Below are 137757 nucleotides of genomic sequence, written 5' to 3'. Positions count from 1 at the left end.
CGCCATCCTGAAGGATAAGCTCAACATCCCGGGCTACCTGACGCCCGATTCGCGCGACCTAATCCGCCGTCTGATGAAGCGACAGGTTGGCCAGCGACTAGGCAGTGGTCCGACCGACGGCCAGGCGGTTCGTGCACATCCGTTCTTCCGGAACGTCAACTGGGAGGACGTGGTGGCGAGACGGTTGGATCCTCCCATCAAACCAGTGCTGGTGAGCCTGCGGCCGCGGCGTGAAGCGAGCTGACCGCTGTTCGGGTCCTAATTCTCGCTGTTCTCTTTTTGTTCGCTGCAGGCAAGCGAAGATGATGTTTCACAGTTTGACACCAAGTTTACGAAAGAAATACCGGTGGATTCGCCCGAAGAATCGACGCTGAGCGAGAGTGCCAACCTGATCTTCCAGGTAAGTGCGCTGAACTGGCTCGGCAAATGGGAACGATGGAATAAATATGAACCCCCGGTTGTAGGGTTTCACGTACGTCGCTCCGTCAGTGCTGGAGGATATGCAAACCCGTGTGACGACGCCAAGATCGCCCCGCCGGATGCCGCGCCATCATGGCCATCATATGCACCACCATCATCATCACAACCATCACCATCATCATAACCATCATCTCGGTGGTCCGATGGCGGGCGGTAGCGGTGGTGCCAGTGGCAGCTCAACAACAACGACGACGGCTGGTGGTGGTGCTGGAACTCACGCGACCAGTGCTAGCCGAATGATGGCCGGTGCTGGTGGTGCTTCTGGCGTCAGTGGTCTCGAGAATGGCAACATTCTGCCCCATCATATGCTCCACAACAACCTCAACCACATGCAGCAGCATCCGCACGGAGCCGGTGGCGGCGGTAGCATACAACAGCGAGCTGCTGCGGGACAGCAACCACCGTCGGCGGCCAATGCACCACAACCTCACGCATCGGGAGCCGGCAGCAGTCGACCGTTTAATGCGGCGTCGATCGCCCGAAGAACGCCACCCCACTTGCAGCCGTTCGCTCCGAGACCATCGCCCCAGGACGAAATGATGGACGTCTATCCGGAAATGTCCATTTCTTAGTAAGTAAGGCGATCGGAATGCCCGGGGACTATCGACGATCTCATGCGCCGTTTCGTTTCTCTTCTTCAGGCCGACACTGATGGAGTACAGCAGTTATAGGAAATTTATCGCCTAACACCTTTCGGTCCGGGGTCCGCCGGGATGTGACAATACGCCTCGGTCCCAAAACTAATTGAAAAAACAAAAAAAAATGCATCATAGTTTAGTGAATAATGAATAAGACGGAACAAAGAGTTGCCACTGTGTGTGTTTGTGGAGGTGTGGTGTGTGGCGAGTGGCGTGGCGCACTGCTCCGGGGAGCCCAACATGTGCGGATCCAATCAGCCTTTCCTCAACGGGGCGGAACACACCCTGTTTTTGAACGCCACACAGAGTCGAAGGAATCCAAATTCCTGTCACCAAACTTGGGTAACATCCTTGGGTTTGGTTGGTTACGTTTCTTTTTGTGCATATATAGTTTCATTTTTCGGCCACTTTCCGTACCCAGGAGAGTAGTGAACGCTTAGATTAGAACAAAACACACACACACACACGACCCCGTAGGATATTGAAATTATATATGGGGAGGCTGGACGGAAGTCCAAAAAGTATAAAGAGATATAGAAAGAAGAGTCGAATTGATTTGATAAAAAAAGATGAGAGAAAAGATAATCAACATATTAAGTCAACATATTCAGAGAAGGTCTAAGTGCGAAGAAGTGCAGACCCGAGAATCGTTCTTACCTACTTTATGTCGTATTGATGTTTATATATAGTTTTTATGTACTAGATTTTGTTTATAACTATTCGCGGGATGATGGATATACACACCAATATACTTGATGTTTGATATATTTTTTTTACTTTAGTTTTACATCAACATCTGCGTGATGTGTAGAGAGCGACAGCGTGTTCTTGCAAAACATGAGTTAATCCTTGGGCAACGAAGTTCTCTCGGTTCGGTATCAATCGCCGCCCGTACCTTTTTTCAATTGTAACTACGTTGGTTGGAATTATGGTGATGAAAACGAAGATGTCAAGTTGAATTTCATACTCGCAAAGTCAGGCAACACAATAAATATCGGAACATTAAATCGGGTTTCAAAACGGTGTACCGCACTGTGGGGGGTTGCAAAAGGGAAACTGCATTTTCGACACCAGACAGCCCTCCGGTGGATTCTCGATGTCCGCGGGGGCCGAAGCGACAATTACATACGTTAACAACTGGAAATAACACCCTCAAAGTTTGGCTCATTCGGTTGGTGGTTCGGTATGCAAATAAATCCGATCGATCCGAACAGCGGAGGGAAACCAGAAAGAAGAGTAGGCTGTAGCGATGGTGCGAAAGAGGGCGATTTAAAATAATAAAACAACTGTGAACTCGCGTTATAATACCTATTCGTGTAATATGGGATTAGATTGTAAAATTTGTTGCTTACCAACGTACACTAGCACCAGCACTCGGTCTCTCTCTCTGCGTTCACGTCCGGAAAAGGGAAAGGTAATGTGCAAACACCACAGACCGCGTCTCGCAAACGCAATCAAACACCACCAGAGACCCATTCTGCCAACCACCGCTCCCGACCTACTTGCCGTGCCCGTGGCCCGTAAAAACAAACGCCAACAATGGACATGGTACCGATATTAGATAGAAGCAGCTCTTGTTCATAATGAGTAGAGAAATAATGCACCCAGAATAGCAGAGAGGTCTGCTCTTAGGAGATCAGATACTTGCCCCGTCACAAGTGGTGGTGTGCGATCGGAAGGGCAGTGTACATAGGGCTGGGTGACGATGTTTATGAATACGCTTCAATTTATTTCTTTATAAGCAAAACAGCAACAAACAACCAGAAAAAAACACACCGTAAACAAACAAACACAAACCAAAAAACCAAAACGTAAACGAAAACTACCATTTACAATAGTCTGAGATTAGCAAAACAAAGTGTGAAAAAAGGATGAAGATATAATAGAACACAATGTGTATAAATTGTAGAAACAAAGTTTAAAATAGATCAATGCAGATGCAGAATGGATAATGGGAATGTAGAAGAAAACTGTGTAAGTTCAATTGTAACGCAAAGCATACACAAATAATAGCGAATTAAGGGTGTAATTAGGCCAAGCGCCACAAGCCTGGTGACACGAACATGTTACACAACACACACATACACACAGAGCAAACAGGCGCAAACAGGCGCGCGATCATACGTAGTGTTTAGCAAATGATAAACCAAAATGACTGATTTTTATCGGAAGCATAATAGAACAATTCCGTGAAGGTGGCACCAGCGGCAGCAGCAGCAACCAGCAAAAACCTACCAAAAAATCCAATCACCACATAAACGCGGCAGCCGGGAAGGAAATGGAACGAGTGGCCGCCACTCCTTTGCTAGCTAATTGAAACGAACGTTCCGCGTGGAGCGGCCCCAGAGCGGTGCGAGACGCAGAGAGGTTAGACACTATAAAATGGTTAGAGTAAATTTTCGTACGTTCTTTTCCGTGAACCCCACTACCTAATGTGTAAGTAACAGTTCCCCATACACTTCGTTCGTTCGTTCGTTCGTTCGGTTTTTCTGCCTCTTTGTAATGATAAAATGATGATAGTGTTGTTGCTTGTAATGATTGTACCGTCATATAAATTAACTCTTAAGAAGGACGCAATGAACCATGCGAGGAGAGGGATGCCGAAAAGTGGAGTGATGGTTGATGATTGTAACCGACACAAGTTTAATTTTCTTTTAAAATCCTGTATTAGCCCAATTTTGTGTGTGTAGTTTGGTAGCTTTATTACATTTTTTTTATTTTAGTAGGAACGATAATAGAATGATAGCTAAAATTATAATACCAAGCGCCGAGATGATGAGATAATAAAATGTTCACTCACAACCAACCAAGTAACAAAACAAAGTGGATAAGAATACAACAGCAAAATGGGTTTAACGTTTTACTATATTTATATCACACTTTAGTGTCCCAAAACGAATGCTGTGTGGGGCTTCAGAAAGCCGGACAATGGACAACTTCAGAAACGAAAACGGTTAGAGCGTGTGATCCTTCGAGGTACGGGCGGTGAATCACCAGGAGCTGTGTGTTTCTGTGGTAACGGAAGTAAACACGGAAGTCGTAGCAACCGTTGGGTCGTTTGTCGGTCGGTTGCAAGTGCGCTCCAACCAGAGTGTCCTATTTTTGTGGTTCCTCTTGCTGAAAACCAATAATTTACTGTCCAGTTCGGTAACAAATTGTTCGAAATGTCCGAAAAGTATTTGCGAGAGCAAAATCTCGTTATCGTTCCACCGGAACAACCAAAATACACGGTGCGCGACTGGGACAACAACAATCGTAGACAGAATTTGTTCTCCGTCGCCCAGCAGGACCTGGCTGATCGAGTGATAAGGTAGGCTCTGGCCTCTGCCCTAGTCTTGCGTTGCTCGAAACGACTCGGTTCTTGCCCATTCCAGCGAAAGTGACCGTATAATCGATGAGACGAAGCACACGACGGAATCGAGCAAGGATGAGGTCGACTTCCGGTTGCGGGAACGCATCGAGGACATTCGCTTTCGCCGGGACGAGTTGCAGAGCCAGAAACGGGAAGCGCACATCGAGGAAGAAGCGCTGAAGGTGTACAAACGGAGGACGATCGATGCGATCAACACGCTGCGGGAGATTGCGGTGCCGCTCTGTCAGAAGTGTATCGTCCTGCGGGAAACGCGCGACGGGACGGACCTGGTCAACGATGCCGTCGATCGCGAGCTGCGCAAGGAGCTGACCGTAATGGAGGGCGGTGTGGCGCTGCTGGAGAAGGTGCTGGCCGAGTGTGTCGAGCAGATCCGCCGTCTGCGCGCTACGATCTATCTGCTCGATCGCGATCTGACCGACAAGGACCGTTCGATTCGGATCGACGAGAAGAATCTCGAGCTGCGCCCGAACCAGATGGAGATGAAGGTGTACGCCGGACGGGTTCCGTTGGATCCTTAGTACGTATCATCTCTATGTGACGCGAAAGAAGTTTTTATTGATTTTTTGAACCTCCAGCAATGCCACCGACGAGGAGTGGATTATGGTGACCAATCGGAACATTGAGGCGACCGCCCGGGAGATTAATAGTGCCCAACCGTTGCGCTCCTACGTCGACCAGTTGCTGCGCCAGATTGCCGAAGATATTCGGTCGCAGGTCGAGCGGACCAGTGCCGCCTTCCGGCAGCGCATCGCCGAGCTGCGGTACACGAAAGTTAAGCTCGAGAACGTGCACAAGGAAACGGTGCGGCAGGTGAACGAGCTGACGCGCGCCGTGACACGGCTCGAGCGGGAAATTGCCGAAAAGGAGGGTTACGTGGCCCTGGCCCAGACGCGACTGGCGAACCGTGCCCAGCGTCCGGGGATCGAGCTGTGCCGGGACAGTGTTTACGAGGGCCTCAAACGGGAACTGGCCGAGCTGCGCAGTTCGACGGCCAAGCTCGATGGCAGTCGGGTAAAGTCGAAGGCCACGCTACGCTATTTGCTCAGCACGCAAGTGCTACAGGAGGAAGAAATCAACCGCAAAACGAGATCGTTGCGTACCGACGAGGTGGACTGCATGACCATGAGGGAGAGCTTGAAGTTTCAGGACTTTTGAGTTTGAGTTCTTCGGTTAAATTGAATAAAGTGGCATAAATTGAAGGTGAAATGAAATACCGGCCAGTGAACGTATATTGTAACGCTAGATAATAATCATTTGCAGTTTTATTGTTGTTGTTTTGAGTGTCTCCCTTTGATTTTACAAATAGTTTCCGCTTTTTTTGTCGCCCTCCAGCCTGTGTTTCGTTATCGTGGCAGGGATGTTTGCTTCCTTTTTGGTTCTATGAATAATCCCGCTTGCTTGGTTGGTTGATATTGGCATGTTAGGTGTGTGCTTCGGTAGCAGTTTAGCTTCTTCTTCTGGAAATTCGAGTATCGGTCTTCTGTTCGTCCGCTAAGCAGGCTACGTCTCTCGAGGGATTCCTTCCAAACAGTTCGCGCCGTTGCCGGGCAACCAGCCACCGAGAAACGAATAACTTAATTGCTGTGCGAGTCCCACGCTCCGTTCCTGTTCCGAGGTGGTGGCCAGCTACGCCACGGATTGGGGGTTGCGCTGCAGTGGAATTATGCACCAAACTATTCGCTTCTCCCTCCCTTCCCCATCGGAGCTAATCGCTAGTTAAGAGCATAGTATTACTTTCTATCCGTCAGTCGGCTGCAGAGTGGTGCTGGAATATGTTTTGGAATTTTGTGTCTGCTCTTCTAAAACAATGGTTTCCCCGGGTATGTCTGTCTGTTTTGGTAGGTTGGCTCACTAACTCCTCGCGTCGCGGCTTAGCGGCTTGCGGTTTATTCATCTGCAAATCTAACATTCTACGATACCACCGCCCGGCTGCTGGCCGGGCCATTCGGGCGCAGTTCCGCTCCACACTGCTTCGCGCCACGGGGCGCCGCTTCCGCGTTCGCTTTCATCAAACGGTGCGGAGGCTGATTTAAGATTGACATTATGGTTGGCGAGCACAATACTCTGTCTGTAAGGCTGTAAAGGGAGTAGAGCAAAGAGCACGAAACTCGCGACTAGCGGACGGCAATACGGTCGTGTGCAGACGGAATGGTATTTGAAACGATACGAGAGGAGGCTACAGCGAGGAAAGCGATCGGAGCAAATGGTTGGCCGCAAATAGAGCCAAGCAAGACTTCATGATCTCGATCTCGATCTCGGACAGCGAGATCGGATGATACGGACTAGCTTACGTCGAAGTTCACCTCGATTGGGGTGAATGCCTGAGAAGGGCACTAAAAGGCTTTACAATTTACACTATTCCATTGTCCTAAAAAACATGAGAATTCTTAGAATTCTGAAGCATTTAGCCGTGTATGGGAGAGGGTTTCCAATAAAACCGTCAGGTATATTGTGGATCAGAAACGGACGAAACCATCCTGGGTCATGTACACTTTTTTGGCCACAGTTAAGTGGGCACGGTGGAGGAAGTGCGAAAGAAGGGATCCAAAAGCCGGGAAGAAGGGAATTGGGATGCCGCTGGGTCCTCGACTTACGATCGCACGCGCACACAGACACTGACAAACACCGGTCGCCCCGCACGAGCACTCCACTCTACAGCCTTACGTCGAGAGGTATAACCGGTGGTAGTCGTTGGCACCGAACGCGCAGTTACACTTCGGACACTTGCGCTGGCGCGTTTCGTAGCGCGTCCGTAAGCAGTCGTAGCAGAAGACGTGGAAACACTTGGACAGGACCGCGTCCTTGCGCTTCACCTTGCACGAGGGGCAGGTCAGCGTTTCCTTGTACTCACGGATCTCCTCCAGCATCACCTCGTCGATCGTGGTGCCGGACATTTCGATCTTCTTCATCCGCTCCGCCTTGCGCTTGTGCTGGGCCAGCTCCTCCTGCAGGCGCTTCGTCTTGTATGCTTCCGCCTCGAGCGAGCTCGTCTTTTCGGCCACCACCTGCTGGGCTTCCTTCATCTGGGCGTGGTACTTCTCGAGGTGCAGCTTCAGGTCGGCCGCCGATTGGGCCGATTCGATCGCTTTCCGTTTGTGCATCTCCATCGCTTGCTGGCGCGCCACGAGCTCCTTCTCGATCGTCGTCACCGTGTTCTGGAGTATACGTTCCTTCTCCTCGAGCTTCCGCAGCACCACGTGCATCGCCTCGATCTGACTGTCACGGGTCGTTACCTACGGCCGAGAAGAGACATGTCAGTTGTGAGCATAAGGCCCGCCGGGCCCGAAACCTACCTGATCTTCCAGCATTTGCTTCTCTTCCCGCAACAGCTTGTGCATTTGGTTCGCCTTGATCCGGTCGGACATGAGCTTAAAGTTGGCATCGTCCTTCTCGCGCAGCTGCTGTATCAGTCTTGAGTTTTGCTCCTGCATGTCCTCGAACGCCTGCCCCGTGACCTCCATCTCGTTCAGGAGTGCTTCTTCCTCCTAAAAAAAAAAAAAAACGATGGGAAAGAGTCGATCAGCGATCACGCGTCCTCGTGCGTAGGGGCGCCGCGCCATACAAATGGTCGATAGCCACTGCTCCAGCTGCTGTCCGGTGGTTGCTTCTGGTTTTGGACCTGTTTCTGCAGCTCGTACTTCTGCTCCTCGAGCTGCTTGATCTTCCGCAGCGCTTCCTCGTCGGCCAGCTTTTTCCGATCCTCGCGTTTGCTCTCCTGCAGCTTCTTCATCTGCACCTTGAGGTCCTCGATTTCGGCACACTTCTTCTTCTCGGACGCCATCAGCTGAACCTTGTCCCGCTGCTCCTTCGGTACGCCCTTGTACATGTCCAGCAGCAGCTTCATCTCTTTCTGATCGTTTAAAGCTTTCTTCAGCTGATTCCGCAGATCGCGCACCAGATCCGACTCGATGCACTTGGGCCCGTTTGCTTTATCGCCACCGGAACCCATCTTGTGGCCCCCGGGCGTTCCTGGACATTCCTTCTTCACCACCATCACCGTTCCGTCCGGGCCGATGATCTCTTCCCGCTTGATGCTTCCATTAGCCCCATCGAGCCCACCTTCGGAGCCACCTTCTTCGCCCGAATCCGACCGCAACAGACCACCGCCGCCGCCGAGATGGCCGCCCATCGTACCGCACGAGTTTAGCATTCCGTTCGGGTCTTCCTCCTTGATGGAACACGGATTTCCGTCGCGATCGTGTAGCATACCGGTGCCGCCGCCGCCGCCACCTCCGCCACTGTCCTTGAGCCCCGCTCCGCCACCGCCTTCTTCCTTTATGTGGCCACCGGTACACCCTCGGCCACCGCTGTCGTTGGTGGCACCACCTCCCATCGACGCGAGGCAGTTGTTCGCTTCCTGCTTGATCGTTTCCGCCTGCTGTAGGGCCACTTCCTGCGCGACGGTCAGCTTCGTCGACACGTCCTCCAGGTCTTTGCGCAGCTTCGTGTTGTCGGCCGACACGTCCTTGTACTTCTTCTTGTACCGCTGCACCTCACCCTTCAGCTGGCCGTTGTGGTTCTGCAGGGACAGTATCAGGTGGCGCATCTCGTGATTGATCGGCGCCGTCTGCTCGTTCGCGGCCATGTTTTGCTCGAACTCGATGCGCAGCATCTCGTACTCCTTGCGTATCTGCGACAGCACGTCCTCCATCTGTATCATGTCGCTCCGCACGCGTTTCTGCGCGATCAGCTCTTCGCTCTCCATCATCTCGATCTGGCGCAGGTGCTGGTTCTTGCTCGACTGCAGCTGGTTGCGGCTCTCGTCCAGCAGCGTCTTGATCTGCATCGATTCGTTGTACAGCACGGAGAACTGCGATTGGAGGCACTTGTACTCGGTCGTCTCGACGATCACCGACTCCGGCAGCTGCCGGATGTCCATCTTTAGCTTCTCGACCTCCTTCAGCGCTTCCCGGTGCTGCAGGTGCAGCTTGTCGAGCTCCTGCAACCGATTGTTCGACAGCTCTTTGTACTCCTCCAGTTCCTTCTGCAGATCCTCCAGGTGCTGCGCGGCCACGCTCGTCATCGAGCCCGTTCCCCGGCCGCCGCCGCCGCCGCCACCGCCGCTGCCACTGTTGCTCGACAAGTGCCGCTCGGACGAACCGCCACCACCGGGGCCACCTGTTCCGGAGCTGAGCGGATCACCGCCGTGCAACTGGTGGTACGCCTTCAGCTTCTCGATCGCCTCCGCCAGGTGGTTCTCCAGCTTGTCATTCCGACACCGCACCTTCTCCAGCTCGTACTGCAGATCGTCGATTTGGTTGCGCAGCTCGGCCCCCTCCGTCTCCTTGCCGTTCAGCATGTCCTGGTACTCGCTCAGCTTGAGCGAGATCGTGTGAAACTTTTCGTGCAGCAGCGTGTTCTGTGTCTGCAGATTGCGGTTCTCCGCCATCACGTCGATGTACGTTTGGCGCAGGGTTTCGTCCAGATCGGGCGGTAACCCTCCGCCGCCACCTGCCTTCCCGAGCGCCTCGTCCGATTCGCCCTTCATCGCGAGCATCAGCTTCTCGTTGCGCTGCATGAGGCGGTCGAAAACCTGCACGATCTTCGCGACGGCCCGCTTCGACACCTGCACCCGGTTCGCCAGCTTGTCGTCCAGCTCCTCCTTGTCCCAGGTGGCGAGCTGCATCAGAAACGACGTCGTGACCTCGTTCTCATCTGCGAACGGAACCACGTAAACAATGCATTAATTAACGTCACCGATGGCCTCCAGGGGGTGAGTCCTACTTTTGTTCTCCGATTCATCCGCCGTCTCGGCATCGAAGCGCTGCAGCAGCACCCGGATGTCCTCGTTCAGCTGGTTCCAGTAGCGGTTGACCACGTTCAGGACGGCGTCGTCCTGCGTTTGGCGCTTCTCGAGCTGCTCGATGCGGGACCGCAGCTCCGACTCGCACCGTATCCGCTGCTCGATGCGCTGGGCGAGCTTCTTGTTCTGGAACTGCAACACCTTGATGTCCATCTCCTCGAGCGTCGAAATCGGCCCGATCAGGTGCGGCTCGAAGTGCACTTTCTTGATCGGGGGCTGCAGCCCGCCAGCGCTGTTCGCCGCCCCGACAACGCTCCCCGCACCAGTGGCCCCATCGTCCGCCGAGCGCTTCGACATCCCGTGGCCGATCCCGGGCTGGCTGGTGGTCGAACGGTGGAGCGGTCGGTGTTGGGGTGTGGGTAGCGCGCGCTCGCCCGCTCGCGGGGTGTTCCGGAAAGGGCGTTTAGTGGTGGTGCCTGCGGGGTGAAACGGGGCCAACGGAACAACGGAGCTTAGTGGAGAAACAAAACAAATACGCACAAACGCCCGATCGGCTGATTATCGATTTCGGGCGATATTTTTCCGAGGAGCTGTCAAATGCGCTCTGCTTGGCTGCGCCTTGCCCGGAGAACCCGCTTGGCGTTGGCTTCCCCGCGGGCCCGACCAGCCCTCCGCCCGTGCGGCCATCGGACCCTACTTCCGCATACTTACCTTGGGTGGTGCATAAAGACGATGCGGCGTTCCGTTTCTTTCAACAAAACCTGGAAGTTTCAAACCTTTCAACAATCCTGCTGCTAAATGCTGCTGCTCTTGCTGTGACTCGGACTCGCTCTCTCGCAACACACAAGAGATTCTCTCCCGGAGCGAGCATTTCGATTTCGAATTGGTGCATTACGTCAGCTCAGCTGACAGGTTCGATTTTAGAATTTCGAAAATGGATTTTTAGTTTAACTTTTAATGAATAGATGGCACTGTCAGCTGTCAGAGCAGAAAAACGAGAGAGGAAAATAATTAGAGAGTACCGTATTTTTCCGTGTATAACGCGCACCTTTTTCCCAATTTTTTTAGCTCTAAAATCTGGGTAAATATTATTAGAGTATTTAGAATAATACATTATTATCATTGGGTATTTGTTGAATATCACATATCTGAAAAATGTATAATAAAACATTTTTTTTAAATTTTTCTCCTAAAATTTGGGTGCGCGTTATGCGTTATGCACGGAAAAATACGGTAATTTCGTTCGGGTTTTTCGGATATTCAATCGGGTTTGATCGTCAGGTTCGTAAGTCAAGTTCGAATGGCCAAAGTTAGGCTCAACAATCGGTAGGAAAACAAAACAGAAAACGCCAGAAAAAAATTAATAATTTTCCATTTTTGCCGCGATCGGATGTTCGCTCCGAATCTGTAGAGATGAAAGAAGCTTCTTCTCTGTCATAAAGATAATAACAACGTTTGGCTGGCTTCCGCAGAAATCAGGAGCATCGTGTTCGCAGGAATTGTCCGTCCTAGTTAAAGTTATTGTTATTGACGAATTTATCTGAGACAGAATAAAGTGAAACAGTTTAGCATCTCTCGGTTATAAACGCAAACTTCGTGTGTGTGTGTAGTTTTATTATCTTTTTGTGTTTGTCTCTCTCAAGCGAGGCTCCGAATTTGTGCCCGTGAACCGCGTTCCGGGCCAACACAAAGCGAAAGGGTGTCGCCTCGAAACCGTGAGGCTGCTTGCCGATGCCGATAGTTTGCGATAGTTATTGTGTGTGAAACCCAATCCCAAAAAGTGGGTCCAAAAAGTGTTTGAGGTGAAACTTGTGTACATGTGTTTTGCTTCACATCGGCGGCGAGAATGTATTTCTCGGTGATTATTAAAAAGTTTCAGTGAATAATCTACGCTCCCTGACCGAATAAAACTCGGTCCCGAATCGACGGAAGGATAATAAAGGATAATTGTTAGGCATCCGAGCCCGCAGCTGCAGCTGCCGTCAGATAGCCAGGACTTCAAGGTCTTTGCCGGGACTGCATCGTCGGCTCGCCGTCGGTTGGTCGAACCGAGCTTTCTTCAGAAAGGTAAGACGAACGGCCTAAGAAACATCCTTTTCCCTTGGCATCATTCAACCGAACGCACCGTTGCGCTGCCATGGTTACCGGGGCTGCAACTGATGAAGGGCATTTTGTGTCAGCGAGGGGAAGTCCTCTCTTTTCTTTCGCTGCGAAAATCGCACAAAATGTTTGCTGCCAACCCAATTCGAACCGGAGCGCGCCCAGCCAGCCTGCCAGCTGTTTGGCAAGGACGCAACGGCTCGTTGAAGGACGTTTGGGTGCTTTCGGGTCGGGTCGCGATAGGCGTTGCTCTGTCTCCCGGATTTGGTGCTGTTCTTTCTTCCATGGTAAGGAAGGAAACCCATTTTATAATATTGGATTGTTAGTCTTTTTCAAACGGTTCACATCGCAATCGTATTTTGTTTCATTGCCAAGAACTATGAACTTTCAATAAGTGATCAATCATTGGAAGTAACGAAACACCTGAGGTCCTGTTCCCTGCCCTGAACGAAGCAAGACGAGGCTCATGTTTCCACCCTAATGACGCCGATATCCTTTGGCCTGATGACAAAAGCGTTGTTAGCAACCCATGAAAACAGGACGAACAAACTTTCCCCTACATTTTCCGGCACCCAGCGCCTACTAGGGCTCGGAAAGAAAATATCTCACTCTTGACGTGGTTTTCCTCGTCGCCAAGGCGGGACGGCAGGTCGACACATTTTTGGGCAGAAAATGACGATTGTGTGGTTCCTGCGACGGAAACGACCGTTGTTTGGTTCGATACGAGTTGACGAAACGGCGACGACGACGACGATTATGTTGTTCGGCTTCCTACGCAATAAAGTTTTCCGTCCGAAGCACTTTGGAGAATCATTGACAAAACTTGGGCTTGGGAAATTAACTTCCATTTCTAAACCGGACTAATGCGGGTGATGCGGCGGATTCGCAAGCGACACAAATCCGCGGAGTAAAATGGAAGTCACCCCCTCCGTTTTCGTGCTCACACTTCCGGTATGGAAATGCTTCCGGTGCTACGGATGCTCCGCATCGAGAACTGACTGACCAGCCAATCGATCAGCATCGGCGATGCATATCACACCGCGAAACGGCGAACGAAATCATCAACGGTTCATTGGCTTCACCATCGACCACCGACTGCTTTTGCGTTGCTTGCCTGCTTCCGGCAGAGAACCGATTAGAGAACCCGGGGGGAGGTCCCGTCCCGGCTCTGACAGTTGGGTGCTGGACGTCGGGAAAAAGTAATTTCTGAACCCGATCTCTATTGGCTCGCAGTCTGTCTGTGTGTGTGTGTGTTTAATGATTCCGCAAAGCTCTGGCTGCCGGTAACGGATCGAACACCGCTATTTCGAACCGAACGAGGCACTTCGCTTCGTTATTCTTTCGCTCTCGAACGCGTCAGTAAGCCACCTGTGAAGGTCTTGAGATGATTTTCTGATTGTTTGGCCTGGTGGCTGGGCGCGGAGAGCGGATCTTGTTGGCTCATTGTGCGGAAGGTCCGAGGCCGGCGGGGTGCTGAGATTGGGTTCAAGAACGTGAGTAAGTCCGGCCCACGGTTTCATGTTTCACGGTGGAAAAAGGCTGCTTTTGTTTGGACGGTGGCGCACGGGGCTTGGTCGTGAGGTGGTCAGTTTTCGTCAAGGGCACAGGGCGCGGGGGTACGCGATGGTCCAACGGAGCGTGCATCTGGGATATCGGATCCGACAGCCGGTGGTTTACGTTACCCGCAAACTCTCTTTCACAAAATGCAGTTTACTGCTGGCTGCACTCGAATCTGGGCTGGTTCTGTGTGACGCACTCAAAGCGACGTTCCCGTTAGTGGATCGGAATTGGCTCGGCGGATCCTTTGAATGAAGCAAAATTAATTGGCTGTATGTCTGTGAAAAGAATCAACTTTCAATGGAGGAAAAACTCACCACCAAAGAGAAGGAGACTCTGCCGCATAATGAAGACGCCCTTCTTTTGAGCGTCCAATTTGACACGGGAAAAGAACAATAATTCGATTTTCCTCCATAGTTTACACCGTTTCCCACACGCCGTCATTATGCCCACCGGCTCTGCGTGGGTTGCATCCTTTCTGCTGCATTCGTTTGCCATGCAAATGAGACGAACCGTCGTCCTTGTGTCCCGGCGACCCCGGGAAATGGTGCAGTGTAAACACTCGCCGCACACACAGACCGGCGAGGACTTGTGATGTGTCGCCGAGCAAGTCTCCCGGTGCTATAAATAACGGGGTGACGACATTCGAGGAGCTTCCTTCGGTCTCCGGGTGGACACTTATGATGGGGGCTGATGGCCGCGTAGCAAGGTAGGTGTGTCCTGTAGACTCAGGACCTCAGGACTGCTGATTATGATGCTGACGATGATGGCAATGGCGGAGGGCGTATGTCGTCAATCTTACATAATGTGACATGTTTTGCGATCCCGTGTCCCGTTTCTCTTTAGCTCAGAACTTCAACCCGTCGACTGTAGCGCCTGCCATTGCACAACGGAAATCAATTACATCGAAAAGTCCCGTTTTCCTATGGTCAGGCCACCGAAGGAGTGTCCATCGCGGGATTGTGTTTTCTCCATCGGGCTGCGGTGTGTGGCGTGGCGGCCAGGGTCAATGACGGCGAAGGTTAGGACGGATTGTGGCCAGCAGGCTCACGTGCCTTGCTGCAGGATATTATTCTATTTTTTTCACATACCAACCCTGTCGCATGATGTGGTGTGGCGGGCCAACCGAGAGTTTGCAAACTTCGCCAACCGAGCAGTCGTAGAAGTTCCGTGCGGGTTCACGGAATCGATTTTTCTGCCCACACGCCGGCCACGGGTTACCGGATTCCGTTTCGCTCGACGCGGGGGCGATCTAAAGGTAGAGCATTTTCCGCTTTAGTTTCCCACTGTTCCGTTCTGGGTTGGGCACTAGAAAATCCGCAGCTGAAAATGGGCAACAAAGGGGTCGACCGCAGTGTTTTCTGAAAGTTGTTGTAGAATTTCTTGTCGGCTTTATGATAACGGATATCGTAAGCAGCGTTCAGGTTGAGAGGTACCATGGTCCATTATTAACAAACCTCCTTCCGGAGCCGAACCGACTGCTCGACTGCTTGTGGCGCTGCACGTGCCAGATGTCTTCTCGATAGCCATCAGGAGCGTCTGGTCGTCTGGACCGCGGAATTATTCATGGCGATTGAGTTCCATTACGGGCGTTCTGTTTGGGAGATGCAATCTCGGTAACACAATTGTTGCTCTGCTTCTCTGTACCGAAACCGAACCGAATGATTCCTCTGGCTTCTTCGGCATGACCCCACAGCATGTACATAAAACTGAACGTTTTACTGCCATCGTTCTCCGTGTCCCGGTCGATGTCGATTCCAAGAGATGGTCCCTCGGAACTCTCAAGAAACACGAATTCCGTACCCGGGTGTTTTCGGCGTATTTGTCTATTTCGGTCGCTGTACCACGTTTGTCCGAATTTGGACGACAAGTTTCGCCGTCGATGCGTTGCCTTTTTTATCGGGGGGGTCTACCGAAGCCCCTCGGCTCCAAGGTCGTGGCTAAAATTAATTCCCCATTAGCCCGCCGGTTGCCGACGGTTGCCCCACCGCGTGGGGTGGTTTTGGCAACCTTGTTGGTTCGTTGGCTTCGATCTGTTCGGCCGAGGCGGGGGGTGGCTTTTGGGGCTGTGCGATGCCGGGAGACTTTAGAAGTGCGAAGTAATAGCACTTCTAATGGCCCAACCGCCTAGGGGTGCCTCCCGCAACTTCCTCAAGATGTGTCGAATTTACTTAATGTGTCCCCTGTCGGAGAGCTATAATTAAGATCGCGCTTAGCGCCTCGAGTTTGAAAGTAACGTCGTTAAAGTGAAGTCACAATTGCAACGAATTTCCTGCATCCGACCCAGTTGTGCCGCCGTCGTTCCGACAGTCGTGCGACAAGTTTCTCGTTTGCGCTCCGGAGGACAGCTTGTTGTGCCATCTGCCATAAATGGAAAAACGTTTCTGGGCCGTCTGGCATCGTCGTCCTTATGGCTCGAGTTTCTGGCTTTGGGGCGGGTTAGTTGAACGTTCGCTGTTGCTCCACAACGAGTCCATGTTCCGGCGAAGGTGTCACGGAAAGAGCGCGGCTCTGGTCGGTTTGTTTAGTCACCACGTCGGTTAGCCATGTATGTGGGCATGATATTCTTATGAAGGTTTTAAATTGTATGTTAACTGATAACTTGGCTGAAATGATATTGAATTAGTTGAAAGAACCATGATGTCAGAAACATGATGTAGGCCACCATTCAACGACGGCCCTTATCGGCCGTCTTATGCTGTTTCATAGTTGCTCACACATGCGTAGATTGAGTATTTTCTTTTCCTTCCTTCTTGTACTATCAACGACAAAAAAACCGGCCTGATAATCTGACTGCTATCAGCGCACTCGTGCCTCTGGCTGACGCTAACGCTCGAAGCTGTTGGCGGCGAACCGATGTGCATCTGAACAGAAAATAACATCAAATGAGTCACCAGCAGAGCACCAGAGAGCGAAGTACGCGGTCTTGAACGCGGAAAGAGCACATTCGGTTCGCGCAGCTTAAGCGGAGGAAGTCGACCGGTAAATGGGATCGTGGATGCGATGGTTTTGCATCTGACCGTTAGATTTGCCGTTTTTTTTCTTCCATTTCTTCGCACCGAAGTTTGAACCTTTCCGTGGATGAATGTTTATAAAAAGAGCCAACACGCTGTCGTCATCGCGCAAGTCTTGATCCGTCAGCCATGTTGGCGGCAGGGCGACAAGTTTTACAGCACTCTGCTCCCCAGGAGGTCGTCCGAGGGACACAACTCTTCGTCTTGTTTGTAGTATGATGTGCGATTGCCGTGGCGAGTTGGTGGATTAAAGTTGAATTATTTTATGACTCCACCATACGATTGGTTCAGGTGTAGTGTTCGCGGGGATGCAGAAAACCTTGAAGTGCACCGGCCAGAAGTGCACCAAGGCGAGCGTTTCTTGAAGAAGAATTTTACGAAGGAAAGCCAGTTCCACAGTTCCGAACATGTGGTTCCACGGAAATGCGCATTTTATTGTGGGCTTATCTTGACAACTTAATGACTTCTCAAAACTAAACAATCGCCGAAATCTGAAGAACTTCCTTACTTCAAACCGTAGATCGTTCTTTCTACCAGCTCGAACTAGTTTCGTAGTCCGATGGCATTAGGAAGCAACAAACATAAATCAACCCAGCCGACACGGTGCCGGCTGTTGGTTCTCCCAGTTTTTCCGGATCTGGTCCGTTGTGGGAAGTTCTTCAAAAGGCCGTCGCACCACGTTTGCTTCGGCGTAGACTGTTCCGTAGACTGTTTGTCTGTTTTATGCTTCGGTCGCCATTAATTTACTTCCTTTGGGCTCTAACGGAAACGGACTGAAAAAGGGGTTTGATGATTTTTCCATCGTCGAAGTAGGAAAATTGGAGGCTGCCTCTACTCCAGTGCCAGTGTGACTTTTACCATGAATTCCAATTCAACTTTATCTTATCTGAAGTAACCATGTTAGTGTTAATGGAACTCGTTTCTGCAACGAACGCAAAGCGCTCCCTTTTAGTTAATCAACGTCGATAACGCCTGAGGATTACAGAGTATCTGCAAATTAGTGTTGGGATTACCTGTATCACCCTCGGGACGGTCCCAAATTGGCATTTTAATTGACCAACACTTCTGAGAACGTGGCCTACCAATCTTGGCTATTTGGTGAGGAGCTTTCTACGATACGGACCTGTAACTGCGGAAAGTAAATTCAACCGTACGTTCTCTGTCTTTAATTATCAATTATTTGTCCGTATCTCTCGTAATCCGCTTACTCGGGGTCGGAACCTCCAGCAGCGGATGCTGATTGACATCGATCGAACGCGATCGTAAATCAATTATGAGGGCAGCCAGCAACCGTGGAAGTAACGGTCGCGCCACTGTTCGCCCGACTTGACAGATGGGTCACTGAAAATAGTTTTCCGACCAAAAAGGGGTAAATTGCAGCTGCATCCATAACAGGGATAGGAGGAGGTAAACATTGTCCATGATGTATTACGGTAGCGGTGTAGGAATTGGGAACAGGCAAATAGTTGCCAGTCCAATTAGTGTCTCATCGATATCAATTTGATTGAGTGCTTTCTTTCGATCGTTTGTGGACTTAATGGGCTTCTTGAAGAATGCCGGTGCTCGTTAAATTGTTATCCGCACAGAAACGAGTTGTTCCGAACGTAAAAAATGAAGCATTATATTGTGAAGAACGATAAACTCTGACCGGGCTTGTGATATAAGAAGCAACCTGCGCTTCAAAGCCAATTTCTTCTCCAGTCAGTGGCGATTCCGCAACGCACTCCGGTGTGTTTAAACTTAAAGTTGTAAAACAACAACCACCGCACGAATGAAGCTGCTAATCGATGAGCTTCGATCGATGTTTTAATGTTTCTTTCTCTCGCATGTTCTCGTTTTAGCTACGCAAACAACGCTCCACGACGGTAAGTGATTTGAGACACGCTCCCCATCCAACAGTCAATCGGAACGGATCGAGCCGGTTGCGTGTTATGTTTATGCTGCGACCAGACTGCGAAGTCTGCGCCGTCGTTCTACTTCTCGGCTCATCGATCGATTGCTTCACACCGAGAAGAGGACCCCAACCGGGCCGAGTACTTTCGGTTTCGTGTGCCGGCCAGCCATTTCAGCCACTGCGATTGCATAATAATTATCCATCTTCGTTCACGGTTTGAAACAAACACGCACAAATAGCACAATTTTCGTTCCGACACTACTTCCTACGCATCGTTTCCGGCCACGTTGTTTGTTTGGGGCCACATTATCGGCCGGGGGCGGCCGATAATGATGATGGGGTGCCCGTGCTCGGTTCGCCGATTGTCATTACGCGCTCACCGGTGTTGATCGATAGGCGTTTCTCCGAGTGCCTTCAAGAAGAACCCGCGTAGTATCACCCGCCCGGTGGCATTATGCAATTGCCCTGGGGGAGGTTTCCACGACGCAACACGTGGCCGTTTCTAAAGTAATACGGATGGTGCTTTGGACAATCTTTCCGTTTCAGCATTTTCCGTGCCGCAACAGACGCCGATTGCAACGGACGATCGCGCTGGAAGTTGGCGTTTTACTCCGTTTCGGAGGCCGCACATTTCGTTTCATCTGCCACCGGCCGACGACAATTTACAGCGACCGCTAATGAGTGCCCGAGAGACAGTTTGTGGTCGGCAGGCCGGCCACTTTACGGTCGGATCGGAAAAAGGGAAAAAGGGTGGCCACGGAACCAACATCGGTGCCCCTTGCTGGCCCAATCATTCACACACGCCCCCGAGCGTAACGGCCGATAACTGCCCCGGAAAAAGCGGGGTTCCGCAACCAACGAACGCGGGGTGCCGATGAAAGGATGAGACGAATTTGTAGCACACACACACACTCGCCAACGGATGCGGTTGGCTCGCGTTTCTTTATGCTTGACCAACTGCCAAAAAATAGTGTATCGTGCCGCGCGTTATGCGCTACTTTCACACCGCTTTATGATGCAATTTTTTTTTCGGGCCGTTGGTTGGCCACCAACGGCTTTGCCGTTTGTGTTGCCAAAGGTGGCGGTTTGGAGCCTTAGTTCGTCGGATGAGAGTGTCGAATGATAAGCGTGGAGCCGCCGCATTGTGTTCGAAGTTTCTCGTGAAGACAACGTGGAACTGCGTTTAATTCAAGAATTTTAATATAAAACGTGTGACAATTCGCTCGCGCTTTTCTATTTTACAGCGTTGTGCAGATGTTGGCAAACGTGAGAGATAGAGATACCACCGATGAGAGCGATTCTCATAATTGTTTGCCCCAGCGATGGCCTATCCAGCATCACATAAACATAAACATGCTCCGAAATAGAACTCTGGCGCAAAAAGCAAAAGCAAAAGTTGACGATGAACTCCCGCGGCTCGGTGTGTGGTACACACCGTCCATCAATCCGAGACTCGATCCGAAGTGCGCCCCGGGCCCAATCCGGACAGAATTCGGTCGGAGAATTTCTCTCTCCGTGTCCGCGTCGCGGGGTTTGCGCTGCTTAAGTGAGGGTCTCATTATCCACTTAACTTACTGCGGCGAGGGTTAACTCGCTGCGAGAGCGGCGTGGCCATGCTGAGCCGGGCGATGCTTTATGCTTCGAAACGATTTTCGCCGGATTGGTTCCCCGCGCTGGGCCTCCGTGCGTTGGAACGGCTTGGGTTCTGGCTGACTGATTGGCTGCCTCGTGGCCGGACCCAAAGAGAGGCCGAGAACGCCTCTTGTTCGGTTCAGCGTTGCGTGGCCGCGCTTCTGGATGCACATATATTTTAGCCACTGCAATCCGGCAGCCTCTGCCTGCCATTCTGTGCATATGTTTATGCGCTCGAGTGATGCTGGTGCGGTGGCAATATTGCATTCCGCTTTGGCAGCGTGTGGGCTGGCGAGACCATCAGTCGTGTTGTTGAGCATGTTCGTGTGCGTAAACATGCACAACACTGGCCTGGGAATCTGTCTGCCTGTCTTTTCGGTGGAGAATACGAGAGAGAGCTCTTCATAGAATATGATTGTGGATATGATTTGTGTGGAAATATAAACCGAAGACATTCGGCCAAACAAACTTTCGACTTAAACTGTTTTTTGGAACCAAAAAACGTCACGCGGAAGCGTCAATTCCAATGTCCTAGCGCATCGCAAGGGGTATGATATGTTTTATGCACCGTCTTGAACCGATCTTCTTAGCGCTGCCGCAGCAGAATCGAGCGAAGGGGAATATTTATAAATATTCATGCTCGTGTTTACGTTGTGCAGCGATTGCATCGACCCAGAAGCATGGCCACATCGGTGCAATAGCACGCTTTTCAGCCGCTCGGTGGGTTGCCGATGTGTGCGCCTTGTCTGGAGTCACGGCTTAAGGAGCGCCGTCTATTCCGGCTTACGGGCGTGCATTCGTTGCACAGAACCGTGGCTACTGCGCCCGGGAGATTGGCGATGACGGCCCCAACAGTCACACCACAGTTCGGTTCCAGTTCCCTGGTAACGATGGAGGCAATGGTGTTAGCGAAGGTGCTGCAGATGATGATCCGTGTATATGCTTCGGAGGTCCGTTGGGGTGGAACGCCACGGCAACAAGTGAACGAGCAGAGGAGGTAACTCCGTGCGCGTTGATTACATTTACTTCGCCAAGAATGCCGAGCCCCTGATCCATTCTAAGGCATTCTTCTGGGCCCCCCCCCAAAAAAAGCGCAGCAAACTTTTCCTCGTTAGAGCTATAAATGAATGTTTAATTTAATTAGCTTCTGCGACGGAGTGGCGGTGGCCCGCCCTAGACTCACATCCATCAAATCCTTTCCTTCGGCCTAGGCACATGGCCGTGGTTCGTCGTCAGTCTCACCTCCGACTGGTGACGTCCGTGGGCCGTTTGGTGCTCTATTATTAGGCCACGGGAGCCGCATTTTTATGAGGTTATGGTCGACTCTCAAGTAGCGACCGAAGCAGCCTCTCAAGCGGGGTGGCCAATCCGCCGAAGACTGGTAGCGACAGCAGCTTCGTTCCCGATGGCCGAAATGGGAACCCTTTCCGGGGGTTTTGTCCGGGGCCGCACGAGAATGCGGGCGCCGATTCAGGTCCCCATAATTGATATGAGTTATGATAGCCCGTCGTCCGTTCGGTGGGTGGCCGTGGCGTAATTGGTTTGAACTTTGCTCAACCGACCGCGATTACTTTTGATCGGCGATGGGTTTTAGTATCCTTTTAAAGGTGCTCCGTTGTGACGCGAGGCGTTTATCATGGTGCAGCCAGCGATTTTCGGATGCTCAAGAAGCCCGTTTTTTATCCCACGTCCCGGCAGCAGTCACTTCACTTCAGAAGCGTCCGATGATTTATCACTGCGGTCGGTTTGAAATTCTAGCAAACTATGCCCCCGGTAAACAGTTTGGTGCGGCCCGAAAATATCGGCCACCCTAAGTTTGCCACTTAAAATGATTTCGAAGTGAGCTGGGCGTGGGAAAAGCGCTTTTCCGAAATCGCGGCACCGGGAAAGGGGATCGTCAAGATTTACGTGCCCCGAGTGAAGTGGCCAAAAATCGAAAGATCGTGCCAGCGAACTAATTGGGAAACGTAAAGCCGCTCGTGCCGCTAAGTGGGTTATCGGTTTCAGTGGGTGGATGGTAAACGTCTCCTAGTGCTCCTAAATCCCTAGTGCACCATGTCAACGATAAGCTGCTCGTGGGCTTCTGGAGTGTTTATTCACATGGCAGCGCTGTTTGCACTAATCAGGGGACACGTGGCCATTTCGCGGATGCACCGCAGCCAGTGAAAGTCTCATTCGCATTTTTAATGCTCTTTTCTGTGTGTGGGTCTAATAAAAATAAAACGAAAAAACACATAAAATGAAATATACCGTTCGTCCGCGCTTTCGATCGGCGGCGGCCCCATGTATCGGGCCGCTCGTATCATCAGCAATTCATCCTTTTTGCCCGGGCTCTCTTTTACGACTTCAACAACGACCGGTCTTGCCGGACCGGCGGCAATATGGCCGACTCCTTGGCACCCCAAAAAGCTTAACCGTACCTTTTCACGCTCTGGTTTGCGATTTGCCATATCGGTTTCACTTTTTTCCGCGCCGCGCGGCGGTTTTTGTGCGCTTTGCGCGATTTTTTGGAACCGAATTCGGACCTCGTGTGAGCCACACACGCACACGTTGGTTAACTTCCGGCAACAAGCTGGCCGACGGTGGGGGAGCCGTGGCGTTTTGCGAAAGTCGCCAGCGCATGGCCCGGTCAGTTGACTCGATCACGATCTCGAACTGATTCAATCAACAGACCATAAAACATAGCGGGTCAGCCAGAGCGCGGTCAGTGTGCGCTTCCTTCTATGTAGCAGCCAATGGACGTAGCGGTACCGCTTGGCGTTAGTAGCGGCCTTGGGAAGCCATCATATCGAACCGGCGAGTGGGGCACGGAACCCAGCAGTTTAAGGTCTGATTGGAGCGCCGTTTTGGGTGTAATTCTTGGGCTTCAGTTTTTGGGTTGTTGTTTCGAAGGGCCCAAGGACAAACGCATCTTTGTTACTGTGTGTTTGTTGTCCAATTAGTGGTACCCCATTTTTTTTCGACCCACAGTGTCTTCTTGCGCCAAAGATCCGCTTCGCGAGTTGCAGATCGCCACAAAGAAGTGCGCAAATGGGTGGAAAAGAATCGGATCAACTTGATGAAAAGAAGAAGAAAAAAGCGGGAAAAAACGAACCAAAACGTATCGATTTACAAGCGAACGGGGTGGGGGCAAGCCGTCCGTCCGACGTGCTGGACGTGACAGGGCTGGCCAAGTAGGTCAGACGGGGTAGACGTCTCTTGCCGGGTTGAACCTACCTCAACCTTAACCGCTCTCTTTTCTGTCCGAATCCCGACGTGTGCGCCAAACGGATGCGATGCAAGCCGCCGGCTCCGGGGCCCGCTGACATCAACCCTGGGTCGTTGTTGTTGTTGTTGATTGTGGCTGTGTCGTGGAAAGCTCTCCCGGCCCGGCTCTACGGTGTGAAATCAATTACCACAAACGCGCCCGACTCTCGTGATTGGAATACTTTCGGAAGCCAGCTGCGCTGTGGCTGCTGTTGCGCCGTGGCCCTCCATAGGTGGTGGCATTTATTTATCTTCACCCCGAGAAGGGCCCACACCCCATGCTGGCCTTGTTTCCCTGCTTCTTCCGCTTGCCACTGACCACTGCCGCCACTCCCCGGTCCTATCGTCATCGCCGACCGGGGGAAAGATTAATCACGCGGGACGGAAGAAAGTTGGATGACGAAAATAGTTCACGCGCGGAGCGGTCTCTGGGCTTCTCGGCGCAATCTCGGCCTGCGTAAACGAGCGCAAGAATGTTGTCACCGCAGGCGATGCGTTTTCTGCTCACGGAAGTGACCCCACGGATGAAAGAAGTTTTGCTCCGATCTGGGATGTTCGCTGCAATAATGTTGCAGAATGGTTTCGATCCGGTTTCCTTGGTCCCAGCTTCACACCTTAGGATTAGTGTCAGTTCCGATTGAATTGAGATTGTTCCTGAGGCTCAGATGTTTGTGGTGCTTCATTGACTTTCACCCTTTGCTGACGCTGCTGCTGGCTAGAGAACGGAATGTGGGTCACAAAAGTAATCCCAAACCCGACACGATCGCTCAAGTCAAATAGGTCTACAATAAGTTTCGAAATGTGGTGTGGAGTGTTTGAATTCAACCAAACTCCAATGATTAATCGATGAAGTAAAACGGATGATCAACGGACGCGTCACACTTCTGAAGTAAACAAATACAAATAGTTAAACAAAATATAATTTTATATCGATGTATGTTGACTGGCACTAAATTGCCGAAGCAGTCGCTTCTGCTTCCTGTTTATGAAGAGTGGTCTGTCCCTCGAAAAACCTGCGCCCCGCCAAGTCCTACGAAATGTTGCCGCACAAATTATTTCGGTCCAATCCTTCGCCGGTTGCGCGCGACGGCACAGGATGACATTTTTGGCATCACGCAACGGGCGTTATTGCACCGCCGCTGTGTTCCGCCCCATTTCGGCATTCCGTTCGCATTCCAGAGCCGCCCGGGTAGGTGGCGGTGGTGGACGCGTCTTAAAACAGCATCTCGAGGCGACGATGCTTCGCTCATAATGCTCCCGTTGCTTCTCGGAACATGTATTTTTAATGCGCATTAAAACACGCGCGCCGGCAACCCCCTGAATTGGTGGCCAACCACCGCCGCGTGTAGTGTGCGCTGAGGACACAGATTTATGCTGTGTGATGGCCGGTGTGTGAAGGTGTTTCTTATGTTCTGAGTGCGTTTTGGCATCGTTCCACCTCGTCGGTTAGCAGCAAACGAAAAACGGTCCCGGACGGTTCCCGCCGTCGCTTGACTGCGAAAAGAATCTCGGTCAGTGTTTTCGGCAGAGCGTAGGGACCGTTGGCGTTCTCGTTGGTGGATAAATTATGAAAATGTCTGTTTTCCACGAGCCACGCGTGGAACGAGAATTTTCCATTTACCAGGCAAAGCACTTGAGGGTGCGCCAGCGCTAGAGTGGGCCGCGAAGTGCCACTTTCGCGTTATGTTAATCTTTTAAATCTCGGTGGCCACCGTGAAACCCGCGGAAGAATATCTCCCGCGCCCGTTGATGCCGAGGCGTCTGCGGCCGAGTGTTTCGTAAAATACGGCAATGACCCGCCGAATGTAAACATTGCCGTTGTTTGAGTGGAAATTAGCTACCTTGTTGGAGAATCATTTGAATCACATAATTCCCGCAACAGACTGAAGCGTGACTGAAACAGTGGCGCGAAGCAAACGAGAAGGCGTCTGGTGAATGCTAACAGCAAAATTGGGAGCATTCGAATCGGTTGCATAATTCGTGTTTGCCCGACGCGTTGCGCTTTTTGCATGATCGTGGTTTGGCACACTTTCACTCGCCAGTTTTTACATGATCTCAAAGAATTGCTGCGAGTCCCCGTTGGCTACGGGTTGAAAGTAAAACACGCGGCAAGAGTGAGTAGGTTTTCCTCTTGGAAACCTGCTCTTGATTTTCTATCGAAAACGCCAGTCAATGGGGGAGCGCCCGGGCGTTCCGATCCAATTAAAAGGAGTGACCTTCTATTGCGTCTTTCGGGGAACCCAATTGATACCCACCACACGGCCCGCGGTCTGTGATGGGGCCGAACATTGTCTGGTGATTCTTTGCACAAATTTGGTGCTCGCCTTGCTGATGAAGCTTTATGCGCGTTTTATTGTCATAAAATGTGGTGTCTAACGAGCAAAGATTGCCGTGTTCTGAATCTGGTGACAAATTTTGCTGTTCCGTGCGCCGGTCATTATGGTAGGTGGTAAAAGGCGGTCGAAAGAGAGTGTACCAATACCAAGCAAACAGACCGAGAAAGGCTCTGGGCTGGGCCATAAACGGTGGCACACTGGGCTGCATAACATGTAAACTGGCCCATGGTAAACTATAAAATTGGCTCCCTGATCTGTTACCTGATGCGAAAGCGATGTGTGTTTGCTTTCCTTTTAAGTTTTAATTATTTCGTAATGGCCAATAAGGCACGCTGGCCCGGCACGTAGCGTACAAGACTTAGCATAACTAGGAAATGATTCGGAATTAATTCAATTATGTTGCGCCTTCTTATCGACAACCGTTGAAAATTGCCAACAAAGTCGAGCTGACAACCTCGAAACACCGGTGAATGGGTTAATTAAAAGAAGGGTCTATTTAAATGTTGATTAAATAATGATGTTTTTGGCGCCCTTAACATCAACAATATCTGAAGCCGCCGCCATTTGAGGCAATTTGTATTTGAAGTTTCGCTACAAACCACGAATGTTTCATATTATCAGAGGCCGCAACCAGTTTCGGCCAGTTTCAACTGCTCGGCGGTACTTCCGGTCCATCGAACTGGGCCTTAAGGTTCCGTGCCGGTGACTTCCTCTCTCGGCTCCGGCTGCTTCTTCCTGCGTCTAGCGTTCCGGCTGGCCAGGGAAAGTGGGCTGATGCACGCGTCACTGACGGCTGAACTCGCTCGTGTCGCTAACATGATCGACCAACGGTTGAGTTTTTCCTTCAATCGGGTGGGCGGACCGGACGCTTTTCCTCCGGCTTAAGACGGTCAGTTCGCGTAACTGTTCGTGACTTTAATTGCCCAGCATTTCTCTCTTACTCTCTCTCTCTCTCTCGTGCTGTCTCTCTGTTTCTCGGTGGTTTCATTGCGGGCGCTTAACGCCTCCGAACGGTGAGTGGATTGGAAAATGTGGCCATTTTCTTCGGAAAACTCCACGTTTCGGGCGGATCAGCACGTGGCCTTCTCGAACGCTCGCGTTCGTTCCTTTTGTGTACTTTTGAATGAATGAAAAAATGTAGCAAATTAAGTCGGTTTAATTTGGTTGTTGCTGCCACACGGCGCCCGTTAGCGCGCTCGGGGCCCTGCCCGTCCGTTGATTCATATTCCGTGCTAAACGGTTGACTGATTTGGCCGGTTGAAACGTAACATCGTCACCGGGCGAGGGTTGGGCTTGCCCAGCGAGCTAGTTAACCGCCGGACCGCATTCCAACCACTCGCAACCGGGCGAAAGGAAGACCACGCGAGACCACGATTTCCACAACGTGCCGAGATACTACTTACTAATTTGGTGAAAAATGGCGCAACAAAGTAGACAGGTTTCCTCAGAACAAATTCGACGGTTGCACCAAAGAAATGTTTCAAAGTGACCGTGTTGTGTTCGTTTACAATCAAAAACAAATCGATCACTCCGAGCCATCATGTTGAGGCCATTCCTCGTCTGCAATGTCGGGTCTGCAATGTCGGGTTCGATGGTGTGTAAAAACATGCAACACGATCGTTTTGTGCCACAACAACACCCAGCCTGAGGCGCATTCTGCGGGGTTGGTTCATCGCTCGATTGCTGGACAATTTGTTTATGCAACTGCGCCCAGGGCATGCAGCTCCCTTTTCATGGCTGCTTCCGTCCGCGGGGCGCTCAGATCGCGGACTGGAAATTAATCAACCAAAGTGCGAAAAGCGTCGTTTCCTGTTTATGCGTGCTGCGGCAGCAGGATGATTTACACACTTGGGGCCCACTCAACAACGGCAGGATGTTGCCAGAAGGTTTTCGCGGTTTTTTTCTTTCGCTCGTTGACTTCAAACGCCGACCGACCGACCGACCGCCGGTTGCCGTCATCGTCGTCGGTAGTTGACTGTAAAAACCATTGACACACACATTAAGTGTGTTTTGGGTCGGTGGTGCCGTTTGTGCCATTGACAATGCACACCGCGACAGAGCCTGGGTTTGGTTTTAATAACCGCTGGAAGGAAGTTCTCCGGATTTTCTGGCGGACGAGCATAATAAGCCGTCTTCCGAGCGCGAAGTAGCGTATTTATGTTCCTCGCCATTCGCCATTCGCCGCGGGCCCACTATTGTTTACGGTTTCACATTTTTCGCCGAAGCGATCGCCCGGGGCGATGCAAATGTCCGTGGATGTCATTGACACGGCGAAAGAGTTGCACTGGGGAGGGAAAACCTTGACGAACGGGCGTGTGCTGTGCCGCGGTCTGTGTTGGAGCCCATGGTCTGCTTTCAGAAAGAAGCGTTTAAAAGCACCTTTTGTTCGTTAACATTTACTCCGTCTTTCCGAGCGCGTTCTTGGCATCGCTTTGGGTTGCATTCTCGCAGAGTTATCATTCAATTTTCTGCCAAAGAAAGGCTCCACCGGAGTAGTTGTCAGAGTAAAAGGGCATTGAAAGCGCTGCTGCTGCAAAGAAGCAAGAAGGCCAATGGCTGTGCCTGGCACAATGCACTGCGCCACGCAGCTGCGCCCAGATTTGACTGCAGTTTCTCCGCGCCGTAGCTGGGCGTCCTGCATGCAGCCAGACCGCGCGCTCTCGTCCTGATGCGGTGCAAAACGGCGGATGGCGGAGAATCGTTTACGATGCACGGCGAAGACTTCCAGGCGTCCATTCGGCGTCCGGCGTGCAATATGCATTTTAGCACAGGATTTTGTGCTCCAAGAAGAAAGGCAATCTCGCTCCGACTAGACCTTACGCCGTGAAAGGCAGCTCTCGGTCTCGGTCGTGGCTCGTTGTGGACGTCGACTTGTTCGTGATGGTTGGTAGAAAAATAAACAGCAAACGGGAAAAACGTGACTACAATTAGCACGGCGTGCGACTACAAACGCGGTCGGTCGGGCGAATCGGGCGGGCTTTCATACGACTCCCCGGTTCCGTGGCGGCAAGTGTTTTCGTTTTGGGGAAGAGCTGGTTTTATTGTTTGTTGTTTCACAATGCGATCCACATGCGGTGGTGTAGTCCATTTTTCGCTTGTACCGGAGACAGTTTTCCCCTTTCTTTATGAATATTTGCTCGATAGTCGGTGGCGGTGGCGGTGTCCACTGTTATTTTGCTTTCGATGATCCAACCAGAACACTGACTGGATAAACGACCCGGAACACATGTTTCGAGCGCAGGTAGTGTCGAGTGTCGATGCAAGAGTGGGCAAGCATCATAACACTTTCCAGCGGATGCTTTTTCTCCATGATTTCCCCACGTCCGTAGAAGGACTGGCACGAACTGCGCACGTCCGTCCATTTTTCCGTCCGTGCGGCCATATCTTCACTCGTTTCTTTTTTGGTTACAATTTTTGACACAGACAAGACGTCGTGACTTTTCCCATTACTTCGCTTGCTTGCTTTACATCGGAATCGAAAACGGGGAAACCACCGTCAAGTGTAACGGATTGGAACTGGAAAAGTGTCCGACAGAGAGAGTGAGAGAGACAGCAAGCTAGCACCAGATGGTAGCCACCTGAAATTGCTTGGGAGGTTCTGTTGGAGGGGTTCCAGAATTGATCGGTGGCCTGCCGGAAGTTCGTGACAAACCTGTGCCCCCGACGCCGTGTGTCGATCATGCCCTCTCATGATCGCTAACAAACGCCGTGGCAAACCATTAGCAGCATAATCGTTGCCGCCTGCCATCCAATTCGGCCTCCCTTCGGGTGCCATTGATCTTCCGTTGGCGCAACATTGTACGTACCGATCGGTGAACAAAACGCACTCAACATTCACTTTTCTGCCACGCTGTTTGGTGTTCGGTGGCGTAAATCATATGCAGGTGGTGAATCGCGCGCGCCGTAACGGAAGTGACCGTTTTCGGTTGATGATCACGCGGTGGATTATGGTTTAAAAGGAACCGGTCTATGTGTGCTAGTCATGCCGCTAGACAAACAGTAAGTTTGTGCCATCGGAGCATGAAATTATAAACCAGACACACACGCCAAATGATCGATCGTGCGTGTCTCTCGTATGCTAATCGTATGTGATTTTTTCTCCTCCATCTATTCGCCTTTCGTTGGCCTTTACATCGCGGAAGTTGCGTGGTACAGTCTCTAGCAACCTCCGTGGCGGAAGTGTCGGGGCCGAGCGAGCGAAACCATGCGCTATGCTTATCAGAAATCATCGAAAAAGCCGGGATGCCCAGCAGAGAGCCTTGCAAGAACAGCGATAGAGAGAGCGAGAAGAAACCCGGACATCCTATCGCGCAAGGCGCTGAGATATATCGGAGCCATCGGATCGGTTTGATGGTCGTAAAAGTTGTCGGCGAGCCGGAGGTCTTTCGAGGTATCGATGCATAAATATGCTATATTCCTGTTTTATTGATTGCGTCGATTCGGAGGGCTATTAACGCGTACCTGAACCGGTGGTGGGTCCTACCTACGGCTGGTCATGAACTCTCACTTTTCATGGGCACAGGCGATGGTTGAACCCCGAGACGGTCTCAGCCCACAGGAAAAAAACCCTTACCGCGGCGGGCAAAGTGGCAAGGTTCTTTATTTGGTGGCCGAGGTTTTACTGCCCGCGTGACCATTGACAGCTTCCTCAAAGTGTGGGCTTTTATCATTGTTTTTATGATTATTTAAAAAGAACTACAACCATTTATCAGCCCACAAATCAGAGGTGGTCAGTTTTATGATTAATTCACGTTCACATCAATAATGGGCACGTTTTGTTGGTGCATTTAAATCACCAATTAAGGAGAACTCATCGCTGAGAGTAAAAGTAAATTAGTTCAGTGGCTCAGCGTCTGGTGGCCTTTCGAATCGCTAGTCCACGACACCGGCTGCCCTTTGGCATTACAGGAACAGGTCAGAGCAACTGGCAACCTCTCGTGAGTTGGGACCTAAATTAACACCTTTCCACCCAGTGCGCTCCGATTGCTGTATCCTTCCGCCGACTTGACCGACTTTCACCTTCTCGCCGTAGAACGAGCGGCGGCGGCCATTGACTCCTGTTCGATTATCCTTCGCGACCCCGGGCGACCTGATTTGGCTCCGAAAGCGACGTCCGTCGGACGGACGACGGACACACTGGTCTTCCATTAACAAACAGCACCTCGTCTACCCGGTGCAATTTCCGGTTCCCGGACGTTATGTTGTTCATTTCACAAAACGACTTAGACGGCTGGGGCGGGTGACCTTTATGCGTGATTTGCGAGACGTTTCACTTTCCGAACGCGCCAAAAGCACCAGAAGACGCGGCGTGGCGCTGGCCGATAGTAGTAGCAGCCCGTAAATCAATACGCCGCGGAACCATCGTCCGTCCGAGGCTCGTCCGAGGTAGTGAAAGTTCTGGTCCGTGCGTGTGAGTTTGCGGGGGTTACGTTTTAAAGTGCACTCGTTTCACGGGGTGTGCAGTTTTGCATTCGAAAGTACCTCCCCAAACCCGTTGGAACCCGAAAATTGGAGCAACGGATCCTGCTCGCGATCGATAGCATAAATCAGCCCGGAGTGCCCGGAGAGACCGGGAAATGTGTACATGTTTAGATGCAAATGTGGGCGCGAGGGCGCATGTTTCAGTTCGTGCCTTTGGTGGCATCGGAATCAATACACCGAAGGCAGGCAAGATAAATTGTGTCCCCGGAACGAACGGGGCCCGGGGTCCAAGATAAATGGGACCAGCGTAATCCATCTTGCTCCGCGGAGTGCCGTGCCATGCGGGTTGTCTCAATTTCTCACATCGAACCAGCATCAACCGTCGTCGGCGTCGTCGTCGTCGTGATGGATCCGATGGGTGTGTGGCGACCCATGTTTGTTTTTATGTTTTGCCGGCCTCACGGATGCCAGCCAGACACACACACACACACCAGACACACAGTAAACAATAGGTGCGAGACACGCGCTCTCGCCCCGCGCACGTCGTGACCGGCGTGAGCAATGCGTGCCATTTATTTATGTACGCGCGAGCCATGGGAGGGATTTGTGCTGAGAAGCGTCCCGGAATTGATGGGCCTTTTGGGAGAAATGGGGAGCAAGTTTTAAATCTTTATCGTTACCCAATGTTGCCGGCCGAATAATTTATCAACTAAGGGGCGTAACGATTTTCAACACTTAAAACTCATTTTCTGCCAAAGTCCTTGACCGTCGCCACTCTGGTGGCGTGACGGATCCGGTTTCTTTCGTGAAATCAAGGCAATAGGTCAACGCAACTCTGCGCACGCCTTTTGCATACTGCTGAGGCTGGCTGCGCCGTGGGCGTAACATTATGCGCCGTTTGAGAGACGGGAAAAGTTGCCTCTTCTGTTGCAACGTCCGCTACGAATGGTGGCGTGTACCTTGAGTTGAGGCTGCTGACCAGTGCGATTTCTCCTGCCTACGCTACCTGAAAGTGGTGGCGCTGGCCACTGCTGGCTGGCGTAGGTAGTGGCCGCGAAAGGTCTAGGTCCGTCGATTCCGGTCGTGCTGACTGACAGGTTAATGATAAATGGGTAAGGAAGTTCGCAGGAAGTCACACCGAGCCTCCAGACACTGAGGGTGTCTGCCGAACCGCCTTATTGGTGTTGATCTTCACTTCAATTTAAAAGCCTTCTTCACACACAAGATCACCACAAAATCGGCAAGTCGGTGAAGTCGGTAAATTGTGAGGCTCCAGTGCGAGGTGTACCACTTTCGTGGGGTCTCTCTTACGGCGGAGGTTATATTCAGAGTTGAGAAATGGTGCGCCTGTGGTTGGGTTCGACGAAATTGGCGACCATCGAAGGTGAGCCACCCATTTAAGGATGGATTCAATTAAACTCCTGCCTGCGCGTTCTCCTGCGCCCGCTTTCGACCAGCCGTTGCCGTCGCCGCCGCCGAGCGTTGAAGGACACCCGGTGGCCGCAGGGTGATCTTTTGCAGGGTGTGATCATCGATTATCGCGATCGCAGTTTTTGGTCTCGTTTTTAACTCCTGCAATGAAGTTATCACCGAGAGCGTGTGCTCTGGGCCGTTGGGGGCTTCTACTTTATCCCCGCCCGGCTTCAGTTTCCACTTTTACGGCACAATTATTTACGTGCCAGTCGGACTACGGAGTGCCTGCCACCTGTCGCCTCATGAGTATGATTTGGGGCCACAAGCAAGCAGCAGTTTCCGCCGCGTGTGCCGCAGGCTAAGGTCGTTAGTAGTTCGCCTGTCCGCCCAGCCTCAACCGACAGCGGTCGTCGGGTTGTGTTGATGGCTGATCGCCTCCTTCTCGGCTCCTTCTAGCCAATCGCGCGCAACTAAGTATTACTTTGTAGCAAGGCTTTTTATGTCTTTTCTCATGAGGTAACCTTCAATGTCGCCTGCGCTCAGAACGTCCGGAACTTGTTTCGGTCCAGATACCACTACCAACGCACCGCAATTCGGTCGCGCCGGCTGCTCACAGTTCCTGCAAGATGAACAGTTGACGCTCACGAACGTCCTTTACACCGGAAAAGAGGTCACCATCGTGACGCACCCGTCTCTTATCAGAACCGCGAGAACCGGTGGGAGAAACCGGTGAGCAGTCAAGTACGCGAAATCCTTATCGCGACCCAACGCCGAAAGAGATGAATGGTGTGCGCCACTTTGGCGCTAATTGTAGCGTGTTAAGGGGGGCACAGTGTTTCGTTTCGTTCTTGTTGTTGTTGTGCTTCGTGTAAACTTGTTCTCCAAGGACGCGGCCGAGTGTTGTTTGTGTTGCTGCCTCGGCTGAGAGCTGTTGACACTTTCCTCCATCTCGTTCCGGTTCGTTCCGACAGTGCTTATGAAGGGTCACTCCAGAGGGCCTCATCTGCAAGTGGTTCTTATACGTAGAAGTGTGTTTACACTTCTTTCACTTAAAACTCGTCATTAATTAAATTAAATTGGCACTTTTCTTCATGTTTTGGTTTGGTTTCTTTAAAATGCAGTATAATCCACTTGCAGTCTCTCTCTGGTCGGTGTGACAGGTTTATCGTACAAATTAATTCTTTTCCCATCCGAAAAACGCGATGCGTTAAGGATAACAATCCACCTGCGCCGCTTGTTACAGAAGACTGCACCTGCACCTGTCACGCCGTGCCATCGTCGTCTTCCGGGGTTGTTGGTGCATACAAAACTGTGACAAACCTCGTGGCGGCGTGAACAAATGATAATTTGTCCTCAACTGAAACAATCGGGAATAATTTATTTACAGTTCTTCGGCCCGTCTGTCTGCCCCGTTCAGTGGTGACAAACCGTTTTTCTCCGTCACGCCGTCGGGTTCCTGTAGGTTTTTTTCACCCCGAACCCAAAAGCTGGTGCTCCGTATCCACTGGGTAAAATAGTTATCATACGGTCCTAAGGGAGTCGGCGAACATAAATAACAAACGAGCCCCAATCGAGTCGGTCCGGCTTCTCCGTATTGTGGTTTCCAGTTGAGCAACCGAAAAAAAAACACGGTAGCGCATAAAAACACCCTCCCAGCCAGCCAGCCAGCCAGTTTGTCGCGCCAGATTGTGGGTTCCCGATCTGATGGCTGATTTAATGCGACCATTGTATGCTAACGACCGACGGGAAGGGGGTTTGATGATGCTGTCAGGGCGTGCGTGTGGATGATGCCAGAATTTTCCCATCGCACTGGTGCGTACCGAAAGGTTCCCAAGAAGTGTCGCAGCATAACAGAGGCATCACGGCGAGTTAACCACCTGAGACTCCCGCTCATCGAGGCTGCATGCGTTAATTTGCCCCGCGATCAGTGGCATGATCGGTCTGCTTTTCGGGGACCATTCTCTTCTTCTGGGCGACCCCGCCAAAGACACCGCGGGTGTAAGTTATGTATCTCGTTTTTTTTCCTGTTGTTTTGGTGGCCACGGGTGGCAACAAGATGCATGCCACCTCCCCGTGGCCCCGGGCGGTCGGCATACAAAACAAATGGCACCGGGGAAGGTGATCCCGCGATCTGCCGGTGATTGCGCTTTCGGAGGTTGTGGTTGCTGCTTGGGTGACCGCGCCGGCTTCTGTGAATGATTTGCTCGCGTCATCTTGACTGACAGTGGCGTACGGTGACGTAAGCGGCAGCGGCGGTGAAAAGGAGAGGCCGAATGGGCCGAAATGGGGCTGTCAATTTTTATGCAACAATGGCCGCCGCGAGCTCTTTTCGGGGTCTCTGGGGCTGCGATCACAACTAATTTGACAGGAGACCCCGACGAGGAGTAATGGACGAGATCGCGTCTCATTGGGAGCATAAAATAGACCACACGAAATTACAGTTCCCCCGCCACCGGAGCCGGCGGACGGACTTTGAGGGCCACTCCGGTTGTTATCTAAGGTGCAGCCGCCACCGCCGATGGTGCAGTCCACGGGTGGACGGGTGTTCCGCTCCTGATTTTACGCCCTACTCGTGCCCGGTGGTCGATCTCGTAAGATGCGCGCACGGAAGCCGCGTGTTTCGATTGATGCCTTCCGGTGCGTATCTTGGGGACTTAAATTGGGCCACACGAGCGAATGAGGGTACGCTCTGAAAGTGGCCCAAGTCCGGTCGCCTCATCTCTGCGTCACTGAGCTAAGAACACTGGGCTGAGAGTCAAATTGGAAGCGGAAAACGGAACTCCGGTGTGAAGTGTGAAGTCGGTGGCGATGCCTTGTTACTCGATTGTAGAATCTCAACCCGGCTGTAACGAACCGAGCAACCGGCGGGAGTAGATTGTTTTTATGATTTTCAAACGACCCACCAACCGCGGTGACCGAGGGCGTCATTGGAAGTTTATTGCCGGTTGATAACTAAATTGCCCTGAGATGGCTGGGAAAGCGACCGGGAGGATTGTTCTATTGTTTCCCGGGAAGGTTGGCTTAGAGGTGAGTTCATTAGGCATGCGTTCTTTAATGAACGGGAACACACGCGGGAAAAACCACAGATTTACGGCGATGTTGGTTCCGGCACCGGCTGGCCGTTTTTTACTCTGCTGAGAACTGACCGGGCTTAGGGTCAAAGGTTCCGGTTGGCGAGTCCAACGAAAATCACGATTTGAAATACGATTTCGAGTGTGTCTGCTTTCTGGGTCTTCCACTCGACTGAAATGCACTTCGCCTCGGGGCCACATCACGAGAGAAACCATCATAAACTGTCATCAACTCCGAGCCAATCATCCACGGTGCTTCCGTTTGTCTGGTTCGCTTAGCCTTGTGAAGGTCGAACCCGTGCCCGGAGGCTGCGCCGAAGAAAGGACCATTCACTCTGTACGGGGCCTTTCTGGTCTGGTCGCTTTCATAGCCGCCCATCCGTGGAAGACTCATCTTGCGTTGGTCTCGGCCGGTCTTTTCTTTCCCCCGCGGACATCAATCAAGACACTTCTGTTTTCTTCTCGAAGCTTTTCATCCCGACCAGATCGCACCCCCCCGGGCGGGATAGGTCCGTAATCGATGTGATAAACCTTTTCTTTCCCTTTTTAAGCGTCAACACACACACACTGGCGGTTGCCCGGAGGACTAGCTTTGGGTCTGTGGCGCGACGTAGAGTAGAAAGTTGCCCGTCCATTTGCGTGCGTGTTTTGATTTTGGATAAATGCAGCATCATTAATGTCACGTGACCCAGGACCGGGACCGGAACTGATGTTCACTTTCTGGCTGGACTGAAAGCGGTCCAGAATCGGTGTTTTCATGCCGAGCCGCTTGGGTTTGCGATCTTAAATCGCTGGCTTTATCCCAACATCGACATTGAGGATTAAACACTGTTTTTTCAACGCATCAACGGAAAGGTGAATCACTAACCCGTTCTGCTTTCACCATCGGATTAATGCGGTCACAATGCGGGCCCGAGGCCTGAATGTTTCCCCGAAAGAACGAGCAAAAACCGTAACCGAGCAACTTCGAAAGGCCACGACGAGCGACTTTTGCTGTCCGACGATCGCTGATCAACAATCTTCGACCGTGTTTGGGTGTCCGTAATTTTTTATTGTTTCCCAAACACTGCCATCTGTGTCGGGGGTGTTGTTGTCCATTGTTCTGACGCACTGACGGCTGCACTGAGACGTTGTTACCATATTCGGTGGCGTTCGCTGCGTGGAGTTTCCTCACTTTATGCTGAAAGTTACAGAGAGGCCAAGAAGACACCGCTCTGGCGACGGAGATCATTAGACGGCAGGCCACCTATAGCAATTGTGCGTTGGCCAAACATGGCCACGGGTTGGCGCACAGTTTCGACAGCTGACCCCAGCGTTTCACGAGTTCACGGCACTGGACATTTTGGACAGATTAACTCGAAACCGGCTGTTGGTCGAAAGCCAACGATCTGTAAGTCTATTGGCGGAGCGCATAAAGTAATTATCCGTGCCGGTATGGCGCTCGTTACCCGATCGAACGCAGCTGTTGCGAACTGAGACCAGTACGTTTGGGCGCACATCGAGTTGCCTTCAGTTACGGTGTGGAAGCTTTTGGCAAAGAAAATTGTTTTCTCACACCGTTACTGAAGATCGCTTCAAGCGGCGTGGATTCACTCAAGTCGCGCGCCTCCCGTGTCGTAATTCCTGGTTACACATCGCTTTTAGAGATCATTACCCCCCGAGGGGGGGAAGAGTAATTACGAATTAGACACTTATGACGTTGCCGATCGAATCGTTTATGTGAAAATGGAGTGTTGAAATGCGACCATAAAATGAATAATTGGCCCGGCGACGACCATTTCATCTTGATCTTGTCGATCTCGATTTAATTTGGTATGAACAGTACAAATCGGCATTTTGGCATCTCAGACTCAGGGTTCGTGATTGAGCCATATTTCAGCGGAGGGCAGCGACTCAGGACGCGTCTCGCGTTGAAGCGCTGTGAAGGTATGCAGATCGTGCCATCGTGTGGGACCGCCGCCGCAAGGTCGGGCGGAATTCCACCATCCATTTTCCACCATCTCGCGTGCTACCGACTCATTACGGGGGACGGTTCCGTGACGCGCGCCGGCCACCGGGGCCACCATGGGAACGGCCGCAGATTGTGTATCCAGCTGAGTTTGTTTGTAAATACTACCGAATCCTGTCCGGCGGCCGAATGCTTCTTTGGCATGCAAAAGTACGGTCTGGTCGGTCTGGCATGGCGCGCCCCTTCTTTCTCTGGCTTCAGTCGTTCGCACTTTCTTGCACATTTTTCACCGGTGAATTAGTGAAATGCGATACCCGCTCTGGGGCGCGAAGTGTTGGCCACATTCCGGCCATTTAAAGCAATGCTGGATGGAACATTGTCATTACGGTGTGTGATTGCATTCGATATCTCTCCCAGTGGGGGGGATCCTTTACACACTATTGTTGGCCATTTTTCATTCGCCTTCGCACCGTTGCATAAGCAGTGTCGTGTGCTTGTCCACCATAAATCTTTCTGCTCGGTGGCATCTGCTCAGAAACGGACTTGCAGTCGGACGGACAAACCACAATTTCTTACTAATTTCACTCACTATAAACCTAATTAAAAGAATTGTTTTATTTTTGGTTCCTTATTTAGAGCTCTTTGGGCCGAGTGAAGAATGCCGCCATGTTCTTCGTCGAATAGGAACCAGCCAAAATAAAGTAATCACAATAGCGCTTGAGTCGTGATATCAATATTGATGAGAGAATCGAAGTCCTTTTTGGGGAGAGAAAAGATGAAGATACCGAAGGCCATCTTCGTTACATAAATCCCTTGCCGTCGGGCGTTACGAATCGATATCGGTGGGGTGTTGTACAGTAGAGAGGTGGGATGGTTCAACAACTGCATCGCCCGACGATTCTCGGACGCGTCGTCGTAGCTCCCCCGGGAGAGCGTTAGGCAACGAGCCACCTATAATAAGAAGGAAGTACTGCCTGCGGTTCTCGTTCTCGTTTGTAAACCCAATATCCACCAACGACCGCAACGCCCGACCACGGGTCGGGTGGCCACGTGCAAAATATTGCACATGGCAGTGCGCGGAGTGCGTCGTTGGCCACCGGGGATTGATTGGTAATTCTGTGTTGCCGCTGTTACCGGTCTCTCCTCCTCTCTCTGTGGGGTTTTTCGAATTTATGGCCGTACTGTTGTGTTGTTCGTCCATAAATAGGAATAGGAGAGCACGGGAGGGCCAATGGATTGGTCCTGGGGCGAACCCTCCCTCTCGAAGGTTTCTGGTATCATTTCGGAACAGCCGCCGCCGCCTTTTCGAAGATGAATTCACGTAAAATAGTAAAACAGGATTAACAAGCTTGTTTTATTGTCCTTTTCCGGTCGGCGTGAGTCTTATCAAGGCGTGAGCATTGGAGAGACTTGTTTAGAAAGTGTTTCTGTTTCCTTTTGCGTAACTCACTTGACTTTTAGTTTTAAATCATTCGAAAAATCGGTAAAAATCGATTTCCTTATACATTGTGGTTCCAGTAAAGGAAGCGCTTCGTTCGAGGTGGAAATTTGCATTTCAAATGTCAACCTGCCCTTGACCTGAGTTGCCCTGACCGGTCCGTTCGGAGCGGAGCATTTCGTGGCAGTGGAAATAATTCAAATATGGCTCCAAATTGCTAGCATAATTGAGTTACCCACAAACCCGAGCACAGCCGAGGCCACCGCCCTCGATTCACTGTCGAACATCACGTTTTTCGATCTCGACAAATGTTCACAAAATCTTTCGACAAGGGTGTCCTCGCCTCCCTCGCTCGCCACGGATTCACCAACGGCCCGAGGGATATTGCAAACATTGTGGAACTGAAGGCCCTTACTGGATGATGCCGGCGGTCGGATTATGGCGTCAAGGGGACCGGATTCGGTGATGCCGAAATTGTTTCGTTCTTTGGCAAAAGGAAAACGAACTGCCCAAGGCTGTGTTGTCGGACTCGAAAGCGAAGTTCTGATTGCTGCGTTTCGGGCTTGCCATTTTTCGAAATGTTTTCGCCCGCCGAACCAGGAGATTTGGTCCCAAAATTAATTATCCGCCGGGTGTATGGAAAGAAAAAGAAACCTTTCACATACAGCACTTCCGTGCGAACGGACTCGGGATCAAATCGGGCCGCAGATTGATACACATTTTTGCACATAAATTTAAATCCATTATTGTTTCCGTCCGTCCGTGGCCACGGCCAGATATGCAAACGATCCACTCGCCAGCAGAGAGGCCGGCCTTGTGTGGCCATCGCCGAAAGGTTATTGCTAAAATCGAAAACGGATCACTTCCGGTGCAAAGTGTGGTCTGGCGGCTGTGAGAGTGTTTTTGACCCGCGGGCCTTCCCGTGGGTCAGCAACTTTCGCGTGCGATTGTACGGAAATGGTAATTCCGGTAATGAAATGATTTTTCTCAATGTAATTCAAAGCGTGCCGTAGGGCGTTATGGCAAGTAGTAGAAAGTTTCGCGCCGGCACAACAAAATGGCGCAAAATTACCCGCTGGGCAAATCAATATGCACAAAATTGTGTATTTAGAGCGGAACGTTGAGCTTTCCATTGTCGGTTTGTCACCTGCAAAAGGTACACGATCAACTGTTCATCTGATCACTAGATACACGCTTCTGTCTACTTCCGTAGTAGCTTTTGAGGCCACTGGTTACGCAGCACATTCAGAAGGAACTAAATGCAACTCTAGGATACTCCCGCCACAATTTCTTTTCACTATCGGTCAAGCATCCTTTGCTTTAAAATGAATCTTATCATTTTGGCGATTAAAGTGTGTTTGAAGAGAGCAAAATGATCATTGTTAAATAATCATTTCAGAAACATTCAATCGCACCACGAGCTCATTAGTTCTCTCTCTCCTTCTCTCTGTCTCTTCCTCTTGCTACCTCGAATCGTAGATCATTTTCCTCCTCATTTTCGCTGGCAGAGCACCGCCTCCCCTCGTTGCGCCGTGGATCACAACGATTGATGTGAAAATCGTGAACATCATCAAGCACGGGTTAAGGCATTTTTTTGTTTTGCCCATCATTTTCGTCATCATTTTCGTTCCCACCACGCGAAGCGCATAACATGACCGCAACGGGCCGCGAGGGTCAACGACGGGCACGGACGGGCCCTTCGCCCAGAACGTTACCGTTTCGGTGTGCAACGTGATGGGAAACGAACGCAAATCGAAGCGAGCGTGGCCGCCCATTGGCCGTTCTGCTGGTTGTCCGTGGGAAAACCCACGAAGTGTGCCGCTTACTAGCAGGGCAGCAAAATTCCGTCGTGAGCTGGGTGTAGGTTTCGCGGAGAAATGACCTCGAAGCAAGATTTGAAGCAATTTTCATCGAGGCTCCAAATCAATGCCCGACCTGGACGGTCTTTGGGTTTTTTTAGAGTCATTTTATTGCAGTCAACGTCCGGCTTATCTTTAATGCATGCGAATCGATAAAACGGAACGGTTCGATGTTTGCGCATCTCGCGCATGTGTCACTCTTATCGTGGGTGAAAATGCGCCATTAATGTGGCGATAAGATACGCGTGCGATAATTTCACCTTCACCGATGAGTTCCGGCAGAAAGTGACCCAGAAAGGTGCCTAAGAAGGTTTACGGTTCCATTCTTTGCAAGTTCCTCCAATAACCTGTGCCCGAAGCTCGATTCTAATCCAATTTTTCTTTCTCCGTTTTTTTGTAGATAACATATTCTCGAAGACACGAGCCGGGTTGAAAGGATCACGCTTCCGGAGATGATCTTCAACCGTGGCGCATGATCCCCTGGACTGGAAGTTGGGCTTTATGAGAGACGCCCGTGCCAGTCGAGGCCCTGAACCTGAACCATGGAGGACACGTGCCAGGAACCGACGCCGGAGCCAACCACGGCCAGCGAGGAGTCGGACGAGCAGCAGTCGCAGCAGGAGCAGCAGCAGCCGGGGCCACCAATCGCTGCGGTTCAGGATGTGAACTCGTCGAAAGCTTCCTTCGAAAGTTCGTTCACCGTGACCGATTGCAACTGTTCGTCGTTGCTCGTCGAGACGGACCATCATCCTGAGCAGCAGCAGCTGGTGATCGAGGATCTCATCGAACCGCAACTGAACGGGTGCGAAGAGAAGTTCAAATCGCTGTCCATCGGCACCCACGATGATGGGGTGGCCGGAGTGACGGCAATTGGCGGCGGAGGAGGTGATGGAAGCGACAGTGGCGTCGAGTTCGGGGCCGGATCCGGGTCCCTCACCGAGACGGGCGTGCTGCAGCGGGCGCTCAGCAATAACAGTGCCGGGTACGCGAGCAGCTGCTGCGGACTGGATGGCGGTGTGGGTGGCGGGAGCGTCGTCGGTGGTGGTGGCGTCGGTGGCGGTGGCGGAGGCATGAGCTTGTCGTGCAACTCGAGCATGATAAGCTACAGCTCGGATATCTACGATAAGACTAGCGGCACCGTCCTGTGCGGTGGGCGGCTCAGCGCGGACTACTGCGCCAGCGAGGGGGGCAGCGAGAGCTCGTCGGTGACGGGTGGCCCCGTCAGTTCGTCGCTCCGAAAACCGGGTGGCTGCGGGTTGAAGAAGAAGGTGGCCCTGAAGGAACCCCCCTCGAGCCGGTCGCCGCGCAAATCGACGGAGAGTGTATCGTCGAGCAGCGGGCGAAGTAGTTCGCGGTCGCGGGGCTCCTCGCTGGGGCGATCGGTTTCGCTTAACCTCAAATCGACTCCGCCGGCGTCGGCCGTGAGTGTGGCGGCCGCCCGGGAGCGGGCACGCTCGCGGGACAAATCGCTTGGAGGTGCTGGAGTCGCGGTCGCAGGAAGTGTGGCCAGTCTGGGCCGGATCACGCAGACTCCGACTAAACCGATGCCACCGCCGCGGCGCCCCCTGAAGCCGGACACACTGCCGACGGGCGCCCGGGAGTCGCCTTCGGCCGGTGGGCAGCGGGCCGTTTCCGTTTCCCGCACGCCGTCCATCACGCGGGGACGTACGCCGCTGGGCACACCGACGGATGACGGCCGGTGGCCATCGGTAGGCGGTAAGGGGGGTGCGGCGGGTGGAAACACGACACCCCGTTCCACTCGGGCCGGTTCGGCCGCACCGGAAGCGTCGGCTGCGGGGCTCTCGATCAAAACACGTGTCGGAACCTTGGCCTTGGGTGACGGGAAACCCGTACCCGGCGGTGGTGGTTGTGGTCCAATGAGCTTACCCAGCGGTGTCGCCAGCTACGCCACGCTCCCCCGACGGCGCAAGGAACGCTCGGCCGAAGATCTGAAGGCGGCCGGCGGAGGTTCCAGCTCGCGCAGTAATTCCGTGACGCGCGAACAAGCTTCGAGCCGCATGTCGGTGTCACTGTTCAAGAAGGCTCCCTCGGTCGGTTCGGGGGCTGGTGGAAGTAGAGGCGACGCGTCTCCGCCGGTCAAAATGGCATCATCGCATCCGCGCCTCTCGTCGGTGGCGTCGTCGTCGTCGGCCAAGAAGATGATGATGGTCCACAAAACGAGAATCTACCACGAAACCGGCGTACAGACGGCCATTACGGGGCAGGACGTGGTGGACGCGTTCGGGGGCAATGCGCGCAACGTGCGTATCGACGCGGTCGAAACGGTGTGCGCGCACACGCAATCGGACATCCGGGACCGCGAGATGGAGCGGCTGGAGGAGAAGCTGCGCAAGATGAGCGCCGAGTGCGCCGGCCTGATGGCGAAGCTGTCGGACAAGTCGCAAACGGTGACGGCCCTCGAGCAGAAGCTGCTGGTGGAGCGCGAGGAAAAGCTGACGGCCCAGAAGGAGCTGCAGATCAACACGGACCGTGTGCTGGGCATGCTGGAGTCGATGCAGGCCATCCCGCACAGCGCGGACCCGGGCGATTGCGACAGTCTGCTGATGCTGGAATCGCAGCTCCAGCTGTCCGGCAGCGTGCTGGAGAAGAAACAGGAAGAGATCGCCCGGCTGCAGTCGATTTGCCGGGCCCTGCAGATGGACATGGGCCGCTCGCTCAAGAACCAGGAGGAACTGTTGCGCCAAAAGACGGAACTCGAGGAGGAATCGTGCGAGATGCAGGACTTTTTGCAGATGGAGAAGCAATCCTGTATGGACGCGCTGAAGGAGGCGGAACAGGAGATCGTCCAGCTGCGGACAGGCTTGCAGCAGAAGGAGAGTAGCGTCGAGCGGCAGCAGGAAGAGTGTCGCCATCTAGTCCGCATAGCCGAGCAGCGAAGGTATGACGACATCGGCGGCGTGGCGTCATCCGGAGCATCCGTTTTCTTATCGTCTGCCGTCTTTCTGTTGCAGGCAAGAGTATCTGGGCATGCAGGCCAAGTACAATGCGCTCGAGAGCCGCTCGAAGGACATTCTGCTTCAGCAAGGAGCGGCCGTTTCTGGCGCGTCCGTGGCCCTGTCCGGGCTCGGCTCGCGGCTTGACAATCTCGTCGAGCAGCTGATTGCCTCGTATAACATCTCCGAGCAGGATCTCGAGGTAGGTGATAGTGACGGGTGATCAAGGGGGATCGCTTAGCAGCCTAGCGTCCTAATAGGTGGTAATGAGCTAGCTATAGCAGTAGTCTTCCAGTAGTCTCGGCACGCGCTAGATCATCGAAAGAGTCATTAACATGGAAAAAACAATAGTGCCCTCGACCCCCCCATCAGCAACCCTAAAACAAAACTAACACACTCTTTCTCTCTCTCTCTCTCTCTTCTCTCTTCACCATCGGAACCCATGTATTGTTACCCTTTCTTTCAAAACACCCTGGCTGTTGCTCGTTACTCGCTGTATACTGCTCCGTTTGGGTTGTAAAACGCTCGATGTTTACATTAAATGATGCACCCGTTTCCGCTGGACCGCGCGTGGGTCGCGGGGCTCCTCTCTGTGTGTGTGTGTGTGTGTGCCTGGGAACATGCTCGTACTGTTTGTCTCCGCCGTGCACCGTTTTTGGGCATGCAAATGTCTCTCTCTCTCTGTGTTGTGTAAACGAACCGGGTATTTGTTGCACATTGCGCCTTCCCCCGCGTTCTCGTCGGCTGCGGCTGGGCCTTCGCAGCGGTTGCGTGTCATACGGTAAGTGGAGTCAAAGAAAACCCCAACAATCCGAGTGCGTGCTTGCGTGTGTGAGTGTCTGGGTAGGTTTGCGAGAAGGTCCATGACCAGCCTGCTTCTCATCTTCCTTACGTACCATTTGTCCCCCGTCAATAGAATTCTCCCCCTTTCCGTAGTTGTCCTTGGTGGTGGAGTATTAATGTAGGATCATTTGGCTTTTAATTCCTAGAGCTTGGTGCCAAACCTTCCGGCGAGAGTGATAGGTCATTTACCCGATGTTCGATCGTCGCTCGGTGGTCAACCGCGCCGTCTATTAGAAAACTGTTGCTGCATGCGGAAGAACCATGTGGCCGTAATGAATCTCTTGGCAGCATGTCAACCTTCCCTTCGGCGCGCTCTCTCTCTCTAGGGGAAATTAATTACAAAGACATACTGCATTTGTCCAAGCCTGAGCTACATGGTAGTTCGTTCGTCCTATAAAGTCTGTGTCATCTGGCCAACATAGGCCATGATCTAGCTGGAATTGATATCTTCACTCCTGAGTCCGGGATGGATTGCTCCAGCACGATGTACCCTTGGCACAGCCGTTTCCAAGCATGTGGTCGCGGCAGCTGCTATCACTGCCAAGCCAGTGCATTTCTTTCATTGCTACGTGGTCATTTTGTAGCGTGGCTAGGGTTTCAGCCAGTTGTCTCAAGGGCCCTGTTTCTCTTAGAGTGGTCCTCTCGGTGTCCTTTTGTCGAAGCGTAGGTCCATCGTGACTGAAGGTCCCTGCTACTCGTCCTCGTCTTAGTACCCCATCTCAAGCATCTTTTTTCCCAGATTTCTCACCAGAATTCCCAGCTTAAATTTTCAGTATACGAGTGATTAGCCGTGACTCAAACCCTTGAATTAGCGACGGGAACGGTGTCGCCATCTAGTTGTCAATATTTCGTACATATATGTACATGTACACAATTCACCGCCTTTCCGGTAGTTTAACGGTTGACGAGTGTGAATTTGCTTCTTCTTTTGGCTTTTTAGGGTAGCTGCGATAAATGAATCTTGTTGATTTAACACAAAATGGCTAACAACTTCTTCGGTTGCGTACTTTTTTCCATTGCAGGACGTGATCTACCACAACGAAGCGTACACCAACAGTGCCAGCAGCGGGGATGGTAGTCCGGAGTACGAACAAACGGCTGAAAAGTATGCGGACAAGAACCACCCACCACACCAGCAACATGACCAACCGCAACATGCGCTTCAACAATCCCAGACCGGTGCGAAGGGCGATCCGAAGCAATGTGTAGACGGCAGTGACGTGCCGCTATCACCGCAGCGTGGCCAATCGTTCATTGCGGCCGTCATAAGCGCGATCAAGAATGCGACGAGCAAGACGGCACACGTTAAGCCGAACCCAGCTCCCAACGGTGGCCCCGCAACCCGGGAGTGTAAAGAAAATAATGGCCATGGTAAGTGTGGGTCATACTGGTAGTTTGTGGACATTTTGATTTGAACCTCCTTGGATTCCCGTAGAATCCGACTGCACTGAGATGCTTGACTCGGAAACGGAACCGTGCCTGATGATGGACAACGTGCTGGAGGACGTCGCCATGCCGGATTCACATTCCCACAACATGGTGTCATCGTCGACGCGCATCTCGCAGATCGAAATGCCATCGTCGTTGGAAAGTGGCGTCGGGGCGACCACCGCTCTGATGGCGCACGATGAATCGTTCGACAATCTGTCGCAAGCGATCGCCAATCGTCAGCAGATCGAGCTGCAGTCGAACATGATTGCCAGTGGACGCCCGGCCCGGTTCCACCACTCGGCGAGCAGTGATCAACCTCCGCGAAGCAGCGCGGCGACGGGTTCGTCAGGGGCTGCTGCTGCTGCTGCGGTCGTTGCTGTAACAACGGCCCCGGATCACACCACGGCCAGCCATTCTTCCTCGCTGGACGATGAGGAAAACAGTTGCTGTGCGGAGGCCTCGATGGCGGAAATGCCTTCGATCTGCGAGTACTGTAACGCCCAGTCGCTGGTCGATCAGGTGATTGATGTCGATAATCTGATCACCAAGCTGCTGAAGGTCCTGCGAATTGTGCAGATGGACAACGATCACTGCATCCAGGAGCTGATCAATCACAAGTACGGCCCCGATTGTACTATCACAACAGGACGATTAATTTTAAATGGTACTATCTTTCAGGAACAAACTAGCGATCACGAACGAAGAGATTCAGGATCGCGTGAAAGAGTACGAGGAACTTAACTATAAGCTGCAGGATGATTTGAAGGACGCGTATCACCAGCTGCAAGTGCGTGGAAATGAAGTGAACAGCGGAAAAGTGGAACTGATGAAACACCGACAGGAAATTGACGTACGGGAACTTAGCGCACTGTTGGCTCCTTGGTCAATGTTTAACATGGATTTTTCTAAATTTTCAGAAACTAAACGAAGACATTTGTCAGCTAAGCACACTGTGCAGCGACAGTAAGCAGCAGCGGTCGAAGATTGTGATTGATCGCGACGAGATCATAAAGGCATTTAAGCTGTGCCAAGAAGAAGGAGCCGTTCCCGAAGTGGAACTACCACAGGTCATCCTGCAAGCATGCAATGAGGTATTACTTATTTTGGGTTTGTCCGTTATTACGTGGATTTGTTGCAAATGATCGGGTTTTCCTTAGATTCCAAACTTGAAGGCAAAATTATACGAAAAAGAGCAACAGTTGGCCGCAATGACCGGTAATGCGGCGACTGGAGCAAACTTTGTGATGACCGCCAGCTGGCACCAAGCATTGAGCGAAGCCAAGCGTCAATACGAAGCCATCGACCGAGCGCTGGAGGTAGGTTTTACTCGCTCCCACAGGTCCACCAACCCCGGCGGTGTTATTTATATGGGTTCCATCCATTTCACAGACTCTGGACAGTGTAAAGTCGATAGTGCAGCAAACTCCGGCCTTGATGGAACTACAGCGTGATCTTGAAGAGACTAACTTTGCGTCCGCATCCAGCTTCCCGCTGGTCACAGCTGCCCAGCTTAGCCAGCTGCAAGCCGGTAGCAATGGGAATGTGGCCAGTTTGAATGGAAACGGTGGCATTGTCGATCTGAACGCCAACGAAACGACAATCGGCGAGGACGGGATGCCAGCACCGGCTAGTGGACCGTCGGCAGTAGCGGGACTGCAGCTCAATCAGGGGGCCGACCCGAGCTGCTACATCGATTCGACTGCTTAGGCGCCGAGCGGTTGCTCGAGCGATAGGACAAACTATTTATTATTTCCACGCATCATCCGTTTTGTTTCTCCGTTTTTAAAGTTTCGTTCAATTCCTTCCTGTTTCATCATGTGTTGTATGTTGTTAAGCATTTACCATGCGCTAAGGAAGTACTTGAAAGGAAAATTAGCAATCATTCTCAATAGCGTTTTGTTACTGCATTTCGACTTTCTTTTCTTTCAATAGTGTTGCGTCTTCCTCTAGGAAGCATAACAAAAAACGTTCGGCAGAAGATTTAAAAGCAAATGTTACGGAGCATTCAACTAGGGGGGCCCTCCCGAAAGGCTCGCCACCATGTCATTGATAGATCCTAGCCGTAGGTTTTGATTGTGATTTGCTGTTCATGATATTATATAGAAACGTATAGAGAAAACCAGAAACTAGCCCATGTGTAGCCCATACCGGATTGACCTGTTAGGGGGACAAACAGTGTTATTGCAGACAAATAATAGTATTGATAATTTATTCCCGCAAGCATTTTGAAAGAGATACGCCAAATCGGTAGGCTGATCCCACTTCAACTAACGAACCTCTTTGTTTCCTTTGAAAAGAAAATAAATAGCATGAAAGCCTTGCGTCAATCAAGCACCACTCGCCTACTACGGGAGAAGACTACTTTCCATCGCTCCATGCCGTACGTTTTAGCAATATAGTAACTCGCAGTAGGCATCGCATTAATAAGACTTGTTTCCATAAGTTAGATAGTGAAGAATAACTAAATCATTAGCGATCATGGGCAGCAATTAAAGCGGTGAACTGAAAAGAAACAAAAACCGTCTGGAGATAAGTCTGGCAATACCGTTTATACTTGTTTGCGTCACTACATTCACTGTTCAAACGTCCGTTTATGTATTATTTTCTGTTTATCGAAGCCACGTGCTATACTCAGTTTCGTACACACGTCACGTTCCTTCCTCTGGCACTTTTATAGTCTTTTCTCGGTCTAGGAGAAAATGTATCTATATATGTTACGCTGCTAAGAGTGTGTTTTGTAAATTCTCCCCAGGTGGTAGTAGTCCAATTTGTCATCAAATGAAACAAAAAACCAGCTTCCCGGAACATTGCACTATGTATATAATGATCATTGGAGCGATGATGGTCGTTCACTTTTCTTACTATTCGATTGAGTTATGCTCTTCGTACACTTGTATTGTATCTCAACCTGTTATTCGTTTGTTTCTTTTCGTTTTGTTTCATTTCTGTGTCATTCTTCACCGTTCCGGGAAGGTCACGCATTTGTTTTCGGATTTGGAAAACGATTCACGTCACATCCGTTTAGGTTCGCCAACACTCATTTAATCCTCAGTTAACTGCTCAAGCTTTCACACAGTTTGCACGTTTCATCAAACTCTACAGAAAACTTGGAGCATCCAACAGCAAAAGCAATTCTTGCGAGTACCGTTTATTGTGCAGCGTTTGAATGGTTGAATGTAGTGCGCAAAATGAAGAGATTAGAACTGAGTTTGGCGCAAACATTCTCTTCCAAAGCAGACGCAACTGGGTAGCGATGTGGGCTCATTCAGCTGATGTTCAATTATTTTCGACAACCGGAATCGGCACGGGTATCGTAACCGTGCTCCGGAAACTCCAGCCGCAGCAGTTATACTCTCGCTACCACGTTCGTTTGCTAGCTAAACCTAGTTCCACGTATGCCCTTTGTCACCGCCATCGGAGACGCTAACAAATGATTCGAATTTAAACGTAAAAAATTAAAAACACACACGCGAAGGTAAGCGTAAACGCCAATTTATTGACATACAAACGCCTTGTGGGACTGATCGGTTCCGTGCATGTCCTTTTTACTGATACTCATAATATCCGTGTTAGAAGCTAAGGAAAGCGAGAAGGCAACACGTAAATTGCTTACAAACACCATGCCATGAAGCGGACGGGGTGCCGCGTGGCACGAAGAGGCGAATCCCCAATTCCTGTCGGTGGCATTTCGCTTGTCAGCTTTCGATGAGAGAGACCCGTGATGGTGGCCTTCGAGAAACGGAACGTTGAGCGTGTAGGGTGTAAAAAGGAAACTCAGAATACAATACACAGAAACAATTGACCGGCGATACGCAAATGGCCATTCAATTTTAAAATTGTTGAAACTTATTACAAACTATGACTACACTCTATGAAGCCAATTTAAGAATAAAAGTAAAACACAAAATTGAGCTTTATTCGTACGCGTCTATCCATTTTTCCGAAGTTCTTGCACAGCTTCAACCGCCGGCGTGCTGGGGAATCCGGTCCTGGAAGAATTCGCCATCGTCATTGTGGTCGGTGCCGTAGCCGTGCAGAAACTCGATTTCGTGCAACACGATGAACACCATAAAGGTGGCATATGACTTCATCAGGCACATTGCCAAACTAGCCCGTGCCCAGAAGCGGGTAAACAGGAGCGTCAGAAGCAGCCCAAAGGAAATAACGAAGATGTGCACAGCGCAAGTTGGTCCGGATGCTCCGTCACGGACGTGGATGGTCATCGAACCGGTTCGGATCATCTGCACACTGAACACAACGCAGAGGCCGATGAGAATATCTGCCGAGGGAAAAGATAGCTTGCCTCAGTAACCGGGCACCGGAACAGGACACCGACCGATGCACGGACTCACTGAAAAGAGGACTCCCGTAACACGCGGCAAAAGCTAGCCGTTGGTAGCCTCTGCGGGCTAGGCTGATGTACGTTACCAGATCGATCCAACAGTGGCCCCAGGAGAGGATCGTGATGGCGAACGTTGGCGGCGAAATGTCCGCGATGATTGACAGTGTTTCCAAAATGGCCACCAGTTCTCTGGTGACCAGCAGCACCAAATAGGACGTTCCGAAAACCGTGAATAGTGCGACATAGGCGAAGAACGCAGGTCTCTGATCGTTCGTGGTGAAGATGCAGATCGCGACGCTACCGGCAACTGTAGTTAGAAGGCTTCCGAGACAGATAAAACCGATCTCGTTCGCTGTCAGTGACTCCGCTGGAATCAAGCATACGCATATTAGGTCTGAGGTTCATCAGATCCGTTCCTTTAAGCGCCTCACCGAGTAAGGTGTAGAACAGAAACGGTGGAAGCACGTTAAGGCAGAGGATGAAGAGGTACTTGTTCCAACCATGCAGAGGAAGTTGATGGTGCACTCTTGGCAGGATAAGCAAAGCCAGTAGTTCGACGGGCGCCATGCAGATTGTGTAGGAGCGTCCGTACCAGTTGGCCGCCCGATAAGCGTCACGATAGTGACACCACTGTTGCCACAAACCGAATCGTTCCTCACTGTTCGTGACCGGTTCTGTGATTTCCTGCACATTTCCGTCCGCATCCCGCAGCAGTATGAGGCTCCTCGCTCCGTCACCACGCTTATTCAGCGCGGAAGCGATCGCGCTCAGAGCCACCAGAAAAACGGCGTAAACTAACAGCAGAATGGTGGTTTTAAAAATGCCAACATATTCGACATACATGAAGGCTTCCACTAACACCGCCACCAGCATTAGCGCGATAATGTTGGGAACTATTACTTCCGGGTGGACGAAAAACTTTCTTCCCATGAAGATGATGGTTGACGCGAGAAACGCTATTTGATACACGGCCGAGCCGAGATACTGATTGTATATCCGTTCCGTATCGGCAATTTGATGATGTTTCACCTGGGACAGCACGTGCGGAAGGCCGTTTCCGTACGTGAGCAACGTGACGCCGGCCATGTATTCGGTTAGTCTGAAAGACTTGGAAGCATACAGAATGGCATCAACGTATCGGCGGACGCAAAGGTAATGGATTATGGAAGCCAGAACCAGGACCACCATTAGCTGGAACGGAAACTCAAACGGTTAGGACCTTCCGAAATGGGGCGTTTCGTCCCCTTAACGGGTTCTTACCAATCCGGCAATGGCGGCAGAAAATAGGGCAACATTTGAGCTGTCGACGACACAGTACATAAAGCGCATGTAATCGATGTAGTGCACTGCTTCGCGACATTCTTCCGTCTCACGCACAAACAAACACCGTTCGTCGGCGAGCACCGAGTGCACGTTGGCGCACGGTTGAGTCCGTAGTGAAACGATAAAGTTCCGGTGCGCTTCGTAGTGTGGTGTATCGTTAAACGGTGACATCGTTTATCGGAACCGCGAACTCTACTCACGACAAGCCAACTAAGATGTCCCTTCGGTTCAGTTGACATTTGCTTCGTAGCCACTAGTAGCCTCTCGGCTGAGTAGGCTTCGCATCCTGGAGTGAGTCAAAACGATGGCAAAGGGATCCACTGTGCTACGATTCGTGCGTCACGCAACGTACGTGAACTTTCCTCGACCGGTAAGCCTCGAAACTGTGTTGGGCGTAAGTTACCACTATCTTAATGGTTGCCTGTAATCTCTCCTCCACCAGGATGACTGTGCCTATCTGCATAAACTCGATGTCTCCGAGCAGTGTGCCTTCGTCGAAAGTGCAGAAGCATGCGCTGAAAGTCGTTTTTACTTCAACTACATCCGATTCCTGTACTGCACGATCGGATCGGACCACTACTTCCTGTTTGCGCTGGGGTTCGTCTTCCTGATGCTCGTGTGTGTCTACTACTTCGTGATCCTCGGAACGACCGCCGATCAGTTGTGAGTTTCCTGTGGTCACCGTTGGCGATGATGAACGTCCCTTTCAAAGCTCTCTTTGATCGTTTCCGTTGTTTCCGCTTTCCGTGGCAGCTTTTGTCCAACGCTAGCAACGATTGCGAAGAGCCTCAACATCAGTGAGTCACTGGCCGGTGTAACGATACTGGCATTTGGCAATGGATCGCCCGATTTGTTCACCGCCATCGCTAATCCCGATGCCGACACGGAGCTGATGTTTTCCGAACTCTTCGGATCGGCCGCCTTTGTGATTGGCGTGATCGGTGGCACGGTCCTACTCATACAACCGTTTGACTTTGCCCCGTTGGCCATCTCCAGAGACTTAGCCTTCTTCATCGGTGGCGTACTGTGGATTACGTACAAGGCCAACGACGAACGGTTTACGCTGCTGGATAGTGGCGTCTTGATTGGAATTTACGTTGTGTTTCTGGTGCTCGTCGTTTGGGAGTTCATCGCGGCTAAACGCGAAGTGCAGGGTGCCCGATCGAGAAGTATGATCCCAAACCGATTGATGACAATCAAACAGGAACTGCTTTACTATCTGTCTGTGTCCAGTTTCAGTGCAAGGAGGTGTCCCTGAGCTCCACGTTTCGTTTCGGAACATCCGCGAAAAGGCTGAAATCATCATCCGATGCCGGGATCCACAGCCAGCAGCCGGTGTCAGGGAAGAACTTCCACGCCCGGTGGCTGCCGAACAGGACACATTACCGAATGAAGGGCTGTGGAACGATGCCTGGAAACACTTGAACCCAATCGATATGGACGATTGGTTGGAGGCCGGATGGTTTATGCGATCGTTCACCATAGCCAAAGTACCGTTCGTCCTGATACTGCTGCTTACGATCCCGATGGTCGATGTGACGGTGGAACGGGACGGTTGGTGCAAACTGTTGAACGTATTCCACTGCCTCTCGTTGCCACTGCTGATGGTGTGGATTAATGGCTGTAAGTACCGTATACCGTGTCTGTTGGAAAATATCTTCTCAATGATCGATTTCCCGGCCAGTTGCTCTCGTCAAGGTGTTTAAAGTTCCGCTCTTATGTTGGATCGCCGTCCCGTCGCTTACATTGATGATCATCGTGTTCTGTACGTCCCGAACCGATCGTTGCCCAAAGTACCACAAGCTGTTTACGGTTCTCAGCTTCCTGGGTTGCATTCAGATCATCTATATTGTGGCACAGGAGGTTGTCAGTCTGCTGGAAACCCTGGGCATTGTGCTGCAGCTCTCCAAGTCCGTTCTGGGTCTTTCGCTGCTCGCCTGGGGCAACAGTGTTGGCGATCTGTTCTCGAACGTGGCCCTAGCACGCCAAGGCTATGGCAAGATGGCGTTTGCCGCTTGTTTCGGTGGTCCGTTGTTGAGTAAGATTGATCAAGCAAACGAGGAATTGAAGCGAGTCTGCAATGCGGTGTTTCCCTTTTTCCAGATCTATGCCTGGGATTGGGTTTGACGCTGATAGCAAAAGCCCTACGTGATCCTAATCTGGTGGCACAGGTGAGGGTCCGGAAAAACACCAAACTGAACAAAGCGTCCTAAATGTGTCCTCAATTGTCTCGTAGGTCCGCAAAGGTGTGATGGGCGAGAACTGTGAGGCGTACCTGTTCCAAATCCTGGCCACCACCTGGCTGGGTTTACTGTTCACCAGCTTCGAAGGCCGCCGAAGCATCGGCCTGTCGATGATAGTTACGTACGCAGTGTTTTTGATATTTTCTTTCCTTGGTGAGTTTGAACTTATACACCCCTACGGAACGGACCATCATCCGGACCCGTTCGCGGAAAGATCCAACGGCGCCGGCAGATAAACGATCGATCGTAGCTTTATTACAAATTATTAATACAGTACAGAAAAACGAATACCGCTCAGTTAACGTTTTTTGAAAAATGGGCTTACAATTGACCCGCCGAAAGCAGAAAGAAAAATAGAATGGGTAAATAAAACGAGTCGCGCTTCTCTCTGTATTTAAACATATTTTTCACCCCAGCATCCGGCAGTGAGTGCCAAATACTGATAAAATTTCCTTCGAAACCCGACGACCCGGTGGAGTATTGTGTGTCGCATCGAAAGAAACTTCAACAAGCCGAACGGAGTAGACTATGCTTCTTTCTACGACATCACGGCAGTCCCGTAAAACGTTTCGCTACGCGCTAACACGAGCGTTGACTATTTTATACAAAAAATTGATCTTATAAAGGGATAAATGTATCCAAAAATGGTTTCAAAAAATACAGTTCCGCTTGCAGCGCCAACGGTGATAACGACTCGAGGATGATGGCATCTCCAAGGAGCTCTCGAACTCGGTATAATTTAATGCATCTTGTGTGTGTGTGTATGTGTGTGAGTGTTTATGACGTATGAGCGACATCTAGGATGTGTTGGATTGTGTGGAAATTGTTGGACGGTTGATGATCTCGGAGTTGAATAAATACGGGTTAAGAAATGGATGTCGGGAGATGGCTCCGTGGTGTACGGCAGAATGGCGGCCACGAGGACGCTGAGCTTCCAAGAAACGATAATCCTTAACCAGTCATCATCTCCATGAATTCTGCAATAAAAGAAATTAAAATATCGTTTTGAGAAGGCCACAGAAAGCGAGCAGAATTTAATTAGATTTTAATGGCACTCCCCGCGAGGTTAGGTTTCAGTGTTAGGGGGGACTCTAAGAAGCCAGTATGCATTTCTACGCGCGACAGACACCCGTGGTGACTGCCCCCACTGATGGACGTGAAGAAACGCAGACAAGGTTGAAAGACGAGTCAGAAAAATTATATCAACAGCTGCGCGTCCCGAACTTTGGACGATGCAGAAGCGCGTCATAAGGTTGGCCACCATCGCGCTCTGCAACGCATGCAGTGCTCCCTCCCGAGTGTGGGGTGGTTTTGGTTTATGTTTCCCAAACGCGATACTCATCGCCCACCTTCAACTGGGTGGCCATGAAGCCGAAGAACGACGTGTCGGGTTCGGATCGCCGCTACGTTTTTATGCATCCATTTTGTAATACTTTGTGTGGCTCTGTGTTGAAAGACAGAAAGTTTCGAAATGCATCGGAGCGCCAGTTTTCGGACACACAACGTGTGTGTGTGTGTGTGTTTCGTACACAGCCCCACTGAGCTGCTGGAGTAAGTCCTGGATGCTGTTTCGGTGCGACATACAGCAGCGGCGCGATTCACCGTTGACCGTGAGGATTAAATTTAGATTTTTTGCCAAAACACCAAAACGTGTTCAGGTCACTCGGTGCTAGACCATTCTGCTTCGTGGTTTTGTTGTCTTCCTGTGCCAAACACACGGCCGATCGTTAGCCGATCCGACGTGATCGACGTTTAGTGCCCTCGTCGTGTGGTGTTGGAAATTGGCTGAGACATCACATGTCCATCTGGCGGGCCATGCTCGACTCTGTCTCAGGTTTTTATGATTCGCACATCAAATTGGCAACGCACGCACGCAATGATGGACACGAAAAACCATTTTCTTTGATTGGCCGGGTTCGTCCTGGTCTCGGGCTGTGGCGGACCGCCCTCCTTCGGGCCAGTCAACGATGATTTATGGCACGATCGAAGGTATGATCGTAATTTTGCGTCTAATTTATGCTTGAATGAAGTGGGCAACGGTAGACTACCGAGCGAGATGTGGATTTTGGAAGCTGATTTTATGAGACCGATAATAAAAGTGTGCAATGTTTTCTTTTTCAGTAGACTGTGTTTTAAGTAGAAACACGTGCCACTCTTTCAAGCATTCAATAAAGCACGGAACAGGACTCACCGTCAAAGTCCACCGTGCCGGAGCCGTCGGAATCGATCTCTTCGATCATCATGTCCAAATCGTCGTTCGTCAGCTGATCGTCGAGCTCGCGCAGAATCTCCCGCAGGCAGGAGGTTGGAATGAACCCGTTGCCCTCCTTGTCGTAGAGACGGAACGCTTCGCGGAGCTCCTTCTGCAGCGCTTCTTCGTCCTCCTCAACGATGAATTTCGCGGCAAGGGTGACGAACTCGGCGAACTCGATCTGGCCGGACTCTGGGAGAAGGGTTGGGTTGGAAAAAGAAACCGACACGAACATCAGCATCAACGGCTTGGGCCTGGGCATGGGTGGGTTGTGTTGCGATGCTTACTGTCCTCGTCGACCTCCTCGATCATCTCTTCTAGGATCTTGCTGTTGAAGGGCTGACCCATCAGCCGCAGAATTTCCGCCACCGTGTCGGACGAGATGCTACCCGTCTTCTCGCGATCGAAGCTGCTGAACGCCTTCTGGAGGACTGCGAAGGAAGGTAACGACCGAAGGTGACCGTCAACTCATCGTTTGAACACACTATCTCTCTCTCGCTTTCGCACACGCACACGCAGGTGAGGTGTGTGTTTAGGAAGGGATAAAAATGTCACTCGCGTGCCCTTAATGGACTGCTGAAAGCGGTGGCCGTAATTCGTTCAGCGTGCCAATAATGGATTCCGCCCAATTAGCGATGTCAATCGAGCGGTCACCCGCCTTCTAACGTTCGCCAATGTTGCCCACCTCGTTTCCCTCCAGCAGTGCGTTTTTTGCGACCTTCGAGAGGTTTTAATCGCGCTTGGCAGAGCTCCAAAACAACGGGCTGCAGATCGAAGCGATTTGCTCGCCCGGCGACATAATTTGTAAGATTTTGAACCCCTGCGAAAGTGAAAATGGAAGACATAGTTTGCGTACTGCGCGGATAATTAACCGCAAATTCGATCGAACGATTTCGCTGGCACCATTAACGGGTCGATCGGTCCATTTCCGGCTCACGAGCGATCATGCTTACAATTTCTCATCAATGTGGAAAATTCATTACCGACGTGAATAATCGTAACCATTTCCATTATTGGTCCTGGCCCGTGGCCCGTGCCATGCAGAGGGTTCCAAGTTAGGTTTCGCTCTCGCGTAATAATTTAAATTTCCATTTTCTCACCCATTTTATCTCCCCCCAAAAACCAGTGGGTGGTAGCGAAAGGTGCTGTTTTATGGTGCTTTCCTCCAATGCTAAAAATTGCCACACGACTCACGGCGAATAGAGAATAAAAAATGACCATCACTTATTTTTGGATCAGTTACAAACGTTGGAAAACGCTTGGAACCACCAGCACGCACCAGCGCCCTGCCCTGCCGTGTGTCTTCCTTCTCCCACCCGGGATGCAACATAAAACCCCTTCGGTTCGATCGTTTGCCCTCTGGGCGGCGCAAGTCTGTTTTGGGGCCCACAGTTTGGATTTCAACATTTACTCATAACAAACCCCGAGATTTAACGATTTTTGCGTTCCGAAAGCGCGAAACCGTCGTGATCGAGTCGGAGCGAGAGACGTGTTGTTCTGCTCTCTTTCTACAGTTTTTCTTCTTCTTCTTCTATCGTCCACCGTCGACGTCGATCGCCAAACGTAAACAGCGGGCTTCGCGTAAACAAACGGAGAATCGCGGCCAAACGAAGGGTAATCGTGCTTGAAGCGTAACGCAGGATGCCGAAAAAAAACCGACGTTTGGTAGGCAAAACAGAAGCTGGGCTGGGCTGGGTAAACCGAAATAGTTTTCTTATTTACACTGGAGTGTCGGAAGCAGGAAGATCACTTGCCGAGCGCTGATCGTTGCCGGGCGCTGACTGATGGCTGTCAAACTGTGGGGTGCGATCCTGGCAAATGGTCGCGTGGACGACGCCATCAACCGAGTGCGGGAGTCACAACAAAACCCCTGACTCAGCCGACGACAGAGGCGGCAACTTGTTGCCATCACGTTTGTGCGTTCCCGATGCCGTAACAATCGTCATTGAAACAACGCGCCCGAAAGCGAACATAAAAAGTGTGCGATCGTAAAGCCGAGTTCATCTAAACGCGCTACACGCGATTCGCGCGTAAGATCGGCCTTACACCGGTCGGTCGGTGTCGGATGACAACATTTTGTTTTTCTACGTCCCCAAAACCGGAGACAGGCAATTAGTCATGCGGACTGCGGCCTCACGCGGACGCTGGTTGGCGTTGGCCACACCGTGGGACGTTTTGCGAAAAACAGGGAAAATCTTGAGATGGTCTTCTCGCATGTCGCGTGGCGATTGCGTGGGACACCCGTGCGCCATCTTTCTTTGCTTCCTGTCAACAGATGGCCGGTCGCGTTCGAGTGACCGAAAGGCACAGCACAGCGTGGTAAGCTAAAAGCAAAACCTCCGATAGAAGAACCAACGTCATAACGGGTTCGATGATTTGTCGGTCCATTTTTTTGTCCGTTTGCCACTTTCCGAGGCCCACTTTCCGGTGGGGTATGTATTAATCTTGGTTTCTCACGGTCCAACAGGGTCCGCACGATACGAGCCGAGCCGGGTGTCCGGGTTGGGGGACGCCACCATACTTACTCGCAATCTGCTCTGGGGGGAGATCATCCTGGAAAGAAAAATGGTGAACGACAGAAACAAAAAAAAAGAACCGTTAACAAACTGCGCGGGAGATGGGTTTCACTTTTTAGTTTTTGTAAATGGACATTATTTCGGTGACATGTTGCTGGCGTGTCGTAAAATTGGGCGGATCGTTTCGGAACAACGACAACACGTTCGAGACACTCGAGGACGGCTCGGCTGCAGGTACCAGGCGGCTCCATCGGCCGATCCGAAGCGAAACATTTCGGGCGCTGTATGCTTGACCTGATTTTCATGCGTGTCTTAGCCATTTTCGCATCGGATCATGTATTCAGTAAACTACAAGCGCTTGAAAAGGCGGTCGAACATCGGACACGAGGTTGCACGAGCGGTTCCGGCCAATGGAGACGCCTGGTTTATTTTTGGTCCAATGACTTCTGTTACCCAGAGATAAATATTTATTCCAGCTACAAGGCGGCGAAAGGATTGTCAATACGATTTTTTTTCAACCCCAACTTTTCACTTTACTATTTTCTTTAATTTGAAACATTTTTTTACATTTTCCGGAAACAAGATATCCTTGAGCAATTTTTTTTGCAGTAAAATAGTGATCATTCATCCATTAGGGATAATAAGCGTGTGTCATTTCAGGTTTTTTAAGCAAAAAGCTGATAAATCCATTCAGGATCTTGTTATTTCTTTGCGATGTAGTAAGAATTAAAAACTGAAAAGGCTATTTGGTTTTGGGCAGTTCTTCAGTTGCCACTAAATTATCACACCGACCCTAATTCTCAAACCAAAACTCCGACTGAGCCAACCGATGGTTGGTTCACAAATCTGACCAGCAGAAAAGACACAATTCCGTTATAACTACACCGATTTCCCGCTACCTACCATGGTGTGGTAGTTTGTTAGCTGATTTGCGAACTACGGAACGATCTTCACTTCGTTCTAGGCTCGGCACGACTCTTGGACTTGGACTTCCAACTGAAACTCCGCGATCGAGATGCGTTCGGCGCGACGGTACACTATCGACTGATCGTCCCTGCGGGGTCGTTCTATTCCAGACCGTTTTGCCGCTTTTCCGGCGTAAGGTTCTTATGCTTCCAACCAACGATCGGCTTTATTTCTGGAGCGCTCACTCTCACGTTCTGTTTTTCTCTCTATTCTCCAATCTCTATGCGTTCTCTAGTGTGTGGTTGTAACGAATCGGCTTTGGAGCCGGCTATTTGAAATCGTGGGAAATTTACGTTTCCGTTGCGAGGGAGACGGTTCCCCAAATGAACTATCGCTGGTCGCTCGGAAAGCGGCTGGTTTTTATTGAAGCGACCGCGAAGGCGTAGAGCGCGGCCATCCGACGCTCACGCTCTCTCACTTTCATACACATCGAAAGAATCTGCGGGTCCCCAGTGTCCGTGAGTCTACGAGCAGCTACAATTCTCATCTCGAAAGCAGCAGGATTATAGTGCAATGAAAAGAGATTGAGGAAAAAAAAGCCGAACGACCCGTGGCGAGGAAGACAGAACACCCAAAAGATGGCGAGGAAAATTGGGACAAACAGTCGGGCCGGCCCCAGGGCGGTACCAGATTCTGGATGAAGCCGGCCGAAGACGGTCGGTCACCATTGTGTGCGTGTGAAGCGTGTCTTCGGCGCAAGACCAATGTCTTGCGTGTGGGGTCGTTCGAAGACTCGACCGTTATAGCTGTTTGCTAGGCCAGTTAGGCGCGCGCGTTTCGTCGCCACTTGAACGACGGCAATGCGTTTATGGAACCGCGAGGAGTGTCTCGACAATCGGATGGGTAGTCAAGCAGACAAAATAAAAAAAAACATGGTCGTGACGAAGAGATCCTCGCTGCACTCTGCACCATTCTGTGGCCGCGCCTGCAGCGCGATCTTCGTCCTTTTGCGCGCGAGGCGACGGCTCGGTGCGTTGCAGTGTTGTTGGTGTTATTTTCTTCATTTCCCCGAGTGTTTTGGTGAAGGGGTGCATAAGATTGAGGTTGAGTCGGGCAGAAGAACACAACAACGCCAATTGTAAACACAGTTAACAGAAATGATTGCCGTGCCGGGGGGATGGGCGGCGTCGGAAGATTGATGTTCTTCGATCGTGCAGTGTGTCGCAGTTCGGTTTTCCTTCATTTTTCTTTTTGGCTTACACATTTTTTCGAGCAAAATTGTGAAGGTGGAGAAGACCGACCGACAGACGGCAAAATAGAGAGAACGAAACCCCCGCAATTCTCAAGGCTAGTGGTTCGCAAATGATGCGCCGCCCAAACAAGGAACCCGATCCCGTCGGGCCAGTCTCACCAATTTGTTTTAGAACAAATCGGAGCAGTAAGTCGGAATGTATTTGTGGCACTTTGTATTATTTTCTGTTTTGTCTTGTTATGCGGTGGATTCGAGAATCGGGTCGGAAACATGACACTTTGGGCGCGCTAGGAGGTGCATTCAGTTGGAACCCCCCCATTGTTGATCGATTTTTCCAAATTAAAAATAACACAAGAAACTTGCCAAAACAAACGATTCCGTTTCGAGTGTTTCGAGCTTGCAATTCAAATAATAAAATGTCACAATATTTGAGCGCGCTAATTTGGGTAAACTAACCAATTGGCACGGTAGATTAATGTCCATGTCCGTCGTGCAATGGAAATCTCGTTTCCGACCACTTTATTGGTGAGTTTCCTGTGAAACGCATGAGTAAGACGTGCTTACGTCGCGAACCACGTAATGTTTGTAATGGACGGCCGGAATGGTTCTGTTTCTGCAAACTATTTTAAAAAGCAGCACGATATTTCTGAAGCTGGTCCAAGTCGTAAAATTTCCATAAACCTTCCGGCGCATAGGCCGGTATTAGAAAGGCATTCGGCAGTGGGTCGGGGCATCGTTTGCGTACACGTAGTATGTTTTTATAGCGACACGCTCGCAAGTGGCCAGTCGGGTTAACGAGTCCCGTTATGCAGTGCAGCACGTTGGCGTTGGCGAATGTTTTCGCGGCGCCACGTCAACCGAAAACCAAAAGAAAGACGGGAACGCAATTATTACATTTTCTCGAACATTCTTCCCAACACGCGCCACCAAACTTCGCGACGTTTTGGTCGTGATTGTCGTGTCAGCATTAATTTTGTTTACTCGTCACCGAAACAGCTTATTACCGGCTTCTGTTGATCAACACACGGTCCCACTCCCATGAAGCTGTGAAACGACTACAAAACCTGTGTCGCGATCCCTTCACGAACATCAAAACAGCAAACGGCTGTAGAGGCCGTTCGGTACCCTGAAGGCACGTCCACCACTATCAGTGTTATCTTCCCGGCGACGGTGTTTCTATTGTTTGTCTCGCTGCGAAATGCGTCGAAAGTCGAGCCCTCGCCGTGATTAATGGTAATGCACTGTGGTGCGTCTTAAACCGGTGGAACGGCAATATGCTACAAAAAATGCCGTCTGCTCTGAGTGCGTGGCGAAGCTGTCCACTGACACGGGCAGCCGAAGGCCACGTTGTACGGACGGTTGAAAGCAATTTATTTTGAATTTACGAAAAGCTGAATGAAGCGTATTTTTACAACGCAGCCACATAGTGCGGTGCAGTGAGAGGTGGTAATATTGTTATTCCGTCTGACAGACCGTTCCTGGTTTGTTTGTCGGTTTTATTGGACCAAAATATCCTTGTTTTTCACTTTTAATTTCCCGGTGCGTTTGTGTACGGCTGTTTGGGAAGCGGCCAAGGCTAGCGAACCTGGCTCCTGGCCTAACCACGGAAAGTGATTCACGGAAATAGTTTTTAGTACACACCGCGGATAATCTGTTATCTATAAGTAAAATCCATTGATATGAATCTTTCTCGTGGATCTCCAACGAATGTGTTCCGTGGAAAAGGACACTTTTGGAGCACCTGATTTTAAACCGGACGCGTGCGTTTGTAGGCCATTTTGGCCAATTCTCCGAAAGCGACGCTCCAGATTGACAGGTGACAGTTGCGCAAAGCGGCGAGAAGTACATCCAGTAGATGGCGAGTAATGACCTCAACTCATCGCCTACTGTAAGCGTGCTCGCAAGATTTTCAAGGTTTCGTCTGCCACGGCCCGTGAACGGTGCCGAAGTGTTGCAGTTGATTGACTTAATTACTTGGGCCTGTACTCGCACTCGCCAGGTTTGTCCCCCTGCGTAGGGAAGGTGGTGACAAATTGGTAAAGAGAGACATTAAAATTCAAGTAATCCACCAGCCAGGGTTGGTGAAAATCCTCCGAACGCTTGCGGTCGTTTTTCGTACGTCTGGCGCTCCCGGCGAGGATTAGAAGCGGCCGTGATATAGGTAGAGTAAAGGACTCATATTTCTCACCGGTTTGAGTTGGCGGTGAAAGTGGTTGACTTAAAAATAGATGCTGCTCTCCGCGATGCAAAGAATGGACGGCGCATTGCACTGCACCACCGCGGGGTGCATTAATTACACTGCCAAGAGCGTAATCCAAGCAGAAATGGCACCTCATCTGGGCGATGATCAAAAGAACCTCCAGTAGGTGGCCGCCAAGAAGGAAAGCCTTTGTGCCGAGATTTACAACAGGTATGTGGGCCACAACTGGCCACGGATTAATAATGTGGAAGTGTACAGACCGCAACGTATGTCTCAAATCTGGCACAAAAACAGTGCTCCCTGCTGTTGATCCTTATTAATTCTTAATCGAAAAGAAATAAACTCAAAATACTCTAGTCTGCCCCAATGTTCTATTTACCATCCCGTCGGGGAATCGGCACAAAACAATGTCCGGGGTGTTTTCGTTTGAATTCGCGCCATCTTAACGACTTAACAGGTGGCAGAGGCATACCAGGCCACCTCTCCCGACCAGGCGCCCCCATTGCATTCCCATTACAGTATTTATCGTAATTTCTACGGTGCGCCCATGTGGCCATGTGCAGACCTGGCCCACCGACTCCGACTCACGCGGGACACAAATAGTGCCGCCGCGTAGGCCGCGAACCGAATTTTTCGTCCAGCCAAGAATGCCGACCGCTAAGGTATTTCTACCCCAGCGACTGGCTAGCAAGCAATTGTAAAATCTCAATTCCACACCACGGGCTTGCGGAAAGAGCTATACGATTCTGAAGCAAGAAAAAAAGGTTCAGACACACCATCCAACCCGTTTATTTACTTTGTGTACATTACGGTTAATCATAATATTTATCGGTTATTCAATTCGGCATGACTGCGACTGCGGAGGCACCGGCCTCCAGCGGAGGAGCGATGCTGTCCGACGACCTGGTCCCGATTGGTCCCCGGAGAGCGCAACGGGCTGCCAACCTGTTGTTCGGCCCGTTCGGTCCGTTTGGCGTACGCCAACGGATTCCGTACCGACGGTGTCAAAACACAGACGGAGGCCGCTAGGGATTTTCTGCGGTGATCTTTTCGCCACACCGGCCCACAATTAAACATTGTAATCTATGGTTCGAACTGGGCCGCCGTTGGTTGCTGGGTGTTAGAACACCCTCGCCTCCGGATTAGCGCAGGGCGGCGGGGTCAAGAAGCCAGCCGAGATCAGGTCGCATGTCGTGTGGGACGTTTAACAGCGCACGCATCGCCACATTGTTGTTCGGCGTAAATCACCACGCAGTGACCATGATGACCACGGCCGAGACTGCGGGTAGTTCCTTGCGACGGGGGGCGCCCCCCCCTAACCCTGGCGAACATTGTGTGAGAGAAATATTGTTGGCGTTCTGTTTTCGGGAAGTTTCCATCGCCGTTTTGGCTACAGTCGATTCCGCTAATGGCGTATTTGTCAGGCGTCTGTCGCCAAGAAACGGTGGTGCGAAGAATTGGATTTGTCCAGTTTATGAATACCCGTTTTCGTAAGACTTTCCGACCATGACTGTCAGGTGCTTAGTGGCAGAGTGGGATTACACAATCAAAGATTACCGATAATTATTAGGCTAAATATTTAAGAGTAGACTTCGTTTGAATGGTTCGGTTATTGCCAAAATATTAAAACATCCTTAAAAGCCAAACACACCTAATGATGCCATCGAATTGATTGTATTTCTTAACCAAGTTTAGCCGTAAAGGAAACTGGGCCGTAACCTTTAGCGTTATTGAACCAATTTTCGTGCCCATTGAAAGCTACGAAGTGGAGAAACACGAAGATTGCAGGCTGAGAACGTATCTTTTACTCATTCTTGTCACTTTCCATTCCCATTTATCCATTTCTCAGAACGTATGGGACACATAAATCATAAGCGGTTGCAAGTGGAGACTATTTTTACTTGCCTGTTCGGTGTTCGTGTCGGCGGAAAATGATCGAGCTGATCGCGGAAAGATGATGCCTTTATTCACCCTGACCGCTTCGTGCGCGTGAGATGCTCGACACACTTTTTTACGGCCAGCTCTTCTGGCCCGGGACATTGCCCTGGCGTCCACAGTATCCACTTCCTTTTCCTTTTGCGACTGACCCCGACACGGTCTCGACATGACACATTCTTCGTCATCGTTGGCAGCGGGAGACTTACTGACGCTCGGCTCGCCCGCTTGCAGTCTCTGGGTTTTCGGCTCTCTGATCTTGTCCCACTATTTCTGAACCCCCCGGGGGCAATTTGTCATACGCACGATTGAATGCTGCCCCGTGAAGCTAATCTTTAGTGTTTTATTCGATCGAAACATGAAGAAGATATATTGAAAATTTCGTAGAGGAAAAGTACATGCTTTCGCCATGCTTTCGGTGCAAAAAGTTGGCAACCATTGGAAATTTTCCAGTCTTTATTTCGGAAACTCGCTAATAAATCAACTCAAAAGACGGTTAAGGCCGAGACAAGATTAATCGCGGTGGTATGAATTCTATGGTCAGCAGCAGCACGTTCGGTTGCGAGCTGTGCAAAAAAGATTGTAAATTAGATGGTAAAATGGAAAGGGCTCTACTTATCCTGTAAATGAAATGAAAGCATGATTGAAATTGACGTTTTCATTCCTTTCTGTTGCTCTGTAATGCAATGTGGAAAGGGAATAAAGTTGTTTTATATTCCTTTGACAGCTTAAACGATCCTCCAAAAACAATTAGCAGATCATAATTTGGTAGACAAAGAAACGGAAGAGCGCAACAAAGTAACGATTCACATCCAGAAGAAAGTAAAAATAAAACCGTTCCGTTTGAGTGGCCGATGCTCCTGGGGTGCTGTCAGCTCTCACTTACCATCTGCTCGACACATTTCGATACTGGCACAATGGCGAATGGGCTGATGAATGATAAATGTGGTGAAACAAAGAAAGATTGATGCCGAAAGTTGTGTTTTGCTATCTTCCTGTACAGCGCATCTGGTTGGGTCAAAAGTATAATGAAAGTTTAAAGCAAAAATTGACATACTCTCGGACTAATTTTCCAACCGTGCATCACTGGCACTATTTTTGGGCCATCCAGTCCCGGTGTGTGTCACGGCGCTGATGGAAAACTGCACCGGAAAAGAAGAGCACCTCGTGCCACGGACAAAACGGTCGCACCCAGCCCGCGTGGCATGGTTGACATCATCCCGTCACAACTGTGAGCTCGTGCATGACTTTGGGAATAAATTTTCGCCCAGCTCAGGGAAAGAGATAATTCCTACGAAATTTATGACATCCAACAAGTTGTTGGTTGTCCTCCTCCCGAGGGGGCCGGCACTACGTTGTTGGAACAGGAATGGATGTCTAGTTTGAACGTCCCGCTAAAGTAAAGGATGAAAGTGTTGATCTTTGATTTTCATTTGAATGTTGAACTAGAAAAGAAATGTGGGGTTGAATGTGAAAACTGTCAACAGCCTCAGCTGCTCTCCGGAAAACACTCTTGAGCTTATTGTTTCAATTTTTATTTTGAAATGGTTTATTATAAATTAAAAAACCTGGATTTCTTCGTCACATTTGCTATCCTTATCCCATTGTTGAATCATGCATCGATGGAACAGCCAGTTTGTCTATTCTAAGTTTTCGGTTAGTGGTTTTTACTGCGATTTGTTTTTTTTGTTGCTGCGACTCTACAGTTTTCTGGTTTGTAGTTTATTTCCATGGTAATTGATTATACGGAAGCTTCTACAAAGTGTGTTGACGTACGTCTTTGTTCATTTGCTTTGCCTTAGGGCTTGCAGTAGCAGCCTACTCACTTGCCTACTCATAGTAACGATCGAACACTCTATTCCCACGCCCAGTAGCCCTCTCTCTATGAACAAACTCTGGTTCTGTGGTACGGAGAACCGATGGCAACTAAAACCCGACATTAACCAGTTCCTGTTCAATTGTAACGTATTAAATCTATTCGTACACGAAAACATAACAAAATTCCTTCCATTTTCGACATATTTGACGACTGCATACAAACAATCTACAATCCTTGAACCGGTTCCCGATAACACGGCAGACGGCATGGTATTCGTAGCCCGATATCACTAAATTATTTTATAAATCATACGCAGCGGGAAGTGACGTAAACCGAAAACTGGTGGCCACTTCGCCCCACAATTCAACGCGCGTCCGCTCGATTCCTCGATGCTCTCTAGTGCTTGCCGCGCTACTACGCCTAAAATACAGTGTCTTACGGTAGTAATAGCCAATTAGATTAAATTTTGACCATAATTTCATCCATTCAGAGTTTGTTGGCTTCCAAACGCCCAATGATGTCCGTGCAATTGTACGAAACTTAGCCAGCTGAGCACCCGATCGTTCCTCGCCCATAAACCCCTAATATAGTCAATGTGAACGGAGAGATAGCGAGCAACTGCGGGCGTTAGATGCTAGTCTAAGAGCCAAGCGGAATATTATGTTAATTATGTTTTGTTATTTTTGTTTGGAGCAAAATTCGACACGTGAAGCCAACGGGGAAGCCGTGGCCCGCCAACACACTACGCCCTAGATCGCCCGGCTTTGATGCCTCGCTGCGATCGTCTCGCTACAAGCAGCCCGCTACCGTGTTGTTTCCGACGCTTGGCCCTAAAGTGTTTTCTGGTTTGGTTATATTTGAGTTGTGAAAGTCATTAAAAAGATGTTTCGAATACGTAGAACGGTTGTTGCGTCAAATTGGAGATTACATAGAGTATTGGTGACTTAAAATACGCGTCCACTCGTCTCCGTGTTGGAGGTTTTGCCCTGTGACTGCGCCCGTCACCCCGTCACGATCTCTCAGAGATCTAGCAGAAATCGATCTCAACACATCCCTCAGTGTGGCCTCACAGTCCGCTCAGGAAGCAAACGGGCCATCGGCACAAGAGCTCCTTAAAAGCTCGCCCGACGAGCGTAAGGGTGAGTAACATTAAAATCGATGCGTTTGATGAGCGCTGCGATGGTACGTGTCCTCGTCGGTAAAACGTGAATTCAATCGTTGGCAATGGACTTCCTGAACTGCCTGCCTGCCGCTGCTGGCGCTGCAACCGAAATCGGTATCGATTTTGGTATTTGTTGTTTCACTTTTTTTGTAACGTTCCCATCTCGCCATGGCAGTTTGAGTGTTCAACAACCTTGTTTTATGATTCTGCTGTCTCTGTCTCTTTTTCCCTCTCGGTTACAACGAGTTTAAAGATTCAGTTTTCTGCACTGCCCACTGCTCGCTGCTCTTTATCGTTAATTGAAGTTATGCTGTGCCGAAAGTCCTCCATCTGCGCTTCGCTTCCTGCGCCATGTGCTCTCTTCTGCGTCTATTCCGGGTCCATGGGACCTTCTTTGGGCATGCTTCGAACCATCCGAACGCTAATGGCTTCCCCACTTCGAGCACTTTGTGTTCCTGCTGTGAATTCCACCCTCCGTTCGTGGGGATTCGTGTAATTGTGTGTAGGCCATGTGGAAACGTATATGCCAAAAATCATGACAGTCGAGACTGGAAATGGGTTTTGCATCTGCACTTGCACGGTGCCGATGTGTGTGGGTGACTGGCGGTGCGCGGAACGCAACAAAGCCTCGAATGACCACTCTCTCGCCGGTTACACGGGGAGGTATGCTGGCTAAGTGGGTGGTAGTACTAATGGTAGTAGCGGCGGTAGTGTCGTAGTGATAGTAGAAGCAGCTTAATTGGCGTGCGGTGGGACAGTGCGCACGGAACTCGTTCAGGGTTCATACTTCACGTTACAAACGAGACACGTTAAAGGAATGCTTGAATAATTTTCTAAGGAAATGACCCTGTTTTTCTTTGCTTACCCACGTCTTTTGTTCTACTTTTCGTGTCCGTAACGGTCCTAGGTTTAATGCTAAGCCAACCACACACGTCACCGTCCGTCCAACGTACATTCTGAGACACTGTCAAGCATCCAATGCCCAGTTTCTGCCAATATGGTGTTTCATTTTCTAATAAGGATTTCCATCGAATTCCGCCTGTCCCCGTTTTCGTTCTGTATACCGAGCATGAACGAACCTTAATTATGAAACGCTAACAAACTTACGGACTAACTCATTAGCCTATCATTAATGGATATTGAGAGTGAAACCGAAAAAAGCAAGGAAAAGAAACCGAAAGCTGAAACCGGGACTACAAATTCGTTGTATCTCCGAGCAATGCGCCACTTTCTGGGCAGAATGAACTAACTGAGCAGTTTACGTTTTAAAGTATTTAAGATTTTTAAGTTAAAGTTTTGCACAATCCATCAGCAAAGCAACGACCGTGATTGATCCTCCGCGCCGTGGACAAGTTGAGTTGCAAACTAAGCTTCGTTACTAAAAACCATCCCTTTTATGTACATCGGACACCACACCGTTGGCCTCGTTTCGTTTCGCTACAGTAGACGCAACTAAGTAACAACAGCGTACTCTAACGAATTGTGTACAACAGACACACCGGCCGGCCTTACTGGCTGGCTCCAGGGACCTATGACTAGACCGCCAACCGTTCAACCGCTGCGCTGCGCGAAGTGAGAGCCTTCCCTTTTTGGGGGGGGCCTTTACCTTCGGCCGGTGGCGTTTAGTATTGCTTGAGAAAACAATCGGTAACTAACGATGAGCTTCACCGGCAACGATGTGGACCGGTTCGGGGCTCACACTAACAATCGTGCTTATGGTAACCAGTTGGGGTGGAAACATTACTTCCGCATAACGCATAACTATTCCTGTACTTTGTTGACATTTCAATTGTGAGCTTTGTTTCGGTTCTGCCGCAGATTCCTCCTTCTAAGTAGTAGTTAACGCTACGAATGTCCGCCATCTTGAAACTTGGATTCGATGATCGGTGCTAGTGCGCTAGCGCTATAAGATGCGTTTTTATGCGTTACTTTTGTTTAATCTCACTCTTTAAAAATCTAGAAAATATCGACTTCTTTGCTGCTTTGTATGTGTTTGTGAGTGTGTGCCGCTGCTGTTTTTTGCATAGCAAATTTTAATGCTGCTCATCTTCCGTGTGTCCTTCCGTGTGTCTTCTTGCCGCTTGGGGCTTGTGACGCCGGCAATAGCAACAGCGAGAGGCTCGATAGCGTGACCATTATTGCAGCTCCAGTGCGATTGGTTGGCTTCTATTGTTAGTCTAAGCTGGCATCGCTAGTTGCAGCTTTCTGTTGCTTGCTGGCATTTAACATTATAGTATTTCCCTTGTATTATGTTTTACATCCTTATAGATTCGTTCAATAATGTCTATGCGTGAGCCCTGAAAACGTTTGTTAAATATTGTTTGACCCCGGCACGCCCGGTGTCTTCGCTCGCTCGGTACTGGAGACGAAGGATGCCGCTAGCGTGCCGTGCCATGTGCCGTGTTCGTTCGTTCGTTCGTGCATCGCGCCCCCGTGCACCGAACCCGTGCCTCTCACTCATGGTTAATGCTGAGGACCGCGCACAGGATGCGTAGCAGGATTTTATGCAATAGATGACGCTGAGAAGCCGTCGATGACTGCTGATTGATTGTTCGGTTTCATTTCTAACCCACAGCCCTGTTTGACTAGACGGCAATCGGTGAGAGGAATTGAGTTAGGAAACTGGACGCCCTTAGTTTTCCTTCTCCGTGTTTTTTTTTGTTTGCATTTATGGTTGATTAATCTACGCGCGGTGAAGTAAAACCCGATCGGTCGATTATGTGTCCGTATAGTGTGACTTCTTTTTGGTAGTGTAAATGATTTCCCGATCGACGGGCACTAGCACTCCATCGACCCCGGGACAGCTCGGCTAAGCCTCTAGGTACTAAACGGTTGCACAGCTGCACTAATTGGCGTTCTAAATTAGCGTCCCTAGTTCTGCAGAGTGCAGAGCTGTAGCTGTGGTTTCAGTAGCACAAATGTTGTAAACTTGATTGTACGCTCATTCGGAATTTGCACGGAGCAGTGGCCGCCCGGTGGCCTAGTCGTCCGGATCGAGACCGATCAGCTCCGCCTGCAGGCGGCCCTTCGTCTTGCAGCAGATGGTGAGGAAGAGCAGCCGGACCAGGAGCCGGAACTGCTGCGACATGCTGGTCATGATGATGATCTTCCAGAACGAGTTGAGGATGCCGATCCAGACGGCCCCGAAGTGCAGCAGCGGATTGTCGATCGTGTCACCGCTGATCAGCTCGTAGATGCGCAGCCCGATGTACGGGGCCCACGAGATCCAGAAGGAAAACACCAATGCGAACGACATGCAGTGACTGGGGTTCGCTAGGTTCTCTGCGAGTGCCGTGGCGTACTCCTTGTCGTGGATCGGTGCCCCCGATCGCACCTTTCGCATCATCGTGAAGATGTAGCCGTAGTTGTAGACGATCGAGATGACACTCGGCCCCAGGACCAGGATTGCCAGCGTTGCACTGTACGCCGCCATGTTACCCCACTCGAGCATACAGATGTTGGTGGTTTTACTGTAGTTGGCCTCGTTGTAGCCTAGCAACGGTGGGCAGCAGAGCATGGCCGCTGAGATCCACGTGAACGCCATCCAGCATTGGCATCTGGTCAAGAAAGGAGAGTAAGAAACAACAAGGGGAGAGAAAGAGAGAGAGAGGACGCCGTCAATTAGTGACCTTCGTTCGGCTCCGGAAGACGGGCGGGTGTCTAGAGGCGATCCATAAACGGAAAAAACGGAAAAAATCCAAAACAAACAGTCAGCCAGCCAGCAGCAGCTGCCACCCCTATGCGGGCTTTGGCAAGTTCTACTGCCGCACTACGAAGTGAAGGGAGCAATGTGGCGTGGGGGAAGTGCTGGTGGGTGCGCCACCGGTTCATTGCAGATGCACAGTACTTCCTTGGCCAGCCTACCTACTAATGCAACTACCGTACAAAGCGGCTCGCGGTTCTACGCTCATTGGATGTGGGCAGTGAGTGAGCAGAAGGAAGTGGACATTGCACAGCCTACAGCCTACGTTTTTTGGGAAAAAAGCAGCGAGATACGGGTGGGGCTTTACTTTTTACAGTTACAATGTCTGGCCAGTTGGCGGGCGGATTCCGGGTCCCGATGGAAACAATCGTACTGCCAACGATTGTACCCATTCGAATGTGGAGATCAGTTCCCCAAAGTCTGTGAATTGCCTGTAAACAGAATGCGGTGTGTTTGGTGCGCAAAGGAGCGTAATTGCGTGTGTGTCCACAAAAGTGTTTGTGTTGTTTAAGAATTGTGTGCGAAATTACAAAACTACTTGTACGAAAAAAAATCAAAATACTTTACAAAATCAAACCGTTTTACAAAATACGCGTTCGAATAACAAATAGTATTTACAACAATGATACAGTTGCAGGTAATAAAAAGGAAATAACGTATAAAGTACAAGTATCGTACGCGACGCTAGAGTGTAAGAAAAAAATGCGCCAAAGTAAGATAGATAAAGCAGAATCGAAACGCAATTATCCGACGGGTACGCAAGGATCAGTAAGAAAAGTGTAGTTTAACGGGCAAAAAGTATTCAAACCTTCCATTCCTAGATATTAGTGTGTTTTGTGGGGGGGAGCAGAACATCAGACACGAACAAACATCGATCAGTACAGGGACTTCCGTTCTTTCCTTTTCTCTCTCTCTCGCTCCCGAGCGTCCCGTGCACGAACGCATTCATTTCCGGTTTGAGCGGATTGGCGTGCGTTTGGCATAATTTAACACGTGGCGCATATCGTGGTGATCGTGACATCGTGCATTACGGGCGTTACGATCGATCGTGTTTTAAGGGTTTTGATTTTGGTTATCGTTATTGGGTGGCGGAAGGTGACGCATTGGAAGTGACGCACCGAACCCCGACGCACCGACGAAGAACCAGGACGAGCGGAACGAGAGAAAGAGAAAGAAAGAATGAGATACACAGGGCCAAACGGGCAACGGGTGACTTTGGTAACTATTTAATGGGAAACTAAATAAATGAAATAGATGCACATAAACGCACGCTATGAGAGATTGCGAAATAGAACGCATCGAACGCTATTGCGTCGCGCCACACGTTTCATTCGTTCCCTCAAGGGGGGATGGAATAGAGAAGTTGCTTGAACAAAAGTAGCCAAAAGTAGTGTCTGAAATTAACACAATTTCATCAAGTTGCTTAGAGGAAAATAAAACGGGGAAAAATCAGAACAGCATGAAAATCAGCATCACCACTAGGTCAAACGCAGACGAAAGAAAATCAAAATAAAGTGATAGCACACACACACACACAGAAACATGTGAAAGTGTCCTTGGCACGGAGTGTCCACCCTACTACCCGCGGTGTACTTCCGCCCATTCTAGTGAACCAAACAAAAAGTCACACGGCAACCAAACATTCTCAACTAGATGCGGTGGTGTGGTTCCATTAACATTGGTTGGTGTTCGGTTCGGTAGTGTAAAAAAGGTGATTGTGAAATGGTCATGATGGTGGTGGAGATGTACAAGTGGAGTGAGGTCGAGCTCCGGCAGCTTCTTGCCATCCGGGCGATGGGACGCGCGGATGTTTTCGGTTACGCTACTTGCGAACCGAAGAACCGTGGAAAGCTTCCACTGGCGAGGAAGACCAACATTTACCTTGTTTTGGTTTGTATCGTTTCATAGCGGAGCGGTTTCCGCACGGCCAGGTATCGATCGACCGAGATCCACATGAACGTGTACACGCTGATGGACCAGAGTGTCACCTCGAGGTAGCCCATCATCCGGCACACCACGTCGCCGTAGATCCATTCTCCGCTGAACGCCGGATACACCGAGAGTGAGACGATAAACAGGCCACATAGCAGATCGGCCACTGCCAGCGATAGCAGATAGTAGTTTATGACCTCATGGGGACCTATGGGGAAAAGAAGCCGGATTATTCACTGTCTAGAAACGGATACGGCGGGTGTTAGAGGACTTACCCTTAAAGTTAAGATATGTAGCTACGACGATGAGGTTCGAGATGACGATGGCGACCGCTAGGATGAGGATGATCGTGGCCTGCGTGAGCGCCTCCAGGGTTGAGCCGGTTTGCAGGTGACTCAGCCCATGCATCGTAACTCCTGAAACAGAGACGGGCGAGATGAGCATCGTACCCTCGCCGCATCACTGCGTCACCGGATACGGGACCGTTACCTCACATCCGGTCATGACGCGGCGTGGCGGCGAAGGGCAGTGCGTACTTTCTCGCTACCGTCGTCCTGTGCAGGTACTTTTCGATGCTACCGGACACCTACTGGACACTACTTTCGTGCCACATTAACTGAATCGATGCGCAAGCGGCGTGCTTGATTTGCACTTAACTAGTGGCAATGGAAGCTCTAACGATCTCTAAACGGCACTAAGCGTCGCTTGTCACGCAGCTGTAACGAGAAAGAAAGCCATAATCTTAGGGATCATTGACGGTGATAGTGTTGTACATCCTAATGACATTATATACATATCAATTCATACATTCAATTCGTTTAATTAGTCGTGTACGTCATAGCCCCCCGGGTCTCAGTAGCCCGGGCGACAACGGGTGCGTGTTAATTCATCGTTAGCAATCGGAGAAGCGCAGCGGAATCCCGTTCAACGGTCCGCAAAAGTCGCTTTGAAGCTCCCACTGTCGGCGCACAGTTTGTCGGCCCCATTTCCCAGGTGGCGGAAACATCGTGACAGCTTTCATCGCACCCACTCTCAACTCTCCGAGGGCCGGTGTCCGTGACATCGTTAAACTTTAAACCTCCGCACTTTCCGCAGAGTGTTTGCAACGGGGAGACTGTGTGCTAAATATGACACTCCAAACTGCCAATCGGCGGGTTGCTACCAAACGAAGTACTTCCTTCGTAACGGTGTTAATGACCGACCCACTGAGGCGGCCTTATTTATGGCGGCCAGTCAGTGCTACGATCCGATCCCCCGTCGGATCGGTGTTGTGGAAGTTCTATATCATAGTGATTATCGTACAAAAAATGCACACACACACACATGCTTTCGGCGATCCTTGCGGCTGGACGTCGCACGAAACACCTTTTGCGTAGCTGACTTCATCGGAAAGCGCCGCGCGCTCGGTACCCGGAACAGCGAACGGAAAAGCGCCGTTTCCGGTTGAAAAGCACTTAATGAACGGCCGGCATTAAATGCAATTGCATAATTGTTAAATTATTCATGCCACCCCATTACTGGCCAAGGGGACCAGCGTTGCGTGGTGGTGACGCTCGGCATCGTGTTGGTATGAAAAATGGTCACCACCGTTAACCCGGTTCGTGGGCCGGTTGCAGCGTGTTCTGTGCCGCCCAGCACATCGATTTACGGGAATGATTTTATTGCACTTTATCACGCGCCAGTCAGTAAGCAGCAAGAGTTCGTCGCGAGTTACTGCGCCTGAAGGTATGCAGCCCGGGTTGCTCCTTCACACGAGCCACGATTATGAATAAACATTTTCAAATCACACTAAAAACGGGCGGGAAAGAGAACAACGGAACCAAATCAACGCTCAACGCTCTAACTACAATGTAGTTTGTGGTTCATTTGATTTAATGGATGCAAAGTTCCGCACTGTTAGTGGTTTTGTGGCTTCTGGCGAGATTTTTGCGAACCGCGTCGAAATGCACAATCGGGAAATGAGTTGTCAGTTTTCTGGAACCGGTCCGGTGGACACTTGATCTAATTCCGTCCCCTGAAGGCCGCGCGGCGGTTTCGGGTTGCGCGTGAACCACCAGGCGTCCCCATCGCGGGCATCGCGTCGATAAAAGGGATGGAATTGTATTTCCGAAATTTCGTGTCAGCCTTTCCCAAGGTCATCCCAGCAGTTGGGGTTTCGTTTTTGCCGTAAAACCTATTTCGCTAGCAAATTCTGCGCATCATAAATAAAGCCGACCGACCGATGACAGACGATTCGCGGCAAGGAGTGACGCCAAGGACGACCAGGGTGGGAATCACATTTATGGAGCCGTTTATCGGAAGCTCTCGTTTTGAGCATGCTTTTGATACATCGATATTCGTCGTGGAACCGTCGTTTTTTGGATTGAGTTTTTTGGGCAAGCTAGGTTTTCATTTTTGGTAGACAGTTAAATCCGATGCCGGTTGAAACGAAGCCCCCGGGAATTCGTTAGTCACTTTCGAATATGATCGTAATGAAAGTGGACTCCATCGAGCATCGATCCATTCAACAGAAACGCCTCGTCTAGCCACCGGCCAAAGGGAAACCCGTTTTCCCCTTAGGTTTAAATGTCCTGTTTTCCTGTTTTTATTTAAATGCCACGCAATAAATTTTACAAACACACACACACACAAGAGGGCACGTAGCTGGTGCGTTGGGTGGATTAATATTCGCGGCGCTTTACGAGCAATTTATTGATTTCGTGATTGGCCAGAAGATTGGCCGGCGGTTGCCGTTCGCGCGATAAAGCAGACCGTTTTGAGAATGTTAGCACGTGTATTGATTGCGCCAACGGCGGCACTGATGGTGCAATCAGGGGGCGTGAAATATGACTCCTTGCTCCTTGTTTGCCCAGCCGGTGGAGGATGTCGTAGAGCTGCGTCGATGCAAATGTGTTGGCGAACGGTCGACCCGATGCTTATCATGTTTATCGACAGCGTGTTTACGATGCATCGCGATGCTTCGGATGCAAGCTACACATCCTCTTTGCCCCGGAATGGCACGTGAGTCCCGGTGATGTCAATAAAACGTTCTACCAAACTTATTATGCTACAAGTTTGCAATAGCTAGTTTGCAGCGTTAATGGTGAAATTATTGGACGCTTCATTAAGCAGAACGTCGAGCACGTAAAACGTTTGATGGCCAAGTTTTAGTTTTGCTTCCCTTGTTAAGCTCGAAACGTTACACTAAAGCTTCGACACCATCCAGCGTTACTAACTCCGGGATTCGAACGGGTTCGAATCATCCACTGGGCAAAGGGCAATGCAAAAGTGTGTCCTTTTTTCTCTGCCCTCTGCCGAAGGACACGGCGATTTAACGCCATGCTCAATGGAGTGTCCTATCGCTCGAAACCGATGAACAAACCGGGCAACCATCGGTTCCATCCCGGTCCCACGCTGTCCGTCGCCCGGAAGTGCACTCAGTGGCTGAATGGTGGTCCGAGACCAAGAGAGAGAGAGAGAGAGAACCCGGGTTTGTGGATACGAGAGGTTTACTAGCAGCGAGCCTGGTGCGAGCATTTCTCAATGAACCCGCCCTGCGTAGCACGTGACCACTCACGACGCGCACTGACCTTGGCCTAAAATGTGTGTATCGCACTGGGGACAGCAGCATCATCATCATCATCAGCATCATCGTCACCAGCAGCAACATCCAGCGTGCGCAACAGCATATAAATGCATAATCACAAACTGCGGACCAGTCCCGGGCACCAAACGGGGCTCGGGAATAAGGGAAGGAGTCCCGAGTCCACAGCAGCACCACCAACGTACCGTTCGCTGGGGTTCGTTTGGGCGTATTGTGTCAATGGAAGCGCGGCCCGGAAGAACACAGGCTCCGCTAAAGGTGCAACAAATGGGCGGAAATGAGCTTCACCGTTTTCCGGTGCCCGGACCCGACCCGCGAGGCAAATCGGAAACGGGATGGGTGGCTCTCTTATTCCCCACGGGAGGAAATGAGTTCGCCGGTGGCGGCCGAGAAGAGCGCCAGGGCAACCTATGACGTCAGTCCGGCAGGTCCCCGGAATCGGGTGCGCTCCGTTGAATTCATTCTCATTCATCCATAATGAAACAGGCAACGGCGTGGGCCGGCGGCAAGATGATAATGAATCGATGGGGTTGCGGGAGGCGACCCATTCGGGGGACCGAGCACGCAACCGGAAGGCTTTCTCGGGCAGGTTGGTAGCTTGGTAATTATTTTTACATACTCTTGTTCTGGTTTTTTTTTGTTTTCGCTTTATCTCACCGCTTCTAAAAACAGCGAGAGACTCCCGAGGGCCTCCTTTTGCCACGGCCGCCATTGTTTGTTCGGTGCCATTGTTCAGGGTGATCATTATGTGCAGCGGGCGTGCATAACTGCACCAGCACTTTGGCTTCGGCCGCTATCGGGCTTCACGGGCTGGCCGGGAGTTTAAAATAAATGAAGTTTTCTGTTGAAACATTGTAAGTGAACTCGAAGGGTTACAACCCCATCGAGCGAAGGTTATCGGTAGACGCAAATTGATATTGAAAAACTTTATCCATTATCGCTCCCGAGCGGTATCTGATGTTGCATAATGTTTTTGGAAGTTTCTAACGCATTTAAGAGAACCAGGAATTTGGTATCCGAACATCGTTTTCGCTTAAAACCGATTTTAAAATGTTGCTGCCAAACAACGCGCCAATTCAATTACGATACGCCAAAGTCTTTTGCCATCACCACTGACCCGTTGGGTCCGTTTCGATTGAGCTTCAACGGCAACCTCTTCAAACGCTCTCGGCAGGATAAACCCGACGGTGCCAAAACGCCGTGAGCCAGCTATGCAAAGGAGCTGCGCCCAACGTCCAGCTGGCAACCGGCCAATGGCGGGCGCGATGGCGCAGACGACCCGCTTTGCAATCGATTATGCACGTGATTTGTACAATAACATGTCACCAGCTTTCTCCCAGCGGGCCGCCTCCGCTCACAGCGACAGTCTCCAATTTTCGGTTCATCTTATCACCATTTTGCTGCGGCCCGGGATGTCCTCAGCAGCATCCTTCTAAACCGCATCCTTCTCCCACACACACACACACATACAGGTTCATTAGTTTCCTCACAAAATTCGATTAGCCAGAGTACGTCTCGTTGTTGCTGTTCGCATCATGTACTCATTAGGGGCGAGCGTTCCCTCGGTGGTGGTTTCAACGTCGTCCCGACCGTATGTCAACGCAACGGTCGCCGGCCTCTGTCTGTGTGTGTGTGTGTGTGATTTAATTTTCCAAATTACCCAAAAATCACACTCGTCAGATGCACTGCCCACGGTCACCGCCAACCTCGGCCATCACGTGGCACTGCTGCAACGGCACACTGCACAGGACGACCACCGGAGGCGGTCATATTTAATATGCTGACATGAAAATTAATTTACGCCGAGCGGTCTGCAGGCTTTTTCCGCGCCTGGTTTCGGGGCATCGGTTGCGAATTCGATTCCAACTATTTGTTCCCCCCAGAGGACAATGGATTGGTTTTTCGCTTTCCCGAATGTTAAGAGATTGTTCCGGCGGACATGGTGGTGTTGTTTATTGATTCGCTTTAGGCAAGTGTTTATCTTCTTTTACAGTTGCAAAAAGGGTATTATTTTAATGGGATTCGAGGAGTGGGCGCACCTTTCAAACCTCTCACCGGGAGCTCTCATTCATTGAGTTACAATTCTTTAGGTGTTTATTGGTGTTTTAATTTAAAATTTCCAGCCAACGTTCTGGGAATAAATTGGATTCACCTAACGGTGTGCTCGGTGGCGTTTCCAATAATCCTCCACCGGGCTGAAACGCACTTTCGTGAATTGGCTCCCGGCGGGCGCGTGCCAGATGCATGCTCAATGATGTTTAGTGACCAAACAAACGGTTAACGAACGGTTATCGTGAGTCTCGGGTCGGTCGGACAAGCAACAGAGGGCCAATGAAAAAGCTGTCACAACAGGCCCCAAAAGGTCTTCGGTCGTGGCTGGGAGGACATGGCAGTATCGCTACGGGCGGCCTCCTCTACAGGGAGCGCGGGACGGTTAATTTTGACTGGCGGCGGGCGAAAAATCGATTTTCCCGGCACGCAATAACCGAACGGGGAGCGACTAGATTAGATTTGACTATTTCAATTTAGCTTCCTCCGATCCGCGCTGAAGGTCGACCCTCGTGCGTACCCGTGACTGGGTCCAAAGGTCGACCCGGGACGCTTGTGATTTCATCTTGTAACAAAGTCTGCCGACTATTGGCCGTGACGGCGGGCACGGCCAGGATTCGATTAATCTCAAGCACCGCGTCCCCCGTGGCAACAATGGCGTCACCACGGGGGACGGAGGGACGGCACGGTGTCTTGTGTCGCAAATTCAATCTCCCTCACCAGCATCCCCTCATTTCTAATTACGTGCCCTGAAAAGTGGCTTCCGAACTTCTTATCACGCCCCACCGGCACCGGCATGGCAGCAGGATAATGGAGGCCTCGCACCGTGTCTTGAATAGCTGGCGAATAGCTAAGTCACCCGGCGGCGGGCTTGAATTTACATAATGTCCGGCCCAATCACGCTCACCGGCAGACCACCAACAGTGCGCGACTGGCGGCGCGGTGGCTTGCCCGGCAGGTTTTTGGCAAATGGCCAATCTACTACAGGGCAGCCGCACCCTCCGTCTTACTGTTTTCGTTACTCGCTTCTGTTGTTTTCTGTTTGTCGCCAAAGTTATGCTGCCCATTTCCACTCCGGGCGTCAACGGCGTCTCCAGGTGACGACGGCGCACGATTCCGCATGCGGCCCAGTGCCCGTGGGTCTTGGTTTAATTTGCGCACACACACACACACACACACACACGGACACAGTCAGGGTCCGTGGGCGTAATGAGAAAAGTTTACTTTTACTCTTTCGCCCGGCCGAGCCCTGGCGTTCCGGACGGGTTTTGTTTTATGGGACATAGGACTTCGCCCGTCCTGTGTCGTGCTTGGTGAAATCCTTTCGTTCCGTGGCTTTGTTCGGTGCCGAACTTTGAACAACAGAGCCGGCAACAGCGCAGAAAGCCCCAACTTACCCCGAAATGTTGAAGAGCCAGAAGTGCTTATGTCAGCGCACGCGAAACAACTTCGACTCCCGTCCCATCGGGGGTGGATATGGATGTGTGTGCGGGATGTGTGTGTCCTTTTTTGCCGACCAAGAGCTCCGCACATTCCGGCCAGGCCAGAGTACTTTCGGTGTCAAGTTTCTGATGCCCGCCCGTGATGACAAACAGGGACTTTCGGGACCCTTTGCCACGGATGCCATCGTTTTATGGGCCCCATCGTAGTTGACGCTTACTTACCGCGGAACGGAACGGTGAGGTCGGTGCAATCTGTCCGTAATCCACGTTGTGTCGATGGCCGAACCCAGCCCAGCCCAGATGGGTGAAGTAGCGGTTCTACGTCGTTGGTTGTTGACTTTCTTGTCGTTTAACACCACACTATTAAGCCAGCTTTCTATTGTTCTGAGACACTCTCCTTGAGGCTTTTTGGGCCTCCAACCGAACTACACTGAAGGACTAGTTGTTGCAAAGCGCCCGCAGACTGAACGTGCCTTGTTTTGGGTCTCGAACTGGAATCTCGAATTTCTCACGCCTTCAAGCCAGGCCAAGGTGAACGGTGTCCTGCTGCTGCTGCTGCTGCTGCTGCTGGTGCCTTCCGTGCCTGGGCTCGGATCGATCCGGAAAAGCGCGAGGAAAACTCGAGCTACCAGCACCAGGAACGTTAACCGCTCACGCTTTTCACGCGCTCTCGCGCTGGGTGTTGGGTGCTCTGCTCGCTGTTGCTCTCTCCGGAGCTTTCCCAATAATCGCACACACTCCGATTCGTTCACTCACTCGCTCACTCTCTCGGTTCGGGAAAACTGCTCCCCGTTACGATTTCCACCACCGGTTCCACACTATAGTGTTTGCTCTCGCTCTCTGCTACTGTCTGCTTCTTTTCACCATCGTGTAGGCATTGCTGCGGGATACACACGCGACCACAATGGAATAAATCCTGTGTGTGTTTTTTTTTTCTCGTTTGTTCGATGGTATTTCTCTGTGGATTGGCGAGGGCAATAAAATGGTGTGGTCAAAAGAAGTGAAGCACAAAAAATGGAAAGCAATTTTCCACTGGTCCTCGTTATGCGGCGGCAGTCACTTGAGTCCCCTTGTATTGGGCACTGCCCTGGCCTGCTGGGATGTGCGTGATTCGAATCGCCCGAAAGTTCGTCGGCAAGGTGAGCAAAAGCCTCAACCACACCGACGCAGCAGACGGGCGAACAAAACCGCTCGACGTCTCGAGGACTTCGTGGCCTTTGCCGGTACACTTTCAACGTTGGACACCATTATTCTCCACGGAGTTTCCTGGAGGAACCGAAAAACCCGGTAAAACCGGAAAAACCTGGTACCTGTCGGAAAAACGGTGACTCCGATGTCCACCCTGCGAAGGTGTTTTTTTGGGATGGAAAATCCCTTCCCCGCTATCCCCGTGCCGCCTGCCCTAAACCTGCCCCCTAAAGGTTCACAATCTGCACAAGGCGAAGGAGAAGCCTGTGCGAACTGCGGTGCGTCTAACGAACTTTCACGTTCACGCTCGTGCTGCTCACTCACAAGACTGAACCGTGACGAACCGCGGCACGAACGGATCGGGTCCTCTCCGGTCCTGTTGGGCACTCAGGGCTTTTCCCGACAGGATACACACCGCACACGCTTCGGGTTCGCATGGCACGGTGGTCCGCCCCAAGGCTCTCACTGGGAACTCGCGGCGAACGGTGTTTTGTTCCGGCGAAATGGGAGATCTAGACGGGCGCGGGTGGTATCCTGGGGCGCGCGCGTGTGTGTGTGTGTAGTTGGCCACTTTCGAGGGCTCGGCACTGGCTTGCTCCGTTGCGTAACATGGCGCCTGCGACCGGAGAAAGGGAAGATGGACGCGCTCGGCACACGGCGCGGTCACTTATGGGAACACTGACCTCGGATTACGTGGCGATGATAACATGCGGGCCGCCCGCTCTGAAGTGGCTGTGATCTGATAACAAACCGCCTACCAGAATGTAACGGAGTACATAAAATCTTCTTTGTATTTTGTCTCACGAGACGAGAACAACACATTGTAACAGGTTGTAAAACCCAGACTTTTTTATGATTTATTTTCCCCAAAACAGATAGCTTTCTTTGTTTGCATTTAACCATTTTATTACAATGCTTCATTTGAGAATAGACATTAATGCGGTAGGCTAAAGGTGGAAAGAGCCTATTTTTATATCATTCACCTAGATTCATGCCTAGATAAACGCTGCAACTATAAATAGGATTCGCTCCGTCCTTTATCAATGGATGGCAACGGTATCGCGCTGCTCGGATGCCGTGTCATGTTCGGTGCCGCTGTGCCGGGAAATATGAATGATTATGCTGAAACTCCCCACCATAAAAGATGGCCAACGACAGAGGCGTAAGGAATACCATAGAAAGCCCGGACGGAAGTGACGCTTGTTAGCGGTTTTGGCACCATCTGACGCCTAACGCCTTATCGGCATTCGAAGGACACTTCCGGATCCGTCGTCCGCGCGGGAGAAAGAGCAGAGTAAAAAAAACTAGGTTAACACGTGTCCGTATACGGCATGTGTCGTAGCGGAATGCATGTCTAAATGGCAAGAAAAGCGTGTTCCCGGAAGTAGTGTATCGATGTTAACGAAGCTACTTAGCGATCCGAATCGGATAAAGTGAGCCAACCCATAGTCTAACTAGACCCAACTAGGCTGGTGAGGCCACTCGGTGCACCTCGCAGGAAAAAATAAAAATAAACAACGGGTTGTGGAGTTTGGTAGACAAGGCCATAACGGCCGACTAAATGCTGCTCGCTGCACAACCTTGACTGCGAACTCCGGCACGACAGGCGCCTCTCCACATGCCCAGAAAAGGACAACCGTTCTGGGCGACAACAAACCCCCAAACGCACACAACCGCACACGCGCTGCTGCTGAAGAATGGGCTTGTCGAAGGGGCGCAAAACAAGAGTCGGAAGTTGAAGGACATGACGCGCGTGAGTTCGCAATGAGAACCCTCGCTGCGGGCTCGGAGGGATCCCATTTCCACAGCACGCTCCACTGGCTGCCGCATAAACGATGACGTCATTCGGTCCCGGGGATCAACGGCTCAGTTTAGGGGGCGGTGTATGGTGGCCTTAACCACACACACACACACACATCGCATTTATACGCCCTGAGCGAGCCATCCTTCACAGATAATTAAAGGAGGCTTTCTGGGATCGAACAGTTTTCGAACAGTGGCAAAACAGTTTCACAATCGAAGCAACCTTTGTTTGAAAGTATGACAGAAAATCAGCACAAGCGTTTTGGTTCCATCTTTCTTCGGCTGAATTCCAAGCTGACTCCAAATTTTCGTGATTTCAATCAGGTTACCCTGCAACTGTTTGGCTTCCGAAGCAATGCACACATTGTTTCTGTACGGCTACGCGGGCGCTACGATCGGGATGGCCATTTCTGTGCTGTACTTCGGTATGCACACCATCAACCAGCGTCGCCTCCAACATCTGGTGCTGAACAGTAGTGATGTTTTACATCATCTCTACGCATTGTAAGTTCCACCATCAGATCCGTACACCGCGCCATGCCATTAACAAACATCTTTCCCGCCATCAAGTCGAAGGATGCGTCCGGTGACCCGCAAGTACGTGAACGCTTACCGAACGAAGCTGGTCCAGCGACGGTTGCTGAAGAAGATCAATCAACTTCGTCCGAGGATTGCGCTACACACCGAGATGCCCCGCTGGCAGCTAGTCTCGTCGGCAAGTGGATCACTGCGTGCCGTTCCGTGCCCGGAGTAGTGCGAAGGACTCTGACCCGGGAGGAGAACTGCTGTGAACCCGACCCCGAAGTGCAGTCGGCTTCCACGCCATAAATCACTCCACGCTACGCCACGGTAGGAAGTACGATAAACGTTGCTCGGTAAACAGTAAACGGTTATGGGGATTCAATTGCCGACAGTTTAACGATAGCACCGAGCAAATGCATCGCGAGCGTGCACTTCTCGTGAGTGAGCGTGCGATACATTTTATCGACGGTTTTGCATTTCCGGTTCGATTCATTCCCATCTCTCAACGGTTGTTGGTAATCGTAAAAGTGGCGAGCATCGCACTACATAATGCAGATGGGCTTAGTCAGACTGCGCCGATTTGTTTATTACAACAGAAAACAAACAGAAAACAAACCAAAGGGCTCCGTGTCCGAACTGCAACACATTGGGCTGATGGAGAGATGCTGGTCCGTAATTGCAACGCTGACCCCTAGGACCTTCGAGCGTCAACCCCCATTACCCACGCGATTGACATTGACAATGAAATGGCGCAGTGCATGCCGTGCACCGATTTCGAAACAACCTGCACTCCTTCTCAAGTGGGGCCAGACAAGATGGTCTTTCTCCAGTGGGTCGTGATTCGCTTCCTCCGCGACGTGTCAACGCGTTGGACGATTTTATTAACCTCTTTCGCGCGGCCGCTGTATGCTCAATTTATTCGTTAATGGACATTCCGCCGGACGAATGGCGTTCAAGTTCGCCATTATGGCCTGCGTGCAGGGATGCTGAACGATTGATCAATGACGCTTGTGGAAACGATCAAAAGTGGCAGTTCGAACATGGCCGCTTCACTTCCGGTTGTCAGTCGGGTGATGTGATTATTTGTTAGTGTCTGCGACTTCCGTAAAACATCCGTTACACGGTGTTTGAACCTTTGAAGGCGTCTCGCCATTTCATAAACGAATGAAAAATGGAAACACTCATAATCAAGATTGCTCTCCATTCTTCCGAAGCAGAAGGGTTCATTCGCCGTCTGCTCGATCGTATGGCGCCCGCCCCTCCGCGATGGCTGTCTTCTGTGGGCAGCATAAACAAATAAATAAATCCTCTCGCGCGAATCCGTTGCCGGTGATTATTCTTCTTCTGCTTCAGCCCAGTCTGGGCTTGGTAGCCAGGAACGTAACTGCATTCGTTCGGGCCATGCCTCGTGATTACGTATTGTGGCTCTCTCTGCAGTGGCTCAACGTCAGCGGGAGTGGCTATCAGGTTTTGAAGTGCCTCTGCTTAACGTCACCCATATAAGGCGCACCAGCCACCGGTTTCTTTGAGACCACGCTTGGGGCGGCGGCGGGCAGACAAAAAAGGCAGACGTGAGAAAAAAGGCGACACGGCGAATCAGTGACAGCTTGCAATTGTTCCACACCCTTCCGACCGGCAGCCTTAATCTAGACGGACAAGTGTACCGGGGACACCGCACACCTGGTAAGGGGCTTTATTTAACTTTTGAAAGGGTGTGACAACGCCTCACCACAAACTGCATCGACGACTGCAGGCTGCTGATCCAGTGTTAAGACCTCCGCTGTCACTTCCGTCTACTGGTTGTTCCACTGAGAGAGTTCCACATCACGACGCGGTTCCACCAAGAACGTGCTCGTGGCCGGGAAGGTCACCGCCGTCGCCGCCGCCGCCACCGCCGTGAAGTTCCACGCAAGAGATCGATCGACGCTAATTTTTCGGTACCTTCCATTTCTGGTACCGGAGAGGTCTTGCCCATCTACGGGCAAGAGTAGCCAAGTACCGGGGCGACCCAGCCAGCCAGCGTTTGATAGCGAGAAACAGGTTTCCTTTTCTCGGAAGGCCAGACCACGCGAGCCACCACGCAGTTGGGCGTTGAGACAGCATAAGTATCGATCACGAGCATAGCGTGACTGGCGATCGTATCGTGCCATCGAATTCAGTCACGGGGGAGCTCCAAGGAGCTCGCTTCAATCGTGGCGGTGGCCATCAGCTGCAGGCGGCTACAGGAAGTCGCTTGTCAATGGACGGCGACGTCATGGCTCATGTTTCAAAATTGCACCACGCCACCGCGGTGCGAACCCATAAATAGTGCGTCTCAGCACCCCAGACACCCAGAGAGCAGGTCAGTTTCTGCGTGGAAGCCCATCTTATCGTCCAACGGCATCTGGGAATGTTTCCGCTGTTTTGTGTCCATTCATGCACGGAGTTGGCGGTGTGGGCTAAGGAAAGACGACTTCGCTAGCCTTTTCGTCGCCCGCTTCGCGCACTCTGGGTGGTGGGCACGAAAGTGCTAAAGGTCAACATCCGGTCAGAGCTGAGGCCACGACGGAGGATGTTAGCCGTAGCCAGTTCGCGGTCTGCATTCCGCCTGCGCAAATGACCCGCCGCCGGACGATGACGATAGCCGATGACCGCCGCAGCGCCTGGTAGGAGATTTAACATGTGGATCTTCATCTTTGCGTTAGCCTTTTAGTGGCCGATCTCCAGCAAACCGGGATCCCAGAGGGAGAATTAATGGACGGCTAGGATGGTCTGCTGGGCGTGGAATTAGTTTTGCTAATGGGAGTTGCCAGTTCGCCAACGGGAACATGTTGGGGCGACCACTCCATCCATTCTCTGGCTGAATAAAAATATGCTTCACCCGGGCCTTTGGTCTGCTTCCTTGTGGTGCACGAGCTCCATCTCGATCACTGATCGGCCTGCAGATCATTAGACGCCCGGGTGGGGAAATCAAAACAAAGTAAACCAAAAAGTCATCTCTACAAACACGTGCGGCTCTGGTCATAAAGTGGAAGCAGGAAGGGATAGAACTAACCCATGTCAACTGTAGGAAAGAGATAAAATAACGTAGCAATAGCAAAAAAAGAACGCTAGAACAAAAGGAGCAACGCAAACGGCACGGCGGCACGGACTCAGCAATGCAGGAAATAAAAACAAAGAACCGAGAGGTCCGGCACATGGAGTAGGCAACAAGGATGAGTCAACCCTTAATTGGCAGCATGCCAAGTGTTAATGCTATGCGCATACTGAGCAGCGGGTGTCGATTGGATCTCGTCGTCCAGAAAAGGGGCCTCGGGCCACTAGAGGCCACAACCCCCACTAAGGAGGAGGGTCACAGGTTACCGTAGCCATAAATCGGTAGCTCTCCTTGGAGTGCCTTTCTCGTATCGGTTTGGGACACCGGTAGTGCTCGTTTAGCCTGACCTTCTGAAACGCCGAATGTAGCAACCGACTTATGCAGTGAGTGAATTTCTTCAAGAAGAGTTTCTTCAAACATTGTCCACGCTTTCGCGCTGCCACCGCAGACCAAGAGACGCGTTGACTTATCGTCGAGGATCAAATATTCCACGATCGTATTTCGCGTGCGATAGCATTCCGGCTCTCTCTCTCCATCGGATTACCAACCCGGTAAGAGTTCGCGCTTGTGGCGATCATCTGTAATTCTAAACCCTCCGTCCAGTGTTCTCCGTTGCAGTTGCATCTCGCGGATGCATTTGCCCAGCGAACGAGAAAGAGAGCGAGAGAGCGACTTGCCCGTAGCGAACGAGCAACACAAACAAAACGAACGATCACGCACGATCGTTCGCGGGCCACCGAAGCCCCGGCACTACTCCACATGTGACAAAGGAGCTGCGGATGCTGTGGTACGGTCCTAGGTACTATGATGCTGGCCGGTGTCGGTTGGGCGCGCAGAACGTACCCGCGGATTAGTCCGGCTGAGACCGTTGGCGCGATCGGTCGCTTCGTCTCGATCCGCGAGTTCGCGTGTGAGAGCAAGACAGAGCGAGAGAGAGAGAGCGCGAGAAAGAGAGACGCCTGGAGAACCCAGAACCGCCACAAGGAAGTAGCATTGCGTCAACGGCCGCCGGTGTGTTTGCTTCCCGAGTGGAGCAAAAAACATAAACGGTCCCAACAGTGGTGCGGTGCGGTGGGGTCGTCTTCAGATTAACGGACCGTCTCTGCTTGCGTGTGTGTGTATCTGTCCGATTTTTATTGTTTAATCCAGTTCTGCGCTCGATCGCCGCGAGTTTGTTTATCCTTCCGAAAGCATTCTGAGGTGGTGGTTCCGAAGTTCGCGGTCACGGATTCTCTCTCTCGCTCTTCGGTGAGCAAAGCCCAAATCTCGGTGGCGCCCCAAGTGAGGGCCCCAAGTGTGCCAATATTTGTGTGGCGAGAGTGGGGTCTCTTGTGGTGCCGGTTTACGGAAGACGAACGCACGCCGCGCGTGAGATATCGCAGCGCCGCCAGCCGCATCTTCCGAGCCGAGGTGGTTCACCTGAGAGCGCGAGTTTGCCGAGGGTTTAAGACAACACACCCGCGGACGGTGGCCCGCGCCAAGGCCTAATTGGGTGCTGATTGTAGCTGCCGCACGGTCGGTTCAGGTCGGTTAAAGATAATTGTACCGCGGCGACCGACCGAGCTCCCGTGCAAAGGCTTCTTTATCCACGCACAGACACACACCGCACACCGCTACTGATCTCGTAATCTTCGGCCTTGAAGAAGCACCTTCAGCAGTGGCTGCCTCAACCAGCACTTTATTGTACCGACTCAAACGTTATCCGCCGAACGGTGACGAACTCTCTCGCGGGTTTCAGCGCGTGTGGTTGTGTGCTTGGGTCGTACCCGATAATCGCACGTAATAATACTAATAACACAGAAACGAAACGCGGTAACTATGAGCAGAGAATTATCGCGCCATCTGGTCGCGGTTGCGATCGTGCTGACGCTGTGCTGCGAAAGTGTCTCGCGGGCGTTACAAGACTCCGCGACTGAGGCCGATGCTGGCCACCACTACCAGCAGCAGCAGCATCAGCGAAAGCACCACCACCACCAAAGGCATCGGGCGCAGTCCGACCGCAGGAACCAGACGTCCTTAGGCCACTCGGCCAGCTACGCGCTAATAAGTGGTCCTGCGAGCGTTAATCGCGGAAACGATTACGGCGTACGATCGCTGATCGAGCCTCACTTTCATCACCACCATCAGCAGCAGCCGCAACGGCCCGGGCATGGGAGCCGTCAGGATACTCCGCCCCAGCATCGACGCCATTCACGGGGCGGACAGCATCACCATCAGCCGGCCGGCGGAACGATCCCGAACGGATGGGGTAGGACGCTGGTGCAAGAGTCGGAAACGAAGCGGTCCCCCACGGGGGGAAGCGCATCGTCTCGTCCCGTGAACCGAATGCTCACGCGAAGCGTCATCAGTTCGGGCGGAAGTCGTGGGTTGAACAGCACGAGGTAAGCACCGAACGGATTACCGTATTTTACGCACTTCGAGACACTCGCCACAATATTTTCGATTGAACAAGAGAACAATCAGGAAGTGTGCAAAAATGGACTAGAAACTGTTGTCAACTGGATAGTAAAGTAATTCGAATCTACTTCTTCGACCATTGTGCCATCACGTAACGCATTCTGTACGTTTCGCTTTTATACACGTACCTTCCAACGGTCGTTGGCGACACAGTGACCGTGTCTCATGTTACCAAACATACGGTACGGGCTTCTCGACATAATCATAACGATCAAATCATGAATTGTGGCCACAAAGTTCGCCGTGCTGCACTTTATGCCATTCGCGCTGTTTTATTTCTTCCTCCTTCAATGAAACTCCATTTTGCTGATCCTCGACCCACACGTGCCGCACGTTCGCCACGATCGCTTAGAGCAACATTAATGCAACTCCTGCGGAGATGATCTTCGCGCAAACGGGTTGCGATTTGACGATGAGGTGGTTTAGTTCTTTTGAACTCGCTCCATCTCTGTGTGCCCCGAGATGCCAGCCGATGATGGTTTCTGCTTCTTCCGCTTCGCTGAGCAAAACGGGGAAAAATTTGCTAATTAAAAGCAAACCATAACTCAGCGCCACTCGGGCTGCAGAAAACCACGGCGGTCCTGGTGCCACCCAGCAGCAGAACCACTTTCATTGTGCCGGCGAAGAACTCGAATTTATGCGTTTTATTATCTGATGAAGATGGCAACGATTTTCGGGCGCGCTTTCGTGCCGAGCAGAAATCGGATTTTTGCACCATCTCATGCCGTGATGCAAAGTATGTTGGCCTCTCCTTCGGTTTTGCTTCAGCTTCCAGCATCTGACGAATTGTTATGGCGTGCGAGAAGCAACGCCTTGACACAACTCGTTTGTCTCAAGCGATGGTTTCAGGAATGGCACCTCAAGACGCCCATTACAGGAATGGTTCTTGTCAAAAGCCCCGTTAATGTCCCCGATCAACCTGGATCGGCATTGCCATTAGCTCGACAAACAGTGCAGCTGCAGGGAAGTTTGTCTCCTGCTGGCAATATTGCAACGCTCTCAAGACGCTGCGATCTCCAGTTGCACGCAGTTTTTAATAACTTCCTTGAGGCATTTTCATGGACATTAGCTTCAATAATCCCTTTCAATCTCAAACAAATGTTTCACTTCTCCGATGGGCGAACGTTTACTTCCCGATGTGACTCAGATGTTCCATAATAGCATCCACTCGATGTGTTGCCATCCCCATTACAACAATCACTCAACACACGTTCGACATACCGACCAAATCGGCCGCATGTTTCGCTCTCCGGAAGGGAGTTACACAGAAAAAAGGGGGATAATTTTCCTTCGCATTTCTCAGGCTTCGGCATGGGAAAACTTCACCCATCACGCATCAATCAATTCCCCGCCAGAACCTCCGCTCCCTCGTTGCACGGCCCCCTCCTGCCTGCCGGGAGCGTTCCCGTTTTGAAATTAATGAATTATGGAAGCAATAAGTCACCAGCGCACGATTGGAGCGTGTACATGGGTACACCCTGAACCCGAACCCTGCCACGCACATTACTATCGACAACGATACCCAATAAGTCATTAGTTGTCAGCAGAAAAGCGGTGGCAATTGGCCGCGCCACGCTGCGGTCGATGGATTCGCCACATGCTCCGTTCGGGGCGCCCACTTTATCGTAATCACGATTTATGTAGGGCCCCGAAAAAGATTCTTGCTCCTGAGAACGCCATTATGAGTATGATGGCCAAAACGGCGCCTCTCGTTGCGCGATTTTTATCACCCTTTGGTCCCGGTTTACAACTCCACTCCACGAGGACCGTGTCCTGCAAATGAGGCGTGCAAAATTATTGTGCCACATTCCGGCGGCCACGATGCAACGGCGGCCCCGGCGAGGGGAGTCGTGTGTGCATAAATTCACACATCACAGGTTGGTCGGTCACGCCATGAGTCACACGAGTCGGTGGGTCGGTCGCTGGCGATACGATACGCACGCTAGACGCCGACGAACTTCCGCCTACCCAGGCCCAGCCGACCATTCGCGCGCCCGACACTGTCGACACTTTCGCACGCGTCTTCCTATTAATAACTGGCCGTAAAAAGGTGTGGCGGGCCCGCGCACCCGGGGGTGACCGGAGGAAACATGTGTTCCGAATGTTCCGACAACCTTCGGTTGCAGTCCTTCGGTGGCAAAGGGGAACACCATCTCGTCTATACCGTGCGCCATCGCCGTGCGGCCAGCGGAGATTTGAGCGCGTAATACTCAATCGGAGGGTTTCCAATTTTAACGGACAATTTTTGGGGTTTACGTCAAAAGTTGGAAATTTACGATGTTCCCGGTTTTCAAATATTTCTCTTCATTTAAACACGTCATAAATCAATCTCTTACTGTCACTAGCTGAATGAGTGACATTATTCAACGTTACACGCCGGAACCGCGCGGCGGATAAGAACATTATTCAGCCAAAACGCCAACAGAAAATGACGACTGACGAAAGAGCGAAAAGGATAGACCTGCTAAACTGCTTTTTCTATTCACACCTGAGACCACTTATCGCCACTCTAGCACCTTCCATCAGTCACAGTAAATTATTCAATAACTCTACCTCACGTCGCTTCCTCATTGTGTCGAGAACCCGAAATGGCCAGGTGCTCTGGTACGTCTTTTGTCAAATAGGTCCTGCCACGAGGCCTCGCGAATGATGCTGAGCTACCTTTATGGTGCTCGACAATCTTCTTCTTGGGCCTAAAAAGTACGGAGTAAAATGACACTCATCCGTTGAACGTTTCTTTTATGAGTGTGGCCGCCCATTTGCATACACGGTGCGCGGGCTTATCAACGATATGAGGCTTTTATTGCCTTATAAAGCTACCGAGGCAGCTCGTCACGCTACCTCCTCCAGGGCCACTTACTGCATCCTGGCGGTCCAATTTGTGTAAGCAAACTGCAGTTGTAACGACTCACGATTGGAGGTACATGGGGGACCGACCCGAGGACGGCCGACGAGGACGGGAAACCAACCTCAAGAGCACACGAGTGATGTTCTTAAAATAATCGGCCAATGGACCCACCGAGAGCCGCCTTCCGTATCCTGCGCGCGTTCCGGCGGAGTTGGCTGCATCGATGACGCCATTACGGGGTGAATTATGTGAAGCCGATCGCACCACATGATTGATTGTTGTTTGCAGTGTGCGAATTCCTTCGGCGTGCGGCAATTTAATGCTATGCCGGTTCGCCCAGAAAAATCCTTTTCTGTGTGCGTGTGTGTGCCGCACGATGCACCTCGTGCGCGAAGGGCACCCATAAGCTGTAAACTATGCAAGGCACGCCACACCGTACGCGTGTTCAATGGCTTACTTAAAGTTTCCTGCCCGCCCGAAACGAGGCTTAAGAAATTGTTTTCCGTTCCCAACCACGGAAGTGGCTGCCAATTGACGCACGCTTTGCAATTTAGTGGCAAAGTGTTCGAGGCTCGAGCACTGGTCGGCCAATGCCGGATTTAATTGGAACGTTATAAATTTCTAACGTCCTTTAGCCACTGATCGTTACGATCTGGTGGCATGCAAATTCACATTAAGAATTAATTAGGTGAAGGATTGATCATCTTCTGGCAAAGAAATGCATATCCAATCAAGAAGGAAATGAAGTAATTTAGTAAACCCTGATGCATATCTTGGTAATTCAGTTTGCTTTATCGTTCTCGATCGACCAGAATTATCGCATAACAATTATCCTTTATTTGATTAAATTTTTTCCGATATTCAAACAGCAAATCAAGCTCCATTAGTCTCGATCAAATCGAATCAAATGCCTTCGTCTTGGTCCGATCTTTCGCCGATCGGATCGTGCCAATTGTCACGCGCGTCACATTCACGGCAACTTGAACTTCAAACACTGGCCAGCCGTTGGTGCAGCAACGGCCAACACTTTGACCGCAGCGCTATGCAAAGCGTGATGCAAATTTATTGTCTGCCACTGCGGCTAGACTAGACCGGGCATGGGTGGCAAGGACCTTCTCCGCCACGACTGCGGGCGCCCACGAAGTGCCCCAAAAGATCAGCTTACCGAGCGCGCGACGACGATGATACCACCGCGCCGGTGATCATATTTCATTTATTAATAAAACACGCGAATAAGAATGAAACCCCTTTCTTGTGTCGGCAGGCGACAGCGTAGGACCACCCGATCGACGATCACCGCCCTCCTCGAAAGGTTCGTGTGATCTTTTTCCGTGTGATTTTCTTCGGATTCATTCGACCAAACATTTATCAACTTCTCGCTGAAGCTCGCTCCGATGTAGTTTGCGCTCGGACGAACACGGAAACATACCGTGACCACATTATTTCTGCAACATAATTTTCCACACACTCAAACGGTCGCGCCCCGACCCTGACCGAATGGCGGCAGCACACGTTGCGTTTAGATTTACAAACTGGCGGAATGTTTGTTATTATTGCTCGGCTTCGCTTTTATAATTATGGCCTCTTCGAACTCGCTGGCCACCACAGCCGCGGTTTGGTGTGCGTCGGGAACCTTCGCCACCACAGTCTCACCGCACAGTGCTACCGATTATCACGATCGCACGTACTTTCATAAAAATAAACACACAACACAACACATTTCACATTTCACACGCGACTAGACGAGCCGAGGGCAGTGCTACTTTCGCCCGCCGGATGGCGACATAATTTGCGAAATTATCGGAGAGCCAGGAACGAAGCTCGGACGCGCGGTGCATCGTTTTGCAGTCGCGCCTGGAAAGGGACACCGGAACCGGAACCAGCAACGGAGCGGGCTCCGGACACAACCGCCGTCGGCCGGATCTAACCGGTCCGGGTTAATTGACGATCAAGTGCGGACTAAGGATGCTCGCGCGAAGAAGAAGCACGCGAAGCTGGCGGAAAAGGCCTTTTCCTCGCCGTTTTTCAATTGAGCGCGTAATCAAGAGAGAGCGCGAATGGCACGAGATTGTTGGTGACATGAAAATCAGTCCACGATCGCGACCGTGCAAGAAGTGAGAAAGTGTAAAATAAGCGCCCTCCGGATGCGAGAATTCTTTATTTCGAGACACACCCGAAATCGAGATTGAGATTTGATTGCGCGCTGTGGCCGTGCTTCTAATTCATCCACTCGAATGATCTGTCTCTCTCTCTCGCGCGCGCGCACACACCTGCGGATAAGATTTGATAATTAGGATCTTCTTTAAGAGGGTTCTCTCGCGAGTTCACGCGCACCAATTAAAGTACGATCTCTTAAGATCGATGGGCGCGAGAGTGAACCCGATCGGTCATCTCGTCGCTTCGCTTTCCCACACAAAAAATGCCGTCTTCGCACGGTGGCCAGCACGCGGCCGGCGGGAACCGGTTGAAAGAATGGCAACCCACCCCCCCCCCCTCGGTGATGGGGGGGGAATTAATTTATTTCCTAAAATTAGCAAACCGATCTTAGATCGGCCACCGCCACCACCGATAGATAGTTTCAGCGGAGCAAAAGAACCTTTTGCGAGGAGGGCCAAAAAAAGCAGAACTGATGCCACAAATAAAACAAGAACGATCGGATCGAACGCTAATAGAGACATTAGTGGACGGGAAGTGCACATTATTCTCTTCGCTTATGCTTTTGGGGGACCATTCCCATTCGCCGAAGAATGGTTTCCGATTTTGTTATGGTAATTTTATGCGTTACAAATACGTTCTTTTAAATCCTTGAGTGAAATGGGTTGTTTACCATATTTCAGAGAATGGTTTCAACTTTTGAAACATCGAATATGAGGAAAGATTCGCCTCGTAGTCCAAATCATTGGAATTCTCGGCGATTCTCGTTAACCGACGACCTCGAAGAATGATTAACTGCGACCGGGAAGTGCCTTTTTCTCACTCCTTTTCAGTAACTACACACAAAACGGCTAATGATCGTGCGTTTCTTTATTCGCTCGTTAACGCCTGCAGATCATCACTCAACAAGCGATCGCCGTTGTTTTTGTTCCATTATTTACGTCCCCTTCGTAAACCCTTTTTTTATGATTGCAGCAAAAACGTGTGTACCGTTTACGTGTACCGCAAGTCGCTGGTCAAGACGCCCTTCCAACCCTGCACCGATCTGGCATCCTGTTCCGGCATGCGGTAAGTTTCCGACACAAACGATCGCTTGCCACCATTCTCACCGTACGATCTTCTACGCACAGCATCTACAGCTACCCGATGGCAAAGCGGGAAGTTTGTTGCCGCGGCTGGGAATCGGCGACTACCGTTTCGGAAGGATGCTTCAAGCGTAAGAACCACCCTTCGGTTTAGTGGGATCTCTGTTTGATTTTACGGCACTGTTTCCCTCTTCTCGATCGGCAGCCGTTTGCCAAACGAATTGTCGTAATGGCGGCCAGTGCACGGCACCGGATCGCTGCTCGTGCCCGAAAGGTTTCACCGGTGCACTCTGCGAGCTGGACGTAAACGAGTGTAAGGAGCATAAACCGTGCGATCAGACCTGCTACAATACCGAAGGTTCGTTCTACTGCGCGTGCCGCGAAGGGTTTATGCTGCACAGCGATCGCCAAAGTTGCCGCAAGATCGGTAAGACCCCCCGTCACAACGCGCGAACCATCGATTTCAGACCCGGGCTCGGGCTCGCGTTTTCCCCTTTGCAGACGAAACGAACGACATCGCCACGGAGGCACGCGATATGGAAAACGACGTAGATTACGACAGTCTCGACACGCGGTTAACGAAACTCGAACAGGCAAGCCGTCGGCGAAGGCAAGGCGTTCGATGAATCGATGCTAATTGGGATCCACTTTTTTCCGATTTCGCCGACAGATGATTTCCCGCGAGGAAAGGAGATCGTTCGGTGAGAAACAGGAGCTCAACAAGAAGGTCCAGTACGCGATGGATGCCGTGTCGGTGCTAAAGTCGCAGGTGGCACGACTGGTACGTCACGCTGCCACGTAGTTGAATGCATCAGCCCCCCTCTCATGGGACCTTTGCACCACCTCTGCTCTGCTTCCCACAGACGCAACGGATTTATCCCTCGACGGAGTACGGAAAGCGGCCTCGGTGAGGACGGCTCCGGCTAACCAGCCATCCACCGGCGTGCTATGTTTTAGAATGAAAGTCTTACATTTATTGTCCTTAAAATGCTACAACTCTATCGGGATGCCTGTGTTCGTATGTGTGCGTGTATGTGTGTCTTATGTGTGTTTTTGTCAAAGAAAGAAGATAAAAAATAAGCATAATTCTAAGATATTCTCCTGCGCTCCTGCGGTCCCTCGTTGCACTGTGTCGCGCCCTTACGCTCGATGACTCCGAAACGGTCGGCCCTCACTCGGACCAGCTGCTGAAGAGCTCCGGGTAGACGCTGTTCTTCCAGTACTCCATCGCCTTCTGCAGGTTCTTCACGGCGAACGGCTTGTTGAGGTTGAACGAGTGCATGTACAGATCGCTGTTGGTGTCAAAGTTCTCGTGCGCCACGCAGATCACGCCGGCCGTCTTGCCGTACATCAGCATGTGGATCTGCATCTCCATGTAGTACTTCTCGTTGATGCTCCCGTCTTCGGTGAGGTACTTCTTCGAGTGTTCCTCCGACCGCGGGCACTTGATCTCGACCACGTGCGACTGCGAGATGCCGTCCGGGATGTCGAAGATGATCGGGTAGTTGGCGTTCATCTTGATGCGCGGGTTCTCGTAGGTCGTTTTCGTGTACTCCTCGAGCCGCTGGCGGATTAGGATCTTTCTGCGGTGCACGGCCGGACTGATCTCTTTGTTGCACCCGAGAATCGATTCGTACAGCAGGGGCTGGGCAACGTTCAGGTTGACGCAGTCGAACACCTTGGCGCCGGTGATGCGCCCGTACCGGAGCTCCTGGAACCAGGCGTTGCACCGGGGCGTAAACTTGACCTTGTCCTGCAGTGTGGCGGCCGACGACGAGATCACGGCCTGGGCGTGCTCGAGAAACTGGTTCGCATCGTACCGGTTCTTGACCGCACACATGATCAGCTCGTGGATCGACAGGTTGGAAAACTTTTTGTTCACCGCCGAAAAGTTCCACCGCAGCGGACAGTCGATGTCGTCCTTCTGCAGGCCGTGCACGATTTCGCGGATAAAGTTTTTCGCCTTCGTCTTGTTGAAGTCCGGTTTCGGACCGAGCTGTTCCAGTTCGGTCACGAGCGGGGTGCGGAAGTAGCACTCCCGCTCCTGGTTGCTGCCAATCTCGTTGCGGTTGTGAAGCCACAGCAGAAAGCTCAGCGAGTGCTGGCAGCATCCCAGCCCGTCGCAGTCCCGGCAGCTGACCGCTTGGATGCGCTCCCGCTGCTCGTCCACCTCCACCGACAGCTGGTAGATTTTGACCTCCGTGCTCTCGCCGTCCTCTCCCGGGCTGACCGTGTGCAGCTGCCCCTTGACCGTGCAGATACATTCCTGGCGGTGCACCTGCACGTACCCGACCGAGTCGTCGTCATCGTCGCACTTGCTCGTGGTAGCCTCTTGCCTGTGGGTGGGAGGGAGCGAGGGGAGGAAACGACAAATAATTCGACTGCACTGTCGCTGCACTGATATCCTGCAATTCGGTGTGTCTCGCCGCCCCAGGCCCGCGGTGGTCTGTCGCGGATGACGGTCGCCAAACTGACATCTGGATCTGCCAGATTCAGATTGACATTCGCCAAACGACAGCCCAAAATCCGTTGGCGACTGGCCGCCGCGGGGTCAGCGACTGGCCCGCGCGTCGGCCGTTTGTGCGTCTACTTACAGTGCTTTCTGCTGCGCCTCGTTGGCGCAAACGGTACGCATAAGGGTCAGCACGTAGTCCCACAGCATCTCCCTCGACACGGGCGGCAGGTTGCAGGAGTAACCCTTCTGATAGCCCGTCTCCAACAGTTCCTCCGCGTCGCTCGTTCGATCCAGCACAAACCGCATATCTACCTCCATAGCCGAGCCGCGCACCGCGACCACTTCGTCAGGAGCCTCCGCACGCAAACCGTTCACCGATGGTCGGGACCAGTGGGGGTCAATGGGACCGGGCGGACACTTCAATGCACAGTTCGGGGGTTGATGGAGGATGAGATTTGTTTACCTATCCAACGCTTTCGTTTCGTCTGTGAAAGGTCTGAGTCGTCGCGTCAAATTCGACGTTTGACACTGCGGCGTTGGTTTTCGAGGCTGTTCGCGGTGTCCCTTTCTAGCCTCCTTATCTTCCGTCGCGCTCACACACAGCAAGCCAAGCAAATTGCGAAAAGTCATGGGCGTGCGGTTTGGAAGGGTCTCCGTAATGGAGGCAGAAAGTAGTAGATTTAATAAAAAAAATACTCGGTTTTAAGATTATTGGAAGCGAGTTTATATTTATGGAAAAACAATAATCGTTTGATACTATACCGTGCCGATAATAACCCCGGCCGATCGTCTCAAGCCCATGGGCGTAGTTTCGGAGGGCGCGACTATCCTGGAAATCGCGCGCGGCGTCATAACTGTCACTTTTGACAGCGCTGCACTGAAAACCCAAACAAACACAACGATTCGATTCTGAAGGTCTTTCTCAATTACGGTGTGAGCAACAATATTTATTTGCGTTCTTTGTTTCCCTTCCATCCTAAACGTTTGATAACGCACCTCACGGATCTTGATCCGGAACTGTAGTGCAATCAACAACGGGAAGTGCACAATGGATGACGATGGCGAGAGAATCTCGCTAAAGATAGCAGAGTTATCGATCGTGAAATTCAACCAGACCATCCCACAGTATCTAGCCGTACTGCAGAACCACAAATGTAACATTGAGAAGGCTGGCTCGCTGCACCTCTGGGACAAGGTGAAGCGGGAACAGATGAATGCTTCGCGTATCGTAAAACAGATCAAGTTCATGCTGGTGGAGATCGACAAGGTGCGCCGCCGGGTGCGGGCGGACGATCAGAAGAAATTCGATGAAGCCATCGAGGAGGTGAAGAAACGTTCCTACGACATCATGGCAGAGTACATCGGTAAGCGAATTTGGGCCGGTTATGCCAGTGCGCCAGCTTGATCACGCCATTCTTTGTTCTCTCCCAGCGATGCAGCAAGCATTACGCGAACAATCGCTTCGAGATGCGCAGTTCGAAGATGAGGTAGCCAGTGACAATATCCCGTACGGTTCGGAACGGCAACTGGCGTACGTGCCGCAGATTTCCAGCACTTTCAACAAGGCCGAAACAGAGTTGCAGGAGCGTGAAGAGTGTCTCCGGCAAATGACTGCGTTACAGCGCGAAATGGAGGATATTCAAGATCTGTACCAGAAGGTGCACGTATTGGTAAACGAGCAGGGCCAATCGGTGACGCAAGTGGAGCAGAACGTTGAATTGACACACATCGAGGTCGAGGCCGGTGTGACGGCTCTGCGAAGGGCGTTGGCGTACAAGAAGGCCGTCTACCCACTGGCCGGTGCCTTGCTGGGTACTTGCATCGGTGGACCGATTGGGCTGGTGGTGGGCCTGAAGGCGGGTGGATTGGCCGCCATCGGTGGAGGTTTGGTGGGCTTTGCCAGTGGAAAAATGATCAAAAACGTCGACGATGTATCGGCGAACCGTGAGGTCGAACAAGAGGAGGCGCTAGCGAGCGACAGTGCCACGGAAGCGATAACCGGAGAGCCCGGAGATCAATTGCTCGTCGCCGAACAGCCGATTGTGTCGCGCACTTGACAATTGCTGAATCGGTGCACCATCCAGTAAGGCTTTCCGTATGCGCGCACTATTCCTGCATAAGCATGCTTCTGTACATAGGTCGTTGCTAAAGCTTGCTTCTAGGGAGTAATCCACGACTAGCTTCGCCGGCGATATACGATATTAATGTTGTTAGAACTTAGGTATGTGATTACGAAGTAAACACTGTTTTATTACGTTTAAAATATTACAAACGACACCGATCTTGATTCCTTACATGGCGTTCTTCCACGCGCACGTCTTGTCGATGTAGTGCATTCGTTTGCCCCGGAACTGTCGCTTTTTAGTGATCTTTCCTTGCTTGAGCTTCTGCTTCCGTTGTTCCTTCTTCGGGTTGTACCACGCTGGGTAGCTGCCGAACTGGTCGCGCTTCGTTTTCTCATTGTACACATGCTTCACTTTCGTTTTCTCGTTCACCACTTCGATGAACTTATCATCCGGAACCGCGGAGACTTGTTTCAGTTCTCGCTTGATGAGCTCTTCCTTCGTCTCCTTCTCGACCAGTGCCAGTTCCTGAAGCGAAATAGAGAGAGTTCAACGGCGGTTAATTCTGTTCGCGTGTGAAGTCAGCCGGGTTCTACCTGATTCTTTTTCTCCTGCTCCGTAACATCCTTGATCTTGTCCATCAGTTCCATTCCGTCCTCATCGATCAGGCCGAGAGTCTTTTTGAGCTTCTTCAGCTCCTTGCCCTTGTTCTTCGCACGGCGAATCGCGTTGTTCCGATTGCGTCGCTTCTTGCACCGGGCAGTCATTTTGTGGCCGCTTTTCTATCGTCTGCAAACAAAACTCGAAGACGAAGCGGATCCGCGTCCACTATACGACCAAACAACGGATAATAACACCGGAATTTACGACGGAAATTTACCAAAGAACACGAAAACGTGTGCTTTGGTTCACGTCGTGTTTTGAAAAGAAATGGAGCTGTCAAAACACTCATGACATTTTGTTTCGAATCGTTTGCTTAGAATATTTGAAGCCCGTGGCCTGTTGAAATATTTCGTAGCCATTTGGAAACTTTTCAAGCCGTTTAAATTTACAGTTATTATCCTGCCATGTCTTTTTTTTTTGGGATCGCAGCGAAGGTAAAAATATTTCTTTACGCATGTGGCATATCAACTCATAAGAACATTAAAATAGAACAATGGATAACAGCAGGAAATTGTAATAAATGCATTTATGATGGTCATCTACCTGAATTTTGTGACATAATTTTGGATTTAGGAAACGGAAGTAAACTGGAAAGGCAATTCGCGGGATGAATAATAAAGTCGAATCGTACACTCAAGACGTAGCTCAATCTCGGGCAACCCTCGAAAGAATGTTGCATTATGGATTGTTTCCTGTCTGCGCGTTCGAAACGTTCTCCTTGCAAATCCTTGTCCACTCTAGACCGTCAACGCCCATCGCGACGAACCCGTCGAAGATTGATGGATGTGGAACGGTTTCGTTCTTTTTCTCTTTCGTGCACCGCCACGTTTCCCAATTCTCTCTCACTCTGACCTCACAGTCACAATGGACCCGGTCAGGGTAGTTGCGGTTCCCGCCTCTGGCCTCACACACATTTAGGGGTGCCTTCACTGGGTGTACCCCGGAAGGGTTTCTTTCCCTCTCTAACGATTGCTTAAATTATGCGACCCTCAACCAATCCCGCGAGGGCGAGTAGCGGAAGCGAGGGAGAAAAAAACTTACACCCCCTCAGCAAATCAGGGGGTGGCGAAAGATGGGAAAAAATCAGATGCAAAAAAAAACAATATGGCCGCCTTCCGCTACGGCTTTTCCGCGCACTGACACGCACACCCGAACCGGCGATGGGGAGGGATTTTTCTTTGCAAACACCATTTTCCGTGCACCCAGTTTCCTCGAGATTCTTTTTTTCTCCACTGCGCACCGGCCACGTACTGGTCAAATGCCACGTACACCGTTGCAGGGCCTTCTGTTTCCTTTCGACTCTCTTCGGGTGTATTAGTTTTGGCCACAGGCAAAATGAAGAAGGCATCATATCCTTCGGAGCGCTAGTATTTGTGTGCGCGACTCTCTAAGGAAATGACGGGGATTTTTTCTATTTACTTTGCTACCCCCCACAGCGACAGCTCTGATGGCCACCCGTCGTCGCTGTCGCACTCGTCAGGAACCTGGTCCTTTTTTATTCCGCTCGCTTGAAGCGGAGTTTTTACCTCCATTCCAACGACGAGGTAGCAGCCATATTGGCCATAAGCCCACTAACAGCACCAGAATGTAAGCGATATTTAGTTTCACAATTTTAAGTGCTTCCCGGAAATGTCAGGATACTCAAACCGAGTTAAGTGAAAAGCTTAATCCGGCAAGTGCCTTTTACACTGGGTTTGTTCGCTTCACTGTTTCTATTCGACCGTGTTTTGCGAGGCAATGTAATATATTTCGATTCAGTATTTTTGTATTAGGGCACGTAATAAGCAATACAATTTAAACACAACATCAAGCTTAGAACAAGTAATCGGAACAAGTGTAGATTAGGCAAAAGTTTATCAATCCATTTATATCTTTTTCATCATTTACACCAGCATTTTAAAAACGATTTAATACTATCACTTGGTTTACTATTAAATAATCGAGTATCTTGTGATGGGTTACACCTCGCTCTTTAGCTGTACTGACGGCAAGATTTATTCTAAAACTTTCACATCAAACGATACGACAAACTTCACGAGCATTTGTATAACTTTTGGCAATGCTACAACCTTTCCATTTAAATATTCGAAGGCCCTTATTGGTGGGTATTTATACTTTCATTTACCAATTTACTTTATTTGTTTATCCAAAAACCTTTTAGTTCATCTAGTGCCACGAAACCGTTACTCATTCTTCCAGTTTGCTCCGATAACGATTAAGTACTGAATTTACTCATTAGTCGATCATAGAATTCTCTCCATAAAGCCGAGTGTTTCCCTCGCCAATTAGGCTTGATTTATGTGACCAACCCATTGCTCATCGTAGAGCCCGATACGTGTCGTGACTAATTCATAGTGCTCGTGGCCATCATCCCGCCCTCGGATTCATCGAAAACATCGATCCCTTCTGACATCATCGTCTTGCAATGGGTTGCTTGGCCGCTATCATCCCGGGAACTGTGCCGGTGATGCGCAGCATCTCAGAACCACAAACGCATGACTAAGATCGACCGTCCCTCCGAACCACCCTCTCCTACAGACACACATACACGTAGATAGCTCACCCCTTTCAATCCGTTAATTGCATTCTAATTAGACGCAGTAAATTGAAATAATTTGTTATTATTACACCCAACTGTTGATGGGATGTTGAATGTGATGCAATTATTCTGCCGACGAGCCTCGCAGGGACCAGGGTAGCCGGTCTAACACACTAACATGAAAGTTAGTACTGGGGACACTCTTGCCTCTTTAGTGTCTTGCTGTGGGCACTAAGACTCCGAAAGGAAGGCAGTCGTACCCAGACACGAAGCCCACCCAATCACACCGGAAACGATAGAACTTTAGCACAGTCTACGGACCACTACAACAAGACCCGGGGCCACGAGATGCACCGTATCATTCGGGCCATCCGGAAGAGCCCGGACCGAAAGATTTATGGCCCAAGTCGCGCTTGATTATAGATTAATAAATTAATAGATCGGAGGCCACACTGAGCGCGTTTATGGACCGCCGGACCGCCGGGATCGGTTTACGGGCCGGCGTTTTTTTTTGGATCGTGGTCGCGAAAACCGTACCGTGTCGATGACGGTCCGGCCGTGGTGTTGCGAAAATAAATGGTCCGACCCGGGTTGGCGAAAGGTGTGCTGATCCGTTCGCCATCGTCCGGCGGCGCAGGCCATGTGGTCAAGGCTTCCAAGATTGATGAGTTCCGGAGGCCATCCGGAAGCGTGGGCAAAGTGTGAGGTGGCAAAAGGTGAGCAAACGGGGCGGGAAATTGATTCCCTATCGCCCGAAGCCAGATAGGCCAGGGCAGACGATCGCCGGGTGCAGGTTTCCAACTAGAAGGAACTGGAATAGGGACTGATTTCGGATTTTGAGAACTCAGTGGCAGTGGGTTATTCAACAATTCATTTGAGGATAACTTTATCGATTTTTATTTAAAATAGGAAAAATAATTATTCGCACAACATTTAGTTACATTTGCACATCTTTGAGTTACTGTTCAACTCTCCTAGAACTATGTTGTTGTTGTATCATTGGTAATCTCATTGTTAATAACCATAACCCAACATTTCAAAGGTAGTTTCCGCATTCCAACTGACTGAAATCGGTAATTTGTGTACACCGACCATCGTCAAGGAGCTCGTATCCCCGAACCATGCGATCCCATCGCCTGAAATGCTAGAGATCCCGGCGTTCGCAAATTATAGGGACGGTCCGCACTCTCCATAGGGACCCACTTATTACGGGCCCATCATCGGCTGTGGCGGCCGCTTCGTTGCAAATTTGTCTAATATTTACACCAACAGCCGGGCCTGCGGGGTCCGTGTGCAGAGTGACCGAAACCCTTGCTGGCCGCTTGTTAGCCGAACGGGCAGGCAAAAGCCATCATCATCCCAGAACCGTTTAGCGTTAACATAGTTTCAACCCGACGGTTGTTGGGTAAACAGCTCGTGACAGGTTAAACCGGCACCGGCAGGATGCACCGCTCGGGTTCTCGCGTGGGCCGCGATGATGATTGCCCAACACACGGCTCGTAGCCCCTCAACCTGTGAAGCGCTCGTCAAAAATGTGCGGCCCCAACTACCGGAGAAGATCGGTTTTGATTGTGCATTCGCCATTAGGGGGGAGGGGGTCGGTGCTGGAGTTTGGCGCCGTCAAGAAATTACGTCCATCACCCGGCACTCGGCGAACTTCCTCCCGCCGTGATCGATCTCAAGTGTAGCGCTCTCCCGTCCCGAAGTCCCGGGTAAGTGAGCTGTCAGCAAAACTGAACGTCGCCTGCAGCACGGAGTTTGTTAGATTATTTGAATTATCCATTTTCCATCAACCCGGCGAACCGGCCGACCGACGGACCATCGGCCCGGAACAGCTTCATTCATCTCGCCCTGCACGTAAACGCAGCTTGCACCGGGATGCATCCGTCCGTCGGTTGATAATGATCGGTCAGGCCTCCCGCTCCGCCCGCTTTGCCGAGATGTTGTCCGGCCAACGCAGCCGTTGCACAGATGTGACCTCCTTTAGGCCTCCTTCGAGACGGCCGTCGGCAGCAGCAGCCGCCACGACAGGAGTTCCGTTTGCGTAACTCCTTATGGTTTGCGTTTTTGCTGGTTGGCTTTTGAGTTTCACTTTTACTTTTACCTACCCTCGTTCGGACCCATCCGCTAACCAGATCCCGACCAGGCTCAGGGCACCCGGCCCGGCTGGCTGGCCGAAGAAATCAAATTAAAAATTCATTCATCGAGTGTATGCTACGCACGCAAAACATAAATCGACAATCGACACAAAAAACTACACCCAGATGGGGTCACCTAGGACACATACGCACACACACGGGCACTCGGACACACAGGTGGCGCAGACGGCAGGATTCATTCATTCGGTCCGCCGATCGCAAGGCGTCAGGTGTGCGGTTGATGGATGGCCGTTGAAGGACTAAGCGTTTAGCAACAACAACAACAACGCAGCGACTAAAGCGACTCACGGTGGAGGCCGGAGAACGGACCCAACATTATGTCGGCGGTGGGCGGGTGGATGTAAATGTCAGCAGATTATCGCCGATCGGTGCCGCTGATCGGGCGTCCGGCTCCTGGCGGTGAGACTAGGGGTTGGTACTGCAATTTATGTTGCAGTCAGGGTCTGTGGTGGGTTCTCGCCATTTTGCTGATTTCACCGAGTTCTGAGTTGATTGGCTTTCGGCCGACGAGTAGTGACATGTTTCGAAGCATAGAAATGTTCTTTAAAACTATTCTTTAGTTGGTAATGATAGGCTTAAAATAGTTCCAGCATACCGTGCGTACCTTGAATAACTCAATCTCATTCTCAATGTTTCGAAACGTTGAAAACGCAATTCGTATTCAGGGATTAGAAGACTAGTTTCTTTGAAGCTATTTGGAGATATCATTTTGGAGATTTCGCTGACTTCGTTTCTAGTATTTTAGGTACTCTTTGCGTACGAACACAAGACTCCAAGTTCAAAAACAAAATTTAACTAATCTATTTCACTGCTTTGAGTGTACCAGAATCGACCAATGTGTTGCCATGTTGCCATGGCATCGTCGACTTTCCGAATCCGTCTCACCAATCACTGGCACGCTAGGATCCCCTTGGGTTTCCCCTTGAAGTGGCCTCGTAGAACTTCTGCAATCCGTTCACATTCACCCCGGCGGGCGCCGAAACGGGGCCGGAGATCGTGCAACGGTTTTGAGGCTAATGTTTACACACGATCAGCAAATTATGAATACAAACATTTGCACCTTTCGGATTGCATTCGCTTCTGCTGGCTGGCTGGCTGACTGGTTGGCGTATCATTACGGCACTCCCCGGAACTCGGAGGGCTCGAGCGGCAACCAACGGTGACCTTTTCTGGTGCCATATGGTGTCGCCCACCCGCCGGTGCCACAGTTGCGGAATCACCCGCGCACCGGCCGATTGGCACGGATCGGCCCTGCGGCACTGCGGGATTAGCTGTCACCGTTAATTGGTTAAAACAATGTAGGCAAATAGTGGAATTTCATCGGGCAACAGTGTAACCGATTGCGGACAAATTGGCTCAACGCTCCGGCAGACGATGAGCTCAGCGCCATTTCCGATCAGTTTCCACCAAGGACCCTGTTTGATAATTTTAATTTTGATGCTCTAATTCAATCCTCAAATTGGTGTGCTACGCAAAGGTTTGAGTTTCTTAAAATTAAATTAAAAAGGTCTCGCCGGTCCGAGGGCCAACGTATGACTTTGTCTCGAGCCGGTTGCTCCCGCGGATGGGTCTGGGGAACAGTTTTTGCGGATGCCATTTGCACGGCCGCGACAACCTCCAATCTGGCGCTAACTGCGCGGGTCGCCAGCCGAAACATTGACGTGGATAAATGGCGCACACGGCACATCCACGGCTTCGGATTCAATTATGCCGATCCTCGAGCACGGCCAGGCCATCCGAAGGTAATTTGTTTGGCACACGTAACACGCTCCGCTCCGCTCCGCTCTGCGCGATTTTTGGGCCCGTAGTGATGTTCGCATATTTCGCGTTTCGCAACCCGTGGCGGTTTATTTTAATAATTCTGCCGCGAGGCGAGTCCCACCTTCGCGGCGTGACTTCTGGCGGAGCATCTGGTCTTGCGGGACCCCCGTTCACTCCTAATGCTCCTGCCGCCGCCGGCGCACGCCGGCTGGATGATCTCGCCATCTCTCGGCCATCACCTTTCCGTCCGGACAAACGGTGCCTAGGGCACGGTACGGCACCTGGGAAACCTCGGAGCGGGCGGCTCGGGCTTCTTGTGCTACGATTAACCGTTTATTTATTGACGCGAGTGCGCGTGCGCGGCTCTGTCACTCTCTGTGGTCCGATTTGCATGCCGCAGATAATTAGGGAAATACAACTTCGTTACTGCACTCCATCAGATAGCCGAGCCGTGTGGAGCCGTGTGGAGCCGTGTGGAGCCGTGCAGTCGCCGGCGTGGAATTGGTTTGACCGAGGGGCCACAGCCGTCCGCGGGTTTCGAGTGGCTCAGAATGGGGGTATCTCAATAGCGCCCGAGGCTGAAGGTTGCAACCGTGCAGCGAGTCGTGAGAAGTTACTTCTCCGGTTCCGGGGGCCCCGTATTCTGAACCTGTCCAATGTTGCATAACATTAATCCCAAATTGAAGTTAAATTGTATTGGGCATTTTTGTTTCCCTTCAAATGATTCGGGGCCCCCAGCGGACTTCTTCAACAGGTCAGAACGTGTAGTGATTGTAATGATTATAAACCAATGATGATGAAAATGATACAAGCAGAGGGCTGATGCAACAAATTTGCAATTGAATTAAAGACAAATATCAAAAGTACAATACGATTCGTTTATGCTAGAAGACCATTCTAAGCCTAATAGCTTAACCTAAAGCGAAAGATATTCAGCTAGTTACTTTCAGCGCTATTTTCAGCACTTTCAATCAATCGGCCTAATGGATCATGTGTAAGATTCAAGCAAAAAATACAACGGTTTGTTGCAGATAGTAGCATAAACGGTATAGTCAATTTTAAAGACAGTCAAATAGTAGTTAGATGTATCCAAAATTGCTTAAAACGTCTTTATTGAAGCTTTCCCAGTCCACAGAGGGACTAACATCTCAAGTAAACGTCAATAACTGCCACAGGCAATTGGCACAGTTGAGCTGTTTGATTAACAAACCCATAAATAAATAACAAATTTGAAGCAACTCATGTAAGCATCTAATTATTGCATCATTCGAACGCAAGCCCCCCGTGTAGTTATTGAGTCCGTAATTTTACAATAAGGTATTCCAAAACATCCTTCTCAGCCCATCGCGGGCACAGGCCACAATTCCCTCTGTAGAACTCGAAGATCTCGAGCCGCACGGCCGGCCGAGAGATGGCAACCGCAAAACAAAGCGTCCGCCGGAGCGGTCCGCGAAGATTATATTTACACAAAACTTAATCTTGATTGCGTTACAGTTGAGTTGTACTTACTTAATTAATGTTTGTTACGCGAGCGTGCCCTGTCTGGCGAGCATGCGGAGGTCCCGCCGGACTCTCCATTCGAAAGCCCAGGTCGATGGGCCGTCCACAAGCGGCCCAGCGGACGACGGCGGCAACGGAGCCGACGACGATGATGAGTCGCCGAAAGGAGTGGCCGATCTTTTCTGGAAAACCGGCCAGGGTCCAGGGGGGGTTCGGGAAGCGGCTGATTGCGAGAAATCATTATCGACGGATGCGCTTTTCATTATTGGTCCATCTGATATCATTATTATAACTGCAACTTAACCGCAGATCGGTGCCCGCGACCCCCCCTCTAGAGAAAATCCCCAATATCAAACTAATTAACTTTGGCCCCGCGGTCCGCTCCGTTGCGGCGGCGGCGGCGGGTTCCGCGAAACGCAGCCGCGGCCACCCGCGGATGGATGCATTTTGTGGAAATATGATGAGATTGCATTTCTTTCGCCCTGGACCTCCTGGGCCGGAGGAGCGACATGCGTGCATATGGTGCATTTTTGGCCACCCTGCGCCCGGTCGCCGGACCCAACCCCGAAAAAGGCACACAAAGGCCCCGGAATGGGCCGCTACATGCAGTAACATGCACTTAATTTGGCCGCCCCAGAGCCTGGCCCTGGCCGTGGCCGTGCAGTTGGCGGCAATCAGGCCGCGAAAGGCCGTGCGGCGAAAGGCCGAGCGGCCACATGTTCGTGGCGACGGACGGTTTTGACAATTGCCAGGGCTCATCATGCGGGGCCGCCGGACGGGAGAATTCGCTCTTTGTGCGAGGCCCTTTCCTTGTCGCAATCTTGGTTTGTTGATTGTTCGCCGGCATTGTCCGCCTGGGTCTGTGGGGCTTGCGTTTTTTTGCTCTTCCTTTCGCTGCCCGGGGATGATGGCGGACATTTTTCATGCTGCCCCCGGTGCTAGGCCGTGCCGAGCCCGGGTGAAGGTCTTTCCGGTGCCGGGCTATCCAACCGCTGACCATCTGGCGGCGGCGCTGTGATATAGAAGAACACGCGGCGGTAGACCAACAAAGGCCGACGAGAACGTACGCCAGAGTTTGGGGATGTTGGGGAACTTTCACTCCGGACCGATCCGCCGATCCGGCCGTGTTTCAAAGATGTCCCAGCGCGGCCCAAAAGAATAAAGTGTCCAACATGTTGGCGCGCCCAATGTTGACAGGGTTTCTGGCAAAGCGAATTCAAACATCAATTCGGTAAATCAAACAAAACGTTTGACTTGAACAAAGCCCGGTAACGTTCGACCAATTACCAACAACAAACTCCCTGGTCAGCTGCGAGCAGAGCCAGAGTTCCCACAGAGAACCTGACTCGATGTTCCGCGAATTCGAATCGCTGCACGTGTCGTGTTGGGGCCACAGGTTGCGCCACGAGATCGCACCCATGTCCGATCGGTATGTTGCACAACTTTATTACGACGACGACGCCGTGGACCTCTGGCATGATTTACGAACCGCACCGGCGAGCGGCGAGTTCCGGCGGCGCACGGCGGTCGGTCGTGGGTTCAAAATAATAAATGCAAACGACCCGACGACTTGAGGGATCGCGGCTCGATAGCAGATATTTCGACAACATGCCACAACAAGCGCGAGCACAACGTGGGTCGTCGTGGTTCCGTGCGGACCGATTGGACCTCCATAAGTCACACTGAGGGTCCGGCAACCGGCAGGGAAAACCGCAACCGCGTGGTGAGGTCGTCATGCACATCATGTTGCCGCGCGCGAATGGTGTCAATTGAATCAACGTCGTCGTGGGCCATCGTTGAACGATCGCTGATGACACCGCCACGCCACGGGTCAACCTCTGGCGGGGAGGTCCTGCCGTCTAAGCTGTGCGACATGTGAGTGGATGCGGTTCGTGCTGGCCCAACACGATGCACGATGTGCGGCCCCGGAATGCTGATGCTGTTCAGGGCATTGGCGGGAAAAGTTGAAACTTAGCTCATTGTGTGACGCTTTTTTCGTGTTACTCAGCTCTGGTGATGCCACCATTGGTTTTGCGGTTGCGGACTGTGTCTTTGTGGCCGATTGGTGAAGGAATGGTGAATGGTCACGAGAAGATCGATCTCTGTTAGCGACCAGTCACCAGCTTTCCTTATGTGGTGATCGCGAAGTGAGTTGTAAGAGACGAATTTTAACTTAATTGTTCAATGTTGCCGAAGAAAAGAGTGTTTTATTTTATACTTCAAGTTCTGTAACATTCTGTGCGTTTTTGTATCTGCATTTTCACACGTAACTTGGCCATCTTTAAAACACGGTTCTTTCGTTAACCTTTAAAGAAAGTTTCATTCCCAAACGTTGGAAGCCAAATTCCAAAGGCAACGGAGCGCCCCGATAAAGGATCACCCAAGAGCGCACCGGTCCTCCGTCGGTCGACTGTGACATTCTCGTGTCGTTCCCAAGGGCTGCCGGTGCGTAAACGGTGGTCAGGCCAGTTCCGATAATCGGTGGCCGGCCGAAAGGAAAGAATGTCGCTACTTTTTTGTGCGAGGTAATTGGACCCCGGCCAACGCCCGGCCCGGTCCGGCAATCATAATTTCAACCGAAACATGATACATGTAATTGATTTTTTACCCGTGCGCCCCAACCAGTGGCCGGCCCGAACCGATCGATCTAAAAGCTGTGATGGCTCTGTGATCCTTCGGTCACCGAGATCGGTCGGCCGGCCGGCGGCCATCGGAGAACTGGTTCGGGCGGAAATAGAGTGCCGAGTTTCAATGACCCACTTTCAATCGCGCCGGGGCGCCATCTGCGGGGCCCGGGGAAAAATTGGCGACCCGCCAGAGGACAGGAGCAGTCTTTAAGGAGGGCCATTAAAAGGGACACGGGCCCCCCGGCGCGGGGGGTCCCCTGCGCGGGACAATCATGTAAGGTGCTTCTTTGATTTGCCTGAATTACCCTTTGCACCTACGATTTTCCAGTAGCGCCTGGCCGGCCGGCCGGGGAGTGCGTGGATCAATCAGAAGCCATTATGCTCCCCCCCCCACCCGAGCTCTCCCTGCCACAGTGTGACGGCCGCGTTCGTGAGTTAATTCGTCCGGCTTCGGGTGTAGCGCTTCACGCACGGGACCAGGATTTCTTCGGCCCCGCGGAGTCCTTAATGCCTTCTGACGGGCCGACGTTGTCGTCATCAATCATACGGGCTGAAGAGGAAGAGGGAACGGATCCTCGGCGGGGTCGTTCACCCAACGGGGTCGTTCGGGAGGCTCAACAAATTATTGACACGCCGCACGTTGGCCGCAGAAAATCAGGAGCCACAATCGATAAGCGGAACACCCAAAGTCGAACGAAAGGAGACCTCTCCGCCGAGGATGGCCGGCCGAAAACAAAAGACGGGACCAAGGACCGGGATCGCGGACCGCCGTCGATCGTGACGGGGCCGTAAAGCGAACGCATTAGCAATGATAACGGGCCAACGGGTTATGATAATAAGGGGCATGTTTCGGGCCGTATAATCAGCATAAGAGCATAATGAGGATGCAGACCCCAGAGCGCGATTGTGCTGGACCGCTCGCCGGTTTGTTTCCTTTCGGTCGCTACAAGTTGCAATCAGAGGTGAACCGCCGGTTTTTATTGTTACAATGTTCTTTTGCACCGCAAGATGTGTATGACCTCTTGCACATTTCCTAACACCCACTGTTTTTGCTATTTATCTAATTAGGCGATTATCAAACGATAATCAAATGCAGCTTTAAAGCCCATTAAGACGGGCCACAACAGCGACCCGTGGCGTGCCATCGCCGTTCGCCTCAATTGACCGCTTGTAAATGGCGGAATTAACCCCATGAAATGGCTGGCCCCGGGGAAAGGCTTCGGGGGTTTTGCTAGCATAGCTCCGGCGGCCAAAGATCGAAAGGCCCAGGGGTCACAGCCAGGGTTCCCAAGACCCATCCATTTTTTCTGGCCGGCCGGAGGTGTTAATACCGTTTCCGTTTATTTTATTATCAAACATCGATCAAATGGTGTCCCGGGCCGCCCCGAGTTAATGGTGGTCGGTGTGCATCGTTTACGGTTCGGAGGCCGCCTCCCATATGTACCCATCACCGGGCGGGTTTCGCGGGTCCCTAAGCAGCGCCGTGCAAGCTTAACCTTCACTCTCGGGCCGTTCATTCATTTTTCTTCCACTCGTTTTGGAGACGACTCGCGAGACGCGAGAAGGTGGTGCCGTCGGCATTAAAAGATGATATAAACGACCGCTGGTGCATCTCCGGTGCATAGCGGTGCATCGGTGAATGTTTCGCGGGGTTTTTTTAGAATGCAATCACCTCACCCCACACACCAAGTAAAGAGCCGTTCGTGGCGACGGCGGTAATCGGCCCGACCCGGTAACGGTGCCAACCGAATCCCGAAATGATTGCGATAATTCAAAACACATGCGCGGCAACATACTACTCGTGGTTGGTATCGAACTCCCTCCCACACACACACACACACGCTCCGGTGTCTAATCGTCTGCCGCGCGGAGATGGCGAAGAATCTTATTAACTTCATCACCTTCCCGGCGTGTTGGCGACCTGTCTCAGTCTCAGGCCAAGAAGGGGCCCTCTTACGCAACCCGTGCCGGGTTCCTTGCCGGGTGCATTAGCGCCCGGGATGGGGCCCTCCTGCGTGAATGCACCAATCAAATGCAGCACGATTACGGCACCAGCACCGCCGCCGCCGCGGCACACGTATGAGCGCTCGAATTGACGATCGAAGACCCGGTTCGCGTTGGAGGCGATGAAAAATGGTGAGGTTATAAATTGTTCGTTTTATGGCCACCTTTCCCAAACCCCTGGCCTGGTGCATCCTTTCTACCTGCCTGTTGTTGATTGGAAAAGCTAAACAGAAAACTATGTTAACAACGTACGCCATTGTGTGCCGTTCGACTTAATTGGGGGGCTTCGTTAAAGAAATCCGTTTTTTGTTAATCCTAAGTGTTTGTTGAGTTCGTAGATTTATATAAAAATTTAAGTTCACGAAGTCGTCATTTAAGGACCCCAAGATGGTAAACTTTTGCTGTTGCTCGCCAGCGGCCTTTCATTTCGTGACATTCACAAACACCGCACTGAAATACGAGTCCATTGAATAGCTCGACTCGTTTGTGGAAATCGGAATGACCGCGGATGTGTAAAAATGCCCATAAAGCTGGCCCATAAACTAAAGATTTAGGTCGACCTGGCCGCTGCACGTAACCGTCGGTGCGATGTGTGCGGTAAATTCGGATCCGGACCCGGAACTCGGTGTCGGCCGTGGATGACTTGAATTCGCGTGGCAATGACGAACCTCTTGGGTTGCGTTGCGTGGTGCAATAAATAACGCACCCCGCACTGCAACGATGCAACGATGTTGCACCGGACCGGTGCCCCACACAATCCTAGGTGCCCTAGGTCGACGGTTCGGTGTGTGTCGAAAGTGAATCCGAAATGGCGAAATGGCCTGCGACCGAGGGTCGTGCATTCATTCATAAAACCCTTACCACACCGTTACCGTTGTGGTCCAGCGCCGGAAGATTGCCCACGGATTGGGTGGGTGTCGAGACCGGGACCGCTAATGTGGGACCGCGCGTGTGTGTGGGACGATAAATTGTCACCGTGCGATCGAATGGTCCCAAAGGATGGTTGTAAAATGTTTACGACCGGCACCGGCGACTTGAGTAACCTTTCAAAACTAAAACCATTGGACGGTGTGGTCTGGAGGCCACAATAATTGTGCGCGATGCGATCGTGGAATGGAAAGGTAAATGCAAACGCAAAATTCTCATTTCCTTGTTCCATTAGTTGGGAAATAATTTAAAATGGTTTCCGATGCGCCAACAAATCGGCGGCCGCTTCCTTTGGGACCCCAAGCGTGAATTGCATTTAAATTCAATTAAGCGACCCAATAATTGCACATGCCAATCAGGGGGCCCTGCTGCCCTGGAAACAAATATTGGTTCGCATCGCACTGGCCGTAACAAGGTTACCATCGCGGCCATTTTGCAGCTATGACTGATTGGCAGGGAGTTTGCAGAATATCGACGAACATCGACGTAAATTGATTGTCACAATAGAGCGTATTTAATTTACACGTTGGTACGTTACCCGTTACACAGTTTGACCCTCAAACTGTGTCTCGCCCGGGCTCGCTCTCGAGCGAAAAAAAAACGGTACGCAAGATGCTGTTGTTGTTGATCCTCGAAAACAGCCAAAGTGGTTCGCAAAAAACGCAACGGAAACTCGGGCTCAGCAACGTCCTTCTCGTCTTCGTCGAGTGCTTCCAGGTGGGCAGCGTTCTGGAAGAATGTTGTTGTTTTTGCGGTGGCCAGCCCGCGCCAACTCCGGCCAACCGTGCCAAGCGCAAAGGATGAAGCCTCCTGTTGGCTTGCGTGCGATTAGTGCGCCGGGCCCGGGTAGCCTTCAAAATTGGCGAACCCTTATCCTTGCCGGTGGCTCAACCCAACGCGGGGTGGTTTGTTTTCGTGTTTCGTGCTCGGCGATCAACGTTTGGACAGTGTGTGCGTGCCTGTGTGTGTGTGTGTATGTGTGCTCGGCCGGCACCGAGCCGAGAGGGCCGAGTGTGTAATTAAGCAGTTTATAATAAATGTTTTCAAATAATGATTATTAAAGTGGATGTTTATGGTGATGTTGATGCTGACGGCCGTTGCCGGTAATGGACAGCTTCGCAGGGCCGGGCTGGGCCGGGCCGGCTGTGAACCGTCAACCGGGCGTCAGTGGGTCACGAACCTCCGCCCAGTTCCGCCTGTGCCGTGTCTATATTGGTTTTTGGTTGCAAGCTTCCTTCTCCGATGAACCGTACCGTCGGCCCGGCTGACCCGCATCCCGGCCGAAATGCAACGAAAACAGGACATTATGCGGTACCCGTTCCGTGTCCACATGTACTTCTTTTCGTTTAAAATTTCTTCACACAGCGCGGTGTCTTCGTGACGCACTGTAATCTGAGTGTCGGCCGGCGGTCGATGCGCCGGAGATGATGGACTTTTGATTGACAGACTAAGTAGTGGGTTTCGGTTCACTTGCGTTGCGTTTTGTAGTTTGATTTATTCGGTTTTAAGTGCCCGTAACCGTGACGAATTAGCGCTGGAAGCGCTCGGCGGATCGGCCACGGTTCCGTTCGGCACAACCGGCGAAACCCAATCGTCCAATCGTCACCGTCGTTTGATTAATTGACCGCGACGGCCGGGGGGGGATCCTCGATGTTGTGGGAAATTGGAGGACATTTATCTTCAAATTATGATTCATAACGACCGGCATCTTTGGCCATGCCGGCGAGTCGTACGTTAATAAAGACTTCATCACCCACGGGTGTCATTATGAGTTTGGCCATTAATTGATAAGAAAATGGAACTAAGAGCATTTTGGTAAATAAACATAACAACTAAAAAAATGGTTTAAAACCGCTCTAAAACTCCCCGTGCCGACGCACTTGTAATATTTCCGATTGGCCATCGTTACGATCGCGGAAAGTACGCGGTGTGTCATGCGGTAGACAAACAAACTCGCCCGACCACCAACCCGATTGCGATTAAGCGCTTCGCCAGGACGGGGGTTAAAGTTGACGGCAAACAAGCGCAGCCCGTTATCGGAGCAGAGTTGTGTTTGCGTTGGACTTGTGACGATCCCGACTCGAGCGCCCGAATCAGTTCAAGATTCGTTCTCGGTCCAGTGGGCAGTAGCACCGATCGCCGTCAAGATGGAGAAGGTTTTCTTACTTTGCGCGTAAGTAATTAGTCTCGACGGTGGTGTTCAATTTGGAAGTGCTTTATCCTTTGGTGGTTTTTAGGCTGGCCTTAGTGCTGCCGGCCGTCCCGGCGAAGCAGTTCAACTGTATGTTGGAACGCGACATGAGCTGTACCATTTCTGGTGCCAAATTGTCCATGGATGAGTTGCCCGGATCGACGTTTGCCGCGATCAATCCTTCGCTCGTGAAGAGGATGCAATTTTCACGGTCCTCCATCAGTGCACTGCCCGCGACTGCGTTCGACGCGTTCCCGAAGCTAGAGACTCTGAACGCGTCCGGGTCGGACCTGAAACAGATCCTTCCGAACACCTTCGGCACGGCCAAAGTGCTGCAAGAGTTGTACCTGGGAAAGAACGTCCTCCACAGTCTACCGGAGGACGCCTTTTACGGGGCGAACCGTCTGAAGACACTGGACCTTTCGGACAACTCCATCGCCACCATCGAAGGCTCCGCGTTCCGACGGTTGCGGGAGCTAAAAACTTTGCTGCTCGGCGGCAACCACCTCGGTGCACTACCGTCGGCACTGTTCAACGATCTGTCCGAGCTGGAGACCCTAGAGCTGCAACAGAATAACCTAGTTGCGATCGACGATCAGTTGCTGGAAGGTTGCACCTCTCTGACGAAGCTGAACGTGTCGCACAACGCCCTGAAAGCCCTCCGGATGGAGCAATTCGAACGTCGCTGGTCCTTCGATGTGATCGATGCCAGCTACAACAGCCTGGACACGGTCAAGATCCCGTCGAACTTGCGCCAGCTCGTGGCCACCGGTAACGGTATTCGAACGGTACAGCTAAACGGAGTGTCCTCGGAGCTGATCCTGCTGAAGGTTCCGCACAACAAACTGGACAGTGTCGATGGGCTGCCGACGCTCGAGAAACTGATCAGTCTTGATCTGTCCTTCAACCACATTCGCACGTTCGACTTCAATTCGATCGCTCGCTTCGGTAAACTGATCCTGCTCAAGCTGGACGGGAATCAGCTGCAGTCGGTGTCCAACAGCCTCACGGGTCCCATTACGCACCTTAAGTACGTCCATCTGGCCCACAATCAGTTGGTGCGCTTCGATCTGAACGTGTTGGCAACGGTGCCGAGGATCATCAAGCTTGACCTAAGCCGGAACCAAATCGAGAGCCTATCGGTGAAGGACCTGAGCGAATCTTTCCCGGTCCTGGTGCGGCTACTGCTCGAGGGCAACAACCTACGCTGCGACGACAACCGGAAGTTCGTGAAGGAACTCAAATCATCCATCACGGCGTACGCACAGACGAGGAACGAGTGTCGCAAGGAGCAGAAGCTGGTTGATGGGTTGTGTTGCTCGTAGGCTCGCCTCGCGTGTTGGAATGTAACGAATAAAGGTTCTCTTTTCTGATGCCATCGGAAGCTCAAACTCACTTGGCACCTCACAACACTAGCCTTCGAGTGGCGATCGCGCTCCGAATGATGTTGCGTAGCGAGTCCCAAAGCTACAACTGAACTCAGATGCGGAAAACCTTAGCTTCTCCGTGCTCCACAGGATGTAGGGCACCGGGACATAAAATACAGTCCGGGTTCCGTGCGAGGAAAAACTGGTTTTCCTGACGGTTCCTCGCCGAACTCGGGAACGGAACGGAAATTTGAATACCCGACCACGGCAGCAGCGGGATCCCAGATCCCGTTGTGTCCTGCGTGTGGCACGGGAATGTCGGGACGCCGAGAAAGGGTTGCAGAACACCCGAACAAACACAAATAAGCTTCGAAACCACCAACAAAGGTCCTGGACCTGGACTTGAGGAGAAGCACACAAAAAACGAGAAACGAACGGGAAACACGCGGAACACAAATATGAGTCCTGTTTTGACCCCTTTCGCTTATTGTTCGCCCATCGTGTCCGTGTCCTCGCGTGTGCGTGCGTGCGTGCGTGTGTTCCCTGGGATGGAGAGGGTCCGGCGTCATCTGCTTGTCCGCGCTCCGGGGAAGGAATGCGCAACCGAATGATCCGGGCAGCTTGTGAAAGGGTTGCGAACGGCGAAGCTGCGGTCCGGAATGGGAAAATTGAATAATATTAAGATTGATAATAATGCAAACAAAGATTTCTGTTCGTAGTTTGAGGCTTTTTTTTCGGGCTGGCCGTGGCCCGTCGTCCGTTCGACCGCACGGCACGGATGCTGCGCGCAAAAGGGGTATGCCAGCAACGGTTCCCGAAGTCCTTAATGCTGGGCTACAGTACAGGACATGGGCTGTTTTTTTTTATTAATTTCTACTTTTCAGATCCCCATCGGTGGTATTTAGTGTCCGAGATTGGACGTGAAGGGTTGGCCGCCGGACTCCGGAGCCGCTAGGGTCGAACAGATTTCCTGAACCTGGTCCTGAGCGGTCCTGTTAGCCATCCAAACAAAACGTTCGGTTTGCTAGCGGAGCGTTGCGTGGCTCGGAAGCAAGGGGTTAATTGTGGGACCTCCTGTGTGATCCTTCGGACACGGCACTCGAACTGGACGCCAGCAACAGGGGTTCTGATTAGTGGCCTGCAGCTGCAGCTGGTGTGGTCGGTTCGGCATGTGTGCTGTCCTGTGGGTCCCACAGGCACAGTTGGTGGACTCTGGCTACACTGATTAGCGGCCACCGTTCCGCACCATTTGGGAAGATCCTTTTTCGGCGATGCATAATGTAACGGTTGCGCCCATCGAAACCTGTGGGTATAGCATTGGAACGAGGTCATCTTCCAATTTGAGAGATGCTGGCAGATGTTTGGTGACAGGGCACACATGAATTAAAACGAAAGCGAGCGCCATTAATATATGAATACATTTTACAAACACCTCGATGAGCGTTATGCGTGCTTGATGGTCGTATAAATGCATAAATAATGCTCATCACATCGGTTGAAGTTAGCTCGGCCACCTCGGAGGGTTTTCCGGTTGGCATGATTTGTTAATCACTCATTATACTATTCGCAGCCACCTTAAAGTAGCAATCAAAGTTCTGAAGTGGGTAAATTATTTCGAAGGTCCTAAGTCGGCGCGTGATCAGTGTCTCAATAATGAGACACTTGAGATGGGCTCCGTGGGCGTAAATTTCGCGTTCAGGATGACTCACCTTTCGTGGCAATTTTCCCAATTAGGGCCGCTGTTCAACGTTTTTCAAACCTTCTGGCGCCCATCAAGAGATCCTTTCGGAATCCGGAGCCCTCCAGAAGATCTCATTGGCAGTTGGCACGAAATCAAAAGTAAATCAAAAACTAACATTTTTTTGCCAATCGGTACGTGAAGCCGAATTGACGTGGCCGGTTTTTGCCCTGCCGTTGCACACCCGGGGCAGCGTTTCGTGAAAATTAAATTGCATCTTCGGGACCAACTACGAAGCTCGAGAAGGCGCATTTCTTTTAATTCCAAAACCTTTGCGCTTTCAAACGCCCGGTTTTGGACCTCAAGTGTCTGCTCTGCGTTGCGCCATCTTTTTTTTTGCACACTTTTGCTGCACCGGGGCGTGCCAGAGGCGTGCGTTCGAGTTGCACCCGTGCATTTTCCCGTGTGCAAGAAAAGCTTCACGCCTCGGTGCAACCAACCGTGAGAGAGTGAGAGAGGGGCAAAAAAGCCTCTAATTTTGTGCGGTGCTAGAGCGGGAAAGCGTGTTGCGAAATGCATCCGGACGCATCGAGGGCTACAAAACGCTCGGCTCGGAAGGATCGCAGGATGCAATTCGCTTGACAGACGAACGACGGAATCCACGTTTGATCGGGGGAAGAAAAATTGCCCGACAAGGGTGAAAAAAGGAGCTGCGTGGCCGCTGCGCTAGGTCAGCATAAACGATGGGAGGGAGCTATGCATGTTTGTTCACGCGCGCTACCACTTGAGCCGCACTCTGCCTCTGCCGCCGCTTTGGCGTGGCCACATTTTTTCTTCCCACCTTCGCAAAGGGTCGGCTTCGTTCCGGCGAAGGGCGAAAAGAAAATGGCTGCGCAAAACTTACTCGAGTGTGAAGCGCGCTGCCAGGGCCGCCGTTTTCCACCCCGGGGCATCGGATCGATCGGTTTTTGCTGCAGGCGGTCACCGCAAAAAAGGTGGGCCGCTAGTTTTGTACCATTTTTTACCAGTGTAAAATTTGACTAGCATGGTAGAAACAAATGACTGCTAATTAAAAATTAACGATATTCTAGCCACTGTCCGATATTAGCATGCAGCGCACACACAAACAGTCGCCCTTAGCATAATCGTCGCGATACGATCGCGAACACGAAGTAATTCAACAAAACACACAGCACAAATAACTCTAACCGAAGCGGTTCCCATTGTGGTTCAACTTAATTCGCCGATCTGGAAAGCTGCACCACGGACGCCATTATCAGAGACGATACATCCATTTGCACATCGTGGACTCCGTTTGTGCGGTGTGCAGCAGTATGAAAATTTATGCCATACGCTGTGCATGCTAATGGATAGTTGTTCCTTTGTGTCCACGCACTAAACTACAACCAATAAAACGGTGTACGCATAATCAGCCCGCGGCCAGCGGGAGCCGCTTTTTGCGCAATCCAATCGCACTGCACACGTCCTACAAAAACTCACTTCGGGCTGTTACAAGACACGGCGCATTTGAACTTTTATATGACGCAAACTTATTATGTGCTTTTTCTTACGCAGCGCCGAATTTCAAGAGGCTGCTTTCTGCCCCGTTCAAATTTCGACGTAACGTTTGATCCCGCAGGACTCGAGAGAATGGAATTTTGCAACAGCACAAAAAAACAACGCCGGTAATTTAAGGACGAAAGTAAGAAAAAACATGTCAAAGTCCATTAAGTGCAGCCGCGTCGTGCGTCGTACGCGCCGTAAGTGCCGTTCCGGCTTCCCATTTCCGGCTCCTTAGGACGCACCCTCGCACGCGCGCCGTGTTTGCGAACCGTACCTCTGATTACGATGATGAGGACCCGCTGATGTTCTGTGTGGCCATGCTACATTATTAGATCGGCACCCCCTGCCCCCTCGGGTTTTTGGCGATGAACCTTGCTCGAGATTGACCACCCTCGGCGCAGGCCACCCCGCCGGGGTGCCGAAAATAAAATGGATCGCCTCCGCTGCCGCTCATTACCATGGTTTCTGGCATAGTTTTTTTTTCTTTCAATTTTATCCCTCTTTGCAGGCGGCCTTCAAAAATCTTATGTACACCGTTCCGTATCCTGTTTCCTGGGGGTCGTCGTGCGGACGCCGAACTTCGAAACACGTTTACCATTTTATTCTTTTCAAAGAAAACAAAATGAAGTTTTCCCCGCGGGCCACGCGAAGGTTTCCATGGAAGCGATCGAAGGAAGCTTAGTACGTGTTGGTTGTGTTTTTTTTTTGGTTATACGTTTTGATAATTTTCATTCACTTCCGGCACGTAGCGGAGCTTCTGCTGTGTGCCGTGAAATGCTAACAAGACTTTCTCCTTCTTCATCTGCTCCCATCGTAACGGCAATCACCATTTTCTAATCATTGACGATTCATGTCGCTTCGTTTTCTGTTTTTCATTAAAAATTCGTGATTTTTTTCATCCATCCCAATGCTAACGAGAGAGGTCGGCATAAGGTTTCCATGGCAATATCCGCTTGCCTTCCCGTTAATTAGGAAGCTGTCGCTCACAACGCTAACGAACGGAACCGGCAAAGTGAAGCCAGAAAATTAAATCACCATCCCAATCTAGTATGCATTTGTTTCGCCCGGCGATAGATTGTTCTATTTAAATTATTTTAAAACGGTCAAGTTTTCATCACTCGCCATTTCCCAGGTTTGCCGCAACCATTTGAAAATGTAATCTCTTATTAGATGTGGGATTTTTATAAACATTAATTTGATAGCGAGCAACACTTTGAGATGGTGTTCTCGAACCTATTACGTTGGAGTGATTTGTAGCCTTTTTTATAGAGAAAACGCTAAGTCCTTTAATAAGAGAGCCCTCAATGTAATATAAGAACCTTCTATTTATTTTGTATCTTGAATCAACGCAAGTTTGATTGAAAGTTTCTCAGATTGAGAGACCGAAACCTGCCAAAATGGAAGCAAACATTTCTGGCGAGTAGACATCCGGGAGGATGGCATCGCTTGTCAAGAGGTGTCCTTACTTTGGCACCCGCCAACAAGTTCTTCCAAAGTGCGCCGGTCCATGAATTGTAGTTTGACAGTTCCGAGCGAATTCTTTAGAAAACCGAGAAACCAAAGACGAGGTAAAGAAACGTGTCCTGGCCCTGGCCACCGCTACCGGGGAACCATAACGAAAATTAGATTTCGATTCACTAATTGAATGAAAATTTATTGCGTTCCGCCACAATCGCCGTGCTCCCTGTCGAGGTTCGGAATTGGTTTTCCGTCCTGCTGCTGCTGCTGCTGGTGGTGGTGGTGCGACGAATCCGGTACAACCCACCCCGATTTCCACCAGCCTGCCTCTCTCTCCATTCGGTACGGTTCCAGTGTGCCGGCAGCTTCCGGTTTGGCGTCACAAAAAGTGAGCAAAAAAGCGGGTTCTTCGGTTCGTGGCGGGCCCGGTCCGCTCGAAGAAGCAGAAATTGATTTCACCCACCACCCGAAGCTCATCGAAGAAGGAGAATCCGCCCCGAAGGCACCGTCGGAGCGGTGGATTACGCGATTGGGGGGGTCGTCGTTGTGGCTCCTGCGCCGGGCCGGTAGCCAATGGCGTTCGACATCGACCGGCGTGGCATGCGTAATTGGGTAGAAATGAGATTATGATTTTTATGATCATTTTAAATGGCTTACTGACAGGTTCGGCCCGTCGGTCGGTCGCCCAGCCGCGCTGGATGATGACGATGATGAAATTGGCGATCGGTTAAGGGGCTACGAAACGGTAAATCGGCGCACGATGGCCACAGACGGATCGGTCGCTTGAAGATGCGAAATAATGGTTGCAAAACTAGCCCCTGTAAGAGACCACACAACGCCACCGGGCGCCGATGCTGCCGATGGTGGGATGGAGCGTAAAAATAAATGAACTCAACATTCCATGCAAATTGGATGTCGTTCTCCGTGCCGGCCAATTAATCAACCTCTCGAACCGGCACCGCTCAATAACTTCATCAGCGCCATAATGTTGAACAATTAAATAACGCCGATAGCTTATCGATCGCGCAAACTGCATCCTTTCCCGGGCCCGCGGCAGCGAACCTATCTCGGAAGCGATCCTTTGGCGTGGTCCGGGAAGCGTAGGGTGGTAACCTTAGGTAACTAACGAATCGATTTTAATGCTCCCTAATTGAAAGCCCCACACAAAGTTACGTCCAATTACTCCCGGGCCTGGCGCACGGTGGCGCTCCCGACTCGGCAGGACCTCTGGTGGCGGAGCCTAAAAAGCGAAAAAACCCGTCCCAAGTGGCGGTGACGTCGCCGCGCGGATGGTGCACCGTACGCGGCGCACATTAATCAATCTATTAAACGGTGCTATTTATCAGGGAAAGGTAATTTCATGTGCAATTTAGCTCAATTGATTTATGATGCCACCGGTGCCAAAGGAAGCGGATGGTTGGCAGGTTGGTTGGTTGGTTGGCTGGCCAACCTCTCGACGGTGCCATCTTCGAGCCACACGCAACCGAGGGAAATGTTCACCCATTTTTCTTCCGACCCAAGTGGCTGGCTCGCGGTGCAGGAAGTAGTTTTCGGTTAATGTAACCGCGGCGCACCTTGTAAGGACCGCCTTGCGGCCGTGGCGATAAACTCGTTATCCGGCGGAATCTAATTCTTCGACATTACGCACGCTCGATGCGCGCGTAACTGTACCGCCAATTGGGGCGATGTAATTTTGAACCTTGTTTTCTACGGCCGAAGAAACGGTTAACGTTCCCGGTGACCAGGTGCTCCGTGATAATGGATAGGATCCGTCTTTCATTATAACGCAGGAGTTTAGTCCTTGTCAGATGTAAATGTTAGTTTCGTTCAGTAAAATTTTCTTGCATTTTGTGTCCTTTTTTGTGTCATCTGGACAAGAGTGATTCTTCATAGACTCACGGAAAGCAACAACGTGAGCTCGCGGAATCCATCTGCTTCCTAAATCGAGCCAATATTGAACAACAGAAAGGAAACGGCAAACCCTTCACGATTGTTTTGCGCGCCGCAAGCAACTCAACGGAGTGGAAAACTTTGCCAGCAAACGCCGAGTTTTCCACCGACGGCCGGCGGGACCGTATCGACACATGTTCCACCGACACCGACCGGATGATGATTATGGTGCAAATTACACCACTTTACAACCCACTTCGGGCGGTCACCACCAAACAGCCTTTGTGCGCCCACAGACTTCCGGCTACAGATGTCGCTCGGTGCACTTCCGCGCGCGCCTTGTGGTAGACCATTTCGGCGGACTTGCACGGGGAGAGGGCAACCGGTCGGTGGGCCCTTCCTCCTCGCGAAACAATAGGGCTTTTCCTCTCGACAACACGTCCACAATGCGGCGCGTTTCGATGTGTGAGACGCCACCGGGGTTTGGCGCCAAGTGCATTCACCGGCGCACCGGCTCGCTGGAGAGGAAAATGTGCATCCTGTGGAATGGCGGGGCTGGGGCCCATGGGTTGCAAAAACGGCCAGCGCAGCACAATGAAGCCGGGAAAGAATTCAGTTCCTCCGACGCCGGTGCAGGTCGGGGACGCGTCAGGAGGCAGCGTTATCGCAATTAGCATGTGTATGCAACTCTGGCACCCGCCACGCGAAAAGAATTCGCAGGCGGGGGTTTCCGGCGTACCGGAAGTGTTCCGAGCACCACCACGCAGGACCACCGGGCCGTCGAAAAATCTTTTGAAAAATCCCCGTTCATTAGAAGGGGCCCAGGGTGCGTCATCAGCGCGTTGAGCATGAGAAAGCATGTGCTCCACTCGGCACTCCACTCAACCGTCAAGCGAGTGCTTTAGAAGGTCCTCATTAGCAGACGCTCGGTTAGGAAACGCTCGGCAGGCTTTGGAGAAAGAACATCTCTCTCCCCGGCTTTAGAATAGGCCCCTCGGACCAAAGTGGGAGACTTTCCCTTTTAGCTAAATCGGAATGGGGAGACTCTCGGCGGACCCTGTGCGCCTCTATTCGGATGCTGCTGTAGACCGACGAAAGCTGGAGCTTGAGAGGATATTCATGGGAAGACGTCGCTACTGGGGGAAAAGGAAGTAATCGCATCGCTGGTTGTTGAGTTTCTTGAAATGGAGGCTGATAGAAGTTTGCATAGTTTTTACATGGCCTTATGTTGCATTTTCGCAATTTTATTGTGTTGATCCTGCTTTCGATTTTTATGATGAACTTTAAAAAAGTATGGCATTAATTATTGGCTAAATCTAAATTATTGTTGCGGCACCAGCAACAGGAATAAACAAATAACTCAACCAAATAGTCAAATAACCGTGAACCAAAAACGCGATCTGATTGGACAATAATGTTCATTCTTCATTAGAGTTACTAATTTTGTTCACATCATAAAGCGTTTAAACGACAGCTTACACCACATTCCGGGTATTTCGCCAATAGACGACAAGAAAATGCCCTCCTCACGGTGCGTTGTGCCATTTTGAAAGCCGAACCATTTGAAGAAACCTTATTTCTGCGCCACGTCCTACGAACGTCCTGGCTTCGGGGCTGGGGCGTGCTAGTTGCGTTTGGGTGGCTTTACACTACGCCCAGCCCAGCAGCAACGTGAAAGAGAAACTAATGAAAGAATGTACTCCCTTGTACTCACTAATTGACGGCATGTACGGGGGCTGCCCTTTCGGACGCAAGCGCGTGCGATGGCCGGCGTTTTCGGCGTCCTTGCAAAGGCTGAGCCAAACGAACGAGTACAGAAAAAAAACAATGGCACCCGCCGCTTGTAACAGCAAAACAGTCTTACTTTTTTGCTAACCCACTGCACCGCGATGTCATTATGTATGCATGGAGGCGAAGCCGCTGCTCCTGGAGCCCGTGTGACTCATTATCAACGATTATGCGGTGTAATTATGGGCCGCGACGGCAGACGGCTGAAACGAGAAATTGAGCTTCCGTCGTCCTGCGGATCGCGCAAACTCCCGCGAAGGCCACAGCTCACGCACCAGCTTCTGACCACGGACGCCGGGGTCCCGGAATGCCGGAATCCCATAAACCCTGAAGCACGTCCACTTTCGTTTTTTGGGGCCATTCTGGAGGCTGATGACTAGATGCTGCCTGCCCGTGTGTCTTTGGGGGTTTGGTACAATTTGTAATAAACAAACTTCTTCCGATGTAATGTCGTTAAGAAAACTAATTAAAATTATGAAAAGTATGTAAATTTAATTATGCCCACCTAGGGCGATGGCGGCCGAGCAGGGCGGCCGTGGTAGAGAAATTGAATTCCGCCTGGATCCACGAAGAACTCGGTCTGCGGCCTTCCCCCGGGCTGGCCACGCACACACACACACACATGCACACGGAGACCGCGTTCGGACCTTCGGAGTGGTGTGCAGGGCGATGATGTGGAGCGATGTTGCTGCTGCTGTTGCTGATAATGATGATTTATGTTGTACATTGATTGCGACGGCGAGTCGGGCGGCGAGAGAGAAACCGAGAGAGGACTATGTGTGCGTTCCTGCGGCCCGTGGTGTGGCTCGCGGTTTCACGGTTGAGCAACGGCTGCGCCACCAACCTGCCGGGCCTGCCACGTGTAACGTGTTGCGGTGGCTGAGTTATGTGTGGTGCGCACCGGGAAGGTGTCGGAAATGGCCTGGCCGGAATGGGCCACAGGAAACGGTTGTAATGGGGCTGCCGGCGAACATGGCGAAACATGCAAAAATGCACGCACGGCACGGAAAATAAAACGGCACAGAAAACCGTTCAAGGCACCTTGCACCGATCCGGTGGCGCGATCGCGCGATACGGTAATGGGAAGCTATGGGTTGTTTTTCGGAAGGCTCTCTTATCGACTGGCGTAGGTCCGATGGCCGTTTCAATGGTCACGATGTGGAGTAGGATCATTTTTGGGTCAGTCCGCAGAATCCCATCGCTTCCCCGATGCCTCAAAACGGGTTTTGAAAGGTTCCTTAATTATCAAAATAACCATCGTAGGCTTCCAAAATAGTTTCCGTATCAGGGCAGGTTAATCAAACAATCCCTGGAATGGTGAACGTTCCAGCCAGAGAAAGGGACATACAAAATTGATGAGAATCCTCGCTAACCTCAAGCGTCGACAAAAGTTATTGAACTAATCTGCTGATTAAACAGAATTGATTAACGAATTGCTCATGCTTCCAACACCAAAAGCTCTAAAAGATATGTCCTGATGCTTCAAATCGGTTCCGTTGCCGCCGCGGTTCGCTTCCGTTTTATAAACCAACACCAACGTCAGCCACCGAGAGCGGCTTGGCCCGGAACATAAAAGAGTTATCGATTTTTTCTCACTTTCCATCCCCACAAAGCACGGCTGGTCGGCACGGTATGGCCGACAACCCCTTCTGGATGAATGGCTCTCCAAGAGACAGCCGTCGCCTGGGTGGCCTGAATATCCTGAAGATGAACACGCGGCAAACTCGGCGGTGCTGATCGGCGCGGTTCCACGACCCCGCAGCGCCACAGTCCACTGAGCTAATCGATTCCGACACTTGGCCGTCCTCGACTCCGTCGAATGAACTCCGGGTCCAGCTCCGACTCCACGACCGGAGTGATGAAACATATCGACACTGAGCCGCCACTTCGGCGGGGTCAATGTCACTCCCGTGGCCAGTCGCCACCGGATGCTGGCGCGGAATGCGACGGTCCTTCCGCGGCGCGGCGCTAGGATGTGTTGTGTTTTTCATCGGCCCAGCGAACTGGAATAAACCACCAGACAGGACGACGAGGCAACGGGAAACCGTGGTGGATCTGCCACACGGCGTCTGCTGTCTGGCCTGGATGTGTACCTCGCACCTTTCACGGAAAGTTCAATCCCCTGCGCGGAAAGCCCGGAGAAGTGTTCCGATCACAATAAGCAACGTCCGTACCAAAGGGTTGCGCTGAAAGTGTTGATGAGTTTTCCACCGGTTTTTATTTTCTCTTCTCTCATTCATTGGTCAAACAACCGCCGGAGGTTGTTGACCGTGTTCGGTCCTGTGTTTTGAGGGTACACGGATTACTGAAACTTTTAATCCTGGCCATTCGAAACTTCTTTAATTAGTTTTCTTGAGAGGCTGCCCTTTACTTTAATCATTTCGCCGCGAAGAAAAAAAAACTGCGTAATCACGGAAATGAGCCCATTTTTACGCGTCACAGACGCAAGAGGAGGAGAGGAGTCGGGAAGGAGAGCAAAGAAAGGCCCGGTCTGGTCCCGTCCAGGAACAGTGGCCCGGAAAAGGGTTGCACGGAAATGTAAATACAGCGCGGACGGGACCAAAAATCGATAACCACTTCAAGGGTTGTGTTTTTTTGCGCCCACCCCCCCTCTCTCTCTCGCGCTCTGTCTCCCTCCCTTTCCGGTCCGCGTTCTGTTCTAGTGCTTCCGTCGGTCCTGTCACCCGGCTCGTGTCGCGGACCGCGAAAAAGGGTTAAATAATTTAAAATCTTTCCTTCGGTGCATTTGTTTCCTTCCCCATCCGCTGATGGCGGATGATAAATGAAGGCCGGCTCACGGGCCACGGGCCGAGAAGGATTCAGATTCGGCCACTCGTCGTCGGAGGGTGAAGATGAAAAACTCATTTCTCATCTGTCATCCGTCGGTTACTGGCCGATTTGCTTCGAACAAACCATCCATCCTGAACGGAACGTACGACGCCCAGGATGCGGTGGCCAGCAGGGGCCCCGGTGTTGAAAGTCCAATTTTAATTAGACTTTCGCCTACTTTCACCAAGAATTACGCACACGAAACACGAGACGCATTCTGACGGCTACTTTCACCCGGGCGACGGTCATGCGATCCGAAGTAAAAGGTCCTTCGTAGGTGATTACACGCACGAATCCTGTCCAGGGCTTGCGAAAGGCAGCCCACTGGTTCATGTTTCACGTGGTTCACTGGCCTCCGACGTCAGATTACGGGAGCTTTACCGGGCGGCGTCCGTGTTGAGGTTTGTCGGAACACGTCAACGGTACAGCGCGTGTAAGCCGGGTTACGATGTACTCCGTGACCGGGGGCCAAATATCAAATATATGTACCCGGCGGGCCTGTACAATGATTTAGCTGAAAGTCGGACCTCCGGCCATGCGCCGGCCGAGCCCCAATATCCAATTTCTTCGGTTTCAGCCGGTTGTTTCACCGTTTTTAATCTTGACACTAACCTGTGCCGGGACTGAAGTGAAGTTTCACAAGAACGCGGCTCCTTTCCCCGATACTTTCCAACTGCAGGGCAGGGCTTTAAGTTTTTAATTAACCCTCGGAGGCGGCCGGGAGGGGCCCAAAGAATAAAGACGCAAAAAACACAGCGGAATGTTGTCCGCGTGGCGGGCGTATGAAAAATCGATTGCGAAAGGATTAAAAAAAGGGTGACCCTCTTGCGACGGGCGGACCGGCAATCCTTTCCTTTTACTCGACACCATGATAAACGAGGTGGTAAAGTGCGATACCGAGCCGGGGCCCGGGGCCGACGGGAGCGGCCGTCATTTGCTCGGGGAATCTAATTTCTAAGATATTTCACTGTCAACCGCGGTTCTTCGTGTGGGGTGTGGGTTGCGCCTTGGATAAGGCCGTCGTTCTGGGGTTGGCCGTAGTAGCTTCCTACGGACGGTAGAACGGCACAGCAATTTAGGAGCTAAATTCACTTACGGTAGTGCTACTCCATTAATGAGCATCTTTACAGCATCCCGGCTCGTATCTGGTCAGTTGCAGTGGTTTTAATTAAACTGAGTACCCGGTTTGTTGCGGAGCGGACGGAACATTATGTTTACCGTTTAAGCCAGGAAGCTCAATAGCATTGCTCACGCCATTTCGAAGCTCAATTCAATTCGTTTGCATTATTAGCTTCGGGAATTGTGAAGCAAAGAGAAACGTCATCCAACACGTGGGTTAATAAGTTCCGAATAAGACATTGGGTACTTGGGATTTATTGACCCACGGTTTGTGGTGTACGGCCCCTCTCGTTGGCGTCATGTTGTACCAGCTTTAGGCACTGATTTTTTCTACAGCCTTAGCCCCAGTGCGCGCTACAAAGCGGTTCGTGATTAAAATGTCACTCTTTATCTGATTTTCGTTGACGTTTCCGATGTCCAAAACTGCCGAGGGGTAACACATCCGGGAAATCCGGGGAAAAACTGAAAAAAACCTCACCGAAATTGTACGTATGCGCTACAATTGTTGTAGCTTTTTTCGTTCACGCGTCACTGTCACGTGATCCGATTGTAACCGGAATTTAACCGGGAGAGCAAAAAAAACAAGAATAAAACACCGGTTGGAACTCACCGGAAGGAAGTGTGTGGTATCGAATGGAAATTTTCTGCACAAGAAAAACTCGACGACTCCCGGAGACATGGGTTACGTTCTCCCGTTCGCCGGCCGCTGATGTTTGAAATTGATAAAATTCAAGTTTCGAAACTTTCGGTACCATTTTACTCCCCCCGGAGCGCGCGCGTCGCGGGAAACGCGTTATGCTAAATAAGCGTCCAGAGAACCGACGGCCGAAAAAAACGCGTCCAACCCAGCGAAGAAAAAAACTGAAATCCGTATCCTTTTCATTAAAATTTATTACAATTAAAAATGCGTTTTTTTTCACGTGCATCGCCTCACGCTGGCTGCCCTCGGCAGTCGTCTGTCCCGTGGTGGTGTTGGCCGTTCCGTTACTGTGAGGCACTATTTGTCGGTGCTTCGCAACATCATCAACATCATTATCAGCTGCGCCTGGTCGCGTCTAGCTAAAGGGTAGTCGGAGCCGGAGCGCGTACCCCGCTTGAATCCGTACGAATGTTGTTACAATTTTGTAGATGGCGTAACTAAACCAAAACAAAAAAAAGGAATTCAACGACTTGTGACGATACGAACGTCCGACGCCGACGTCATAAAAATATTGCCAGCCGATGTTCGACAACATTAGTCGCTGATACGAAAACATGAATATAATTAAATTGCGTTGCGCGGCCGTCACTAATCGTGGAACGGCAAGGGCGAGGATCAACGAGGACCAAACGAGCCAAATTGGTTGCACTGACGTACTTAACCTCCTTTAAAAATAAGTCTAAGGAGTTGGTCGAGACAAACATTAAAACGAAAATATTCGCTTCACTCTGTCAGGATACGAACCGTGTTATGAAACGCTGAGATGCAGCCAAGTGGAATTCTGATAGCAAGTGAGGCGCAGTGACGTGTGCCGTTAATAATTTGAACGAAACCAGACAGGATCCCGCGTTCAGTGGGTTACTCCAACGGTTGATAGCACTGAGATTTTAGGTGGCAGTCTGAGAATAAATATTTTGGACCTACATCCCTTTGTGATTCCTAGACTGTTTGAAGATGATCAGCGAAGCCCATAGGATGGCATGTATCGTAAGGGCTGACAGCCGCGAACCTTCTTCGAGCCCCACGGTCTCGTGTCTCAGCGCATCAGCATAAAGCGGTGTTGCGGTGGTGTTGAACAAAACCCTCGGTTGGTTGCCATTTTCGCTATGTTTCCAGTATTCCCGCTTCGGATCGGCACAACAGATGGCCCCGTTCTGGAACGGGGTGCAATATCAGGTTACGGGAGGCGCTGTCCGAAGCCATCAGCAAACCCATCAGGCTGCGAGACGCCTGGGTGGATCCGGTGGATGATTCACGCTGACACCGAACGCTGGCGGCTGGCGGCGAACGATGCCGGGGCGATGCATCGGATTTGCAGGAGACTCTGCAACCCACGTTCGGTCGATCGCTCGCCGTACGGCCAAATGTTGCGTCCTGCCGATCGGTCCGGCCCGGCTGGTGTAAATTACGTCGAGCGGGCGATTAGACGGACGGATTAGTTTCAATCATGCGTTCGATCGGCGCTGCTGGCAGCCCGATTCCGATACTCATCCGCCGGCGGGCCGCCGGGGACCGGTTCCGGTCGGGTCCCTTCGCCCCGATCGCTTCACGCTCTATCACTTACGGCTTTTCGATACCTATTGAATTATTTATTAACCACCTGAGGGCCCGCCGAAGATCGGGGCACCCTCCGGGGCCGTTGGCGTTGAAGTCACTCAATCAAACTCGCGGGCACAGGACTCGAGGATGGCAACGGACGATGGCACGATCGAGCAAAGTGCAAGTTGTGTACCGAGAGGATGCAATAAGGTTGCACAGGATGCAGGGCACTCGACGAGAGGGTACCCTCTCTCTCTCTTACCAAGATGGATCATTATGTTTTGAAGGGTGATAGTTTTACAGCGTGTGCTGCTAATGAGAATTGATTGATCGGCGGCGGTGACGCGATGGTCCCGGTTGACCTTTTCGGTGGCGCGCCCGGGTGTTTTGTGTGATCCACCACAAATTGACGCACACGTCAGTGAATAAGGATTTGCATCAAAATAGAATAATGAATGGGCGTTGTTGCTGTTGTTAAATGTTAATCGTGGGACATGTTTGTTGCCTACAGTCTTTGATTACCGTGAACAGACAATCACAAGGTAAATGCCGTTAGTAGCTTGTTTGACTTCTATTATTTCATAACAAAGCTTAGATCATTCGATTGAGAGCATTTGATGTTAACCTATTAAGAAGGCCTACTACTAATTTTACTTCATCCAATGTTAGGTAACTTTAAACAGCTTTACACTTGAATGCATTTTTTACAATTTATCATTCACAACAATAGGCCTAACGGGATGTTTGATTTTTTATGGATTCCAAACGAAAAAAAAACGGAGTGGCTTCCAAGTTTACAAATGTACAACGCCGCCCGTGCCGGTGAACCGTGACCGTTCGTAATGAAATCATTCCACGCTTACCATTTTGACTGCCAATCCTGACAGATTCCTATTTAAACCAGTTTACGAGTGGTTGGCTGGGAGGGAAACGAATGGTGGTTTCGCTCATGCTGAGGCCATAAACTATCTCATAATTAAAACGGTGGCGCTTTATAAAAAAACATGAACCAGGAAGCCTCCATAGGACAGGTATCGGAGTGCAGCGGCCAAAAAAATTAGAATTTCTACTCGAAAAAAAAGTGACAGCGGAAGGATCTCGGATGGTGGCACAACGAGGAAGCGGTCCTGGCGGGTGCCACCCCTTTTGTCGGTGGACCCAGTTTAGATGATACTCCCTTCGCGCCGGCCGAGCCCTGGGTTCTGAACTCGGTCGACCGGGAGAGTCAAGGATGATTGTTGTAGGGTGTCAAACGAACCCGGGCGCTGCGTTTTATGCGTCTGTTGGCCACTTTTTCCCGCTGCCGACGACGCAATAAACAACTACCCGCTAGGGAGCAGAAGGTGTCCCGGAAAAAAATTGTATTGCACTCGAAAAAAAGAGACGCCGCCCAACAGCAAATGGAAAGATAACAATTCTATTCGAAGATGGTCCCGAGGAGACATAACGAAGACATTCAAATTATGTCCGTTTTCCCGATGGTCCCCGGAAAGTCCTCGGCAGCGTTCGGCGGAGCGCTCTCTGAGGCGGACCCTCCCCGGACTTGGGCGGCCCCGGGCCGAAATTGAAAGAATATTAATGGCGAAATATTTACTCTCCACCGCGCAGCGCCCGGCCAGTGTGCCTATCATTTTCCAATTAGTGGAAAAAGGTCCATCGCCCGCCGGACGGCGACGACCACGACGAGGACGAATAGGGATTTTCATTTGCATCGCAAAACAAAAAGAAAATTACCATTTTTCCGTCCGGACACTCCGGCGGATGGTGGATATTCTATTTTTTCTCCACGTTGGGGAGGATTCCATTTTTTTTTTGCTGTTGTTGTTGCTGCTGTAAGAAACCGAGAAAAATCATCGCAAAGATGCACAGACTCCCCGTAGATTGAGCAACTTGTCGCTAGTTCTGTTCATTCGCGTTCAGGCGGCGGCGCACCGTGTCGATGGTTCCTTATGGCCGCCCATCTATGACGGGCCCACTTAGGGCCGTCCCAAAACTGGCCCTTTTATAGCGACTTTTTATTTTTACTACCATCGCAGCATCGTGATCATCATCATGATCTCGTCATCAGCGGAGACTCGTTAGAAGGAAGTCACCGTTTTTTTTTGTAGCACCATCCAAACGACATAATCATCCGCCCGAGCACGGGAACTGCTTTCTACGGCCGCACCAGCAACGAGCTTCCTTTGGCGAGTCTTGTGTGTTGGTAAACAGTGACCTGCGAAATCGAGGCACTTATGGGTGTACGGTACACTAAAACCTACAAGCTGGATCGTCCCAGCGAAATGTTTGGCCTAAGAAGTGCCAATGGAGAATAGAACCCGCAGCAACTTGCTGTACTAATACTAAGATTTGCAGTACTTAAAGGATCGTTCTTAGATTGCCTGCAGCAGAGTCGATCAACAATTGTGCAGATTAAACTTCCCATCGTTCGATCGTGGAAAAGTTTCAAATTGAAATTAAAGGACTCCATTTTATGGAATCTCTCATAAACGAAGCACACAACGGCCAGGCACTGTAACCACCGTTCGTGGTGTTCGTGTTGTGGTTCATTGAATTTTTTTCCCCCTTATTGCCAACATTTGCCCACCCAACACACCCTCCACGCGTGCGGCCGGGGTACCATCGCGCATTATCGTTGGCCATCATTCTTTTTTCTTCCCTTGTGCCTGTGGGTGAGCTGTGGGAGGCGGAGTTTTTCCACCCGACAACGACGACAACGATGATGGCCGCCGCCCGCACCACACCGGAACAGGAGGGCGAAGAGAGAAAGAACGGTAGCGGGAGGAACACAAAACGGGGAAGCGGAGAAAATGTAAAGCAAAAACAAAAAATGGCCGCATTTTCCACGCGTGCGACGGTGCGCGCAGCACGCCCTGGCGAGTTTTCCCGGAACGCAATGGCCGGCCGGTGGTGCGCGAGGACAGAGAAGGTGGCCGATCGATCGATATTTTCTTTCTTGCCTTGGCTGGGTGGAGGGGAGAAGGTTTTTTGCGCGACTGCATTTTCTTCGCCTCGCTTCTATTTACTTGCGAAGGACTTGCGTTGGGAGGAGAGTTGAAAATACGCCGACGCCGACGATGGCCGGCGAACAATCGAAATTCCAATTCAATTTCTTTCGAAACTTTTCGTTCTTTTTTTGTTTTGTTGTATTTTATTTGCAAATGGGCCGGATGAGGTCCATTTGGTGGTGAAGTAAATGCTTTTATGTGGTGTTTGGAGGGATTTACAATAAAGACTTCAGCGTTTTTTTTTCTATTTGAAACTCATTTAAAAAATTAGTCCCAACAACATAAACCGAAATCGGTGCATAGCTGGATTAAAAAACTGAGTAATTGGCGAAATATTAGATTTTTTACATGTCCATTGGTAGTTGAATTGGTTTTGTATCTTTTTTTGAGTCCAAAAGTATTTTCTTCAACTGAAAAAAGGATATATTTGAAGGGCTAGAAAAAGATATATTGCACGAAGGCACGAAGGATAGCTTTCCAAAGATTATGTGGCGTGTACCGGGTCTCGTTAAAAGATAAAGGTAACCCGTTCTCTTGCCAAGAAAGAGTGCCATAGTTTAATAAATAGTCATTCGTTGGGAGAGTGCTAGTTTTAAGTCAAAGTCTTGAGTAAAGCGTCCTGCATTTTATCATTTAGATAGGTGGAGCCGTCTGAAAGGAATTAAAAGACCAATAACAGCCTACTCATCTACTGCCTAAAATGTCGAAATACGCAATGGTCCTTCACACATGCTAATTTTATGACTAATTCCACACTTGATACCTAGACGCATGTAGAATATACTCTAAATACAGCCCAAGGACAATTAAACTCGGTTCAAACTCGGTTTAAACTCAGTTCAAAGTCTCAACGGTCTAATAAAAAAAATATCATTACACTGCGACTAATCAAGGAATCCCACCGTTGCTTTGATTCACACGGAAAGAGAGAAGCCTCCGAGTGACATTTGATGTGTTTCTGGGGTTTTAATCGACGAAGCCTTGCTTTCGCTGCGCTGGGAATGGACCATCCCATCCGAATCCGTGTATCCCGCTGGATAATTGATCCTCAGCCACCGAATAGATGTGAACCGAACCAAGCCCTTAAGGTGTTGCGTGGAAAACAAAAAAAAGCCAAAGAAAAGAAAAGAGAAAAGCCAGTCCCACATTGCGCCGTGCTGGCCACGAAGGATCACCGCCACGCGGCGGATCTGTGAAGGAAGGTTTGTGAAGCGACGTGAATGAACAAACCTACAAAATCACCCATTTTTTTGGATGGCAACGCCGACGAGGACGACTGTAACCCTTGCCCTGTGTGGCCCGACCCTGATTTGCATAAGAAGATGAGGCGTCCTCGGTGAAAGGGTTGCGTATGGGTCGCGTCGCGCCGTGAAGATGTTGTTTTAATCGGTGGCCGTTTGCGTCTTGAGTCGCCCAGGCGAGGGTTCCGAAAGACCGGTTCCGGGTGGTGCCGAGCCACCCAACGGTTACTTTGAACGCCGGAAGGATAATGAAAGGATGGCGGTGAGTATCGCGCTGCAGTTACTTCCGCGTTTTTGTCCCGAATTTCTTCCCGAACCACTCCCGGGCCGGCCAGAGGGCGCGTTTTTCATTATTTCCAGCGTCAGACGATTTGATGGGTCGCAAACAGGGCTTTGGGCTGCGAAACAATCAAACGGCGAGTACCTTGCTGGGAGTAATTGAAAGCACCAGCAACCAGAACCGGTTTGATTATTATTTCGTAAAGGACCTCCGGGGCCGCGGCGGG

General features: G+C 51.0%; 14 protein-coding genes across 16 annotated transcripts in view; 8 read left to right on the top strand and 6 right to left on the bottom strand.

Annotated features, from left to right (window-relative positions):
• LOC128267847 (ribosomal protein S6 kinase beta-2) overlaps nt 1–3952 on the top strand; it is a 20428-nt gene extending 16476 nt beyond the window's left edge. Inside the window, exons 9-12 of the mRNA XM_053004793.1 lie at nt 1–211; nt 293–400; nt 465–1051; nt 1122–3952. The exon at nt 1–211 is cut by the window's left edge and continues 38 nt beyond it. Of these exons, the coding sequence (XP_052860753.1) occupies nt 1–211; nt 293–400; nt 465–1051; nt 1122 (907 nt within the window). The 3' untranslated portion in view covers nt 1123–3952. The remainder of the gene's footprint in view (nt 212–292; nt 401–464; nt 1052–1121) is intronic.
• A 330-nt stretch (nt 3953–4282) lies between these two features.
• On the top strand, nt 4283–5646 carry LOC128268379 (tektin-1). Its single transcript, XM_053005447.1, has 3 exons — nt 4283–4428; nt 4493–5008; nt 5067–5646. The coding sequence occupies exons 1-3, from the start codon at nt 4283–4285 to the stop codon at nt 5644–5646; spliced, it is 1242 nt and encodes a 413-aa protein (XP_052861407.1).
• Nucleotides 5647–5764: 118 nt separating this feature from the next.
• Nucleotides 5765–10591, bottom strand: LOC128269345 (E3 ubiquitin-protein ligase Bre1). Of its 2 annotated transcripts, XM_053006786.1 has the most exons (5): nt 10216–10591; nt 8731–10146; nt 8042–8565; nt 7785–7976; nt 5765–7724 (listed from the first exon to the last, which is right to left on the bottom strand). In XM_053006786.1, exons 1-5 carry the CDS (start codon nt 10589–10591, stop codon nt 7152–7154), a joined length of 3081 nt encoding a protein of 1026 aa, XP_052862746.1. In that variant the 3' UTR covers nt 5765–7151. The 2 variants fall into 2 exon arrangements, with proteins under 2 accessions (XP_052862746.1, XP_052862745.1); XM_053006785.1 differs by having other exon boundaries at nt 8054–10146.
• A 31114-nt stretch (nt 10592–41705) lies between these two features.
• On the top strand, nt 41706–50284 carry LOC128279129 (uncharacterized). Its single transcript, XM_053017850.1, has 8 exons — nt 41706–44062; nt 44136–44319; nt 45983–46331; nt 46396–47008; nt 47070–47241; nt 47309–47482; nt 47549–47707; nt 47781–50284. The coding sequence occupies exons 1-8, from the start codon at nt 41706–41708 to the stop codon at nt 48096–48098; spliced, it is 4326 nt and encodes a 1441-aa protein (XP_052873810.1). The 3' UTR covers nt 48099–50284.
• A 66-nt stretch (nt 50285–50350) lies between these two features.
• On the bottom strand, nt 50351–52227 carry LOC128279128 (mitochondrial sodium/calcium exchanger protein-like). Its single transcript, XM_053017849.1, has 4 exons — nt 51994–52227; nt 51160–51924; nt 50744–51095; nt 50351–50670 (listed from the first exon to the last, which is right to left on the bottom strand). Exons 1-4 carry the CDS (start codon nt 52225–52227, stop codon nt 50351–50353), a joined length of 1671 nt encoding a protein of 556 aa, XP_052873809.1.
• A 133-nt stretch (nt 52228–52360) lies between these two features.
• Nucleotides 52361–54535, top strand: LOC128279127 (putative sodium/calcium exchanger 7). The gene is made up of 7 exons (XM_053017848.1): nt 52361–52426; nt 52499–52719; nt 52810–53225; nt 53290–53679; nt 53741–54094; nt 54160–54227; nt 54293–54535. Exons 1-7 carry the CDS (start codon nt 52361–52363, stop codon nt 54533–54535), a joined length of 1758 nt encoding a protein of 585 aa, XP_052873808.1.
• A 3-nt stretch (nt 54536–54538) lies between these two features.
• On the bottom strand, nt 54539–60157 carry LOC128267527 (troponin C-like). The gene is made up of 5 exons (XM_053004377.1): nt 59970–60157; nt 59076–59103; nt 56838–56981; nt 56491–56742; nt 54539–55276 (listed from the first exon to the last, which is right to left on the bottom strand). Exons 1-5 carry the CDS (start codon nt 59970–59972, stop codon nt 55251–55253), a joined length of 453 nt encoding a protein of 150 aa, XP_052860337.1. The 5' UTR covers nt 59973–60157; the 3' UTR covers nt 54539–55250.
• Nucleotides 60158–71320: 11163 nt separating this feature from the next.
• LOC128267663 (G-protein coupled receptor 52) lies at nt 71321–74419 on the bottom strand. Its single transcript, XM_053004549.1, has 3 exons — nt 74251–74419; nt 73925–74183; nt 71321–71897 (listed from the first exon to the last, which is right to left on the bottom strand). Exons 1-3 carry the CDS (start codon nt 74417–74419, stop codon nt 71321–71323), a joined length of 1005 nt encoding a protein of 334 aa, XP_052860509.1.
• A 9976-nt stretch (nt 74420–84395) lies between these two features.
• Nucleotides 84396–84794, top strand: LOC128279126 (uncharacterized). Its single transcript, XM_053017846.1, has 2 exons — nt 84396–84544; nt 84611–84794. The coding sequence occupies exons 1-2, from the start codon at nt 84396–84398 to the stop codon at nt 84792–84794; spliced, it is 333 nt and encodes a 110-aa protein (XP_052873806.1).
• A 4662-nt stretch (nt 84795–89456) lies between these two features.
• Nucleotides 89457–97204, top strand: LOC128277497 (epidermal growth factor-like protein 7). The gene is made up of 7 exons (XM_053015960.1): nt 89457–90019; nt 96073–96165; nt 96228–96313; nt 96388–96609; nt 96684–96775; nt 96853–96963; nt 97046–97204. The coding sequence occupies exons 1-7, from the start codon at nt 89457–89459 to the stop codon at nt 97091–97093; spliced, it is 1215 nt and encodes a 404-aa protein (XP_052871920.1). The 3' UTR covers nt 97094–97204.
• On the bottom strand, nt 96760–99027 carry LOC128277496 (uncharacterized). The gene is made up of 2 exons (XM_053015959.1): nt 98777–99027; nt 96760–98518 (listed from the first exon to the last, which is right to left on the bottom strand). The coding sequence occupies exons 1-2, from the start codon at nt 98953–98955 to the stop codon at nt 97354–97356; spliced, it is 1344 nt and encodes a 447-aa protein (XP_052871919.1). The 5' UTR covers nt 98956–99027; the 3' UTR covers nt 96760–97353.
• Nucleotides 99028–99567: 540 nt separating this feature from the next.
• On the top strand, nt 99568–101226 carry LOC128277288 (syntaxin-17). Its single transcript, XM_053015730.1, has 2 exons — nt 99568–100001; nt 100069–101226. The coding sequence occupies exons 1-2, from the start codon at nt 99686–99688 to the stop codon at nt 100692–100694; spliced, it is 942 nt and encodes a 313-aa protein (XP_052871690.1). The 5' UTR covers nt 99568–99685; the 3' UTR covers nt 100695–101226.
• On the bottom strand, nt 100862–101611 carry LOC128277289 (protein LLP homolog). 2 transcript variants are annotated; one of them, XM_053015731.1, is made up of 2 exons: nt 101297–101611; nt 100862–101228 (listed from the first exon to the last, which is right to left on the bottom strand). In XM_053015731.1, exons 1-2 carry the CDS (start codon nt 101465–101467, stop codon nt 100929–100931), a joined length of 471 nt encoding a protein of 156 aa, XP_052871691.1. In that variant the 5' UTR covers nt 101468–101611; the 3' UTR covers nt 100862–100928. The 2 variants fall into 2 exon arrangements, with proteins under 2 accessions (XP_052871691.1, XP_052871693.1); XM_053015733.1 differs by having other exon boundaries at nt 100862–101210.
• A 15327-nt stretch (nt 101612–116938) lies between these two features.
• On the top strand, nt 116939–118449 carry LOC128277366 (carboxypeptidase N subunit 2-like). The gene is made up of 2 exons (XM_053015816.1): nt 116939–117053; nt 117118–118449. The coding sequence occupies exons 1-2, from the start codon at nt 117028–117030 to the stop codon at nt 118394–118396; spliced, it is 1305 nt and encodes a 434-aa protein (XP_052871776.1). The 5' UTR covers nt 116939–117027; the 3' UTR covers nt 118397–118449.
• Nucleotides 118450–137757: the final 19308 nt, after the last annotated feature.

This window comes from Anopheles cruzii, chromosome 2 (genome assembly GCF_943734635.1).
Source record: "Anopheles cruzii chromosome 2, idAnoCruzAS_RS32_06, whole genome shotgun sequence".
Taxonomy (NCBI): domain Eukaryota; kingdom Metazoa; phylum Arthropoda; class Insecta; order Diptera; family Culicidae; genus Anopheles; species Anopheles cruzii.
Note: the sequence above shows the minus strand (reverse complement) of the source record. Positions and strands in the feature narration are given on the sequence as shown.

Excerpts from the sequence above, each read along its gene's own strand:
- LOC128277366 (XM_053015816.1), top strand. The coding sequence starts at position 117,028 with ATGGAGAAGGTTTTCTTACTTTGCGC. Across the intron at positions 117,054-117,117 it reads AAGGTTTTCTTACTTTGCGC|GCTGGCCTTAGTGCTGCCGG; the intron begins GTAAGTAATTAG and ends GGTGGTTTTTAG.
- LOC128277496 (XM_053015959.1), bottom strand. The coding sequence starts at position 98,955 with ATGGAGGTAGATATGCGGTTTGTGCTGGATCGAACGAGCGACGCGGAG. Across the intron at positions 98,519-98,776 it reads GAGGCGCAGCAGAAAGCACT|GCAAGAGGCTACCACGAGCA; the intron begins GTAAGTAGACGC and ends TCCCACCCACAG.
- LOC128268379 (XM_053005447.1), top strand. The coding sequence starts at position 4,283 with ATGTCCGAAAAGTATTTGCGAGAGCAAAATCTCGTTATCGTTCCACCG. Across the intron at positions 4,429-4,492 it reads CTGGCTGATCGAGTGATAAG|CGAAAGTGACCGTATAATCG; the intron begins GTAGGCTCTGGC and ends TGCCCATTCCAG. Across the intron at positions 5,009-5,066 it reads CGGGTTCCGTTGGATCCTTA|CAATGCCACCGACGAGGAGT; the intron begins GTACGTATCATC and ends TTGAACCTCCAG.
- LOC128279128 (XM_053017849.1), bottom strand. The coding sequence starts at position 52,227 with ATGTCACCGTTTAACGATACACCACACTACGAAGCGCACCGGAACTTT. Across the intron at positions 51,096-51,159 it reads TCTACACCTTACTCGGTGAG|TCACTGACAGCGAACGAGAT; the intron begins GCGCTTAAAGGA and ends ATTCCAGCGGAG. Across the intron at positions 50,671-50,743 it reads TTACGGGAGTCCTCTTTTCA|ATATTCTCATCGGCCTCTGC; the intron begins GTGAGTCCGTGC and ends TTCCCTCGGCAG.
- LOC128267527 (XM_053004377.1), bottom strand. Across the intron at positions 56,982-59,075 it reads CCCCCCAGAGCAGATTGCGA|TCCTCCAGAAGGCGTTCAGC; the intron begins GTAAGTATGGTG and ends CTTCCTTCGCAG. Across the intron at positions 55,277-56,490 it reads CGGCACGGTGGACTTTGACG|AATTCATGGAGATGATGACT; the intron begins GTGAGTCCTGTT and ends CTTTTATTGCAG.
- LOC128267663 (XM_053004549.1), bottom strand. The coding sequence starts at position 74,419 with ATGCTCATCTCGCCCGTCTCTGTTTCAGGAGTTACGATGCATGGGCTG. Across the intron at positions 74,184-74,250 it reads TACATATCTTAACTTTAAGG|GTCCCCATGAGGTCATAAAC; the intron begins GTAAGTCCTCTA and ends TTTTCCCCATAG. Across the intron at positions 71,898-73,924 it reads ACGATACAAACCAAAACAAG|ATGCCAATGCTGGATGGCGT; the intron begins GTAAATGTTGGT and ends TTTCTTGACCAG.
- LOC128277288 (XM_053015730.1), top strand. The coding sequence starts at position 99,686 with ATGGATGACGATGGCGAGAGAATCTCGCTAAAGATAGCAGAGTTATCG. Across the intron at positions 100,002-100,068 it reads CATCATGGCAGAGTACATCG|CGATGCAGCAAGCATTACGC; the intron begins GTAAGCGAATTT and ends GTTCTCTCCCAG.
- LOC128269345 (XM_053006785.1), bottom strand. The coding sequence starts at position 10,591 with ATGTCGAAGCGCTCGGCGGACGATGGGGCCACTGGTGCGGGGAGCGTT. Across the intron at positions 7,977-8,053 it reads GCAGTGGCTATCGACCATTT|GAGGAAGAAGCACTCCTGAA; the intron begins GTATGGCGCGGC and ends TTTTTTTTTTAG. Across the intron at positions 7,725-7,784 it reads AGCAAATGCTGGAAGATCAG|GTAACGACCCGTGACAGTCA; the intron begins GTAGGTTTCGGG and ends TCTCGGCCGTAG.
- LOC128279126 (XM_053017846.1), top strand. The coding sequence starts at position 84,396 with ATGCACACATTGTTTCTGTACGGCTACGCGGGCGCTACGATCGGGATG. Across the intron at positions 84,545-84,610 it reads TTACATCATCTCTACGCATT|TCGAAGGATGCGTCCGGTGA; the intron begins GTAAGTTCCACC and ends CCCGCCATCAAG.
- LOC128277497 (XM_053015960.1), top strand. The coding sequence starts at position 89,457 with ATGAGCAGAGAATTATCGCGCCATCTGGTCGCGGTTGCGATCGTGCTG. Across the intron at positions 96,610-96,683 it reads CCAAAGTTGCCGCAAGATCG|ACGAAACGAACGACATCGCC; the intron begins GTAAGACCCCCC and ends TCCCCTTTGCAG. Across the intron at positions 96,776-96,852 it reads GGTTAACGAAACTCGAACAG|ATGATTTCCCGCGAGGAAAG; the intron begins GCAAGCCGTCGG and ends TTTCGCCGACAG.
- LOC128279129 (XM_053017850.1), top strand. The coding sequence starts at position 41,706 with ATGGAGGACACGTGCCAGGAACCGACGCCGGAGCCAACCACGGCCAGC. Across the intron at positions 46,332-46,395 it reads TAAAGAAAATAATGGCCATG|AATCCGACTGCACTGAGATG; the intron begins GTAAGTGTGGGT and ends GGATTCCCGTAG. Across the intron at positions 47,009-47,069 it reads CAGGAGCTGATCAATCACAA|GAACAAACTAGCGATCACGA; the intron begins GTACGGCCCCGA and ends ACTATCTTTCAG.
- LOC128279127 (XM_053017848.1), top strand. The coding sequence starts at position 52,361 with ATGGCAAAGGGATCCACTGTGCTACGATTCGTGCGTCACGCAACGTAC. Across the intron at positions 53,226-53,289 it reads GCAGGGTGCCCGATCGAGAA|TTTCAGTGCAAGGAGGTGTC; the intron begins GTATGATCCCAA and ends GTCTGTGTCCAG. Across the intron at positions 54,228-54,292 it reads ATCCTAATCTGGTGGCACAG|GTCCGCAAAGGTGTGATGGG; the intron begins GTGAGGGTCCGG and ends ATTGTCTCGTAG.
- LOC128277289 (XM_053015731.1), bottom strand. The coding sequence starts at position 101,467 with ATGACTGCCCGGTGCAAGAAGCGACGCAATCGGAACAACGCGATTCGC. Across the intron at positions 101,229-101,296 it reads AGCAGGAGAAAAAGAATCAG|GAACTGGCACTGGTCGAGAA; the intron begins GTAGAACCCGGC and ends ATTTCGCTTCAG.